This window comes from Euleptes europaea, chromosome 19 (assembly GCF_029931775.1).
Source record: "Euleptes europaea isolate rEulEur1 chromosome 19, rEulEur1.hap1, whole genome shotgun sequence".
Taxonomy (NCBI): Eukaryota; Metazoa; Chordata; class Lepidosauria; order Squamata; family Sphaerodactylidae; genus Euleptes; species Euleptes europaea.
In genome coordinates this window covers 26,017,175-26,119,649 of record NC_079330.1, presented here as the reverse complement: position 1 = coordinate 26,119,649, position 102,475 = coordinate 26,017,175, and the positions used below count along the sequence as shown (strand labels likewise).

The 102,475-nt window shown below is 45.5% G+C and overlaps 1 protein-coding gene across 1 annotated transcript; it reads right to left on the bottom strand.

Annotated features, from left to right (window-relative positions):
* Positions 1-9,509: 9,509 nt before the first annotated feature.
* TAOK1 (TAO kinase 1) lies at positions 9,510-69,494 on the bottom strand. The gene is made up of 19 exons (XM_056864964.1): positions 69,290-69,494; positions 60,698-60,769; positions 46,238-46,339; positions 43,009-43,054; positions 41,956-42,052; positions 40,398-40,511; positions 39,451-39,542; positions 36,986-37,079; positions 36,539-36,620; positions 32,124-32,291; positions 29,935-30,138; positions 27,956-28,090; positions 25,662-25,898; positions 25,248-25,376; positions 23,133-23,336; positions 21,227-21,466; positions 18,444-18,656; positions 17,410-17,592; positions 9,510-10,187 (listed from the first exon to the last, which is right to left on the bottom strand). Exons 1-19 carry the CDS (start codon positions 69,419-69,421, stop codon positions 9,726-9,728), a joined length of 3,006 nt encoding a protein of 1,001 aa, XP_056720942.1. The 5' UTR covers positions 69,422-69,494; the 3' UTR covers positions 9,510-9,725.
* Between the last annotated feature and the right edge of the window lie 32,981 nt (positions 69,495-102,475).

Genomic DNA, 102,475 nt, shown 5'->3' with positions numbered 1-102,475 from the left:
GTTCACCAGATTGGCCTCCACCGCTCATGTGGAGGAGTGGGGAAATCAAACCCGGTTCTCCAGGTCAGAGTCTACTCTCCAAACCACCACTCTTAACCATGACACCACGCTGGCCAAGCAGCCCCCTCCCACCTCGCAACACAATAAAAAATGGACACGCCGTGTACTAAAATTACTTTATTACAGCTCATTTGTTTTAAACATCTCCTTTGCTATGATACAAAGGATACTTACAAACAAAATATTACATAGGGACCCTCTTTCTCTGTTTTCCAAGAACTCGATAACAGCTTTAAATGCACAATCTATACAATTAATACAGGTTATTATATATGAGCTATTACGTAAGTCTGAACCAGAAGAATACCAGAATACTGACGAGAATATTGTACAACAGAAGCCTGACCATACAGTCCTTGTGGAAAATGCACACCTGCAGCAGCGGGGGCAGCGGGGAGGGAAAGAGAAGCGGATCTTCTGCCACACCGGCTGCTGCGAAGGGATCTTCCCGTGTGACCAATTTGGAGGAAGGAAGCCTTGTAAAAGTCTCCAAGCCCATCCCCCACACCCAAAGGAGACCCTGGCATGCGTGTTCATATGCATGTTTACAAACCTCATAGCTGACTCACCAACACAGGCAAACATCCCACTGACAAAAGGAAATTCGGGTCAGAGAAATGAGCTCTGGTTAATGTCATTTCAGAGCCGTCCCGCTCTGGCTCCTCTTTCCCGCTTGACCAGCCGGGATTTGAATCTGCTTCTTCTCCGTTCAGACTGCAGGCTGTTCTGTTGGCTCTAGTAGGAGGCCCCCCACTCACCGGAGCTTTAAGTTACTTTTTAGCAATCTAAGCAGAGGGGCCGGATATGTAGCCCCTGGGAAGTGTCCCCTGGGTGGGTCAGAACATTTGAGAACACCCCTTCATAAAAAGCCCTGTAAATCAGCCAAAATACACTTTGCAGTGTGTGCGTGTTGCAAGGGGGGGATTATGCAGAGCCACTTCTGCTTTCGATTCTCAGCTCTCCCCGCAGTCCCAAAGACACCCCCCTTCCTCCATTAAGGGTGATTTCAATTTCACTGGAAGCAGTGGCATTGTCTCAAGGCAGGTATGGAGCTAAGGAATGGTGGCAGGGCTACCGCGCCACGGCTGAGGGGGGGGGCAGCCATGAGGGATCGTCCCCTCCCCTGCAGCCCACGGACAGTGTTTCCGCCTTAGTTGCTTGCTTCCTCTCTCCCATTCAACTGACAGCTTATGCACTTTTATATTTGACGGTCAAAAAGACATTTGTGTAATAAACTGCAAACAGGAAACAAAAATAAAGAGATTGAAAGGGAGGATTTTTTTTTGTAAAGTCATGTCAAAATTTTAACATATACAACCCTTGTGCAAAACAGGGGAGAATCAGATCCAAGCTAGAAATCCAAAGGGGAGGATTAATTATACAAAATTAATAAATAGAGCAGCTGGCTGGCCGAATAAGTCAACCTAGCTTACAAAAAATTATTATTATACATTCAAGATGCTTTTTTACCCCAGGAGGGATAAATTTACATTGAAGTTGTGTTAAGTATTGTTTGTTAGAAATCAAGTGTAATTTTCATCTTAAAATAATCTTCACAATACAAGCAAGCTTTACTATTTTTTTTAATGCCGAATGTACACTATTCACATTTCACACATTTGACTGAAAGGCCTTAATTTGAGAAGAAGATACTCATCACTTGCCTTTATAATTAAAGCCAATTTTTTTAAAAAATCCCACTTGTCATAAATCCATCACCACTTGTGTCCTGCCACCAAATGGTTAAGAGACCCTCCTTCCCTGGGAGGAAGATATACAAAGGACTTCCAGCAATGAAGTGTTAGTTAAAACACAAAACTACCTTACAGTTTTGGCAAATGTCGCTTCTTCATGTATGTGGCATGTGCTGCAGTCTTTAAGAAAAAAAAAATTATTCATCACATCCACTCCAACTCAGAGATGGTTACTGGTCAGAGACAATTTCTTAGGGGCAAAGTAAAGTGGGAGTTCTGACCTGGATGGCCCAGGCTAGCCTGATCTCGTCAGATCTCAGAAGCTAAGCAGGGTCAGCCCTGGTTAGTATTTTGATGGGAGACCACCAAGGAATACCAGTGTTGCTGTGCAGAGAAAGGCACTGGCAAACCACCTCTGTTAGTCTCTTGCCATGAAAACCCCAAAAAGGGGTCGCCATAAGTTGGCTGCGACTTGACGGCACTTTACACACACACACAAAGTAAAGTGGGGGGTGAGATGGGAGGGTAATGATCATATTTGCAAAACAAAAACCAAGATGTACTGGCACACCCACACGTGCACAAGCCCACACACACCAACTATGCACTCTGTACTCTCTCCTTGTTTTCCCTTCTCTAGCCAGCTTATGTGCCAACATGGATTCTATTGCGTCCAGAGACCGCATGTGCACACCTCTTTCCCCAGCACCATACCAAATGCTGCTTCAGATAACACTCAGCATAGGAGAGATGCAGCAGAGATCAGTCCTAATTTCCTGGAATCCCCTTTCAAAGTATCTACTGACAGCACCAACACCCGTGTTCACCTGCCTACAGCTCATGGTCTCTGAAGTCTAGGCCAAAGAAGCATGAGAGGGGTCAGCTGGCGGAGAGTCAGCACACGACCCTATGTTAGATACCCGAGGGGAAAAGAAATACCCCCATGCAACATTTAACCCAGACAAATGGACAGGAAAAATCTGACATGTCCCTGGAGTGGCGTCCAGAAGAAATCAACAAGTGTTTGTACAGTTAAGAGGCAAATCTTAGTGGCTCGCATTTCTCCTTGCATCTCCACGCAAGTCACAGAAAATGGTTGAAAATCAACATTAAAAATGTAGTCAGCTGTCTGGATATCAGTGAGTCTTGCATGGAGTCTTGCAAGTAAAGGACTACTCTTTGCTTACACCACTGCTCCTTGCCAGGGCACCCATCCTCATGAAGAGCAGGGTGTTTTGTAAGTAGGGGTTGAACCGCTATGTTTTGAGCTAGCCAAGGAATACCATGCATTCCCCACCTCCAAAACAGACCAGGCTAGAGGAAGAGACATACAATTGCAGACGCCTTCCTCAGTGTGGATGAATGCCTCGCTTGCTCTCAGAAGCCCCATTCGCTCTGCTCCTTTCTTGCTGACGCAGCCCTTTCCCCACCAGAGTGCATGTTTACCCAAGGTTCTGGGAAAGGGCTTTCAGGAGAACCCAGAGAGAGCTTAGCAAAAAATGGCCAGATGGTACGTTAAAATGTACACACAAAGACAGCAAAACAGTCACCTACACTTACTGTGAGCTTGGGAGTTCGTCGCTCAATTACACTCACCCTGACAAAGCCACTCTCTTCTCCTTGGGTCTTAACTATTTGGAAGCGGATGCACTGATGCCCTTCAGAAAGGAAAAAGAAGCCCAACAGAATCCGAAAATAGAATCCGAAAACTCAACCAGAAACATTATTTTACGACGAGAGTTGTTCTGCAGTGGAATCGGCTGCCTAGGGAGGTGGTGAGCTCCCCCTCACTGGCAGTCTTCAAGCAGTGTCTGGACAAAAAACTGTCAGGGATACTCTAGGGATACTCTAGGCTGATCTAGGGTTTACGACAGCGCCCCCCCCCAACTTTTTCGAGCCTGTGGCCACCTTTGGAATTCTGAAACAGGGTGTTGAGCGCAATCACAAGAACCGGGCACGTTTCCCACTTGGCCCCAACCGTTTCCTAAAGACACCTGGCAGGTGCCAAGAAAGGTGTCAGTAGGTATAATGGAACTCGTGGCCACCACATTGGCATCTCCTAGTTTAAGAGCTCAGCTGGAAACCCAAGTTCAAATCCAAAACCCATAATCGGCATAGCTACCAGGATAGCAGCACAAAGGTCAGATTTAGACCTCACCTTCGTCCACTGGACCAGGCTAGAAGCCAGTGGTGCTGCAGGGAAGCTTGAGTTGGGGCCTTCCCAAATGGGAGATCCTACACTCCATCCAAGCAGTATGCTCACCTCCAAAGGGCAAGCTTTCTCAACGTTACATAAACAGCCAGCCCTTCTTCACCCATGGGGCTAAGAGACACTGGTGTTCATGGGATTGCTTCAGAAGCTCATTCCCACACCTGAATGCATAGGTTACAGGTACCGTGTGAATTGTGTGACTCCAGCTACTTAAGAAGAAGAGTTGGTTTTTATATACTGACTTTCTCTACCACTTAAGGCAGAATCAAACCAGCTTACAATCACCTTTCCTTCCCCACAACAGACACCCTGTGAGGAAGGTGGGGCTGAGAGAGTGCAACTAGCCCAAGGTTACCCAGCTAGCTTCATGGATAGGAGTGGGGAAACAAATCCAGTTCACCAGATTAGCCTCCGCCGCTCATGTGGAGGAGTGGGGAATCAAACCCGGTTCTCCAGATCAGAGTCCACCGCTCCAAACTGCCGCTCTTAACCACTACACCACGCTGGCACTTGCACGTGTCCTAGCTCTGTTGGTATCAAACCCCGTGTAAGCAAGCAAGCAACACAGGGACATTCTGTCTGCAAAAAGCCTAAGGGATGGAGAGGCCCACAGACTCTACATAAACCAACAAAAGAGTAGAAGGGGATTGGTTTATAGCACCTTTGTTGCAGATGCCTAGACAGCATCTAAAGCATGCCCCTCCTGCTAGGAGCTGGCTATTGACAGCACCCACCTATGAGCAAGATTGACAGAGGCAGCTCCATCCCCAGGTTTTTGGGAACTAAACCAGAAGTATACCTGCCCAATAGACCAGTCCTCTTCTAGTCTGGATGGCCAAGCTAGCCCAATTTCAGAAGCTAAGCAGGCTCAATCCTGGTTAGTACTTGGATGGGAGACCACCAAGGAAGCCCCGGTTGGTTATGCTGAGGTGGCAACGCAAACCTCCTCTGTTCTTCTTTTGCCTTGAAAGCCCTACGGGGGGGGGGGCTGTCACCATCAGTCCCCTGTGACTTGATGGCACTTTCCACCGCCATCACTTCTTCAAAGACATACACTGCAGACTTGTGTCTCAGACTACATATCCACTGACGCGCTGACAGAAATCCATTCACACGATGAGGGGCCTCTCTCATGCCACTCAAATCTACCTCCAAAGCGTCGCCAGGTATGTAACAGGCTGTCGGCACCTCCTCAGAAACAAATGGCACAGCCTAGTGTGTCTTGACACCCGTTCACATGTACGTTATACATGGGAGGCATGCAAAAGCATGCAAAAACATACACCAATGAGAGCCCACCTGTAAAACAAACCAAAAAAACTGGTGCATTACATATATGTGTTTATCTAGAACATAAAAATATAAGAAAGGCCCTGCTGGATCAGACCAAGATCCATCAAGTCCAGCAGTCTGCTCACACAGTGGCCAACCAGGTGCCTCTAGGAAGCCCACAAACAAGACAACTGAGGCAGCATTGTCCTGCCTGTGTTCCAAAGCACCTAACATAATGGGCCTGCTCCTCTGATGCTAGAGAGAATAGGGATACAACATGACTAGTCCATTTTTAATAGTAGCCATGAATACCCCTCTCCTCCATGAACATGTCCACTCCCTTCTTAAAGCCCTCCAAGTTGGCAGCCATCACCACATCCTGGGGCAGAGAGTTCCACAATTTAACTATGCGCTGTGTGAAGAAATGCTTAAGAAATATTTAGTCTGTTTAAAGTGGGCTGTGATTCATGGAGGGTGTCCAACTCAATTGTTACGAGGGCCAGTTATGACATAAATGTCACTTGGCTGGGCCATGCCTCGCCAGCCCAGATCGGGGGGGGGGGGGCCCTGTCTCGCAGGTCAGATAAGAGCTCTCAAGGGGTTGCATCCCACACCTTATGTTTGACTGGGCTACACTAGCCCTGGGCTTCCTAACCCAAATGGAAGGCACTAGGTAGCTCTGTGCTGGGGATATGGATCAAAGGGCTTGCGGCCACCCGTCTCACACAGAAAGAAAAATAATCCATGGAAACTTCCCGGAAAGTAACATCAAGTATGAAGGAGAGAACCTTCACTGTATTGATTGCACATGGTTAATGTGAAGTTGACAACTGGTGAGACTGTTCAGCGGGTGTTTAGGGAGCCAGCGTGGTGGAGCGGTCAGAGTGTTGGGACTAGGATCTGAGAGAAACAAGTTAATCTAGCAAGGACTCTTGCTGGGTGACCTTGAGCCAGGCACACACCCTCAGCCTAACTTACTTCACAGGGTTGTGAGGATAAATAGAGAGTGATGTGTTTCAGGGAGAAAATATAAATATAAATAATAAAATCCCCCCCCCCAAAAAAAAACTCCAGAAAAACAAACAAACAGGAAGAACAGAGAAATGCCCCAGCAAAGAACAGGAAAAGAGAAGCCAATTATCTCTTTGCTTCCACAGTGAGAACATTTGTGATTCAGAGCTCAAGGCAGAGAAGGAGGGATTTTCCAGATATGAACAACAGTTGGACATCAGGGTTCCAGCAGCTACCACGGGCCGCTTGGTGCCTTCTGAACCTTTTGCTGTAGTTCCCTTCATCTGCCTGCTGCTTGACACATACCCCCTTCCTCCAGTGATCCTGCCATGGAGCGGCACGATGTTCAAAACCACGAAACAGTCACTCAGCAAATGCAAAATGTGCAGTTCTTCTGACATCCCCTGCAACTTTAAGAGGAATCCCGCCCTGAACTAAATAACATGCGTGTCTATGGGTGGCAGAAGGGAAAATCCACTTGTAAGGCCCTAAAACATCATGGAAATAATGGATGCGGACAGTGAAATCCGTTTCCAACTTGGGTAGGGGTGAGTGAGAGAGGACAAGGTTTCTGCACTTGGTAGGTTATAGATTCTGAGCCAAAACAAAAGTAATCTGATTTTCGGACATTTGCTTTCTATAAATCAAAAGGCAACGAAGCAGAAAATGCCATCCCAGAGATCGACATGGAATGAATGAAGCAAGTTAAACGATTTTTGGGAGGGGAAAGCAAATGAACTGCAACATAAATCCTGAAACATCTCTCAAGTTTGCAAACTGATTCAGAAAGTACTTGTATCTCTCAGGAAAGAGGCTATTGCCTTTTATACACAACCACCACAGATGGAAGTGGGACCCATGTATCAATTGTATTAAAAAGTCTGATTCTAAAAGGCAGCCTGAGCCAGCAGCTAACGTGGCTTGCTCAGATCTCCACTCGGCTCCTCTCAGCAAGACACCCATCCATCCACGCGCCACATACAAACCACTTAGACCAATTAATCTGAATCAGTTTTTGCAAACTATTTTAATTAAAATATTAATTCACTGAAGAGTCCAGGGGTCTGGCAAGTGATGATGTACATGAGAAAAAGAAAAACTGGTTACACCACAATTCTTTCCAATAAAAGCACTAATATTGAAATTGACACGGGGGGGAGGGAGGAGGAGGGGAGGCAGCCGTTAAAGCCTATGCTTTTACATCGCACAAAATAAGATGGTTTCAAGGAAATCTCCCGCCCAACCTTTCGTCATAAAAGCAAGCAGAAGAATGAAAAGCACGGGGGTCTCAATGCCACTTCAGATCACTGCTCCTTGGGTGCGTGGGTGTGTACAAGCTAGGAACCAAGGAGTACTTCTGCCCCCCCACCATGGTTTTGATGCGGATCTGCCTAAGAGGAAGAGAACCCAGAGATTCAAGGGGGTTCAATTTTGGGGGTGTCCCAGTTTAAAAGCTTCAGTATTTCCCCCCCCTCTGAAAAATAAAAGCTAACTGGTTTAATTTTACTTGAAAGACATGCCAATTTATAAGGAGCGGCCAGAGATGAGCGGGTGTTCTTTGTTGTATCTTGAGGAAATACGCAACCCCAGAATATAAAGCCAACGAAAGGTTTGCTGTTTTGATGTCTGCAAAACAGATCTCTGCCCTTAACTGAAATAATGGCGGGCAGCTCAACGTTAGAAGGCCTTCTCCCCAGCCCAGTGTTTAGGGGTTCACTTGGGTTATGGGCCCATCTTTCTGCCCAGTGATATGATCAACCAAAGATTTGGAGGTTGGGGGGTTGGGGGAGAGAGGCTGAAAATTAAGGATCTGGAGTGCTGCTTAATTTAGCTAATTTTAAAAAGTCACACTGGTTAAAAAACTGAGCAGAAGTGTGACACACGTTAGACTATTTTCTATACAAATATGTCACATAGACATAAACATTCAGAAAAAAAACCTTGCATTTTTGAGCCCTATAGATGTGTTAAAAGGCAAATCCTAGAGTTAGTAGCTAGTGTTTTATTTTATTTTTTCGTTTAAGTGTGTGAGGAAACTACTTTACAAAGATCGCCAAGTGGAGAGTCCAATTTTTTTTTGAGGGGGGGAATGACACCTACGACCAAACTGCTTTCATTTTAACCCCTTTGTCTGCCAGCCCACAGCGCCTCCTTCCCTGCCCTAGGCATTAGAAGGTTCCAACGATTCAGAGCATGCAAAGGCCTTCCACCTCAGAAAAACCTTATTCTCGGGCTCTCCCCAGAATCCGGGTGCACGTGGGAGCTCCTCAGAAGCAAAGCCTCTGGCTGAAAGGCAGAGGGAGGTGGTCAGGTGACCCCAGCAGCCGTGGCATCGTGAAGAATTCAAGCTGTGTAGCGAAAGGTCTACAGAGACAAGTTGGGGAGTCAGTCAGCAGCTGGGAGAGAGACCGGCGGCTCCTGGCTCCCTGTGGCAACTAAAACACTCAAACAGTTGGCTGGCTTTACATGTAAACAAGGAACTGTGGCAAGCCCAAAAGGGTAACATAACTGGCAAATGTAGTGTCAGAAGGAAAAGCCTCCTCATCTACTGATGGCGCGTTGCGACGTATGGCATCATTTGCAATACCTCAGGGATTTTGGATTGGCAGCCTGCAGGCTTCTGAAGAACACGGCAGGCTGACCGGGGTGATTCCGGCCATCCCGCAAGTCATTCTGGTTCTTCACTAAGATGAGATGTCACAGTATTAAGTCAGAAAAGAGAACGCCTTCCTGACCCAAACTCTTCCCCTCCCACCTCTGTGCATGACACAGCCCGGGCATGTTGGGGGCTGAACCAGAAACAGACTCCGGGCGGGTTTCACTAGTGCAGCTCTTTCCCAAGACTGGCCTGAGCAACTTGGCTACTTAGTGCAAGAGAGAGAAAACACCCACTGGGGAGTGGAGAGTCCACACGACCTCTCTTCCCCGGCTTCTCTCAGCAGGCAAAGTCCTCTCGGCCTCACTGTGCTGCACACTTTTGTTTGGTCCCTTCTCAGCAAGAGGCCAACTCTACCAAGGGGGAGGGAGGGCACGGAGAAAACAAAGAGAGGAAGCCAAGAATGCCTGGGCAGCTCTCGGCTTGGCTAGTTCACCATCCGTCTCCCCCACTAAAGGAAAGGTGAGACCAGCCTTTTCTTTCTGCGCTCCAGGAGGCAGGGAGCTGTCCAAAGCCACTGGAAAAGAGGAAGCCCCTCCTGCGCCCCACCACTGAAAAAGCCACCCTCTCTCCACGATGCCACACTGCTTCCTTAAAAAATAAAAACAACCAAAAAAGGTAAAGAGAACTCTGCAGCCAAATACTATGACATCCCTGTTAGTAAACCCAAAACAACGCTTTCCCAAATGAATGCGCTCGCCAGCCCGTACCCAGAGGCCGCGCTGCTCGTGCTGGGCTCCCGGGGAGGGTGTCTGTTGGCAGTTTCAGTTGGCAGGCAGCTCCGGTGGAATCACCACCCTCAGAGAGACGCTGGAAGTTATTATGTGTAAGACATGTGTGACCCGTTGGATATCTGCGAGGTGACACTCGTGCTCCTGCTCATGCCTGGCTCCGTCCGTCCCCCGGAAGCCGTCCGCCTCAGAGCCTGGGGGCTGTTGCGGACCCCCAGTGAACTACCTCGGGGTACCCCTTGCATGGGCCCCGAGGGGTGACCCCATGGCTGGGGACCACCTTGCATCGGGTGGCCCCACGCTTGTGGCGGGCCACCCATGGGATGACCCCAGTGAGGTCCCGTGCCCCCAGATGGATTGTGGGACCAGCTAGAAGCTCCCGGGTAGCTGTGGCTGAACGCCTCGGGGGAGAGATTCGAAAGAACCATGTTACTAAAACCTAGCCTCATGCTCTCTGAATCAAAGGCCTCTATCTCCCGGGCCTGGCGCTCCAGCAGGCTGCGGATCCGTTCAGTGCGCTCGTTCTGTAACGCCAGCATTTCTTCTTCTATCTGTGCAAAAGAGAAATTGGGGGGGGGGGACAAGGGGATGACTTTAGCACAGGAACTCCCAAACTGCACGCCAGGGCATCCTAGCGAGCTGTGAGAAACAAAACCATTAAGTTGTGAGAAACAAAACCATTAAGCAATCCAAGGCTCCTGTAAGCCCAAAGGACCAGTCCGCTGTGTTTCTGCATGTTGTGCTACGCTGGCCATACCTGGTCTCACCACTTCTCATGCAGAGACACAGTAGAGTTACCTGCTTGCCGAGAAGAATGCCTCCCGTGGGACCGTGGTAATTCAGTGCTCGCGGTACTTGCCTCTTTCCAAAACAGTATTCAAAAATAGTAAATTCACTGGCAGGACAAGGCAGGACAAAGACTGAGGATAGTGGGCGGTCTTCCCGCCAAGGAGACAGGAAGTTTCCTTTGGTCCTGCCTCCTGGAAGCAGCGGGAAAACACCCAATCATAAGATGCCCTTGCCTCGGAGGAGAATTGGTAGTATTCAAAATACACAGATACAGGCTAATAATTCACTTATACTTTTGCTTATTTTACTATTATATTTCTTATAAGGTTGCACTATTGCTTCATAGTGCCTTCTCAACCAAAAGAACTAAATATACAGAATTATAAATATCTGTGTATTTTGAATCTTTCCAAAACAGTGGCAAGGATGATTCACATCAACAAGAGGAGGCAAGGGTTCTTCTTCTGCAGCTGGAACCCTTAGCCACACTGCAAGCAATTGTTTCCTGGCGTCTGAATGAGGAGTGCCTCCGATTTTAAGCCACATACCAAGCACTTTATCACTACCTACAGCCCCTTTAATGTGGCACTCCATCTGACCGAGAAGCCGGAAAAGCATTCCTCCCCAAGGCAGCAGAGCCCTCGCCACTGAAGCGTGACCCCCGGGAGACCATTCTGTCCTTCAAATAGTGCTGACGCTCCCTGTCTTCATTGAGCGAAAGAAAAAACAAGGGAAAAAACTCAACCTAAACTACACAAAGAATTAAAAGTTGAGCTAATATTATACAAATTGTTATTATGATTTATTATAGAGTGTACATGTATTAAAAACGCTAGGCCCAAAACATACAGGCTTCAAATTAAAATTACTAAATATCCAACAGTGCTGATGATCGGTAATAAATGCAAGTGACCAATATAAAACCAGACACATTTCAGCCCGTTCGGCCTTCCTCAGTGGTCATATATACATTCATATATATTTTCACACATCCAAAAATACATAAAAGGTATGTTGAAAAGTAACCACCGGAATATTGGGGCAGGGGGAAGAAAGGGGGGAAAGAAAAGTTTTATTATTATAACTCATCAGTAACACCTATGGTCGGTCATACCTACATATATAAAATAAAATCTAATAAAAATATTTTAATAGATCATCATCACTGTTGGATATTTAGTAATTTTAATTTGAAGCCTATATGTTTTGGGTCTAGTGTTTTTAATTCGTGTACACTCTATAATAAATCATAATAACAATTTGTATAATATTAGCTCAACTTTTAATTCTTTTTGTTGAGCAAAACCCTGAAAACCTCAGGAAATGCGGCCGGGAGCATAGTGCTGTCAAGAAGGAGGCTCAGGTAGATCCTTGCTCACCAAATCTTTACCTGGCCAATGTAATCTTTTGAGGTTCTCTGCCTCCAGAATACAATTTTTACTGTGACGCACAGTTTCAGCCATCCAAGCTCTCCTGTGCAGATTTCCAGCATCCTTGGCTCACGTGGCTATTGCGTCCTTTAAGTTTTGTCTTCGTCACCTTGGCTGGGCATTCATACGAACTCAAGCTCAGTTACACTGCCCCTCCACTCCCTTTTCAAGCCACTTCGTGAGCTGGTCACAGACAGTTCTCTCCCGCGGCATGCAAAGTGCCAGAGCACACTCTCTTTTGGCTGCTACCGACTAAGCATAGCTGTGGTCTTCGTACCCTGTTTTGCAGGTGCCCAGAGGTTTCTGATCACTGGAAGCCACAGGCTGGGCTAGGAAGACCTTAGAATCACAGAATCATAGAGTTATAAGGGACCACCAGGGTCATCTAGTCCAACCCCCTGCACAATGCAGGAAATTCACAATTACCTCGCCCCCCACGCCCCCAGTGACCCCTACTCAATGCTCAGAAGATGGCCAAGATGCCCTCCCTCTCATGATCTAAGGTCATGGAATCAGCACTGCTGACAGATGGCCATCTAGCCTTTGCTTAAAAACCTCCAGGGAAGGAGAGCGTACCACCTCCTGAGGGAGCCTGTTCCACTGAGGAACTGCTCTGTTAGAAAATTCTTCCTAATGTCCAGACGGAACACCTTCTGATTTAATTTCAACCTGTTGGTTCTGGTCTGACCTTCTGGGGCAACAGAAAACAACTTGGCACCATCCTCAATATGACAGCCCTTCAAGACTTCAAGATGGTTATCACATCACCTCTCAGTCTTCTCCTCTCCAGGCTAAACATTCCCAGCTCCTTCAACCTTTCCTCACAGGACTTGGTCTCCAGGCCCCTCACCATCTTTGTTGACCTCCTCTGGACACCTTTGTCTGGTCTGATCCCACCTAGGGAAGTGATCTCTCTTTGAGTGCCTCAAGGTGGTATTTTGAAAGGGTAAATGAGGCAACCACCTTAAAACAAGTAAGCCCCTTATAGATGCTGCGACTTCGCAGAGCAGCAAACGGCAACCCCCGTGAATACTCGCAGTCTAACTGCCCACACCCAATCATGCTCAAAGATCATTAACAGAATGCTGCAGCAGGACAGGGGTGGGGGGGGGGGCTTCTCTCCTGCCAGAAGGTGACATCAGGGTCTTTCTAAGGCACAGACCTTTGCCAGACAATTCTGATTATTCAGTGATGCTTGAGCTAGCCCTCTCTGTCCCGCAGCAATGCAACCTAAACAATGAGGGCCCTGAGCATGAAATCTCTACGCTCACTCCACCAAGCAGCCCACGTGCTGCTGTGGGAAAACGACACCCCACTCTCAGAGGGAGCAGCTGTGTTAGTCTGTTGCTGCAAAATGGAAACAAGAGTCCAGCAGTGCCTTAAAGACTAGCAAAATTTATTCCCACATAATAACCTTTCGTGTCAGAGCTCGCTTCATCAAATGTGCCGGAGAGCCATCCAAAGAAACTATGTTTATACTCAAGGGGTTTCAAGCAACAGAAAGGGGTTGGGGTGGGTAGGGAGAACTTAAAATGAGAGCCCAGTGCAGTCTCTAGAATAGCCACAGACTAACAATTGGAACCCAGGGCTACATCGTACTGTGGCAAGCTACGTGCCTCTTGTTTGCCTCTGCAGAACTGAGGGCACGGCATCCCACTGGGGCAATACATTCTGTCACCCAGATTAACTCTAAGCAAGAAGTCAGAATGAAATCACTCGCTTTTGCCAAACGCCCAGCTTTAAAGTTGCAGAGAGAGCTTTAATGCAGGTGAAGTTTTTAAACAAGCTCTGGTTTCTATACTAAGAGGCCATAAGCAGTCACTAAGCACACACTGAAAAACTCAACAGTTAGTTTAAAAACAGCAGCAGCAACAACAACAACTAGAATTTCTCCCCTTGACAGCAGGACAACTTCCAGATATCATCCTGGAGGCCAAAAGCCAAGACACAGGATGGCGCTGCCGGTCATCTTAAACCGACACAAAAACAAAGTTTGTGCTGTACAAAGGGAACCAATCTTAGTCACAGCAGCTATGACCATATAACAAGAATGTGAGAAAATAGGTATTTACAATAATGCATATATTATAACATACTACACATACAAAACACAAACATACCGTATTTTTCCATGTATAACACAACCTTTTTTCTTTAAAAAATAGCCCCCAAATTAGGGGGGTCGTCTTATACATGGAAGGTGGCTGTTGCCACAGGCCCTGCCAGTGACAGGCAGGGCCAGCGGCAACAGCCACCTCTTTCGCCGCTGGCTCTCTTTCCCCGCCTTTCAGCTGACAGACGGAGAAAGAGAGCGAGCGGCCAGAGAGTCTTGTACCCTGGCTGCCAGCGTCCGACGTTCAAACCGGTCGGCACCCTCCTGACCGGGGGGGGGGGGGGGCACCGGTTTGAACGCTCGACACCGGCGGCCAGGGGACAAGACTCTTTCCCTTGCTCTGTTTCTCCGCCTGTCAGCTGTTAGGCAGAGAAAGAGAGGGGGAAAGATCTTGTCCGTTGGCCCGCCAGACAGGCAGAGAAAGAGAGCGCGGGGAAGAGTCTTGTCCCCTGGTTGCCTGCGTCGGGGGCATCTTATACATGGGGTTCCCTCTTATAGACGGAAAAATATGGTATATCAATTAAAATACAAATAGTTTACAATGTTCTTGTATAGATATAGTTGTTATTCATTTATTCATTTTGGTTTTGTAGATACAATTAGCCAAGATAATACAATTGTGGGTCTTGATAAAGATTTCACGAAACAGGTGACTACCAGATCCCTGAGGACTTGGTGGCTAAATAATTATCCTATGATGACGAAAGAAATGTTCCACTGAGGCTCTAGTGAGCACTGAAAATTTCAACATCAAGATTCTTGAAATCATCTCTTACCTTCATACCATCGGGGTCCATAACAGATTCTGGAAGATTCATGGACTGAAGGGAAATTACATACTACAATAGCAGGAGTGTATATTTGTATTTGAATTGATATATGTATTGTGTTTTGTATGTGTAGTATGTTATAATATATGCATTATTGTACATACGCATTTTCTCACATTCTTGTTATATGGTCATAGCTGCTGTGACTTAGTTTGTCATCTTAAACCTGCAGCGAGGCACAATTCTTTAGATCTGCGGCCTAAACCCAGGCTTCATAATGGAACCTGCTAGGAGCTTCAACTGTGTGCATTTGTTTGTTTTTTTAATACGGAAAGACAATGGATATATTTTTCAAGGGAGTGTTTTTGGAATGACAGCCAATATACCATCAGGATTCTCAGAAAAGAGGCGCACACTCTTTCCTGTAGTTACACTTGTAAGAAACTGCTCGGTGGCAGTCAAAGCTTGCAGACAGAATACAGGAAAGCAACCTGTGCTCACCCACGCAATCCTATCTACAGTCACACTAACTGGGGAACAACAGAACTGTAACTAAACCTCCTATGCTGACTTAGCTCCAAAGGCACAGCTGGGGAGAAGCTTAGTCAGAATGCCCCCCCCCCCGAATCACACAGGTTTAAAGGTGCAACAGCAAAATCGCCATCTTCAGTAAATACACTGGATAGGTTTTTGACCACCCAGCGGCCAATTGCAGCTCAGAACCAGGAAAACAATGAGGCATGCGGTGGGGGCTAGGTCACTCTGCCCTGGCATTTTCAGAACGAGAGGCGTACAGTTAGGAACTGAGCAAAAGAGAACAAAGACTGCTCTCGGCAGCTCTCAGATGTCACCCAGTCAGGACTGTTCCAGCCACACTTTGGATATACAGGTTAAGCATCCCTTATCTGGACCGCTTGGGACCAGAAGCAGCCCGTATTTCGGATCTCTCCATATTTTGGAATATTTGCATATACATAACGATACCTTGGGGACGGGACCCAAGTCTAAACACAAAATTCATGTATGTTTTATATAAATTTTATACACATAACTGGAATGTAATTTTAAACAATATTTTTAGTAATGTTTACACTGAACTATAAGAAAGCAAACTGGCATGCTGCTGAGGGCTGTGAGTAATGCCTGCATGCTGGATCAAAAAGTCTAGTTTTCGGGTCAGTCCAGATATTGGATGTCCGGATAAGGGATACTCAACTTGTACCGACAACTGGTGGACGAGATCCACCGGCTCTTGCTACCCACCTCCACTTCCTTTACAATGGGAAGGGGGAGCAATGGGTTCACTAGCTCCACCTGCCAGCAAGGCTCAGAGATTCTGCATTTGACACAAAACAGAAGCAAAGGGGTGTGTATGTAGTATTCCAACTGTTCAGCGTCCTCCTGGCTACCCTTCTGTTGATGTCTGGGCAGTGAGCTTTGCAATGCTGCGGCCATTGGGGATGGGAGGAGAGAAAAGAAACTTGCCTGGGGTGCTAGAGAAATTAACAGCGGATACCCAGCAAATGAGAATGGCGGTGAGTGTGTGTGTGTACATGCCATGGTTGGCGACATCAGAATTAACACAAAACAATCAGCATCAAAGAATAGTCTGTGAAAATAAAAAGGGATTGTGTACATTCCCTCAATTTGTGTACAGTTCATACAGCTTGCAGAATTGAGCATTTTCATGTCTGAGGGCAGAATTATAATGTTTTTGGCACCCAAGTATCTATATCCCAAGTCCTGCTCACATCTTACAATGAAAGCATGTACAATTCCTGTATAGCATACACCTGATTCTTCTTTGTGATTGAGTAATTCTCATGTTACAGTCAATGCATGAGACAGAACAGAGGGGGGGAAATGACCCAACCTCAAAACAAAATTGGGTACCCAGAAGGTTGAGTGAAATAAAATCAAATTAAACAATGAAATACATTCATTATAAAGCACACATGCATAAATATATATTAAAAACAAGGGCACCTTTAGCCCTTATGGCAGCAAATACAGAGCTGATAATCTAAAACCACATGTACTTTGTAATAAATATATTTCATTGCTTAATTTGATTTTGCTTCACCCAACCTTTTGGGTACCCAATTTTGTTTGAGGTTGGGTCATTTCCCCCCACCCTCTGTTCTATCTCATGCTTTGACTGTAACATGAGAATTACTCGATTACAAAGAAGAATGCATGGGTCAATGCATGTGATATGAACCCCCATGTTTGTCCACATACTGCTCTCTAGTTTCATTCGTAAAGTGAATGCGCATCGGCTCTTTCTCACGAACCCCTACTATCAGTGGGGGGTTAAGCTGCATGAATGGTTCTTCAAGGGCTACTACTGTATTACGCAAGTGCCGCCTTGATTTTATGGTTGTTTATATAGTTATGACTGTTGCATTTTAATGTTGAAGTTTCATGGTTTTAGATGTTGTTACCCGCCCTGAGCCCGGTTCGACTAGGAATGAGAGCAGGCTATAAAAGTAAAAAATAAATAAAAGGTGTATGCACATACAGGTGGGATGTACGTGCATTCACTGTGACATGTGAACAGGTCTCCTGTCTTCAGCCAAGATTCCCACTGCCTGACTCCCCCAAATACAAAAAACCAGAGCAGCAAACCCAGCAGCAGGAGCGGCACTACCGGTTTCATTGGCCATCCTACCTTCTGTTCCAGGAGAGCCCGGCGCAGGGACACCCGCTGCTCCAGTTCACGCAGCTCCCGGTCATGCTGGGCCTCTGCCTGCATCTTGATTTTACTCTGGTAAGCGTTCAACAGCTCCAGTTCCTGCTGCAGCTGCATCTTAAGAACCTGGCACTCTGCTTCCTGCGCCTCGTCCAGTCGCAGCTGCAAAAAAAGATAGAAGGTGCTGCGGAGGTGGCTGCTCATGGCCCCTTCGAGGGGGGGGCAAGAAGAGAAAGAAAGCAGCTGCCGTTGGTTGGCATGCACACCGCAGAGGTCTGAGGCAGGATGTTTTAGCAACAGGAGAAGCCTGGAAAGCTGTCTGCTTGAAGCTAACTCATGAGTTCCCCCAAGCCTTCCAAAGGCTGTGCAGACCCAATCCTTAGACAATCCCCTCCATTTCTGAGTCTGTACTATGTACATGAGCCACAGTCTCTCTTGAAGAAGAGAGAAGAGAGAAGAAGAGAGAAGGAAGAAGAGAGAAGAAGAGAGAACTGTGACTAGCCCAAGGTCACCCAGCAGGCTTCACATGTAGGAGTGGGGAAACCAACCCAGTTCACCACATTAGAGTCCACCACCCTGAAGACTTGTCAGAAATGACGGTTCTTCCAGATGTGGCAATTCAGTCTTGCCCAAAGTGGGAGCAACTGTGCCTCAATAGATCATTCCCCACATTTCAAAACGAAGAAGAGGAAGAGTTGGCTTTTATATGCCGACTTTCTCTACCACTTAAGGAAGAATCAAACCGGCTTACAATCACCTTCCCTTCCCCTCCCCACAACAGACACCGTGTGACATAGGTGGGACAAAGAGCTCTAAGAGAGCTGTGACTAGCCCAGGGTCACCCAGCTGGTTTCATGTGGAGGAGTGGGGAAACCAACCCAGTTCACCAGATTAGAGTCCACCGCTCATCTGGAGGAGTGGGGAATCAAACCTGGTTCTCCAGAGTCCACCGCTTTTAACCACTACAACACACACACATACATTCCAACCAGCAGCTTTGACAGGGAACTCACTGCTTGCGTGGAGAGCATCTCGTTGATGCTGTGGTCATACTGCTCAGCTAGGATGGCCAGCTTCCGGGTCTGCTCCTCTTTGAGCCGTTTCAGGACTGCCTTGTGCTCACTCTTTGGCGTGGTCTCCAGCAGGTGGTTCCGCAATGCTTTATACTGCCGAGTCTGGATCTTGCAAGTATCCTGGAACTGCTTCTTTATCTGAATCTCTTTAGACTAGGATCACAGAGGAGGCAAACAAGACACGTCAGAAGGGAATGTGTATTTATTAATTTATAGTCTGCTTTTCTCATGGAGACTTGAGGCGGGTTACAGACCGTCAATCAACACAATCAATGGGATGAGACATCTGATATGCAATGGAATAGGGCGAGAATTACAGCAGCGCTGAGAAAAGGCTTGGGTTCACACCCACCTGTTTGCCTTCTGGTCATAATTTCTTTGACTTGGAAGCTCTCTCCTCTCTACCTGCCTCGCAGACTTAGATGTGTGAGGTCTGGATGCAGCTAGTCAAGGGAATGGGTCATGGCCTGTCAACATACTCTAATAAAGGGATTTTTATGCATTCTCTGTTTCCTCGCATCTAATTTATGGTTTCTTCCGGTGGGGGGGTCAGTTCTGCACATGTTTTGCTCCCTCTGATGATCAGTTTGACATGACACAGCTTTAAATGAAGTGTTTCTCCCTGCAGTTTAAATCAGCAGCTTTTTATGCTTGATAAAAATTGTTGTATCGAATTGACCACTAGAGGGAGCAAAACGCATGCAGAACTGAACCCCCCTCCCACACACACACAGAGAGCGAAGAAACAGGAAGGTAGGTGCGAGGAAACTGAGAATGCGTAAAAGCCCAAGGTTGCCTAGGTTCCAGCACAGGAACCACTTCTCCAACTCAGATATTAAGTGGCTGGAAGAAAAAATATCCACCACTGTGATGCCTCAAAATGCATCTTCTAGCTTCCAAGTGCACTGATGATGGCCTGGCCACTGATCTGGCAAAGTGGGGCCCACATGTTAAGTGTCCAGTCTAAGGTAGAGCACACCCTTATCACAATCCCAGCCAAGGGAAAGCATGAAGAGCCAGTCACCCTTGAGCGTCGGGCTCTATTTGCAACTTCCAAGGCCAGAAGCTTTAACTGCAAGGAACAAGCCTCCCAGCCAGACATCTGAGAAGACCATCCTGGCCCACCCGCTGCGCAGGAGTTCATCTGCATGACAATTAAGGCTATCAAAATCATGACAGAACGATCCTTATTCTCTCTGAAGGCCAACATGAGGCAGCACAAGCCTACAAAGTGATTGACAGAAGCAAGACCTCAACTCTGTTCTTGGTCCTACTGGCGGGTGTGAAAACACTTGTTCTTCCCCAACAGGACTGGGCAGCCATTCTTAAGGCAGTAACTGCTGCCAGACACAACAGAGGTACTTTCCGCAACAGTGATAGACTTTGCTGGTCTGTGGCTAACTTGTTTTGGCCCACCGCTTCTCTACATAGTTGCCAACTATTTATCAAGGGTTGTTTTGCTGACTCCAGCCCTCTCTCCTCCCCCCCACCCCGGACTTTTCTGCTCTCAAATTCAACTCTAATAGCAAGAACTAATTTCATGTCCTTGCAAGAGAATCTTTTTCCCAAGGTAGCAGAAAAAAAACTTGTTGGTGGCCTGCAAAAAGGGCAAGATCTTGCCCATGCTCAGGCCACCAATTGGCTACTGCACTGGCTACTGCAGTCTCTCCTGCTGGAATGCAGCACTGGAAGCAACGTTCTGCTTCTCAAGAACCTCGGCGTTTGTTATGCTTACAATGTGATCGAAGCACCTAAACAGAGATGGGGGGGGGGGGGGGGACAAAGAAATAGGGGAGGATCCACTGAAACCAATGCCCTGTAACTGCATGCCAATTTTTCATTGGTCACTGGAAGTAATCAAACAAACCGCGTCAACCCACAGCAGCTGTGCATTGCTACCCACAGAATTAAGAAGCGCTGTCTATCCTTCCCCAGAGCCTGGGCACAATTTTTCCTACCTACATGGAAGCAAATTTTTAGCATGCTTGAAAGCAAGAGAAGATTGTCTGGTATGTCAAAGGGCCAGGAGGGTGCTCAGTAGCCAGGCCCTGTCCTGTGACTCAGAATGCTTCGAAAAAGAACTTTAAAAAATCAGCCTCATATGTGAAATTGCAACCCATATATGTCCTGCAAGTTCAGCTTGTCTTTGTGCAGAACAAAGTGTAGAATTCTGGCGCAGAACTTCCGCACAGGACACAGAAAGCCCTGTATACAAAATCAGGAGGAAGAGGAAGAAGAAGAGTTGGTTTGTATATGCCGACTTTCTCTACCACTTAAGGAAGAATCAAACCGGCTTACAATCACGTTCTCTTTCCCTCCCCACAACAGACACCCTGTGGGGTAGGTGGGGCTGAGAGAGCTCTGACTAGCCCAAGGTCACCCAGCTGGCTTCATGTGGAGGAGTGGGGAAACAAATCCAGTTCTCCAGATTAGCCTCCGCCACTCATGTGGAAAAGTGGGGATTCAAACCCAGGAGGAGTGGGGAATCCAACCAGTTCTCCAGATCAGAGTTCACCTCTCCAAACCACCGCTCTTAACCACAACACCATGCTGGCTCTCTACATGGGCCCTGCAGTCTCGCTCAACGTTCCTGGCAGCCAAACGTAAAGCACAAGCAGCTCACATTACCCCCACTGGCTGCTGCCCCTTCTGGTAATTGCTCCTACCACTTAAGTGAACCACCAAGCAGAGGGGACTTCCCACTAATGGGACCCCCGAAGTACCTTGAGGCTCTTGGGCTGCTGCCGGACCTCCATGACGTGCTTGCGCCTCAACTCTCGCTCCCGCCGCTTGTTGTACTCCAGCTGGTTGGTGAGCTCCGTCTGGTGCTGCAGGCGGATCAGTTCGCAGCGCATCTTCTGGATGGTGTTGAGGTGCCGGAACTCCAGCTCTTGCATGGACTCGTGTTGGCGTAGCAACATGGCATGCTCCAGGTCCTTCTGGGTCTGCCTCTTGTTTAGTTCCTGGTTCACAAATAAGTGGTTGTTAGTCCCTCATTTAAATGCCCGGGGGGGGGGGGCTGCACTCCAGGCCACGACAAGAGACTGTCTGTGGGACTGAACCAGAGGCCAATTTTGCCCCACTTCCTGTTCCCAAAAGTCACCAGCCAGATGTCTCAGAGAAACTCCCGAGAAGGGCAGGAAGGAGACCCACCTTTCCCTGCTTGTCCCCAGGACCTGCCGCATAACATTCAAGTTCCATTTCACCATCAGGACTGTCAGCAGACAAGTCAGTCACAAATTTGTTTAGTGTTTTATTTTTAAGCTGACTAATATAGTGGCCATTCTCAGTGTGACATTGTTCAGGGCCGAACTGGCCATGTGAACAATATCATTAAAGTAAGTAAATATAGTGGCCATCACTACATTTTGGGGGAAGTGAATTCTTTCTTGTTACAAACTGCACTTAGGTTGTTCGGCCAATCTACCTTCATTGAGTGATCCAAGTTCTAACTTTAGGAGATGAAAAAGCATTTCTCCATCAGCTCTCCGCATCACTCATACTTTGATAAACCTCCTTTGTGCTTCATCTCTCTCCCCCACAAACAATCTTTTTTTTCTTGAACTAAGCAGCTCCAAATACTTGTCCTTGCTTGTAAAAACAAAAGAAAACAATGTTGTAAACCACTCTGGGGTCCCCACACTGAAGACAAAAAGGAGAAGGAGAAGAAGAGTTGGTTTTTATATGCCGACTTTCTCTGCCACTTAAGGCAGAATCAAACTAGCTTACAATCCCTTTCCCTTCCCCTCCCCACAACAGACACCCTGTGAGGTAGGTGGGACTGAGAGAGCTCTAAGAAAGCTGTGACTAGCCCAAGGTCACCCAGCTGGCTTCATGTGTAGGAGTGGGGAATCGAACCCAGTTCGCCCGATCAGAGTCCACTGCTCCAAACCACTGCTCTTAACCACTACACCACGCTAGGTAATTATAGGGTAATAAGTATCTAAATAAATAAAAAGGAGGGTGTCCATGCTTTGTGCATTTACCAGCACGATTTCTACCTCTAAGGGATTCCAGTAGTTTGACAAAGAACCTGACCCCAGTCAGGTTCTTTATTATGCCACTAAGTCAAAAGTGTGAAAGGGCAAACCCAGAAAGCATTACTTCCTGCTAAGGCTACAGAAAAGACCCCAGGGACTACAGCAGGTGTGTGTTTTTCCCCTCTTTTAGTGCTAGTTCTCAAAATATGTCCCTGTTCTGTTCTGCATGCTGTGTTGTGTACAAAATTGAGTCGGTCACAATCTCAGCCTAACCTACCTCACAGGGCTGTTAAGAGGATAAAATGTGAGGAGAGGAGAATTATGTAAGCTGCTTTGATTCCCTAATGGGGAGAAGGGCAGGAAATAAAGGAAGTAAATAAATTATAGGCAATCCAATACAAGCATGCCTAACTTGCAAGCTGATAGAAATATATATAAGAGAGCTGCCATTAGCCTAGGACAAGAAGCAAGTCCTGCTTCCAGATATTCCTTCCCACCGGGCAAAAGAGATGGCAGGCATAGAATTCAACCCACAGGTGCAATACAGCACTAAGTAAGCCTAGAGGCAGAGGGGCAGAGTGTGGCTTTCGCTGGGTGCTGGGCTCCAGGACCGAGCAGCCTGGAGTCTCTCTACTTTCGCCATACACACCTCCCGGACAAGATCCTGCTCCAAGTTATGACGCCCAAGCAGCATTCTCCTCTTGAAGCGGCGGCACTCCAGCTCCAAGTACTGCCTCTGCCGCCGGAGCAGGTTTGCCTCCTCCTCTGCCTGGAAGTGCTGGATGTTCTCCTTCTGCTTGGACAGCCACTCCTGCTTCTCCTTCTTGGGAGTGCTCTGGTTCTCGTTCAACTCCTAGAACACCAGAGAGTGATTTTTGGCATGGTGAGCCTATTGGGTTTCTCTTGCACAGAGGGATTTTGGGCAAGGCGAGCTTATCGGGTTTCTCTCGCACAGAGGGATTTTGGGCATGGTGAGCCTATCAGGTTTCTCTCGCACAGAGGGATTTTTAGCATGGCAAGCCTATAGGGTTTCTCTCGCAGAGGGATTCTTAGCAAGGTGAGCCTATTGGGTTTCTCTCGCAGAGAGGGATTTTGGGCATGGTGAGCCTATCAGGTTTCTCTCGCACAGAGGGGTTTTTAGCATGGCAAGCCTATCGGGTTTCTCTCGCAGAGGGATTCTTAGCATGGTGAGCCTATTAGGTTTCTCTCGCGCAGAGGGATTTTTAGCATAGTGAGCCTATCGGGTTTCTCACACACAGAGGGATTTTTAGCATGGTGAGCCTATCAGGTTTCTCTCGCACAGAGGGGTTTTTAGCATGGCGATCCTATTGGGTTTCTCACGCACGGAGGGATTTTTAGCGTGACGATCCCATTGGGTTTCTCTCGCACAGAGGGATTTTTGGTATGGCGAGCCTTTTGGGTATCTCACGCACAGAGGGATGCTTAGCATGGTGAGCCTATAGGGTTTCTCATGCACAGAGGGGTTTTGGGCATGGTGAGCCTTTCGGGTTTCTCACGCACAGAGGGATTTTAGCATGGTGAGCCTATCGGGTTTCTCTCGCACAGAGGGTTTTAATTAGAATTAATTAATTAGGGAATCATCCCTCACTGATGTCCCTCCATCCTATGCTGGTGTGCTTGTTGTTGCTGCTCATTTAATATTTGTGTTGAAACGGGTTTTAAATATTGCTTTGATTTATTTTATTTTCATTGTTTTAAGACATTTTCTCTTAACAGGCTTTTAATTAGGGAATAATCCCTCACTGGCGTCCCTCCACCCTATGCTGATGAGTTTGTTGTTGCTGCTGTTTTAATTTTTGTGCTGAAACGGGTTTTACATAGCAGTTTTGTTTTTTTTTCTTGTAATTGTTTTATCAGACCATAATGGTTTTATTTTACTGTGAACTGCCTTGGCCTAAAGGCAGAAAGGCAGTATGGACTGTTTCACAATAAAGAAATAAGCTCCCCGCTACACACCAGCAGACTGGTTTCACTTGCAAAAAATCCAAAGGTTTCACTCGTCTGCATTCCTTGGTACTGCCAGGAACTTACCAGACACGCACAAGAATATACATGCCTGAACCAATCACAAGTCCGTACATGCAACGAGAGTGATGCCTTCAGTTGGTTAGGATGCGTTGCTGTTTGCATGCACACACCCAAGAGAAGTGCTTCCATAGAACCACAGGAGTCCTGGCTTGAGAAGTTTTTTCCCTATTTCAAGTGCAAGGCTTACAAGATACAGATTTCTGGGACTAGTGCTTTGCTTGGCCATGCACATTATAATATGGAGCTGTTTCCTCCTCCTTGCGTTTTACAGGTAGGATTGCCAACCTCCAGGTGCTGGCGGGAGATCTCCTGGGATTACAACTGATCTCCGGACTGCAGAGATTGATTCCCCTGGAGAAAATGGCTGCTTTGGAAGGTGGACTCTATAGCACTCTACCCCCCTGAAGTCCCTCCCATCCCCTAACCCTGCCCTCCTCAGGCCCCACCCCCAAAATCTCCAGGTAACTAGGAGCTGGCAACCCTATTTACAGGGCAACCCAAGGGTCTAATCCATAAGGATAACAAAGGGTCTCTTTGCAAATGTGATCCTTGTTGCAAAGACCCTGCTAAGCAAAGCTGCTCTCACAACTAATAAAAATGTTTTAGGGCCAGCTTTCGCATGACAGCTGCAATATTTATTAGGCTGTCAAACAGAACAGTTAGTGGACCAATATTCCACTGTGCTCATGCTCAAGGGCCCTTGCGCTAAAGTTACCTCTTTGAGCTGTTCCTTGCGAAGTTTGTACTCTCTTTTCTGGGACTCCAAGAAGCTGTTTAGTTCTTTCTTCTGCTGGGCTTGAATGTGTTGCTGGAACTTCTTCTCTTCGTTGGCCATTACTTTTGCCTGCACCAAAAGCCCAGCAGAAAAAGGCATTCTCAAGGACATACAACTACAAGTAAAGACATCTCTCACCAGAGACATATGAAATAAAGCTGCCAGCACAGGGCACGGTGATGCAGGATTCCTTCCTAGCTCATTTCCGCCCTCAATGCTAGCAGGGAGCACATTCAGCTCTTGCTAAGAGTCGCATCAGGGGCCAAGGAACTAGCCTGGCTTCAGAAAAGGAGGGCAGCAAGCTCAAAGCAGAGCAACCCCCACAGAGCAAACTGGGAAGAAATCAATCCTTACCTCCTTCTCCATGGCTGCCTGGTGCTTCTTGATGAGTTTCTCCATTTCTGCTGCAAAGTTGTTGCGTTGCGTCTCGAGGTCTTTGTCCAGCCTAAGGCGATGCTCATCCATTTCAGCCTTCAGTTTGTTCTCCAGGGCCATCAGCTGCTTCTGGTGCTGCCTCCGCATCCGCTTGTAACCAGACATCTGCTCACGGAGCTCTGAATCTTGTTCATGTTCCTGCATTTGCCTAGTTACCTAAGGGAAGACAGGGTAAGACACAGGCCACATTTACTCTTAACATGCATATGTGTGCACAGTAGCTGTTGCTGCAAATCTTAGGGGGAACTAACAACTAGTAAATTTACTCTCTCCTTTGGCCACCATGCACAAAGCAACCCTATTACTCTTACTAAGAGCAACCCTGAATCGTAGAATAGTGTACATGGAAGACAGAAAGTACCACGCAGCTGTCTTTACCGGGTCAGATATCTGCAGAGGAAGGTTTACCTTCGACAAGAAGATGGTGGGTGACCTATGACAGCTGAGACAAATTTGGACGAAGGCAGGGGTTATCTCTATTACACTTCAAAAGGCCCATTTAATCCTTAAAGATGTCTTGTGTTTCAATGTCAACTGAGTTCAGACTAATAAAACCTGGCCTCTTAAATGCCACCCTTAATACTTCCCAATTTCAGCACCAGAGGCTCCTAGATGACAAATCCTGTTGCATTAAAAGGGACCAGTGAACAGTCTGGGAGCATCCGGTGCTGCAACACTGTTAACACACAGTGAACAAGGATATGTGTGGATATGAACGAGGGCTGAATCACAGACCTCACAGAAGCAACTCTGATCTCTCCAAGGAAAAGTGGGTTAAAGAACAAGCAAACATTTGTGCTTGATTCTTACAGGACAATGATTTGCACATTACCTTTAATACTTTGCAGGACAATGACTCAGCTCAAACCCAACCCCCTTCTGACTATATATTACTCTTCCTACACACTTGACACTGAGAGACACTGTCCTTCAGTGTTACTCCTCTGAAGATGCCTGCCACAGCTGCTGGCGAAACGTCAGGAAAGAAAATACCAAGACCATGGTTACACAGCCTGGATAACCTACAAGAACCAATGAACTCTGACTGTGAAAGCCTTCGACAATATTTGTGCTAGTGTTCAGAACGTGAGAACTAAGAACAGCCCTGCCACATCAGACCACGGTCCGTCCAGTCCAGGATCCTGTCTCACACAGGGGCCAACCGGTTACTCTGGAAGGCCAACAAACAGGACACAGAGGCCAAGGCCTTCCTCTGATGTTGTCTAGCAGCACTGGTATTCAGAGGTCTACTGCCTCTGAAAGTGGGAGTCACCATGGCTAGTAGCCACTGAACCTCTATGAATCTGTCTAATCCTCTTTTAAAGCCCTCTGTCTGGAAAGCCCCAGGCTAGCCTGACCTCATCAGACCTCACAAGCTAAGCAAGGTCAGCCCTGGGTTAGTATTTGGATGGGTGACCTTGAAGGAATACCAGGGTCAGGACATGGAGGCAGGCAATGGCAAACTACCTCTGAACACATCTTGCCTTGAAAACCCTACAGGGTGGCCATAAGGCGGCTGTGGCTTGAAGGCACAAAAAAATGTGGCCATCATTACATCAGCGAATTCCATATTTAAATCACTAGTTGAGCCAAGCAGTATTTTCTTTTGTCCGTCCTGAATCTACTGCCCTTCAGATTCACTGGATGGCCCCCGAGTTTGAGTATTCTGGAAGAGGTAGAAAAAGCTCTCTCTATCCACTTTCTCTAGCTTGTTCATGATTTTAGAAAGCTCTATCATATCCTCCCTCAGTCATCTCTTTTCCAAATGGAAAAGTCCCAGACTCTTCAGGCTTTCCTCATAGGAAAGTGCTCCAGTCCCTTCATCATCTTGGATGAAAAATTCAACACTGGCTCAGTTTCATCTGGTGAGAAATACTGAGACCGACTGGGGTCAGTTTTCACAGGACTTGTCTTGTATTTTCGGAGCAGAGGGAGCAAACCGGTCAAACTTGCACAGAGCTTTTGCAAACATTCATTTGACTGTCTCTAGCCAAGTGCCTAAACCAGGGGTGTTGAACTCATTCGTTACGAGGGCCGGACATGACATAAATGTCACTTTGTCGGGCCAGGCCATGCCTCGCCAGCCCAGATCGGAGGGGGTGGCTGGCTCGCGGGCAGGATAGGAGCTCTCAAGGGGCTGGATCTGGCCCATGGGCCTTATGTTTGACACTCCTGGCCTAAGCCATTCCCACAGAAGGAATACGTCAACCTACCAGTGATGCTGTGCGTATAGTAGCAAAGTGCTCTCGGTTGCGGTAATGGGACCTGTGACGGGACACTTGGGGTGGAGAATGCGGTTCTGACGTTCTCAGCCTCGGGTCTGAATCCTCTCGGTAGTTTTCTTCATCCTTGGGAGAAGCAACAGTATTAACAGAAACTCGTATATGCACCTTGACTGTTTTGGTATCACAGACCTTAAAAAGCCAACTGCTGCCAGCTGACTGGATTTATAAAACTGTAAAGGGGGAAGGAAAACCCCATCAGCTGTGGAATTTGGCATTTCACTGAAAGACGCACAGCTACGAGAGCATGACTGCACAAAGGAGACGCATCAAGTGCAGAAAGAGGCTTCCAAACTTTTAACGGGTGACTGCCACAGAGCCCACTAAATCCCCATAAATGCCAGCATGCTCTTGGCCCTTCTTCTGAGTAGCCAGGTTAACTTCACCAAGCCCCACAAATGTAATGGGCCGTATAATACCCATTGCCCCTCAATGTGATCATCACAGAGGTCACTGAACATATATTTTAGCAACGAAACAACACTATTAAGGTAGAGCCAGGCTTTCAAGGAAAAATTAAAACATAAAGTTACAGCAGCTTTAGCGACGATATTAGCTGCTTGGAAAGGATCCATAGAAACCGGTATCAAGAGGAAGGAACCATTGCTGACCCTTGATCATTCCCAGCAAGCAGCTCAACAATGAGGAGAAGAGAGGTGGATCCTCTGGATGGCAGATTTTGGACAAGAGCAGTAGAGCAGGATCTGGCCAAGCTGACCCATGGGGGGGGGGCATAGCTGATTGGGAAAGTTCTCCTGCCCCCCAAATGAAATGAATGGGAGGTGTGCAACGGCACAGTCATTTTCGCAGAAGAATTTGCTCAGCAGCCTGGGCTCTCCTCTCTGAGATGTTCTTCCATTAGCTGTGATCATCTTTCCAACCTTCAATGAGCTTTTGACCCATGAAAATGCGCACACCCAGATAGCCCCACCTGCCGATTCTTCTCCTGCTCTGCAGGCTAGCATCTAAAATGTTATGTCCCTGTTCTACAGGAGCTGAGCCACGCCATTTGGGCAAAGCCTGATCAATCTACTAAGACGCTTTCTCCAGAACTGAACAATTTCTTTATCTGCAGGCAAAGAGATCACTGTTTTTCCTCCTCCTTTTTGGTGGAGGATGAGTCCCTTCTGTATTTACCTCCCTAAGTATAAGAACATAAGAAAAGCCATGCTGCCCATCAAGTCCAGCAGTGTGTTCACACAGTGGCCAACCAGGTGCCTCTAGGAAGCCCACAAACTGGACGACTGCAGCATTATCCTGCCTGTGTTCCACAGCACCTAATATATTAGGCATGCTCCTGTGATCCTGGAGAGAATAGGTATGCATCATGACTAGTACTCATTTTTATTAGTAGCTATGAATACCCCTCTCCTCCATGAACATGTCCACTCCCCTCTTAAAGCCCTCCAAGTTGGCAGCCATCACCACATCCTGGGACAGGGAGTTCCACAATTTAACTATGCCTTGTGTGAAGAAATACTTCCTTCTATCAGTTTTGAATCTCTCACCCTCCAGCTTCAGCAGATGACCTCGCCACTCTCTCCATACCATGCATAATTTTATAGACCTCTATCATGTCTCCCCTCAGCCGCCTTCTTTCCAAGCTAAACAGCCCTAAGCGTTTTAACCGCTCTCCACAGGGCAGTTGCTCTAATCCCCTGATCAATTTGGTTGCTCCTTTCTGCATATCCTTTTTTAGGTGTGGTGACCAGAACTGTATCCAGGTATCTGTGCTTCTTTCCCCCCACATCCCCGAGTTTGCATAGCCCACAAAATCTGAATCACAGCAGAATCTCTCTTCAGTGCCGCCTACGATTTTTTTGTGCCACAATTTCAAGCACGCATCAGTCTCTCACAACAGAAATCAAAAACCCCTCCCCAGAGCTCGCCCGGGCACCTGTCTGACTTACTGGCTTCAAGTGGATGACCGAGCTGTTTGACATCACGGTGTGGTCCCCTTCCATCATATCCAGCTCGCTCTTGTCGTCGGAGGCATCTGGAAGACTATTCACACTACTGCTTTGGCTACTGGCACTAATGGACATGCTAGGGATGGACTGGTTGCTGCCAACGCTGTTTACTGTTCCCGTCCGGCCCGCACTGTGGTCTTGATCCTAAAGAGAGAGAAGGGTGATTTGCTGGATTGGCAGAATGACCCACTGCATTCATGACACTGCATTCATGACACTGCATTCATGACATGAAGGGCCTTTCAGAGCTAGTTTGCCATTTGCTTAATCTCTCTTCAGCTAAACAGGAACTACAAGTAGCCTAACGAAGGCTGTTTTTTAAAAAAAATCTCACAGATATTTGTTGGCTTTATAAACCAACATTACACATGAAGCTGCTTCGTGCTGACCGTTTATCTGGTTGATACTGGTATGCACACCTTGCATGGAAGGCTAAACACAGCCCAGAAAAGAACAAGCAGAAAGTATTCCACAGCAGTGGGCTCTTTAATGTTATAAATTTTATAGAATATATTGGGCACAGAGTCAAATTGGAATACATCCCCACGTACGTAACTGGGTTGTTGTTATTCTGCTATAATACTGTTATACATGTTGTATTATGTACTGGTATGCATTATAAATGATGTTATTAGACCACTGATGAAGGCCAGGGGGCCCAAACGCGTCTGGATTGTGGCTTTAGTTTATCAACCTGAATTAGTTGCCATTTGTGCTTTCTTTTAACATAATTTGTAATGTTTTAAATATAAATATCAGCGCATTAAAATAAATACATTTCTGTACATAATTGAGTCTTTTTCTACCCAACCTTTGGGTACCCAGATTTGGTTTTAGGTTGGGTTTTTCCTTCTCCCCTTTTGTTTTTTGTCAGCAACTTTGAACTGAATCAGATGGTTGGTCCATCAAGGTCAGTATTCAGACTAGCATCAGCTCTCCAGGGTCTCAAGTGAAGGTCATTTACATCATCCACCACCTGATTCTTTTAGCTGGAGATGCTGGTGATTGATCCTGCGACCTTCTGCGTGCCAAGCAGATGTTCTACCACTGAGCCACAGGCCCTCCACCTACCAGGGAAGGTGTTAGCGGGTAAATATATTAACCCAGGCCAAATTCAGATAGCTGATTCAGGCTCAAGCGCACCTGCCACCCTTGTAAATATCACTCAATTCTTATTCATCACCAGGGCTACTGTATACTAAAGCAAGTAATGACTACACCCACATTCCACAGATAGTTGGACAGTTAGAGAACAATTCTTCTAGCAGCAGATCGTTTTAATACAACTCCTTGCTCCAGGAAAGATCCCAGCTAACTTAATACAAGACTGATGAAGTGTCTGGGACTGGGCCCAGTGGTCAAGCATCTGCTTTGCAAGCAGAAGGTCCCAGGTGCAATCCCCAGCATCTCTGTTACAAAGGATTGGGTAGTGGGTGATGTGGAAGACCTCCACCTGAGACCCTAGAGAGCCACTGCCCGTCAGAGCAGACAATACTGATTTTGGTAGACCTGACTCAGTATAAGCCAGTTTCACGTGTCTCTTCAAATGTGGCAGCCCAAACGGAAGGGTTGCATTTCGCTGCAGAACCCTCACAGTGGTAGAACACGGCACTTCCAAGCAAGCCAGAATCATGGTTGCCAGGTGAATGGCTGACATACAATACAGCAGCGGTTACCAAACGTTTTGAGTCATGGAGCACTTTTCAGGAGAGAAATTAGTCACGGAGCACTAATTTTCACCTAGCACCTATATACGAAACCATATGACAGTAGTATTTTTCTTTCCAATCTCTTCACGGAGCACTAGATGTTTCGCGGAACACCAAGTGCTCCATGAAGCACAGTTTGGGAACCGCTACAATACAACAAGGGAAGGCAGTGCTTTAGAGCAGTGGAAACCCACCCCTGCTTCCAACAGGATAGTGCAAGTAATTGTCCAAACTCAGATGGCAATTTTCCTTCCCTACTGAAACACAGGCTAAACAGAAATGTGGCTCGCTGGCACTGCGGCTTCGCATCGTGGTAAACAGGCCCCATCCAAGTCAGCCACATCTTGTGGTGACTGCTGGAATTTTGCTGATAATTCAGCCTCCTCTTCTCCTTCCCTTCCTAGCTTCCTCTGCTTTTACCTCCTCCTCTTCCTGGGCTTCAACTGTGGGACCGTTGTGCGCCTCTTGAAAGAGCAGTTTTTTCATTTTCCGATACTGCAGATTGTCCAGTTCTCTGACTGCATCTTTTGTTCTCTGGATCAGGTCTATTAACACTGTCTCAGGGCGCTCCCGGAGGACAAACACATGCTGCAGCAGAATACATGAGCAAAGTGGTTGGCACTCCACAGTCCCAGGCAGTGCACACCCTCCCTTCCACCAAAGCAAGTCATGACTTCGGGCACAGAGTTAGCACCCTCTGGGAGATGCTAAGGCAGGGGATGGGGAATGTCAGGCCCAGGGGCCATTTAAGGCCCTCAAAATCATTTGGTCTGGCCCTTCATGGGTCCTGGCAGAGCTCTAGCTCAGAAGGATCTAAGACTGGCGATCTGCCCCCTCCCGCGGACAGGAATAGCCTCTATTCAAGGCGAATGTGAGTTTGTTTTGCCAAGAAAAAGAACCTTTTTCCCCCTTGCAGAAGAGTCATTAGCTATGGAGCTGCTAGGACCACCCAAGAAACTGTGTTAACCCTTTCCCACCCGGGCCATGGAGAAACGTATTCCCTCTGTACTACAAGAGGGCTGGGGGGCGGAAGTGGCGACAATGGAGGAGTTAAAGGGGGCAGGGCCAGAATGCGCGGGGCGGGAGTTCTTAGCCAGTGTGTCTTCATTTCATCCCTGCAGGCGGAGGTAGCAGGAGCCGGCTGTAGAATCCGGCCCCAACCATGCAGAGCAGGACCAACTCCAGCGTGTGGCTTGACGGCTATGCCCAGCTGGTGCAACAGACCATCCTGTGCCACCAGGTGGGCGAGTGCGCCACTGGTTGGATGCCTGCCTGCTTGCCCACACCGAGGGGATCATCTGGGGCAGCTGCCTGCTTGGGGTTTGGCCGGCTAATTTTTATGTTGATAATTTTGTATGGCCCACGAATGATGTTATAAAGATCCAAATGGCCCTTGGCGGAAAAAAGGTCCCCCCTCCCCCGTACTAGGGGAAGGGGAAACAGCTCTATGATCTTTTGGAAAAGTCTTTATCAAGTTCAAGAATAGATGGAGAGGAGAATACAGAAGAGTCTGTAGCAAGGAAGTAAGTAGGGATAGAGATATAAGTAGAAGAAATAGAAATTAGGAAGGAAGAAATCTAATGGTTCCTCTCAAAACTGCAGCAGCAGCTCTGCTGCAAAGTTGCTCTCCCCAGCAAGGCAGGAGGGAAACTGGAAGCTGAGGTCATTCCCACTATAAGGAGACAGGAAGTGAAATATCAGATCCTGCCTCCCTTAGCAATGGATGGGAATAACCCAATGCTTCAAGATGCCTTTCTCTCAGAGCGAGAATGTTTGGCTGGGAATAGCCCACAGAAGGACCCATGCCAAAAACTGGATGGCACCTCTTTGTTCACAGGCACTGATTTGTAAAAAAAAGTACTTGGCACTGAGTACTTGAGACCAGCATGGTGCAGTGGTTAAGAGTGGCAGACTCTCTCAGCCCACACAGAGGCAGGCAATGGCAAACCACCCCGATTGTCTCTTGTCTTGCAAACCCGATGGGGTCACCATAAGTCAGCTGTGACTTGACGGCACTTTCCACCACCACCGCACTTGGCGTCTGGCAGATCCTTTAACCTCCAAGATCAACTCAGCTTACTTCCAGCGGAGACAAAATCCACCAGCCAAAGTAAATCATGGTACCCATGATGGCTGAACACACACCATCACCCAGCTTGTGCTTACATCTATCAACGCTAACGGTCCTCAAGAAAGAGGAGAAATCTGAGCCCATTGCATGATTTAACTATATAGATACCAACCACCTCATAAGAGAGAGCCAAGCTGGTGTGGATGCTCAGAAAAAGGAGGAATGTGCAGTAAAATAAGTTAACGAGGGACAATGGGAAATAAATAAACCTCACAGGAAATGTTTCAGAACATAGGCTCAATAATGTCACCTGATAGGTGGCAGTTATCAATACCTGAAGCCCTCATCTGCCTCTGCAGCAGCTTCCATTCAGAACAGTTTAATCCTGAGCATTAAGAGGCATGTTACAATACATGTAGCTAACACACACCAGGGTGCGCGACCTCAAGCTCTTTGCTATATGCTGAGCATATAGCAAGATTGTACTAAATACATGTATATCTTCACTGTGAGAACAGGAATCGTATAAAGTAGGAACACTTTTACTATTTATCAGTATTTGCTGATTCCCGTCAGACCTATGAAAATTTCTATCTATAGGACACAAGGAAAATGGAAAGGAGAATCAGTGTGAACAAGCTGTAAGCAACCCATGTCAAGGAATAAACACACCAGGAATGGAATAACATTTTCAGCAGGAGGGTGCATTTCCGTTGCGGGAATGCAAGATTTGAAGAACACCTAGAGCCGTGTTGGAGAACCTATGGCAGGCGTGCTGCTGCCGGCACGCCGAGCCCTCTCTGTGGGCACATGCGGACCCGTTGGGTCTGCCTAGGGCTGTGCCGTGTTGCCTTGGTAAGGGTGCTGAGGGCGGTGCTCCTTCTCCCCATGCTCCCCAAGCCTGCGCTGGCGCCCTCCCTCTCCTTGCACCCGGGGCAAGCCCCTCCCTCTCTCTCAGCTGAGCTGCGGCCGCAGCTCAGCTGTTTGTCAGGCGCCCCGCCCCCTTCAGTTTTGACGGGGGAGGCTGTGGCCCAGTACCTTGCCACACACCCCTCTCAGCTGAGCTGTGGGACAGCTCAGCTGTTTTTCAGGGCCCCACCCGTCTTCAGTTTGTCTAGGGCCCCACCCGTCTAAAAAAGCATTTAGAAAATTCTACAACATTTGCAGACAATCCTACAAGCCATCAGGAAATCTACAAGCAATTTTCTAGCATTGTAGCAGCTGCAAAGGTGAATTTTAGTAACAGATCTTTACAGTTCCGTAAGATGGAGACAACCCTGTGTTTTCTTACTTCTCCAGATAAAGCCAAATTTGAAGAACTTGATCTTTCCTGCCTACACTGGTTAGATTTAAAAAATCTGGAAATGGAGCTAATAGAATTTCAAGAAGTCTCTATCTGGAAAAATAAATTCTATGACCTGCGTGAAACACTTGAGAAGATAGAAGGGATAACAAAGGACAGCACAGTTAGTTCTGAAAATGAAATCCTTGAAGTGTGGAATTCTCTGCCAAATAATTTTAAGTCAATGAAAGTACTTGGGATTGCTTTCCTTACTTTGTTTGGATCATCTTATGCTTGTGAGCAGCTGTTTTCAGCTTTGAATTATATCAAATCTGACACCAGAAACAGGCTAACAGATGACCTCAGTGCTGCATGTGTTGCTCTCAAACTTACAAAGTATGAGCCAAGGGTAGACAAATTATCAGCATGCACACAACAGTAAAAATCACATTAATTGTTCAAAAAATTTGACGATGTCCTTAAAGATGTCACAAAAATGGTGAATTACATCATGGCTCGTGCTCTGAATTGTCGACAGTTTCAAGCACTTCTTGAGGAGGTTCAGGCACAGTTTAATTGTTTACTTATGTACAATAATGTCCAGTGGCTGAGCAGAGGTCGAGTCCTGGAGAGATGCATGCCAAATGCAAACTTTTACCTTTCAATAAAAAGGTTTGTATCATTGAAAGCTCTGTTATTGTGTTTTTCTTTTAACGCAAAATATGTGAATGTATGAGTTGTTTTTTCTAAACTAAAACCTCAGTATTCAGGTTAAATTGCCGTATTGGCACTTGGCGATAAATAAGTGGGTTTTGGGTTGCAGTATGGGAACTCGGTCTCTAAAAGGTTCGCCATCACTGACCTAGAGTGAGAAACTGGCATCGAATATAAACACCCACTAGGGTAGGCAAGTTATATACTGGCAAAGAATAAAGTGATAGATAGATATTTTCTTAACTAGAGGGTGAAAGAGCTTGCCCCCGGCAAAGGCTAGGCACCAAGAGACGATTATTGGAATTCAATGGCAAACACTAGGACAGAGGATATAAGAATGAAGGGCCCAGCATGTTGATACCCAGTTGTGGTTGGTGGTATAGTGGTTAATGTCAGGCTAGGATTGGGGTGGGGGAATGACCCAGATTCAAATCCTCACTCGATCATGAAACTCGGTGAGTGACTTTGGCCCAGTCACTCATACTCTCGGTCTAAACTACCTCAACAAGGATGATGTGGGGGGAAGTACCAGGTAGCCTGCCCTGAGCACCTTGGAGGAAGTGAGGGATAGAAGAACGCTGCTAGGAAGAGGGGGGAGGAGGAAGATACAGCTTATTTACAAGGCTGAAGGTACACAGGTCTGGAATCCCTTCACAACAAAAGGGGCAGGCAAGGAAGGTTTGAATGCTGGGATTTTACAGGTATCTAAACCATCACTTGGAAGTTTAGTGATAATGGTGGAGGGGGAATCAGAAAAATAAAACTCACCTTCAAGAGTTCCTCTGACGTAGGTCTGTCCTGGGGAATTTTCTGGAGGCAAGAATCTACAAAGTTTCGAAAATAATCAGACCTAAAGGTGGAGAAGACAGGACATTAAATTACCTAGGCCCCTTGTCAGAAATGCAATGGATGCTTTTTTTTCAGAGTTACATGGAGAATCGTGAGAAAACGTAGCAGAGGTGGGACCAGGGCACCAACACCCACTGCGGGCACTAGGCCCTTGGCACGTTAACTTGACAGGATAGCACTGCATGTTCTCTCTCTCTCTGAGACACACACAAGAAAATTTCAAAAAGGCACTACAGCACCCACTTCAAAATCTTTTCAGCGTGCCCTTTTCTTAATCCGAACCTGACATGTCCAGACCCTGACTGACAAAACCTGGAATTTTCAACCAATGTGTTATGACGTTTCTCGTCCCAGTTGTTCACTCACCATTCATTGGACTGGAGTGTAGGGGATTCATTCTGCGCTATGTGATATAAGGCACTCATTGCATTCATGTTAAACAAAGGAGGCTTCCTTTCCGCTGTGTAGAAAAAGAAATTATTGGCTTAATGTAGGGAAACCACCCCATAATTTCCCAGGCAGCTCATCCCTGCTCTTTTATAGAGCCCCTCAAACAGGGCTGACCAGCATCCATATGACCAGAACAGATAAAAAACGCAGAGATCTGAATATCTGGCTACCAACACCCAGAAGGTGTTTGGTATGCTGAAGGTTCTAAGTTTAATCCCCTGCATCTCTAGTATATATTTAAAAAAAACCACTGGATGGCATGTGATTTGAAAGACCTCTACCTGAGACTGGAGAGCTGCTGCCAGGCTGAGTAGACAATACTAACCCTGATGGGCCAATGATCTCATTTAGTATAAAGCAGCTTCATCTGACTGCTGAGCCTCCCAAGCAGAGTCCACCAATGCTCCCTTGCAGCTTCCCCTAACCTAAATGCAGCCTTTGCTTTTAAACCCCCACCCCAAAGAAACCTGCTTATGCAAGTACCTGCCAGCTACATTGTGTGTGTAAAGTGCCATCAAGTTACAGCCAACCTACAGCAACCCAGTAGGGTTTTCAAGGCAAAAGATGTTCACAGGTGGCTTGCCATTGCCTTCCTCTGCACAGCAACCCTGGAATTCCTCGTTGGTCTCCCATCCAAGTATAAGTAGGGCCGACCCTGCTTAGCTTTTGAGATCTGATGAGATTAGGCCAGCCTGGGCCATCCAGGTCAGGGCACCAGCTACATTACACAATGATTTATGGAGTTTGACCATTTCGGGTGCTTAGAGGGGGCCCTTACTAGCCACAGGGCATATTTAGTTCAGCCTCCTGTATCTAACACTCTGCTGCCATGGAAAGGTCACAAGTAGGGTATGATGGGAGTACAGGTATTCCATCTTCTATGCCCCCCGCACCTAGAATTCAGAAGTAGCCCATCTCAGTCCAGTGACAGTCTCTAGGTACCATGGCTAAATGCCATTAATTAGAGCCACACGTACTGACTGACCACAAATATTTTGACTGCATCTCTACCCAAGGGATTGGGGTGCCAACTGAGCTGCAGCTGGCTGGTCAAGAACCAGTCTCCTCGCTCCCTTCCCCTTTGTTCGTTGGCAGACTTTGACATCTTCAAAGGCAGGCGCTGCAGATTTGGGACACCTGGGCTTGCACCTGGTCTAATCCAAACCCCCCTCTCAATGTTGTCTAAACTAGTGGCCATCACTACCGCTTGTGGCAACAGACTCCACAATTTAATTCTTTCCTCTGTCCAGAATCTACCACTGAATTGCCTCAATTCATGATTTCAGACTCTGATATTTTGAGGGAGAAAAATTGCTCTCCCACGATCCCTCTACATCATTAATAAATATTACAAACCTCTAACAGATCCACCCCACCCTAGTAGTATTCTCCCTCCCCCAAAAAACTTAAAATGTTTGTTGATTTCCTTGCCGCACCTCATCATCCTTGATTACTTTGGTTGTTGTTTTTTCTGTATCCTTTCAACCCCACAGAGTCCTTCTTGAAATGGGGGCAATGAGAATTGCACACAGAAAATCCCACTGGCATGCTCAAGGGTGCTCTGACTAGTTACAATGAACCAAGCCTTTTCTTTCAGATGAAGGGCTGCGAAATCAACAACATTCAATCCTGCTCTGGTTAATCAGGATTATAAGTCACTACTGTATGATACAGAAGAGTCTCAACTTTTCCATTAAATTTGACTTGGTGAGATGTGGGAGGAAAGAGGAAAACACGCTATGTTCCCCAAGGTAGAGCAAATCCCAGAGGTTAAGGCATGAAGGATTACTGCATGGTAAACCATTACGAGCCCTGACCTGGATGGCCTAGGCTAGCCTGATCTCATCAGATTTCAGAAGCTAAGCAGGATCGGCCCTGGTTAGTAACTATTGGGAGACGTCCAAGGAATACCAGGGTTGCTATGCAGAGGCAGGCAACGGCAAACCACCTCTGTAAGTCTCTTCCCTTGGAAACCCTACGGGGTCGTCATACGTCGGCTGCGACTTGATGGCACTTTACACACACAAACCATTATGAGACACTTGTATCACTTGCTAAAAAGCAGAACACCCTAGGACAGACAAGAGAATGAAGGTAGGTACAGCAAAGAGTGTATGCAGGATTTATGAGGATTTAAGTAGCCAATTTCAAGTAGCGAGGTAATACTGAATATTCTTTCCTGTGTGCTGAACAAAAGCAATGCACCAGAACAAGAAGGAGATTCCAAAGTGTTTGGAAGCATGCAATGAACATGCAACCTAAAGAAAAGTACAACCACTTTGTCTCTCAAAATACACTTCTGACTGTGATATGGAACAAACACCTGTCAAGGAACCTGCTGGGGGGGTCACAGCTCCAACAGGGTGTGGGACGCAGCTTACCTAATTCAATACACGTTATTCCAAGAGACCATACGTCCACTTTACCATCATACTGCCCTTCATCCATGGCTAAAATCACTTCTGGGGCCATCCTGGAACACAGAAGATAAAATGTTTCATTAAGTTACTCATCATAACCCTTGCATCATTTTAGTGCCATTCATGACTGCCTAAAGAGTAGCTTCAGCTACCAGAGTGAGGAAAAAACTAATTTAGCATCTACGCCTAGGTGTGATATCGTAAAAATGCCACGTGGTAGAGCCCCGTGGCGCAGAGTGGCAAGCTGCAGTACTGCAGTCAAAGCTCTGCTCGCAACCTGAGTTTGATCTTGATAGAAGTCAGTTTCAAGTAGCTGGCTCAAGGTTGACTCTGCCTTCCATCCTTCCGAGGTCGGTAAAATGAATTCACAGTTGCTGGGGGTAAAGTGTAGATGACTGGGGAAGGCAATGCCAAATCACCCCGTAAACAAAGTCCACCTAGTAAACGTCAGGATGTGATGTCTCCCCATGGGTCAGTAATGACCCGGTGCTTGCACAGAGGACTTTAGCGGGAAGTAAATTCACAACACTGTGGGTGCTAGAGCAAGGTTGAGGATCCCTGGGGAAAGAGGGGCCTCTTCCGGCTATCCCACCTGCCCACACCATCTTCCCAAGTGACTTCAGGATAAAAAAGTAAGAAGAGGGACTGCACTGGGTCAGTGAGGGAAAGAAACTGATCACCCTCTTCTTACTTGCCCACCTTTGCTTCCCTCTTTCCCCTCCTCTGGCCTTCCCAAAATGCCCCAACAGTGCTGAAGGGTCCAGAAGGTTGAGGACCATTTAAATGGTTGGTACCAAAATTCTCCCCAACACATATTAAGTGTTTTCAAGTCAACATAATGCAATTCCCCCACACACACACACACACGTCGCTTCAAGTAATAACTAATGCTGAAGGCATTTCCTTACCAATATGGCGTCCCCACAAATGAATTGGCAGGAGAGGCTATGGAAGCAGATCCAAAGTCAGCTAGCTTCACCTGGCCTGGCTCCGTCAGTAGGATGTTTCCTGCCTTGATATCTCTGAGGAATACGAGAGTGTCAGTGTCACACCCTGAAGCCCACTTGCTGAATGGCCCCAATGGATTTAGATGCAAGTGCAGCTGCATGGAAGAAGTATCGCAAGGGGCACCACTGCACCAGCACAATAAAGCCAGAGCTGAACCAATAAAGCATCTACCCTTTGCAAAGTCCAGAACAGGTAGATGTGGGTGAAAAGGGGGCCTAGCAGTGCTATGCAGGGGTGGGTGGGGGGACTGCTTTGCTAGTCACAGTCTTTCCCCTGTATAATGACCAGAAGTCCAATCCACCCCACTCTGGAGAACTGCTGGAAGCACAAAACAGGAGGGCCTATTTAATCTGGGGATATGAAGATATAAAGCAATAAGGAGATGGCCACAGAGGACGCGGTGAGCTCCTGTTGATACAATGGGGGCTCTTCCCAGCAACCCAAACATCAGGCTGTTAGTCAGACTGATGATGACTCAGGGTTTTTTTTTGGTTTTTTTTAGGAAATCCACTTTTGATGTGGAGATGTTCTAGTAGAGTTTACACTTGAATTAGCCTTAACTGCGGCCCTTGCATCCTTCATGCATTTGCTTAAGAAGGGATTATTATTATTATTATTATTCGGTTTATATCCTGCCCCTCCATGGCCAGGCTGGGCTCGGGGCCACTCACAACATGTTCACGGTTAAAACATAACAATTTTCAATTAAAATTCTCTAACATCTGTTAAAAAATTCAAGGGGCACCCTTAAACCAATCACAGTAGCGGTGCTACCAAAAGGAAGGAGTAAAGTAAAAACAAGCAATTCAATAAAGAAAGGATAGGGATTAAGAGTATCCCATCTAAACAATAATACACTAAAGAAAAGCAGGATGGGAAAGGGGGCGGGGAGGCCAGCCAAGATGGAAATTAGAATTTAAAAAGTCTTTTTGTTACCCTGCTTGCCTGACTTTTTTCCAGGCAGTGCCCTTGCTGGTAAATGCCCCACAAGCCAGTCCCTAAAGGTTCTAAACATGAAATGGCACAGTTTTATTTGCTTGACGTAAAAGGGGGGGGGGATACCCTGAACGACCTGAATGAGAATTATTAAGCCAGTTCGCCACTGCTGACTCCTCAACAGAGAGGTAATTTTTTTTGGGGGGGGGGGTAGGAGTGGGGGCCTTGACAGCCAGCGTGGTGTAGTGGTTATGACCAGTGGACTCTAATCTGGAGAACCGGGTTTGATTCCCCTCTCCTCCACATGAGCGGCGGACTCTAATCTGTTTCCCCACTCCTCCACGTGAAGCCTGCTGGGTGACCTTGGGCCAGTCACAGTTCTCTCTGAAATCTCTCAGCCCCACCTATCTCACAAGGTGCCTGTTGTGGGGAGAGGAAGGGAAGGCAATTGCAAGCCACTTTGAGACTCCTTAAAGGCAGAGAAAAGCGAGGTATGAAAACTAACTCTTCTTCCTCACTTACCTATGGATCATGTTGTGGGAATGCAGATATGCTAATCCTTGGAGAGCACCGTGGGTAATGGCAGCTATTTCCACCTCTTGCAAAGGCTTTTTATGAACTTAAAAAAAGAGAAATGCAGTTAACATACCAACAGGGTGCAACATGATCTCAAACACAGATGATGAAACCCGTGGTGGAAGGGGAAGGCTCAGGACAGCCCAAGGCTATGGACAGAGCAACCAGCCTCAAGCCCAAGTGGTCTTCCATCAGGCCGACCAGAAAAACTAAGAGTTGGTGCAAGGCTTGGTATACACCCACCTAACTTTACAGCTGCACTTTACAAATCTAGACTCAACACCCAAATCTGATAAGCACATCCCCGCCCCTGTCCTGAGCTTTTCTGAATGCCCGTCAGTGTTGTCACAAAACAAAGCTAGCGGCTCCAAAAACATAACCTCTCCTCCCCTACCACTCCCTGCATGTGCCCCCAAGCTACCTGCTACGGAGGCAGGCTGATGGGAGCTCATCTTAAACTGGCAAGAAGTCGGTGCTTTTAAAGACAAGCATTTGACCACAGTTACGTGGGCAGAGGGCCTTTCGCCTCACACAGATGACCCTGTGGATACGTGCCTTCCTTCCTGAGTGCCGCAAGACAGGGGCTACCAAACCATCAAGTCAAAGGCAGACTTGCTGCCTGGCTAGGGAAGCCACCAACGACAGAAAATAATGCAGACATAGATCATGGCAGGTAGCCATGTTAGTCTGTCTGTAGCAGTAGAAAAGAGTAAGAGTCCAGCAGCACCTTAAAGACTAACAACATTTCTAGCAGGGTATGAGCTTCCGTGACTCGCAGTGACTCTGAAGAAGTGAGCTGTGATTCACGAAAGCTCATACCCTACCAGAAATGTTGTTAGTCTTTAAGGTGCTGCTGGACTCTTGTCTTTTCTACTAATGCAGAAGTAGGTACATACATTGAACTATAGACATTTGGTTCTACTGGGATATACTACAGAGGAATTTGTGGGCTTCTCTCACACGCGTGCATGCAGTCAGTCAAGTATCAGAAGACCTTACCTTCTAATAAATCTGATGCTGATCCTAAACAGTATTCCATAACAAGCTAAACAGGGAAGAGGGGAGAACAAGGTGTTAGAGGATAATACAGTTAGGCAGTATGACACACACCCTTAGAATGGAGAATGAATGCCACACCATCTACCTCAAAGTCCTCAAGCTGCATCAAGGAACTGCCCAGGATCTCACATCAGGCCAGGAATCGAGCCTTCACAATCCACCCATACTGCTTCTGCACCAAATGGCAGGCACATGCAGCCTGTCTCAGCTGTTAAGTTTCCTGAAAGGGCTATGTTGGCCTATGCTGCGTAGCTTCACAAAGGAAAGCTCTTTAGCCAGTATTCTAGGCACCAGCATTCAGAGATGCATGGGACGAGAGGTGATGATAATTCCAAGACAACATTTTAATGCAAGGTTTCTGAGACTGTACATCATAGAACTTCTGAAAACTCACAACACAATCAGTAGAATATTATGAAGAAGTGGCAAAAACTTCTGAAAACTCACAACACAATCAGTAGATTATTATAAACAAGTGGCAAAACAGTCAGGATGAATTTTTTTTTTAAACTTACCTCTCTCCAAATGTCCAGGAAAATAAAACATCTTCACCTGGCACCTAAAACTCAACAGAGAAGGTGCTAGGTGAACAGAGACGGGGAGGGGCATTCCACAGATGGGATGCTGTCACTGAAAGCCCTGTTAGTCTCTTGCATTCACCCACCTTACTGTGGAAGGTTAGGGCACACAGAGAACGCCTCTGATGAAAACCTTAGTAGCCAGGCAATTTCGTACGGCAGTTAAAGCAGACTTTCAGGTAATTTTCAAAGCCCCAAACGGGCTGAGATTAGGGCACATCCCAGCATTTGGAAGTGTGTCTGGGAATGAACAGACAGCCGGCAAAGTTCTTTCAGAAGTGGCAGGAGGCTCTCAAGAGTAATCTGCTCCAGTTGGCAGCCTTGCTGTGGCTGCAGTGGCCAAAGCTCACTGTGGGTTCCAATCAGTAGTAAAAAAACAGAGAGCCTTGTAATAGTTTTAGCCTGAACGTAATCAGGTCGTGGATAACATGGCCAGTCAAAAAAAGGAAAGGCCACAGCCAGTAAATCAACTAGAGTTAAGGTGCAATGCACCACAGATGAGAACAAACCTCTCTGTTGGCCCAGGTGTAATGGTACCCACAGGTTGTGAATCTGGTTTTGAAGAGAGCACAACCCAGATTAGAACCCTAGTTGACCAACCATGCCTCAGCCTTATGTGGATTGCACTTTGGTTTACTGGCCTTAATCCAGCCCATTACTGCCTTCAAGCATCCATTCCAAACATCTACCACCTCATCCAAGTCAGCTGTTGGATGACAAATTCATACTGGTAAACACTTCGCTCAACCTCCAGATGACGACTTGAAATAGTTTTCTGTAGATGTTAAACAGTATGGGAGACCAGACAGAACATCATAACACAAGAGCTACAGAGTCAAACAGCTGGCTGCCAGCATTACCAGCAATCTGCTAGACAGGAATGGAACCACTGTAATGTCGAACCCCCAAAACTGTTTCAAATCACCATACTGGAAAATACTGTGGTTGATGACCATAAGGTAGGGCCACCAAAAATGTTTCATAGTTATAAAATCTGGAAACCAGATTTTGAAATGGGTCTAGATAATTAATCTCATTTTTAAAAAATCTGGAGACGCTCGCTAGACTATCTTGCCCCTTATGGGGGTATTAATGGCCAGCTGACAGCTGTCAAAAACTGCTTGGAATGATTCTATAGCTATGATCTACTGGTTTAATGAATTAGCTAGTAGGCAGGGCATCATGGGCTTGCCCACCTGACAATTTGACAAACACCACTGTCAAACCTTGAAAATATCCAAATAAAACTATGTGGATTTCTAAATCTTGCACTTCGACTGTTCAGTCGTGCCTTGCCATGACCCTCCCCATTGAGCATACCAAGCCAAAAGCCACTCCCAGGACCATGTTATCTAATATTATTTTTAAATGGACATCCTGAAGGTTGAACACAGTGTTTTCCACATGGAAAGCATGGCCCCTTCTGCAATATGAATCATACTACATTGGGGCTGGAACCTTATGCTACTAGTTGACATGTTTCCAGAATTTCTCGCATCACCTGGCCATTTTACTCTCAGAAGGGGGCACAGTCCTACAATCAGGACTTTGCACTTTTCTCCTGAAACCAACAGAATGCATTTCCAATACCCGTGTCTTAAAATTCCAGAGAAATCAATAAATCTTGCATCACTCAGGCAGGGGGTAATGCTAGGACACACCATCAAATTAGGGCAGAAGAAAGTTAAAATTGATGTCTTCTAGCTTAAGAGGGCCAGGAATAATATGAAAGTCACGCGGGATTTAGTCAATCATCCAGAAGGCTAAATCATTTGCTATTCAATCCAACCCCTGCCTATGGAGGTCCACTGATTTAAATGGATTTTACTTTTAAGTAAGCCAGTGAAAGCCTGCAGCCCTGACATACAACCAAAAGACACTGAGAAGGGTGTTTATTGCTTCGGCTTGAGCAAGCTTTGAAGGGATACATGAGAATGAATACACTCAAGTCCCATAAGGTCAGCATTCCAGATGCAGGACACATGAAGTACAGTCACTTGGGAAAGTAATGAAAAGGAGCATATGACCCTTCTAGTTTCATATGTTTTGGGTTTTTTTAATTTTTATTGAGAATTCTGTTTTTAACAGTGGCCTAAATCAAAACAAAACTATGTTGCATAAATCATCTAGAAAATGACAAACCCAAAGAACAATTATACTATTTCAGTTACCATTCCTTTTCATAAGTAGCTCTTGCTCAAACATCAAAGCATTGATAATGCATTTTATTTTCAACAGATACGCTCACTAATGGGAAGTTTGCTAAAACTTTGAGCAACTATCAAGGGAAGCAGCAGAATTTTGTTATTAAACTGTGTCACAATAAAAAAGCAAGTACACAGAAATTCTTTTAATATCCACGTTCTAAACACTGACAAGCCAAGAAGACTGGATAAAAATTACTTTGCTAATGTGGAGATGCTACAAGAATTTCAAACGACTTAATGGAGATCAGGGTGCTCAAGGGATCAACCAAGTGACAATCTTGAGAAGATAAAACTCAGGCGTTGAAACACATCCATTAAATGCTGCCAACCAGCGGACAAACTTTTATTTCTATACAACTCATAACATACACAGTATATTCTTACCCATGCTGTATGCTCCCGCAAATAGCAGCCTTTGTATTCTATACTGTTGGGATGTTGAATTCGTTGCAGGAACTTGACTTCTTTAATGATATCCTGCCATTTCTGTGGAAGAGGAAAAAAAGAACTTGGCAAAAAGATTTATTGGGGGAGGGGGAGAGATGGGATGGGATGAAAAAACTGACCTTCACCAGATAAAGAATTCTAGCTACTAGTCACTAATATCTGGACAACCTGTGGGAGTGAAAACCATTCTCTGCTGCATGCCTTCCAATTTGGGAGAACCCAGAGCCAAAACCAGTTTCACTCAAGAGTTTGTTGCCTTCATCCAGCCTTTACCAACTTTCATCTCTGTCAATATGTGCTGCCACTAAAACTGCCTCTCCTACGGACGAAGTCCAGGGCCGCTTTCACAGACTTCACAACCCACTTTTGGGTATGGAAGCACAGCTTGAGAAACACTGGCATAGCTACACAGACGAGGATTTGGGACTAAAGGATTAAAGGGACTAGGCAAGTAGGTGACGTGAAAGACCCCTGCCTGAGACCCTGGAGAGCCGCTGCCAGTCTGAGTAGACAATACTGACTTTGATGAACCAAGGGTCTGATTCAGTATAAGGCAGCTTCATGTGTTAATGGGATAAGAATGGAGCGGTCGGCTTCCGGATCCGGGGGGAACGCCGCGGCAGCGCGAACAATCGCGCTCCGGGCTTGAAGCGGCCGGAGGGCAGGGAATCCGCCCCCCCTAACACCTGGCAAGCGGCACCCCTTGAAGAAGAGGGGATGCTGACTGAGGCGCCGGTGAGCTCCCTGTCCTAGGAGCGCTCGTTGCCTCAGAAGCGGCGACGAACGCTTGGATGGGTGAGCCGAAGAGCGGGTGCCATTAAAGTCCAAGGAGCCGGGGAAAGCGGCGGGGAGACCTGGATCTCTACAAAACAAGTTTTTTTTTTTACATTCTATGAGATATTAAAAATCAGCTTCACTGAGGTGTCTAACAGTAATTGGGAAAGATAAAAAGTACTCTGGACTGGATCTAAAACTCACTGACAGATCCAAACCGAAACTTGGCTTTTTGCCAGCTGTGGCGCACTTGAAATTCAGTCCTGCCAGCCAAGCTAACTGTTAAAACAAATCGAATTAAAGACTTGAGGGAGTTTAAAAGCTGGCAAATGATAGCTGACTGAAGAAACAGATGTGTTAATGTACTCTCCCAGCTTTGGATTTTGAATCAAGTAAAGTTCCAGTGGTAATTGTGATTTTTAAACTGATGATTTAAACAACAAGCATCACCCCCCCTTTTTTTCCCTCTTCTGGATTACAAATACAGCCATCCTAACCTTTTTGGGGATGGGAGATAAAGACAAAGACAAAGAGAAAGAAAAGAAAGATACAGAAAAGCATCCTAGAGGACTTATTAAAGAGCCTAAACAGCTTCATATTCAGCAAACTTCATTACTCCATAGAAGAGCCTCTGTCACCAGCACAACAGTTTCACCAGCCACTTCACCAGTGCAAACAGCGACATCTATAGCTGCAAAGATGGCAAAAAAACCTGATGTTACCTTAAATTCTCTATATGAACTGTTGACTAAAACACTTCAGGAGGTGACATCAGTGAAACAAAAAGTGGAAGCAGTAAAACAGGAGGTGGAATTAGTAAAGCAAGGCCTGAATCAAAATACAGTGGTTGTTGGACAAAATACAGCTGCCATTTCTGCTCTGAAAGACTCTATTTCATCTTTGACAGTGAGACAGGACAAGTTAGAGGCAAAACTTCAGAAACATTCAAAGGATAACAAGGAAACCAGAAAAAGAGCTGATGTTTTGGAACTGTCAATGGAGGCAAGTCTAGAGAGAGAAGAAAAACGTGATGACCATACAGCAATGTTAGAATTAAAAATAAAGGAGAACTGGATTCACATACGTGGCCTCAAAGAAAACTGGAGGGGAAGGACTTAAAAAATTATTTGAAATTGCTATTGGCTGATTTTCTTCAGGAAGATGAAGCAATTGTGGAAGGAATGATTATAACAGCCTATAGAGTCAACTCTGCCTAGGCAACAAAAAACAAAGTTCCAAGGGATTGTCTGGTTAAACTTTTTTCCAGAAGTCATCGGGACCTCATTCTCAATAAGCACTATTTGAATCCACTTACAATAGAAGGTACTCCGGTGAGGCTAATGAAGGAGATTCCCGGAAGACTACTGAGGAAAAGAAAGGACTTTGCAGAGATTGTGGAACGACTGAGATTTAATGGAATTCAACACAGATGGGAATTCCCGCAAGGAATTTCTTTTCTCTTTAAAGCAAAAAGGTTTAAGATTACAGAGGATCGTCAGAGGAGGACTCTCAATCAGAAGATGGCTGAACTATTTATAGGGGAAACTAAAAGGAGTAAGAGGGGGTGGGGTGAGATTAGAATTGGAAAAAAGTTTAAGTATGGGGTTTGATTGAACGCAAAAATGTTACAAATATTGTCATGGAATGTTAACGGTTTGAATTCTCCTAATAAGAGGAAGAAAATATTTTATCACCTACAAAAGTCAAAAGCTAATGTTTTCTGTTTACAGGAAACTCATATTTTAACAAAGGATATTATAAGGCTGGAGCAAACAAGTCTGGGTAAATTATTTACATCATGCAATGAAAAGAAAAAAACAAATGGTATAGCTATGTATATCCCTTTAACACTAGAACCTAAGATTTTATATAAAGACAATGATGGGAGGATCCTGTTGGTAGAAATTGTAAGTGGTTTCCAAAACTTTTTGTTAGTTGGTATCTATGCACCTAATACTAATCAAAAAATGTTTTATAATAATTTGGCATCGATATTAGCTGAAAATGCTAAAGAAAAAATGATCTGGATGGGAGATTTTAATGGAGTAATGGACCCAAGGTTGGACAGATCAGCAAAGAAGAAAAAGGGTGAATGTGAGGGTAAATTACCAGGTATTTTCAATCATCTTACAGAACAGTGGGAAATGTTTGATATATGGAGACTGGTAAATGGTAACAAAAAGGGATATACTTTTTATTCATCTAGACATTTCTCTCATTCAAGAATAGATATGTTTTGGTTTTCCAAGGTATTACAGGTTTGTCTGAAAGTCCTGAAATTTTACCCAAGGTATTATCTGATCATAATGCGATTTTGATTAAAATTAATATGGGGGATAAGAGAAATAAACCTTGGTCTATAAATGAATATTTATTGAAAAACAAGAAAATAGTAGATAAGCTAAAAATAGATATACAGAATTATTTTTCTGAAAATGCAGATAAAGGAATCTCGGGTGAAACAGTATAGGACGCCGGTAAAGCAGTAGTTAGAGGATTATTAATACAACAAAATTCAAGATGGTTTAGAGAGAGGGAGATGCAAAAGAAGATTTTAGAGGAAATTAAACAGGGAGAGAGACAGCTAAGAAAATTACAAGATAAATTATCTAAACAAGAACAGATGGATAGGTTAAAAAAACTACAACATCAATATGAATTTTTAATAACCTCAAAAATAGAGAAAAAAATAATGTTTAATAGACAGAAATTTTTTGAACATGCCAATAAACCGGGTAAATTATTAGCTTGGCAACTCAAATATAAAGAGAGGAAATTACCTATATTAAAAATAAAGAGGGATGATAAAACAGTAACAGATAAGCAAAAAATTATGGAAACTGTTATAATTATTATTAAAATCTTTACAGACAAAGTGTTGTTTCAGAGAGGGATATAGAGGTGTATTTAAACCAATTTGATTGGGATGGAATTTCACAAGAACATAAAGATTTATTGGATTCTAATATAACTATGGAGGAATTAAAAACAGTTATAGGCAAAAGCAAGTTAAATAAATCTCCAGGCGAAGATGGATTTACGTCATTTTATTATAAAACTTTTATAGAACAATGATCTCCACATTTATTAAGAGTAATGAATCATTGCTTGCAGAATGGATCCATCCCACATACCTGGAAACAAGCAAATATAGTATTAATACTAAAACCAAACTCGGATTTATTGGATGTCAAAAATTATAGACCAATCTCATTATTGAATAATGATTATAAACTTTTTGTAGCTATTTTAGAAAATAGATTGAAAATTGTACTGAATCAGGTTACACACGAAGATCAGGCTGGTTTTCTCCCAGGTAGATTGATTAGTCAAAATGTCAGTAGTATTGGATCTTATAGAATATGCAGAATCTGTTACTACACCTATTGCAATGATATTTTTAGATGTAGAAAAAGCGTTTGATAATGTAAATTGGAAATTTATGAAAAAAGTATTAGAATATATGGGTTTTGGACAAAATTTTCAATCAGCTATTGGAAATATTTATACTTATCAAATGGCTAGACTGTTGATTAACGGTAGTTTGACATCACAATTTGAAATCCAAAAAGGCACAAGACATTGCTGTCCTCTCTCACCCTTATTGTTTATTTTAACGTTAGAAGTTATATTGAGGAAGATTAGAAATAATACAGATATGATAGGTTGTCAACTTGGGAGAAATCATTTTAAGGTTAAAGCTTACGCTGATGATTTAGTTTGTTTTTTAACTAATCCTATTAGTCAAATTGGAGAATGGAACAAAACGGTTGAGGTTTATGGAAAGCTTGCAGGTTTCAAAATAAATAAAACTAAAACTAAAATATTGGTTAAGAATATGACACTTTTGCAGCAGCAAGAACTATCACAACAGTCAGGCTTCTCTATTGAACATAAAATAAAATATCTGGGTATTTGGTTAACCTCAAACAACCTTAATTTATTTAAAAATAACTATATTAAGATATGGCAGCAAATTAGTATAGTTTTGAAAAATTGGGGAAAAATACCTCTATCATTATGGGGTAGAATTTCAGTAATAACAATGATGCTTTTACCCAAAATGCTTTTTTAATTTCAAAATCTACCAATTATAAAAGGGGCCAAAATATTTAACACTTGGAAAAGAGATATTTTAAACTTCCTATGGGGTAAGGAAAGACACAGAATAGCATATAATAATTTAATTGAATTAAAGGAAACAGGAGGTTTAGGGTTACCAGATTTAAGAATGTATTATGAGGCATCCTGTTTCGCTTGGTTAAAGACCTGGATTTTGTTAGAGAATACAAAAATATTAGAATTAGAAGGTTTTAACCTACGCTTTGGATGGCGTGCATACTTACGGTATGATAAGGAGAAGGTAAATAAAGATTTCAATATTCACATTATTAGAGTTGGATTATTTCAAATTTGGAAAAAATATAGAAGGATTTTGGAAAATAAGACCCCGGGATGGATCAATCCAGTAGAAGCTTATATGAAGAGAGGGATACATTTAAAATTAGAAATGGATGTATATAGAGAAATTATTGAATGTAAGGAGGGAGAATGGGTTTTAAGAAGTAGAGAAGAACTTAATATTAAGGACTGGTTTTTGTATTATAAATTAAAAGATATATTTAATAAAGATAATCGGCTTGGATTTAATAAAAATAAATCCAAACTGGAGAAAATATTAATAAAGGGAAATAAAGGATTGATAGGAAGAATATATAAATTATTAATTGAAACTAATTTAGAACAAGAAAGAATTACCGGTAAACCAGTAATGGTGAAATGGATGAAGGAGTTAGGATTTAATATCGATTTGGAAATGTGGGAAAACTTATGAAAGAGAGAATTTAAATTTACAATAACTAATGAAATTAGAGAAAACGTATATAAAATGTTTTATAGATGGTATATAACACTTGTGATGATATCTAAAATGAAAAAAGGAGACATGGATTTATGATGGAAATGCAGAAAGGAAAGAGGTACTTTTATGCATGTATGGTGGATATGTAAAAAAATTAAAAGTTTTTGGAAAAAAGTTATTAGGGAAACTAATAATTTGATTAATGGTAGAGCAAAAAGAAAACCTGCATTTTGTCTATTGGGAATTCCACAAAAAAATATGAGTAATAATGACAGGGTTATTTGTCAATATAGTTTTGCTGCTGTAAGAATTGTAATAGCTAAAGTTTAGAAGCAAGTGAATAAACCTTTAATTCGAGACTGGAGAGAATAATTATGGATGTATATGATGGCCAAATTAACGGAATTCCTACATGGAAAAGATATGGAAGAATTTAAAAAAACTTGGGCAAAGGCCGTCACATATTGGGATAAACTGGCAAAAATTGATTTTACTACTATAATTAGTGAGTTATAGAAACTAGTTTTAATATTTTTATATTTTATTGTTAATAGATATTTTAAAAACTGTTTAGACACTTCTTGGGAAGTCGGGTGATGGGTCACTTTTTTAAGGTGGGTGGAGGGTCGAAGGGGTATCTTTTTGAACCTTATAATTTTGTAACCACGAATGTACTAATTAGTATATATACTCTTGTATTTTTTAAATTTTTTTAATTATTATTATTATTGTATATGTTTGTTTTGTTTTATGTTATAAAAATTAATAAAAATTTATATAAAAAAATAATGGAGCGGTCAACTCTATCAAAGGCTGCTGAGAGGTCCAACTGTATCATCCGGGAAGACTCTTCCCCGCCCATCTTTAAACAAAGATTGTACACCAGCGCAAGTAAAGCCATCTTGGTACCAAACCCAGGCCTGGAACCAGATTTAAATGGGTCAAGGGCAGAGATGTCATTCAGGAAACCCTAGAGCTGTTCTGCCACCTCCAGCTGTATCGCCTTCCCTAGAAAAGGTAAACTGGAGTCCGGAATGTAATTGGTTGCCTCATCCCTAGCCAGTGAAGGTTTTTTGAGCAGAGGTCTAATAACCGCCTCCTTAAAAGACCTTGGGAGAGCCCCCTCATTGGGGAGAAGTTGAAGATTTTTACTACTGGCTCCAATACCTGTTCCCAGCAAAATTTAAAAAGCTATGACGGCACGGGTCCAGAGCACATGCAGTGGCCCTCATGCTCCCAAGGAGCCTGTCAGCATCCAGAGGCTGCTATCCATAACAAAAAGGCAAGCAGTAGAAAAGAGCAGGAGTCCAGTAGCACCTTAAAGACTAACAAAATTTCTGGCAGGGTATGAGCTTTCGGGAGCCACAGCTCAATTCTTCAGGTACAGCTAGAATGTGAGTCCATCTATCCTTAAGGAGGGAAGAGTGAATGAGACAAACAATGGCAATGTAAATGTCAAAAGCAAGTAAATGACATTAGCAGGCGAGATTGGATTAGGCATGATATGCAGAGGGGTAGTAGGCGCTGAGAAATCTGCATTAATAATGAGACAGGAACTCCAGATCTCTATTAAGTCCAGTATATTGTCTTGAGCTTCATTATTAGTTGTAATTCAGCAGTCTCTCTTTCTAATTTCCCTTTGAAATCCCTCTGTAGGAGAACTGCTACTCTTAAAAGGGAGAGCAGGCGTTTGACACCTCAGGTACTGGATCTGCTGTCACCCTCCTAACATTTTCAGGAAGGCCAATCAATGACGGAGGAGCCACCAAAATGAAAGTTCAAGATGGGGCAGGGACAGATTTTATCTGCCTGCAGGAGGGAATAGAGAGAAGGCATTGATTAGATGAATGGAATCGTCATGCAGGCCTTCAGTGTGTCTCAGAGGGTTACTAGGAAGATTAAAATGCAGGAGGGGAGAATGATGCATGCCACCCTGAAGTCCTTGGAAGAAAAGCAAGAAAAAGTTGATAATACATACAGAGAGAGAGAGAGAGAGAGAGAGAGAGAGAGAGAGAGACTATCAAGGGAGGGAGGGAGAGAGAAAAAGAAAGAAAATAGGCGAGGAGGGGGGGCTACAACACTGCAATACCATGCGGATACTTAAGCCTCCATCCCGCACCTCTTCTCCCATATGGCCATTATGAGGATAAATAAGGCCAATGCTGCGTTGTGCGTGCTGGAGATGCCAGTTCGTCACAACTGCAGCTTGTGCTGCCTTCTTGCTTTGCAACAGAGGAGCAAACCAGAAAGGGATTTTATTAACTGCGCTCTTTTTCAAAATAAATACCGGCCCGCCCACCCGCCCAAGACAAACCAGCCCTATTTCGGAACCAGCCACCATATTTCATTGATGGGAACAGACTATTTATAGCTCGATAATAATTAAACCAGCAGGAGGAGGAGCAGGCGCAAATTACACTTTCACCGTTGAGCAATGAAATAAATTGTATAAGATGGGAAACAAAGTGCCACCGTAGCTCGGCCCTCATGGAAACATTCTTCAGTAAGTTATGTTCTGCTCTTCAACATGCAGAGAGCAGCAGTGCCTTGCACAGCATTTTGAAGCCTCAACTGTATACCCATAGAATCAGGGCAAGTTCAGAATGGGCCTCCCTCCCCTCCCTCTCCCTTTTTTCCTTCCCCTCCTTCCTTTTTCCTTCTCCTGTTTCCCCCCCCCCCTTTCATTGGCTCCCTTTTCCTTTTCCTGATTTATTTCCCTGTCTCAACTTCTTGGAGAACCTGCAAATCCTGGGTCATTGTTGGTCATCTGCTTACAACCATTAATGAACCAACTCACCATTAGGAATAATCAGTATTATATATATTAGGTATGAAATTTAGAATGCCATCTTCGAACTTAAATAAGTGATTATAGTTTTAACTCTATATTTTTAACTTATATTATATATTGTATTCTGTATGCATTGTCAGTTGGAAGCCGCCCTGAGCCCCACTTGGTTGGGAAAGGGCGGGGTATATAAACAAATAAATAAAATATTAACAACTACAACAAGAGTTGGTTTTTATATGCCAACTTTCTGTACCACTTAAGAATCAAACCAACTTACAATCGCCTTCCCTTCCCATAACAGACATCCTGCGAGATAGGTGAGGCTGAGAGAGTGTGACTAGTCCAAGGTCACCCAGCTGGCTTCATGTGGAGGAGTGGGGAAACCAACCCAGTTCACCAGATTAGCCTCCGCCACTCATGCGAAGGAGTGGGGAATTAAACCCAGTTCTCCAGATCAGAGTCCACCATTTCAAACCACCGCTCTTAACCACTACACTACACTGGTTCAATCTTTCGCTACTAAATAATATACTCTCAATGGTCAGGCACGCTACTACTGCTCAAAGTGGTTGTGCAAGAATTCAAGATCACAAATCTCTGCCATGGGCAGACTGGGAAGTTAAAATGGCCCCAGAGCCACGACAAGCTAGAGCTGCAGGGTACCTCAGCTAAGGAATGTCAACCACAGGCAATGGCTCACTTGTTCCTTCCTCCTGCAAACTGTCAGCAGTGCAGGAGACAGTAACTGGGGAGCTGGCACCAATCAGCACTGCCGCTATAGTGAGTGGCCCCTGGGAAATTTCCACTGGAAAATTTCCCTGTAAGTTAAGCAGCCAGTCTACCCCTGAACTCTGCATTTGGCTTTGGGCTACAGCAATGTCACTGTGCCTGGTTTGCCACCCTCACTGCGCCTCTGAACTAGCTGATATCTTGCTGCCGCTACCTTGATAACATGCCTAATGACTCCACAGTGAAAAGCAAACTGGCAATAACACCACCAGTCTTTGATGCCTATTTTTGTTCGCCTCCCAAGAAATACACAGCCCCGCTACTCCATCCTAGGCTGCATCCACACAGCAACGACTGTCTGTTGTGGATTCACTGGGCACTGCAAACTGAGCCCACTGAGCATCCATATTGACGTTTCCTCTGCACTGCCTTTGGTAATCCCCTCATCGTTCCTACCCCCTCTCTCCCCATGCGACAGGATGGCTTTTCCTAAGCTCTTCTTTCAAATAAAGAAGTAGCTGCTATACAACGCTATAGAGATACAGCAACTCCCATTTTTTTAAAGCCAGCAAAAACGTCTTCTGGTGGCCCAGGGGGAGGAAACAGTAGCCATGAGAAGAAGACAGAAGTATAAGGGGGGCAATGTGTGCAGGAGGCTTGGAAAAGCACACCTTCCCATCCACACAGTGTGCAAACCAGCCTGGCTCGCCATCTGTCAGGAAAGATCAGAGCAAAACAGAGGAAGCCCTGGAAAGGGGACAACTGGTGGACAGAGCTGTGTGGATGCTCTGAAACACAATGCTCGGGTTTGAGAACCAAGGCAGAGCAAAAACATCTGTGTGGAAACAAACTCTAGCTCCGTGATTGAATAGAAATAGAAGGATGCCCTGTGTATAGGATATCCTACGGAACAGGTGGGCAAATCATGGCCCGCAGGCAACATTCGGCCTGCAGAAACTTCCACCTAGCCGTCAAACTGTTTAACAATTTGTTAGGAGAATCGACCCCCCCAGATTACAGCACCAACTAGCAGGCCAATGCACAGAAAAACAGCTCAAGAGGCTCACATCTTTGTGTGTGCCTGTTTTGAGGCCTCCAAATAGGAAACCAGCGGTTTCCAGTTCCAGCATTGGGAACTGGGAGAAACTGTGTCCAAATCAGAGCTTGAGAATACTTATTGCGAATACTGAGAGCCAGCGTGGTATAGTGGTTAAGAGCAGTGGTTTGGAGCGGTGGACTCTGATTTGGAGAACTGGGTTTCATTCCCCACTCCTCCACATGAAGCCAGCTGGGTGACCCTGGGCTAGTCACAGCTCTCTTAGAGCTCTTTCAGCCCCACCTACCTCACAGGGTGTCTGTTGTGGGGAGGGGAAGGGAAGGTGATTGCAAGCCGGTTTGATTCTTCCTTAAGTGGTAGAGAAAGTTGGCATATAAAAACCAACTCTTATTGTTATTATTATTTATAAAGATAAAGCCCTGCTTTCTTCCCCAGTGGGGACCTGAAACCGCTTACAATAACACGGTTCTCCATTTCAAGTCAGTAACACTTTAGAAGAACCCTATGAGGCAGGCTGAGCGAGGTTGGCTAGCCCAAGGTCAGACAGCAGGCTTCCTCAGCACAGTGGAGATCCGAACCCCAGTCTCCCAGATCCTAGCCTAACTCTCACCACTATACCATGCTGATTCTCAAAAGCAGGAAAGGAAAAAAGAAAAAAAAAGAGGGGAAAAACCCATCCTATCGAGCACAGAATTAATCATCTTGACCAATGTTCTAGAACTCAGAGAGAACTACCGTTGCTATGAGAAAGTATGACATTCCTCACTTGCTCTTGCCGGTAGCACTCAAAGCTGACCTTAATCCGCCAAGCCTGGAATTTTCCCACGCCTGCACTGTATCTTTGTGAAGTTCCTCAGGATGAATTTGTTCATACTGAAAGGAATGAGTTTCTGCTTGATCTGACTTTTATTCAGTTTTGCAGGCAAACCCTCCACCTCAGCCGGTGCGTTTGCTGCAGTTGCATCTACCATTCATAGCCAAAAATTTTTTTTTTTAAAACAGAATTTGAAGGCTGCTAATTAGTTAACTTTATAACTTAATGCTACAGAACAAGGTTCAATTTTTGAGTTTTATTCTAAGTATGTTTGTATGAGCCGTGTGCTTATTTGCAGGGCAGCCAGAGATGTGAAGGCATTAAAAAAAAAAAACCCTCCCCAAGTTTTTGGAGTGTTGAAAAAAATTCCTTTTAGAATGAATGAAATACTTTTAAAGGCAAGGTTTTAGTCACTCGGAATGCCTATTATGAATATTTTTATGGAAGACAGTCTACAGCATTTTGTGCACAAAATATACACTTCGGAAAGTTGTGAATGAAAACATACTATTGAATAGTTCAATGTTTTCAGTGTTGCAAAGTTCAACTCAATACTCAAATATGTTGCTAGACCTTTTATGACCTATTATGACTGTATGAGACAGTTTCTGCCCAACTAATATACTTTACTAAAAAAAAATTTGCTTTCTGTCTTGAACTTTATTTTTTCCTAATTCTCACATGGCAAAAAGTGCTGAGGTGACGCCGACTCTGAAAATCTCTCTTTAGTATTAGGTGCTTGTGGAAAACTATGGCACTTATACCTTTAAATGTCATACATATGCCAAATAATACAACCTTATATGCTAAGTTACACATGATGCATTTTATGTTGAAGCAGTAAATTTAGGCTTGATAAGAAATTACTGTATAGAATTCATTTTTTCAGGAAAAAGAAAAACACAGACAGGTTTCCTCCACCATCATTTTAAATTTTCCAGCAACTTTACATCTCTAACAGTCCATTCCTGAAGGGGAGGGCTGCGCCGATGACTGGAGGCAGCACAGCTGCGCTGCCTCCTAAGGAGGTTTCTGTCGTCCCCCCCACTGAGGCTGAAACCTTCCCCTTCCCTGAATAACCCGAGCAACCACTCCATAGAGTTGCACAGGGATACGGCACCTCAAAAGATGCCGTATCCCCAGGAAAGGGGGTGTTCTCAGGCTGAAAGGGCTTAGGAGACTGCCTAAATGCGGCTCCTGCCCTGGCCAGGCGCGGGAATGCCCCGGGAACGCCCCTGGGAGGACGGCGCCATCTGGACGCAAGTGCGAGGCTGTGCCAGCATCCCTGGGCGGCAATGGCGTCCGCCCCCCCACCTGTTGGCGTCCGTGCTACCTTGGGCGACATAAGTGGCATGGGCGCCGGTGCAGGGGACCCGAACGCTGACGCAGCCCCTTCCTGGCCTCCTAAGGACTTTCGTCCTTTAGGCTCAGCAATGGGCTGTATGGGCAGTACAACAAATCCCAGCATCATTCAACAGGGAATACCCACAATAATTAATTCACAGGCCCTCTCAATAAGCATTTCCTTTTCTGACATTAAGGGTGAGAGCAGGGTCACACATTTTCTGCCTGAATACCATCATGCCCCCAAAATCACAGAATTTCTCTCCATTTTTATTCTGCCCTTACTCCAAGGAGTACACAATTCTCCATGCCCCTATTTGATCCTCACAACAACCTTCTGAAGCAGGTTAGGCTGAGAACATGCGACTGATCCAATGTCATGCGAGGAGCTTTATGGCTCAGTGGGGATTTGCAGCCAGGTCACCTGGCTTCTAGTCTACCAAGAAGAAATAAAAGGGCCACACCAGTTACAGGAGATAAAAAATAAGGCCAGTGGCTTTTTTCAAAGAAAAATATACTGATGTTACTCTCCTTTGAAAAAAACTACTGTGACTAACAGATCCCCCTGAAGCGTCTCGAGCGAAACGCGTAGGGAATTTTAACTGAGTAATGAAATATATTTCTATCTATTTTGCACCACGAGTCTTGGCCCTATTTTTTTATCTCCTACAGCCCATTCCTGAGTTTTTTGGCGGCCGGGGATGGCGTAGCCCAGGTGCTGCCACCGCACCTCCAAAGTCGTTCCCCAGCCGCCTAAAGGCTTTTTTAAGCCTTTAAAACTGTTTTTGTTTTAAAATGAGGCATTTTGCCTCACTGAAACAGCGAGGCTGCGCCAGCAAAAAGCTGGCGCAGCAACACTGTTTCGGGGGTAGGGGTGCGTTCCCAGCCTGAAAGGCAACTCCGCCCCGGTACACCTCAGGAACACCCCCCGAGACGCCAGTGCTGGGCTTTGTGCCAGCAGGACGCCAAGCCAAAATCCCTGGGCTGTACTGCCGCAGCAGAACAGAAAGGCCACCATGAGTGGCCCAACGCCGGTGTCCCTGCCTCTCACGACAGTGCAAGTGACCCAGGCGCTGGCGCAAGCAGCCCAGATGCCGGTGCGGACACTCGCGCTCCTCTTAAGCTCTTTCGGGCCAAGAGCTCAGGATTGGGTTATATGTCTACCAATATTCCACACTGGTTCTGGCATCCAGCAGATTCTTGACAGCCCAAGCTTCTATTGCATTTTTAAAAAACAGGTCCTCGTGGTAGCAGAAAGAAATGTAAAGTCCTCAAGGTTTGGGGAACTTCGGAAGCACTTCTAGTACTCAGGGGAAGGAAGGTCTCCTCACACTCCATGGCTCTTTCTCCCTCTTCAGAATTCTAGTCCAGATATCCCAGTCCTGAGGTACCAGGATTCTTTTAGCACCATTTCCCCCCTTCCTTCTACCACAGACTTTATCTTCCTACCATGATAGAGTACCTCATCTCTTGTCTCAAACACAAAAAGGAGGCTTGTGGAACATTAAACTAACAAGACTTCTTACAGCATAAGCTTAGATCAAATGCATGAAGTGAAAATGCAGTCTGCAGATACACATGCATACACAGCAGGGAAACGTGGAGTTTAAAAGGCCATGAAATGAAAGAGGATTTGTGCCATTTCAATGCAAAACTTAACATGTACAACATAAGCTCAGCGACCAGTCACAAGAGGGGTAACTGATGGAACACAGTCTGCTGTCAGCTTATACCCAGTTTGTAAATACAAAACGTAACTGTTTAAACATTTACAAAGTGCTATTAGTGTATATTTTAAAAGATTAAATAAGCACTTCCATCATGTTCGTCATTTGCACTATTAATTTTGGCTATGCTCCACCAATATCATTTGGCTGCCTGGATTGAACTCCAACTTATGCCATAAACAAAAGTCCCAGGGTAAGGACTTTTTCTCATGGCAAAGTTTCGCTTAACTCAATTCAGCTGATACAACAAGCTAACACCAATAGTCTTGAGCCTGTAGCATTTAACAGCAGTTCATGTACCTCATTGGATTGCTTCCCACTGTAAGACATTTTCTTGATGGCCACCACTTCATTGGTGCGCACATCACGTGCCTGTAATGACAAAAGACAACTCGTCAGTATTCTACTGTCATAGGATCCCATCAGTGAAGTTCAACATTGTCAGTTGCAGCCCATAGTGGATCTGGAACCCAGGATCTCAACAGATGTTAGGCTGGGATTTAGCCAACACTCAGCAGCATCTAAAGGAGGAGAACCAGCCATATCACCAAAAAGATTTCTTAAAACATCAGAATAGTTTTCTAGATTAGGTTTGCTTCCTAGTTCCGATCTGAAGCCTTTATTGGCATAAAAGCATCCAAAAGCAAATACATGAACACAATACACAAGGTAAATCAGACCTCATTTTTACGGTAAAATCGATTTAAGTGGATTACTTAATTTCGCAGTCCTAAAACAGCCTTATTTGATACACAAGCGCTCACGTTCTTTGATTGCAAACTGTAGAAACCTTGCCACCAATTCAATTTTTGTTGGATCCTGAGCGGTCATAAGAGACACCTTAATTTTGACGGGTAACCATTCCCTGTCTGCAAAAGCGGGTCTATAAATTGAGAACGACCCCTAACATAAAACGAACAGTTAAGAAGGACATGAGGAACTGATTCTATTTCGCCCTCCCCGCATGGACAGGCTCTATCTGCATATGAGACCTAATTAAATCTTCCATGAAGCAGGGCAGGGCATTAAATCTAGCAAGTATATAAGCTCTTCTCTGTTGGGTATTGGTTAAACACGTAATATGACACGGACTGATTACTGTATTTTTCTGTGTATAAGATGACCCTTTTTTCTAAAAAAGATTTAGAAAAAAATTGGGGGTCATCTTATACAAGAAAGGTCACTCTCTTCCCCGCCCGTCAGCTGATGGGCGGAGAAGAGAACGGGCCAGGAAGAGCCTGGTCGCCCTGGCTGGCCAGCAACCGGCCTTCCCAGGGTCCCCGCTCTCTTCCCCACACGTCAGCTGATGGGCGGAGAAGAGAACATGGGGGGAAGAGTCTGGTTGCCTCAGCTGGCCGGCCAGCAACCGGCCTTCCCAGGGTCCCCTCTCTCTTCCCCGCCTGTATTGTTCCATATGCCCCCATGTATAAGACGACCCCTAATTTTCTAATTTTGGGTTAAAAAATATAGGGGCGGCTTATACACGGAAAAATACGGTATATGGCCAGGGCTTCCAATGTAGAGGGGAGCATCTACTGCATGCAGATCTTCTAAGCTCCTGCAGGCTTGCTAGTTTAAAACAACTAGCTGCTTAACGCTTCTTGTGTAAGCTATAGATTGCCTTTGCCTCTTTTTCATGCCAGCTCATCAGGGCCGGGTTCTGACAAACGGTTATGTGAGAAGTCTCTCTGGAACATGGGTGCTATCTAAATATCATCCACCCAACAATGCCGTGGATATCTGCCCGTGTGATGGGGATGCTTCAACACAGTCAGTTTGTGACATGCTGCTTCTGTCCTTCCCAGTGGTGGATCTGACAAGGGCATGAACTGCAAGGATGAGGAGGTGGGTTTGGCTGGTAACCAAAAGGAAGTAACATGTAAAAAATCATTCTCTTATTACAGACTGGGCACAACAAAGTGTTACTGGAAGACTCAATGTAGCCTTACATGAAGCACTAACATGATCTAGGTAATACCAAGTATTCAGCGGAAATGAGAGGGGGGGAAACAGCTTGCTTAAGTGTAACTACTGCTCTTTGAGTAGTCAACTGAATTCACACTGATGGGCTTCGCGCTTGTGCACAGAAACAGTCTGGAAACTTCTAGAGATAGCTTTTAGGCACTGAATCTCCTCTCCTCAGAAAATGCAGCCTTAGGCTGCACATGCCTGAGAAGGAATTGTGCCTTTACCACTTGGTTCCTTCTGAAATACAAGAGATTGGGTCAAAACACAGATTACCACCCAAAGGACAACTGTTGCAAGTAAGCAACCTGCTGTGTCGAAGGCAGCATTTTAGCATCTATGACAAGCCTGCTCTCTGTTTGTCTTGTTCATGCAGACAGCATGGTGTAGTTGTTAAGAGCAGTGGAGTCTGATCTGGAGAACCAAGTTGGATTCCCCACTCCTCCACATGAGCGGTGGACGCTAATCTGGTGAACTGGATTTGTTTCCCCACTCCTACACATGAAGTCAGCTGGGTGACCTTGGGTTAGTCACACACAGTCAGCCTCACCTATCTCACAGGGTGTCTGTTGTGGGGAGGGGAAGGAAAGATGATTGTAAGCCAATTTGATTCTTCCTTACATGGTGGCATATAAAAACCAACACTTCTTTTTCAGACCTTGCCACTGTGATCCTTACAACAGTCACCTCCAGATTAGACTACTGTAACAAGTTCTACACAGGGATACCCTTGAAGATGCTTCAGAAATTGCAACTGGTCCGGAAAGTGACAGCTGATCGGGTCTTCCTGGTTGGCTCACATAACTCCAATCTTGCAGCAGCTGCACTGGCTCCCAATTAGTTTCCAGTGACAATTCAAGGTGTTGGTTTTGACTAAAAGCTTTCAACGGTTTGGGAACATCATACCTTTGGGACTGCCTCTCCCAATATGACCCCCCTAGCCCCCTTCGGTCTTCATCTTGGAGCCTAGAGTAGGTGCCTGGTCCAAGAATAGCTCATTTGTCATCCATTAGGTCAAGGGCCTTCTCAGTGGCTACCCCTGCGCTCTGGAACAAGCTCCCTGAGGAGGTTCAATCCCTGAGGGATCTATTAAGGTATCAAAGGGCATGCAAAGCTGCCTTGCGTTGTGCAGCATTTAGTAAACTAAGAGAATGGGTGAGCTGGCTGGCTGTCCTGATTTGTTCCAGAGCTGATAACTGGTTGAATTTTAATTAGCATCTGTTTTATTATATTTCTTTGTATGTATAGGGTTTTTTTTTAACCTATTTTAAGTTTTAATGTTATGTTTATGCTCTGAACCACCCGAGTTCTCCGTTGAGGAGAGGGTGTGGGTTATAAATTGAATAAATAAATAAATAAACTAAATAAAAGCTATGAGTTTTAATGGAACTGCCTTGAGAACTATATCATTGCAAATAATTCAATTTTGCCGCAGAGCTTAAGAAGAGTGAATGAAATAATAAATCCATTTACTAGATATACATTAATTATTTGGATATGATGGATAGGAAAATTAGCTTGGCCTATATGTCCTCTTACACCCTTTTTTGATGATCCACTTTTTCATAACCTAGGTAGGTAATGTTTCCGGGATCGATGGTTGGCTGAATCCTCCAGGCCACTAGGTGCAGTGAGTCCAGCTCCAAGATCCTGTGCTCTAAGAAGGTTGACATCTTGGCCTCTGGACATCCTCAGCACCGTTGTAAACCATGGCTCAAATGGCCAGAATGGAGTGATCAGGATGCAGTCTGGGCAATCCCAGCCTTCCCTAGGATTTGGTGACAAGACAGATAGGAGGAAGAGCACAAAACAGGTCTCCCAATCATGTCTGCAGGAAGGTGTCTCCGAAATAGTCGTTTTTTTCTAGAGCAAAACAATACTTTGCATTCTGCAAAATCCCAAATAAATCTTTCTCAAGAAGACCCAATTGAGAGAAAAATCAGATGAATGGGAATTCAACCAGTGAACCACAGTACCCTGGCAAATGAGGGTGTCGGCTTGGATGTTGTCCTGACCTGCAACATGCATGGCGATAGGCATAAATTTAGATTCAATGCATCTCTCCCAAAGGTGACACATTAAGTTGTTATGGGTGCAAGATGCTGTATCACCTTGCTTATTTAGTACATGGTGATTGTGTGTTGTACTATCCTGCCATGCGGACTGGGGAGTTGGGCACTAAGAGCCTGTTATATCTCCAGAAGCTCCAGGTGTGATGACCATCACTGACAGCCTGTGTTGCTGTGGGTGCCCCAAACTCAGAGAGAGGCACTTGTCATCAGACTAAGATGAGGTTCTGGAGGTGAGAAAAAGCTACTTTGATCTTAAGTTGCTGATGAGTCCACCAATTGAGAGAATGTGTCACTGACGGAGGTAATGGAAGGACCTTGTTTTGAGAGTCCTGCATCAGGCAATGATGATGATGAAGCCAACCCTGTAAAGGCCTCACAGTCTGGTATACGTCACCATACAGTTTGAGGGTGCTGTACGTCCCAGTAGACACTGTACACTTTGGACAGATTGAAGAGGCTTGTCTATGAAGAGCTAAGCTAAGACCCTAAGTGCGCTTTTTGGTCTTAAGGTAGGCAAACTTGAACAGTGATGGCGTCAAGTGTAGCACTGATGAACTGCAAAGTATGAATCATTTCAGGACGTGACCTCCCCATTCACCCGAGAGACCCCAGGGAAGCTAGATATGCATAGTTCTGATGTGAAAACGGAGGGACAGATGAGACGGGGAAGTCAGAAGCCAGTTGTCAAAATAGAGGAAAACACTGATCCCATAATGCCAAAGGTATGCCACAACCAATGCCATGCACTAGGTGAAGACCCATGCATAATGAATGCAAAGAGATGGCTGGTGCAATACACATCTGGCTATGAAAAATAAAGGGTCAGGTATGTTTCACCCTGTGCAAACTCCTACCCTAATGAGACTAGTAGTTGGCAATTTTGAAAGTTAGGGATCCAGAAGTGCAGACTTTTTCTTCCCTCTGTTGACCAGAGGAGCATGAAGCACCTGACATGCCTTCTCTTCTGCTGCTTCTACAACAAGAGAAATCAAATTGGAGGAAGGGAGAAAAGAAAGACGCAGCCTTCTGGCCATGCTTCGCAGAGGCTGTCAACACTTTTAGATGTGGGAGTAGTGGTTGATGGCTTGATCCTCCTTGACTGCATCCAATCAATCTGGAAAGGACAAACTGCAATTCTAGCATTCTACTCAAGTTGCATGACATAAAAAAACAGAACTGCTTTGCTCCTGTGGTTGTCTCGTCACCTCGATCCAAGAGAGGCCACCATCCAAACCATCTGCTCTGAGAGCATTCAAAAGTCTTTCAGATGAGATAATTTTTTGCGGATCACAGACTAAATTTGAGGCATTTCAGGCTCCGAATACTCGCAATCAGCAGCTGAGGGTGGTGGTGATTTTGGAGACTGAGGACTTCAGAGAGGCTGGAGATGGCCTATGAGCTGGGGTGGCAGATAGAGATGGAGGGAAAACGTGGCTTCTTGTCTGAAGTTCTGCAGGCTGTGGATTTTTGAACTGTACCTGAATTATCATTGGTGGCAAAGGAGGATGTGAGCTTTGACCAGCTCCTGCAAGTCTCTTGTGAGTGCGAAGTGCCATTAAGTCACAGTTGACTCATGGCAACCCCAGCAAGGGGCTTTTGATACAAATGAGAAGCAGAGGCCTTCCTCTGCAGGGCCTTCCTTGGTGGTCTCCCTTCCAAGTACCAACTGTGCTTAGCTTCCGAGATCAGGCTATACCACATGGCCTTCCCTCCGCAAGTCTCTTGGAGGGGCACAAACAGTGGCAGGATGATACTGTCAAGCATCATGACTCCCACTGCAGTTGATCCCAATGGTCAAAGCACAAAGAGGAAGCATAATGCATAGATGGAGAGCATTGCTCCCCCTCCCAATGTGAAGAGAAGTGTGGGGAAATGGGATGAAAGTATCTATCGTTGTGGCAGCCTGCTCTTCCCAGAGCCTCTCTGTAGGTTGCCGCTGAAGACCTCGGAGAAGACACCCACGAGGAGTCTGGCTGTCAAAACAGGTATTGGGACCTCTCCAAACATGAGTGGTAACTTTAACAGAGCAGGGTCTGTCTGCAGTTTAACTTCGGGGGGGGGGGGTCAGGTCCATAAAAACCACAATCATCCCCTTGGTAGTCAGTACCAAGACCATAGTCGGTAAGGTGACAGCGGACAGTGCTGAAGCAGGTGGCAGAGCACTTTTTGATGGCTTGTGCTTCTTTTTCACTTTTGAGCCTTTGGGGACTTTAGCTTTTTATTTCTCTTTTGAAGAAAAGGCTGGCTCCGGTCACAAGAAAGGGAAATGACTGATCCCCAGCTGATGCAGATGGAGCAGGCCACAATTTTACCTCTCAGATGGAGACAACAGATGGAGCCCCACAGAGAGAGAGCTCTCCCACAACAGGGTGCAAAGGCACGAGGCGCCATTCCTTCCTGCCTCCTTGGTAGATTTGAAGCAGCTTGGGCATGAGACCGCTCAGCCAAATCTGCCTAAACATAGGAGACACCAATCATGTCCATCAGTTGATGGTATTTATTCCCTTGCAAGACTTATGTCTTATAAGTGTTTGAGGTTGCCACGGGTGCAGAGAGCTAGTGAAGAAAAAAAACCAAAGCATCCAACTATACATATGCAAATATGTAAGATTAAAAAATATTTATATTATTACCCAAGAGGAAACTATTTTTGTTTTAAAAGAACAAAGATCAAAACCAACTCTGGAAAGACAAAACCTCTCAAAGCGCTTTCCAAATGCAGTTGCCGGTGCTGCAGACAAGAGGAAATTGAGCGGTAAAGGCACAAAAACCTCTCCTTTCGGGGCATGCATAGTCCAAGGCTGGGTTTTCAAAATGCAAGGTCCAAGGCTGGGAAGAGGAGATTTTGTGCCTAAAGGATAGTTCTATAAGCTTCTGAATTATTGTTCTGCACAGGTGCAAAGTCCAGCAGTGTAATGTGGAGTCCAGGGGGCAGGAAAACCCCCATCTTTTCCTTAGAAGAAGCACAGGACAGTTAATGGAGAAGTTGAAGTTGATAAAATGGATCACTAAGCCAAGCAATTCTTCACCCTGTTTTGTCTGTTCAGCTATTTGGAATGCAACAGGGTTTTGTTTTGAAGACCTAACTCTGATTAGCAGAATGGGGGGGAGTTTGGTTCTGGTTGTGTCAGTTTCAGAAAAGGAAGAAATCCATTTGGGCTGGTGCCCTTTGCTACAGCTTAATGAATTCCGAAGCTGAGCAGATTCTGTTTTTGGGATCAACTGCCTGCATTTGCTTTTACGTCCCTTTTCTTTCTACTCAGCCTGGAAAAAAATTTCCATCCACACTAACAGAGTCACTGTAAGCCCTTCCCCCACACAGGGTGGGGAGTTCCTTTGAGCTACCCAAAGTCTGAAGAAGTGACAAAAGGGTCAATATGCACAGCATTCTGAAGGAAGTCCGTACAGCGCAACCTTCTTTGCTTTCTGTCATCTTATCCACCATGATGTCCAGAGGATATCGAATAGGGAAATCACAGGTTGCACAATTAGAAGCTTGCACCGCACTCACTGGGAGTACGGCCATGTACCGCCCAAGCAGGTGCTGGACACTGGTCAAAAGGGGTACGATTCCCAGCTGCGTTTTAGAATGTGAAACTGACAATAGGAGTCAGTCTGCTGCTTTTTCAAGCATCCCCACTTTCACACAATGCTGGGCTTTTGTTAGGTCAGCTATTGTTCTAGGAAGTGCTCCTCACTCCTGATGAGACCATTGGCATTCAGCACCAAAAGCCTCAGCCACAATCCCCCAATTCAAGCCAAACAGGCAGCAATGCAAAGCCCTGGTCGTTCCTGGGAGGCCTGTTTTACAGGGGTCACAAAGGAGCCCACCCATTGTTAATTCCCATGTCTTGAGCCAGCTGTACATGTGCCCCTTGCGTAGCAAGCAAACCTGGCATGGGGCACCTTGATCCATGCAGAGTGCTAAGAACTTGCCCTTCATGAAGATGGGACCGGATTTCTTCCAGCAGTCTCCTCGCTTTTACAAAATGAAGACCCGGTGAAGGGGGCTCTTTTGCTAATAAAATGGGGAAAGCACATGGACTGAAGAAAAATTTAAGGTACATTCACGGGGACCTTTTCAAGCGTAAGCCCCACCAAAAGGGATGGGAACTGCAAAGAGGACACGGGTGTGCGTGGAAGCAAGCAAGTCTGAGCCACTAAGGGCAGCAACTCAAGGACTCAGGGGTTGCATCCACACGGTGTTGAATTTCTGTATTCCTTCCAGCAACCACACTGGAGTTTTCCTTGGGCTTCCCTATCAGCCATGGGGTGCTGGGTCAATCCCCCCGCACTTCAGTGGAGAGCTTTCTAAAAAACGGTTCAGGTTGAGTATCCCTTATCCGGACTGCTTGGGACCAGAGGTGGTCCGTATTTCGGATCTTTCCATATTTTGGAATCTTCCATTCGCATAATGAGATATCGTGGGGATGGGACCCAAGCCTAACCACAAAATTCATTTATGTTTTATATACACTGTATACACATAGCCTAAATGTAATTTTAAACAATATTTTAAATAATTTTGTGTACACTGAACCATCAATGGCGCTGTTGAGGGCCTGTGAGTAATGCCTGCATGCCGGCTCAGAAGGTCCGGTTTTCGGATCAGTCCGGATATTGGATGTCCGGATAAAGGATACTCAACCTGTAACTGACATCACTAGAGAGCCAGAACTGTGTAGGTGGGGATCAAGAAGGTATCTGCTACTAGGGCATCTGGAAAAAAGCAATACACCACCACAATCTGAGACAAATGGCATCTTGGTCTGCGTGTTGGCCTTTTGTTCATTCTTCTCCATGTATTCTGAGACGCCTGTAGCCCCATGCCTGGCAGCTCATTCAAACCACTTACAAAATAAACAGCTCCAAAGCTTCCATGGCCGATCTCTCGGAGATCCGTGAAGAGCTTCTCTGGATCTTCTTTGAAGAAGAGCTCTGCGATTTCTGGGTCCTTCAGGCTGCCCGCTCGGTTGGTGGATGGCATCCTGCCGGGCAGTTAGACCGAGTGCCACCTCGATCCCGGGCTCATCTGCATAAATGGAGTCTCTTCAGCATGGACCTCTGCAAGGAGCAGGAGAGAGAAACAAGGGCCCATTACTGGCTGTTTCAGCCATACCAAGGCTCTGCTCACACACTTCTAAATTGGAGTACATGTTTCCAACGTGTACAAGCTACAGCAAGGCTCTCTCAAGGGCAGGAGATTCGGATGTTGCTAGACAGTTCACAACATTAACCCCTTCAGATCCTGCTTTATAGAACGCTGGGTCTACTACAATGCATAACTAAACACAGGACTCCCCTTTTACAAAGATGGGCCTTAGCTGTGGCAGATGACAAGTTTTCCATAAAAAAATGTCCCTGGTTAAACCATTGGCACCACCCTAAAAAGGCTTTCTAGTAGCAGGGCTGGGAAGAAGCTCGGCTCAAGGCTGAGGAGAGGTGCTGCAAACTTGATGAAGCAGTACTGAGCTATGTGGGCCATATATTCAGTATTGTTATACTTGTATTCATCTTCAAAGACATGTAGCCTCCCCCCAAAACAACATGAAACAGACGAGTAAACGCATAGAGAACACTATTCCTTCTACAAACAGATAGGCTGAGACTAGTTTATATGACAAATGGAGCACAGATTATCAATACTATAGTTGAATTCCTGGCATTGCATCAAATAATCCAGCAAATCCTGTTAGCAATGGAGCTGGAAATGTAGACTGCAATCAGATCTGACTGAACATCAAAACCTTCAACTCCATCCACCTCTCTCCATGTTCACATTCTTAATAAAAATCAAAGCAATTTCTGAACCCATCTGAAGAGGAGGTGCAGAAAGGAAAATTCTTCCCAGTTTCAAAGATTAGTTACTTATAGGGTATTGGAACTTCTACAACTGAGCTATGCCAGCTTGCTTGGAAAAAGAATGTGGATTCTTCATCTCTGAAGGTACAGGTGACCAGCCCTGAAGGCTGAGCCAAGTGCTGAAATTGGCCCACCCCGTTTTTGTACGACATTCCAGAATCTACGGCCCAGCGCACAATCCTGGTAGATTGGGAACCACAACAAGCTGTTCTGGTCAGTTTCTCTCTGCCCCTCCACCTATGACTCTGTTGGCATTACAAGCTACTAGGCCTTAAGAGGCTGAGGCACAGTTGCTAGAAGAAGCCAAGAGCTTCTCTTTCAACTGTTCCCCTCCATCAGTTTTGAGAGCCACAAGCTACCTGGGCTGTGATGCCCATTCCACTTTTTGGCTAGTGAAAGGACTGACGGTGGTAAAAATATGCTACATGGAGGCAAAAGAAAGGGAAGCAATTCGGTTTGTACTCCAGAAACACACTATCTACAGCGCTGCTGGCCTAAGAGGAAAAGACATTAATGCTATAACTTAATCCTCACTGAGGAGCTTAATACTACCAAACAAGTGCTTCTGCATTCACAGTCTATAGCTGAATCAGACACAAAGCCATCAGACAGAAAGGCAGGGATGTCAGAGTGGGGAATGGGTACGAGAGTGTACACAGTGTTGTTTGCAGGATGCTTGTCAGGGAAATGGTAATGGGGTCATGTTCCATCTTTAAGAGGCTTTAGATTCTTACCAAAGACATTACAGTTCAAAAATCAACTCCTGTAGCGCCTCCCCTCCCCATATTTGTTAATCAGAGGGGCAAAAACTATACAAGCCTACCAACTTGCCCCTGGGTAAGGCCCCATGTGTCTTGAGATGTAGAAGGAAACTTACAGCCTCCCCCCAAAACAACATGAAACAGACAACGAGTAAACGCATGGAGAACACTACTCCTTCTACCAACGGATAAGGCTGAGACTAGCCTTCACTGGCCTTCAAAACTTTTCCTTAAGCTTAGGCACATTCAATTGCATTGGGAGACAGGGACCGCATCTTTTCAGTTACGGTCTCAGAAGATGCAAAGTTCATCTGTTTTGTTTTGTGTACTGTCTTTCATTCAGTTCTCACAACAGCTACTAGCTGCATCACATGGCACCAAAAATTCCTTTAAAAAAATTGGGGCGGGAGGGCAACACAGAACAAAGCCATACTCCATTTTGCACGATGCAGAAATCAAATCAACCTCCTCCACTGAAGAGTCAAAGGTTTGAGGCTTCTTCAGATCACAGCCATCACCTCTGCTAAGGAGCAAATATTGCAGCTGGTAAAAAGGTTTCACAATGGTGTGAGAACAAGAAAGCAGAGAAAGAGGTCAGTACAAGGAGACAGAAAGCTAAGGGAAAGCTGGTCTAGGACCACTATGAAGTGGAGAAAGATGGCTTAGGAGCAGTGTGAAGCAGAGCTCCTTAACCATTTCTTGGCAGGCCGAAAATGAACTGCCAAAGGGGGAGGGTGCCTTCCATCAGTGATTATTCCATTATTGTGATTATTTGAATGCCTTTTTGTAATCAACTTCAGGCATATTTCACCATCAGAGCTGCTGATTTTTCAAACGCAGACAACTCTCACAAGTTTCTATAAACTGTTCTTCCTTCCCATTGTTGAGAACAAATTTAACTGGAAGATTGTATGTGGTACATTGCAGTCATCTTCATTTGCTATTCCGCAGAAACATTTCCGCCAGTTTCCTCTTCTTTTGAAAGTTATGTTTTCTTTGACAACTAAAAAAACAACAACCCCGAAACCCAACCAAAGTTTTGATGTCAAGAAAGCACTTCCTGCCCAGAGTTCACCTTCTGTTGAAGGATGCTGGAATGTCAGAAGACTACGTATAAGTCCTTCTATTGTAGTAAACATTACATGCTTGCCTGTTTCTTGAGCTATACTGGAAAAGAAAAAAGCATCTATCCGTAACAGAGGACTCCAAGGCCTGCAAAAACTGGGCAAAAGCCTTGGGTGGTGAAATAACCTTCATTCATAGGAGCAGCCAAAAACAAATGAAAATGCCCAGCGCATACAATAACCTCCCCATCAGCCTCCGACTTCAGGGGTGGCAGGGGAGGGCGATCCAAGCGCTGGGCTGAAACCTGCTGTCTAGCTGCGCACTACATTGGGGTGTGTTTTGTATTCCTGTTAACTGACAGATCCTCTGAAGGTAGTTCATGCTTCCCTAGCCTATCTAATTTAAGTTATCAGAGCCATCTTGACTTCCTGGATAAAGTTAACAGGCAGTTCAAGACTACACTTGAACTGCCCATCTACCGTAAACCATTTTACAGAAAGTCTAGAGTTCAGCCACTCTGCCCCAGGAGCTGTGTGTGTGGGGAGTTAACAAGAGGAGCTGAAAAAGGTTCCTTTACCTCTTTGCTCATATCCATCTTTTCCTCTTTTCTTCTTTCAATGAAGAGGAAATGCATGCATAAATGACTGAGGGGGGGGGGAGAACCTACAGAATTTTTTTGCAAGGTTATTTTCCCCAACATTCAGTATCTGGGAGGGCAGAGAATTGTGGCTGGGAAGCCTACTGGTCTCAGACACCCCAGCACTTGCACTTGGATTGAGGCACAGTGAGACCGGTTTGATCAGTAGAAGCGGGGTTGGGAATCTTTGAAATAAACCAACCCACCCTTCCCTTCTCACCAAGGAAGCTCACTCAGTGGGCCTTGCTGACCTATGTCAGCTACAGATATTTCCAGAGCATCTCAGGCCATGCTCCATTGGAGGGTGCTGCTGCTGCATCCACCTCTTTTCTTACTTGCTGCCCCTCATTCATACCTCCTTATGCACTCCCTAGGGTTGACCTCTGGCTCCAGATCTTTAATTCGCTGCTGGATTCTGCTCGTTCTCCCCATCTGCACTTTGATCTTATCAAACTAATCTCCTATTTGTATCTGACTGCTTCAGTACCTCCCTTGCAAGATCCTTCTTTCTTGTTACTGACAGGATCCAGTCAGTCTTAGCTTTCTTGGTACCTGATTAAATCTATGGAATACTATCAATGCAAAGCATCAGTTCTTATGACCCTTTCAAGGGAGATCAGCTATTACTGACTTAATTCCAACAGGGAGACCCTCAAGTGTAATACTGTTTGAGCAGCAAAGTCAGGAGTGACTTACAATTAAAACAAACAACTTTAGAAGACGGACACCAAAAGCACTCTCAGAGGTAAGGAAATTCATTCCTGCTGGATGTCCAATAAAAGTCAAAGGTGACACATGAGCCCCATCTACCTGGAAAGGAAAGGCAAGCTAAATAGATTTTCTAAAAAGCAAAATTCATGGCAAATATCCTTCGGAAAACAGAAATAGAACCTGCCAGTCAAAAAGAGCTACACACACACACACTACATTAAAAAAAATATACTGTTAAATCAGTTTGATTAATTACTTGGGAGTAGGAAAGAGAGCTTCAGAAAGGCAATGTATTAAAACATTAAATATTTTATTTACTATCTAGAATGTGGGAAGATGCTTAGAAACAGATACTGACACCCACACCCACCTGCCCCAATCAAAGCTCTGGAATAAGACAAGCCACATCCTATGACTAAAAAGTGCCATATTCCGCAGAAAGAACATATTGAGCACATTAAAGGAATCATGCTAGCTTTGTTATGTTACATAATCCTGGTGCAGAATTTGCCTTATGTTGCCATGGTATCTCTCTCTCACACTCTTTTTTTAAATATATCCCAGATTTAAAGCCTCTGTGAATGAACAAGGCAAACCCTTCCAGTTTTACTCCTTCCTATAAAGCACCACTCACTCAATCCCAGTTAACATTTCTCGAGACAGAAAAGCAAACTGGTCCGGATCCAGGCCAGTTCAACTGAAGTATTTATCGCTCCTACTCTCATATGCTTGAACAGAGCAGTATTAACATGTGTGGAGAGGATGAGTCTTGACACACAAACCCTTCTTTTGTTTCTCTTGTCTTGGTGGAAGAATCGGGTCCCTAGTGAAGGCGTAGTGAAGGCTTCCTCCCATCTGTGCCACCCCCAAAGAAGTTTCCTAAAGTGACCCCTTCCCCATTGCCTTTATTAGACAACTATTTTAAGCGCTGCTATTTGGCTTTAAAAAAAAAAGACTTTTCTTCAAGATACCCAGAGGATCCTAAAGCCAACAAACCACAAAACTAGTTGCCACGGCCTCGTTTTCTTTAACAGCAGCCTGCAATACCACATAACAAGCTGTTTTTGATATGAAGGGGACTTTCAAAAGAAGTGAGAGAGACGTGGTGTATGAGTGAGCCTCCTGTTCAGAAAAAAAAGTCAAAAATCACACTGGCCTGCCCAAACTGTTGGGCAGGACGCCAAAAGCTGTCCCCTGGCTCTCTGCCATGAAGCCTACAAATCAGCACCAAGAAATGCCAAATTCAGCCATCTTCTGAAGAGTCCATTCTAAAATGGACCCTTTAAGGGAAAGTGGGTACCTAATGCTTAACATCAAACACAGCCATAAACACCTATATAATTTACTAAACAAGTTTTTGCAGAGGTTGGGCATCAAGGGTTAAATGCCCCTGTTCCTCCCACAATTAGCAGACTAGAATAATTTATACAAATTGAGGACTTGTACTATTTTATCCAACATATATAGTTTTTACAGGTCACATAATTCAGCTTTCCTCGCATAGATCTTATTTTGGCGCAAACTGAACATCTGGTGCAAAAAGCCTACCGTCTACTCTAACTGGCTATAGCTTTCCAGGGTCTTGGACACAGACAGGACTAGCCAAGATTACTTTTTAAACTAGGAATGGCAGGGATTGAACTGGGGAACTTCTTTCATGACATACTGGTGTTCTGCCACTAAGCTACAGTCCCTAAAAAGTAGATAAAGTCTTGGACTAAAAAGTACCAGAGAACATGCCAATAATGAGATTAAGTTCTAGTTCACATATATATATTCCTGGACTGCTTGCAATTTAAACTGAGAACTGATACAACAGAATATCAGAGTGCTTAAGGTGATATGAAATCCCACACTGCAGTATTTGTTCTGTGGCCTTAAACTACCAGAATAACCAATCCCCTATGACTCCACATTGCTGCTCTAATGCCAAAAAATGGGCTTTGTGATAGTCATTTTTTTCATACAAGCATAACTGTTTTGTGGCAGCAGCAAAGGAAAGCAGTAAAAAGAACAGAACATATCATATCCGAAAGAAATAGATTTTTAAAAAATCAAATAACTGAGCAATGCAATGAGCAAAGCAACATCATTTATTAGCTAGAATAAATTACGCAGAATTCACCAGACAATATTATTCTTAGTTAAAGAGGAACTTTGAGTTGCTAAAAATCTGCAAATCCTAACCTATTAGCATTCTAATACTAATGACACTGAGAAGGTAGGCCACTGTTATGATACTGTTTTTTCTGTTTTGCTAAGTGAAGTGTTGTGCTAACTGTACAAGTTACACTCTTTTATAATAAAGACAAGTTTAACAAACTTCCAGTAGTTAGCCATATTCATCTATAACAGCCAAAACCAGGTCAGTTTTCTAGCAAATTTATTGTGGCATCAGCTGTCATGAGTGGGTAACCAAAAAAAGTTGAGTGAGCAAGCTCCAAAAATGTACAAATGGAAAAGCCAAAGTAACAGTGCAATGTAAAAATGACAATAACAATGAAATATATTAATCAGTTTCTTTGGGTTAAGTTTGTGCCCCCCCTTTGGCTTAACATCAGCTATCACAAGCCAGAGTCCACTTTGTCATATGCATGATGTGTTATCATTAGTTGGCAAGGATAAACAAACAAATGCCAGTAACTATTGTTTAACAACCACCACCTACTTAATACCTCACTCATTTGTAAAGCAGATGAAAGGAAAGGGATTATATCCCCTTCCTTCCAATCACCCCTACTCTCCCTATTTTTATTTTGCACTGTCAAGTCGGAGCCGACTTATGCTGACCCCATAGGGTTTTCAAGGCAAGAGCAGTTCACAGGTAGTTTGCCATTGCCTGTCTCTGCATAGCGACCCTGGTATTCATTGGTGGTCTTCCATCCAAATACTAACCATGGCCGACCCTGCTTAGCTTCCGAGATCGGGCTAGCCTGGGCTATCCAGGTCAAGGCCCTAGGTACATACTCCTTTAAAAAAAAACAACCACCACCACCAATATACACACTGGAAGAGACTGGAGGTAGCTGGCAATGGCAAACTACCTGTGAACGGCTCTTGCCTTGACACATTTCTGTCCTTTTATTTCAGCCACCTTCCCCACCTGTCTCCATGACCATATTACATCCTTTAACAGGGAAAAGGCAAATTTTAAAATACTTGATAAAAGGTTTCTGATCAGCATATCTGAAGAAGGATCTATAGCAGCCATGAGAAGGGGCTGAATGCAGGGATTAAAAATTTAAAATTATCAATGTATGTTTTGTTAAAGCAAGATTTCACAGCATACAATGAACAGGGCATACTGTTCACAGCCGTATCCTCCAACACTGGCAAACCCAGGTTTAATACCTCTGTATGTAAAGGTTCCCTTTAGTCACCATGGCTACTAGCCACTGATGGACCTCTCCTCCATGAATCCATCTAACCCCCCTTTAAAGCCATCTATGCCCATGGCCATCACTATGTCCACTATCAATGAATTCCACAATTAAGTTACTCATTGAGAAAAGAAATGCATCTTTTTTGTCCATCTTGAATCTATTGCCCTTCTACTTCATTGTGTGTGTGTTAAGTGCTGTCAAGTCACTTCCGACTCATGAATTAATGACCTCCAAAACATCCCATCATTTACAGCCTTGCTCAGATCTTGGAAACTGAGGGCTGCAGCTTCTTTTAGTGAGTCAACCCATCTGACATTGGGTCTTCCTCTTTTCCTGGTCCCTTCTACTTTTCCTACCGTTATTGTCTTTTCCAGTGAGCCTTGTCTTCTCACGGTGCACGGAGCACCAAGCAACCGGGCCCCAGTCTCCGTGCACTCCCCCCCCCAGAGCTCCGCGGCAGGATTCCCGGAGCTCCCGAGGGCCACAAAAAATGTCCTCGGGGGCCGCATACGGCCCCCGGGCCTGAGGTTCCCCACCCCTGGTCTAGAAGCTCCAGGAGGTCCTGAGTGGTGGCGGCGGGTTATCAGGGTACTTTCCAGGGAACCCTTTCCAGAGAACTCTTGGTCTAAGGGAGCTTCCCAGCAAGGAAAGGCAAGAACAGACACCATTTCTCCCTTCCTACTGTAAAATGCAGGCCTTCCCTTTGCAGAATTCACGTTGATTTCCCATCAGCAGGCTTTGTTCCTCTATGTGCTTAACCGGCCTATAATTTCCAGGATCCCCTCTGGATCCCTTTAAAAAAATTGATGAGAAGTTTTCCACTTTCCTGTACTCTGGTACAGAGGCCTCGTTTATTGTCAAGTTACACATACTGGTTTGAAGCCTCAATAGTTTTTCACCAGAGTTCCTTAAAGACCCTTGGGTATATGCCATCAAGCACAGAGAGTTATTAGCTTTTAATCTGCACTGTAGTTGTAAGCTCTAGCCCTGCGGAAAACCCATAAACAGATTCCAGCAGACGGCAAGTCCACGAAAGCAGTTTTATTGGTTAGAATTGACAGGTTTCAGAAGTCATATTCAAAAGGACACTAGTAAGGGGCAAAGGCAAGGTACATGGCATATATGGAAAAGCAAAAGGAGATAACTGGTAACCCAGGTAATCCCCCTCCCAGAGGCAGGAAGGAGAACTTGGCGATTCCCACAGTATGGGAATCTATGAAGACTAAACACGGGGCATAGACTGGCTTTGGACAGAATAGCACAACAGCACCTGGAAGCAGCACAATCACACTACCGCATACCATCCTCATGACCTGCCCCTGACAGTAGTCCTAGAACTTCATCAATAGTCATATCAGTTCTTCAGATATCCTTCGCAAAAAACAGCAGCTCCTGTGTGGGCACATACCCCACATTTTCTACAGTGAAAACAGACACAAAGAATTCATTCAGTTGCTCTGCCATCTCCCCATCTTCCTGAAGCAATCCTTCCACTCATTTGTCATCCATTGGCCTAGCCACCTTACTGGCCTGCTCCTGATATATTTGAAGAAACACTGATTGCTCCTCAAATTCTCTTTGTGCTTGCCTTATGCCCATATACATTTGTTTTGGTACTTGTGTTACTTTTTGTTCACTGTATTTCAGTAAACTGTTGAGTTTAAACCAAACTTAGCTGAGCCTGAGTAATTCTGACTACTGAAATGCTAACCTTTCCTGTGAATCAAGACCCCGCATTTAACTGGGATCTTACTTTGCTAAAACAATCGGCAAACAATTCCTTTCCCTCAACAGCACGCCTTTCCAATGCCTCCTCTCAATCCTGGTCAGCTGGGAGGGGGGGGCGGTATCTGAGCCAAAATAAGATAGCAACCGCAGAGCCTTGCAATCTGGTCACCCCGCCACGCACACACGTCTTCGTGTGGCGGCGCTTGTAAGACCAGAGGCTTGCCAAATGCACTCGCTGCTTAGATGTATTCTACCTTATAAGCAGTGTCACCTGTCCCTCAGACTTCCCTACAGTGACTCATCACCTATATTTGATTGAATAGAATTATAAAATTACCTGTCAGTCACTTCTCTTTGTTTCGCCAGAGATAAACATTTCAGCTTCAGCCTTGTTTAGAAACACAGTTGGTTCTTAAGCTTGTGAACAGCAATTTGCCTGATCAAGGCAGAGAATTTTTATAACTGTGAATGTCACGGTTTCTCACCGTTTCTAATGCAAAATGTATTCAGACATCTTAGTCTGGCATATATTTACCAGAAACATTATTTTCATGTTGGCAGATATTCATACCCCCGTATATAAAGATACCCTGTCGCCAGCTGCCCATTTGCCATCACTGAAACTAGAAGAAAGGGAGGCAGCAGTCTGGCACTCCTCCCCTGTGCAGTACCTGGATTCAGACCTAGACAACAATCTCCATCCACAGGAGGGTATTGAACTGCATTGTCATTTGTATTCAATCCTGATCACAGTGAGCCACTTTGAGGGCCAGTTTTTGACTGGACAGTGAGATAAAATATAATAAGTATAACTGGAATCTAATCTTCTAGATACAGCAAGTGAATAAGGACCCCCATTATCAGTGTGAAAAGTCTACAGCAACAAGTACTTGCAGAGTTGCTTTCAGATACTTTCCCACTAATGCTGGGAGAGCCAGCGTGGTATAGTGGTTAAACGCGGTGGTTGAGAGCAGTGGACTCTAATCTGGAGAACTGGATTTGATTCCCTACTCCTCTACATGAGCAGCAGACGCTCATCTGGTGAACTGGGTTGGTTTCCCCACTCCTCCACTTGAAGTCAGCTGGGTGACCTTGGGCTAGTCACAGTTTTCTTAGAGCTCTCTCAGCCCCACCTACCTCACAGGGTGTCTGTTGTGGGGAGGGAAAGGTGATTGTAAGCCGGTTTGATTCTTCCTTAAGTGGTAGAGAAAGCTGGCATATAAAAACCAACTCTTCTTCTTCTAATTCCTTTACTAATTTTTTTCGCAGTGCTGTAGCACATCAATGCCAACGGTTAGAGTGAACCCTCCAGTCTGACCCCGTGATCTTGCCTGGGCAGACCCAGCCAAGTGTGCACAGGAAGCAAAATTAGGAAGTCGGAACAAAAAAAAAGCGCCAAGGAGAAGGTCTTGCTCCCATCCCGTGGTTTTCAAGTGCCCTGCCAGGAGGGACCTGTTCCATACAGACTCATGTCCTGCAGGGGATTTTTAGGAGCATGGTTTCCACAGGAGGCTGGCCAGGCCTGAATGCAAATTGTGCCCCAAAGATAGCCAGTATGCTCTTGCAGCTGCAAGTTGCAGAAAGATATCAGCTGCCTTCCAAGGAAATTTTGTAAAGGTGGCCAATCTTCCCATGATTTAACTCTGGAGGAGTACCTGAGGAAACCCTGGGCCCCTGAGGACTGACGACTACTGCCCAAAGAGACCAGATAGCACGCTGGAGCATATGCACCAGTATAATGCATTTTAAGAAGACATGGGAGTGGCCCCTAGGTCCTGCAGTGAAAAACCACAACTATGTATGCAATGATCAGATTATTCTCTCCCCAAAACCAGGAAATAACTGGCCTGAAACAAGTGCCAACTCAACTCAGGCCCTCTTATCAGAGAAGCCATTGGTAAACAGGCAGGCTTCACGGTATGTGACATTCAGTGCATCTGGAGTGTGGAGCCGACATTCCGCACAGAAAACAGTCCATCAGTCAACAGCTTCTTAGTACACAGTGACTGGCTGTAGCTGCCGCATACTTACTTAGAACAGCTGTAGTGCTGATGCAAAGAGGGGAAGAAGACTTCCAAGGCAGCTCACCTAAAGATGTAAAATGTCCAGAAATGTGCAGAAGCTACGCAGAGAAAAAAACTATTTTCCCTGGTTTGGGGAACATCTTTGGAAAAACATATATGCAATGTTAGCTTCATCATCAACCCTGAACTTCTTTTTCTACTTCAACAATATAAAATGTGCCACTTTCAACTTAGCATATACAATTGTTCTAAAGGTAAAGGTAGACCCCTTGCAAGCACCAGGTCATTACTGACCCATGGGGTGATATCAGTTCACAACATTAACTAGGCAAACTATGTTTACGGGGTGGTTTGCCATTGCCTTCCTCAGCCGTCTACACTTTACCCCCAGCAAGCCGGATACTTATTTTACCAACCTCGGAAGGATGGAAGGCTGAGTTAACCTTGAGCTGGCTATCTGAAACTGACTTCCCTCAGGATTGAACTTGAGTCATGAGCAGAGCTTTGACTGCAGTACTGCAACTTACCACTCTGCACCACGGGGCTCCTTACAATTGTACTAATTCACATATTTATTGAATTTATCAACGTGTTAGTTAGTTAAGCAAAATTATGAATATGCTAAATATCAGAGGGGAAAAAACAGAGAGGTGCAAACTGCTGCAATGTATGCTACCTTAGCTCATAGAAGCTGAAATCAGACAACAAATTTCACAGTAAACAAAAGAAGGTACGATTGCGACAGTAACAGTTTCATTCACTCACAGCAACATAGATAGCAAGTTAAAATTTGTAAGACTTCAAACAATGACATCTTCAATTTTGAATTATCATAAATACACATTATAGAATATTCATTGTTGACAAAATTAGTCACATTTAAACATCCTTGAAAACACAGTATATGTCTACAGTAAACACAGGAACTATTATTGCATAAGACTGCAGTTTTCCCTACTATACGTTTGAAATAAAGCATTTCAGCCACTGCAAACTAGAAAAAGTTTCTTAGGGGTTTTAGAGTTTCCCCAAATTTCCAAAGGGGAAAAATGGGAAAAGTTCTTGAGAAATACATATAATCCCTCCTCACTCCAAACCTGTAGGGTTTTTTCCCCCCTGGGCTTTCACATCTCTAAGCCCATCCCAGCCAAAAGGTTAGGGACCTGAATAGAACTGACTACACAATCTGGGTAGAACCAACAATTCTGAAGTTCAGACATTCTGACCACTTTACAGAATTGTCCCACTTCACTGCCACCCATTTCAATAAACCAGAACAACAAGCTTCAGTTGGCCAGGAAGAAGAAGAGTTGGTTTTTATATGACGACTTTCTCTACCGCTTAAGGAAGAATCAAATCAGCTTACAATCATCTTCCCTTCCCCTCCCCACAACAGACACCTTGTGAGGTAGGTGGGGCTGAGAGTTTAGAGAGAACTGTGACTAGCCCAAGGTCACCCAGCTGGCTTCATAAGAACATAAGAAAGGCCCTGCTGGATCAGACCAAGGCCCATCAAGTCCAGCAGTCTGTTCACAGTGGCCAACCAGGTGCCTTTAGGAAGCCACAAACAAGACGAGTGCAGCAGCACCATCCTGCCTGTGTTCCACCACACCCAAAATAATAGGCATGCTCCTCTGATACTAGAGAGAATAGGTATGTAGCATGACCAGTATCCATTCTAACTAATAACCATGAATACCCCTCTCCTCCATGAGTATATCCACTCCCCTCTTAAAGCCCTCCAGGCTGGCAGCCATCACCCCATCCTGGGGCAGGGAGTTCCACAATGTAACTATGCGTTGTGTGAAAAAATATTTCCTTTTATGTTTTGAATCTCTCGCTCTCCAGCTTTAGCAGATGACCCCGTGTTCTAGTATTATGGGAGAGGGAGAAAAACTTCTCCCTGTCCACTCTCTCCAAACCATGAATAATTTTATAGACCTCTATCATGTCTCCCCTTAGCCACCTTCTTTCCAAGATAAACAGCCCTAAGCGTCCTAACCGCTCCCAATAGGGCAGTTGCTCTAGTCCCTTAATCATTTTGGTTGCTCTTTTCTGCACCTTCTCAAGCTCTGTAATATCCTTTTTTAGGTGTGGTGACCAGAACTGTACACAGTAGTCCAAGTGTGGTCTCACCATAGATTTGTACAAGGGCAGTATGATATCAGCAGTTTTATTTTCTATTCCTCGTCTAATTATGGCCAGCATGGAATTTGCCTTTTTTTACAGCAGCCGCACACTGGGTTGACATCTTCATTGAGCTATCCACTACCACCCCAAGATCCCTTTCTTGGTCTGTCGCTGCCAGCACAGATCCCATCAGTGTATATGTGAAGTTGGGATTTTTTGCCCCAATATGCATCACTTTACACTTGCTCACATTGAATCTCATTTGCCATTTTAATGCCCATTCTTTCAGTACGCAGAGATCCTTCTGGAGCTCTTCACAGTCCGATTTTGTTTTAACCACCCTAAATAATTTGGTGTCATCTGCAAACTTGGCTACTTCACTGTTTAACCCCAACTCCAGGTCATTGATGAACAGGTTGAAAAGCACCGGTCCCAACACAGATCCCTGAGGCACCCCACTGCTCACATCCCGCCATTGTGAGAACTGACCATTGATTCCTACTCCCTATTTTTCAGCCAGCTCTCAATCCATAAGAGGACTTGTCCTCTTATCCCATGACTATGAAGTCTGCTTAGCAGTCTTTGGTGGGGGACTTTGTCAAAAGCTTTTTGGAAATCCAAATACACAATATTTGGCTCATTCCTGTCCACATGCTTATTGACGCTATCAAAAACTCTAATAGGTTAGTGAGACAGGACCTACCCTTACAGAAGCCATGTTGCGTTTTGCCCAGCAGACCTTGCCCTTCTATATGCTTGACAATTCTATCTTTAATCATGCTTTCCACTAATTTACCCGGAACAGACATTAAGCTAACTAGCCTATAATTTCCTGGGTCCCCCCTGGAACCTTTTTTATAAATGGGTGTTACATTGGCCATTCTCCAGTCTTCTGGTACAGAGGCTGATCGAAGGGACATATAACATATTGTTGTAGGAGTGGGGAATCAAATCCAGTTTACCAGATTAGGGTCTACTTACTTCTGTGGGGGAGTGGGGAATCAAACCCGGTTCTCCAAATTAGAGTCCACCGCTCCAAACCACCACTCTTAACCACTACACCACGCTGGCTCTCATGTCACCGCACACAAGACAGGTAAGGAGGCAAGAGGTAGAACTATATTCCTCTATCAGAAACATTTAGCCTCATGCTAGAATCCTACATATCTACCGCATTTTTATCCCAACCTTCCTCCAAGGAGCACAAGATGGCATTGCATACTTGTCCTCTATGTTATCCTCACAACCACCCAGTGAACTAGATTTGGCTGAGACAGAGTAACCAGCCCAAACACTGCTGGCAGCAGAGGAATCTGTACACAGGCTTCCTCATTCCTGATCTGACAATCTAACCACTGCACCACACTGGCTCCCTTGAAAGCACCATCCAACATTAAAGGGCTGTTTCTCATTCCTAAATATTCAGTGGTTAAGCACGGGTTCTGGAAACCCTTTATGCAAAGAATGTTACCATTAGCAAAGAGAAGCATCAGCCTCTAGGCTTATGGCAGACAGCACAAGAGAGAGTAGGAACTGCTACTGGGTGCTCCCTCACAACCTCCCCCTTTCACAGGTACAGCTTTTTAGTGCATGTTTGGGAAGGCCCAAAGTAGCAAGCAGTTCATATATGTCTGTGTTGGCGAACCTATGGCACGCGTGCCGACTCCGGCACGCGGTGCCCTCCCTGTGGGCACGCGAGGGTAAGTGGCTCGCTGCAGTGGCAGCAGCGTCCGCCCCCTCCCGAGCCTCCCATCCTGGACTTCCAGGTCTCCAAAAGGCCTCCCGGGTCTACGTCTGGGCCCCTCTCTCAGCTGAGTCGCGGCTGAGCTGTTGCTCACCTCTCCGGCTCTGCCCACCCCTCTCCACCTCGGTTGGGGGAGGCTGTGGTCTAGCTGTTCCTGGCTTCCTCCTCTCCCTTTCACTCTGCCCCTCTCCTCTTAACGTCGGCGGGCCAGCTTCCGGCTCTCCCTTCCTGTCGCCCAGAGGCAGTGTGGGCCGCACCACACGGAGGTTGCCCACCCGGGCCCACCCCCCGCCTGGCTGCCCTGGCTGCACCCGGCCTCCCCACTGGGAATGGCCGCTGCCTGCGTGGCCGGCGGTCGCAGCACCGTCTCGCTCCCGCTCGCCTCCTCCTTGAAGCAGCGACAGCCGCCTGGTGCGAGCTCCAGCATTGCCACGCTGCTCCGCCACCGCGCCCCGCTCTACCCAGACCTCCCTGCCTGGTTGCCGATGTGGCGGGTGGTGCCGGAACGTCCGCCCCGCTGCCCCGCGCCGCCCATGTGGGCATGAGGCACCAGTCCGGTCCTGGGTCCTGCAGGGCCCCATAGCGCTGTGCTGTCGTTCCCGCCAGCCGGGAGGTGAGTGGGGCGACGGGAGCCTCATCGTGGGGTTCCCGGGGGAGTCCTGGGTCGGGGATTGAGGGCATCCCAGGACACCTTCCTTCCAAGAGTTCACAGTGAGGTGAACTCTCTCAATACCAGAACGCGGGGCCATCTGCTGAAGCTGGAGGGTGAGAGATTCCAAACAGATAAAAGGAAGTATTTCTTCACACAACGCATAGTTAAGTTGTGGAACTCCCTGCCCCAGGATGTGGTGATGGCTGCCAGCTTGGAGGGCTTTAAGAGGGGGATGGACATATTCACGGAGAAGAGGGGTATTCATGGCTATTAGTCATGCTGCATACCTATTCTCTCTAGTATCAGAGGAGCATGCTTATTTTTTTGGGTGTGGTAGACTCCAAGTCTTGAACACCCAAAAATGAGTACAGCAAAAAAAGCTCTGTTATTGTGTTTTTCTTTTAAGGCAAAAGAGGTGAATGTATGAGTTGTTTTTTCTAAACTAAAACCTCAGTATTCAGGTTAAATTGCCGTGCTGGCACTTGGCGATAAATAAGTGGGTTTTGGGTTGCAGTTTGGGCACTCGGTCTCTAAAAGGTTCGCCATCACTGATATATGTTATAGTCGCCCTACCACTGTCCTCCTATTAGGTTAAATTGCCATGCTGGCACTTGGCGATAAATAAGTGGGTTCTGGGTTGCAGTTTGGGCACTTGGTCTCTAAAAGGTTCACCATCACTGATATATGTTATAGTCGCCCTACCACTGTCCTCCTATTAGCTGTTAGATTTGAGTCCAGTAGCACCTTCAACACCAACAAGAGCTTCAGGGTATAAATTTTAAAGTCATGACGAAGGGACCTTTGACTCTCCAAAGCTTATACCCTGAAACACTTGTTGGTCTTTAAGGTGCTGCTGGACTCAAAACTAACTGTTCTACTGCAGAACATCAGGGTTACCCTCTGAAACTATCTCCAATTAGCTGTGATACATAAAACCTTTCATTTATGAGCACTGGTGCCCTTGGATCATGGGGAACCACCGGGTTGGAATTCACTTTCTCCTGGACCTTCCGGACTGGATATTATTAGGGCACAAGTATCAGGCATGATGGCCAAGTCCAGGAAAGCAGCCTGCTGAGTAAGAGGCAGAAAAGGAAAAACAAAGCCACAAGGTGGACAGAGGAATCCAGAATGCAGCAAGGCAACAGAGACGGGCAAGAGTCAGAACACACAAAGAAGCTCAAAGGTACAATGAGGAAGGCATACAGCACAGAGGGGTGGTAGGCACTGTTAGAAACTCTTTTTTAAAAAAGATAAGTTTATGTGGCAATCAACATTCCTGAGAAGCAGACCTATTATATACAGGCCAAGCAAAAAAGAGAAAATACCTCTGTACTAATTACAATCGCCTAATCAGAAAAAAGTACAGGATGCCAAGCATATCATAACCACACTGCAAATATATTAATTCCAAAAATACAAATCAAATCTTGTGTACAATTCTATGGATGGAAACTCCTCAAAATGAGGGATACGATATAAGTACATTCCATATAACGTCCATAAATGGAAATCCTCAAAGCAAAGTGTACCTTGAATATTGCAAACAGCGATGTTCAATTCCAATTCCAAATGACTTCCCATCACAATGGTAAGTATTAACACACTCCACATTTCTTGCACAGACGGTTATCTCTCATATACTATAGGGTAGGACAATTTCCCATTCCCATCTTCAAGTTATTTCCAAGGTTAAGGCTCCATGAAATGGTTATGTTTCTGGATCACCATCTGTGCAAGACACTATTATATACAGGGACAAAGTCAGTGGGATGGTTGTATCCAGCCGCCCAATCTAGCCTCAGTATTCCTCAAGCTGCAGCCAGATAACCTGGGGAAGCCACGTCCTCAGCAATCAAGTGCATTTCCCCAGAGTAAGCTCCTTCCTGCACTGGGGCAGAATCCACAGACCCAGAAACAAAGGGGCAGAAGAACTGACAACTGGAAATTTAAATTGGATAGCCAGTATAACATGGCATGTGGAGTGAGGCTGTCAGTTGCAATAGAAGTGTACATGGGAAACCCATTCTTCAAAATTACAGCTTATTTCTGAAACACCATCAAAAAACCATATGATCTTCTCCTGCTAGAGGCCTTCCTTGATAACATCCCATTACCAAGATTACCAAGATTTTTCAACTGGTTTTCTTCCAGAAAAGTACCTAAGAAGTTATCATAATTTTTAAAAAAATGAAAACACAAAATAAAACTAAGGAAAGCAAAGCAAGCAGAAATTCTACAAAAAGTTAGGCTTTGGGATAATATTTCTACTTCAGCAAAAAACAGTCACGGGGCACTTTAAAAACTAACAAGATATTATTCCACTTTTTGTGGCTAAGAGCCCATTTCATCAGCTGCATGCAGTGGGCCCTCAGTTATATTTTTCTTTTTCTTGACCTCATATATCAGTTTAGAGGGGACCCAAGACACGCAACTGACAAAGTGAGATCTAGTACACAAAAGTTTCCCCTAGAATAAAATCTTCTTAGTGTTAAAAGTGACAAAAATCTAGGGTTTATTTTTACTCCCTGTTCCAAATGCCTTCCTTTTGCTTAGAAGAAATTTCATCAGGATGATTAGGCGGGCCTGTGGTATTAATCTTGTAGAAATTACAGGAGTTCTGTAACACCTGAAAGTTTAGCAAAATGTAGGTGGCATCGGTTTTTGTGCTTCAGCCAAGAGCCCACGCTGCCAGATGCATGAAGTTGACTCCTAAAATGGCCAGTATTGGGGCAAAGAAGAAGAGTTGGTTTTTATATGCCGACTTTCTCTTCCACTGAAGGGAGACCCAAACCAGCTTACAATCAGCTTCCCTTCCCCTCCCGACAGCAGACACCCTGTGAGGGAGGTGAGGCTGAGAGAATGTGACTTGCCCAAGGTCACCCAGCTGGCTTCATGTGTAGGAGTGGGGAAACAAATCCGGTTCACCAGAATAGCCTCCTCTGCTCATATGGAAGAGTGGGAAATCAAACCTGGTTCTCCAGAGTTCACCACTCCAAACCAGCATTCTTAACCACTACACCACACTGGTTGTTTGCTAACAGTGAGGCCAAAAATGGCATGAAATGCTGGGGGAAACTGTAGGAAACTCTTACCTCTGGCTGGAGAAACTGGTAGCCAAAGTTTGCCCACTTTGAGTATTCTGAGTTCCAAACTACACATTACATTTCATGTGTGATCTCCATGGGGACTAGCAGCCATATGACAGTTGCAAGTTCCCCATGACAACTCTATTTAAAAGTGGCAGAGGAGCCCTATTCAGAACAGATCGGGACTGCAGCATGGGGGGTGGATGGGGCTCCTATCTTCCCCATCACCACACCATTTTGCAGACCCAAAATTGCCTCGGGGGTCCTTATTTGCCCCATTGAGCAGCTGCACATGCAATGAATGCTTGTATGTGCAGCCCTCCAATGAGGCGAAGAATGTCACCCTGGGCATGTTTTGGGTCGCGAAAACAGTGCAGGCGGATGACAGAAGCTCTCCCACACCACGGTCCTGAGCAGAATTGGGCCCCTGCAGCGCTTCTAAATCACGTTACCATGGTGAACTTGCAGCTGGCACCCTGCTGCACAGCCTGGTTGGGACCACGTGTTAAATGTAACATGTGGCTTGGCCTTGAAACATAGATAATAGGAAGCAAGCCAAGGTATGAAAGGAACAAGAGTCAGGTGGAGAGGAAGGAGGCTGTGATGTTCACTAGCAAAAGACAATTAAGGCAAACCACCAACTCCTATTATTTTTTATCTGGGGCCAAAACATGCAGCCTTGGATCTGCAGGGTGCAGCATCTAATCAATGCACAAAATTCAAATTTTTTAAAAATTAAAAAGTAGGGATACTAATGACAAGCAAGTTATAAGGCCTTTGGATGCACCTTTTACTAAAACACTAGCCTAAAAAAAGATAACTAATGTATCACCCCACATCCCCCAGCAAACTATATTTCTCAGCCCTGCAAACAAGTGAAACAAAATACCTCACTCTGCACGCCATGTCTTAGTACAACAAAAATATCTGCACAACGTAATAGTTATAAAACCAGGGTCAGTAGAAAACCACAGGAAGATTTTAAAAACTGCAAATCCCACAACTTCAGAACCGAGGGGAAGGAGGAGGAGATACTAACATAGTTTGCTATGAGGTTAGGTTTGGTTTCTTAAAAATACCTGCAAGCGTTGTAACTAGATAGCCTGTACCCATAGATATTTAACATACAAAAATACACACCACTGGTGCACCAGACTATTATTATTTAGGTTTTTATACTCCGGTTTTCTCCTTAGTGGAGACCCAAAGCAGCTTACAATACCATTCTCCCCTCCTCCAGTTTATATTCTGAATTACCATGTAAGGTAAGATTCAGAGCCAGTGTGGTGTAGTGGTTAAGGTGTAGGACCAGGACCTGGGAAACCCAGGTTCAAATCCTCACTTATGCCATGAAAGGCTGCAGGGTGACATTGGGCCAGTCACACTCTCAGCCCTGACCCTGGCTAGTATTTGGATGAGACACCTCCAAGGAATACCAGGGTTGTAACAGGGAGGAAGGGAATGGCAAACTACCTCTCAACAGCTCTTGCCTTGCAAACCCTACGGGGTCACCATACGTCAGCTGTGACTTGACGGCACAAAAAAAAAAGGGTAAAGTTAGGCTGAGCGGGTGTCACTGACCCAAGGTCACCCATCTCACTTCCATGGCAGAGTGGGGATTCAAACCTGGGTCTCCCAAATCCTAGACTAATACTCTCTAACCACTACACAAGAAAAACTTTCTAATATGCTTTTATATTGTATTACTTCAAAGAAGCATCCATCTCCATTTCAATCTTTACAATTTTTTCAAAAACGAGTATTAGGAGAGAAAACCATAACCTTTTCAGAACCAATTTAATTACTTCCAGAATGCCATAGCAGACAATCTGTGGACTATTTTGTTTTAAAAAGTAGCCACCCCCTGCCAAATTTACCAATTTCTCTCAGCTCTGAATGGTAATGAAATAAACCATTTCATGGTTACGTGGCTACGTTAAGATCTTGTTTCAGCTTAAAAATCAGTTTAAATATACAAAGTTTATAGCACAACACCTTGTCTGCGCTACTTAACAAATGTGAGAACGTAAGAAAAGCCCTGGTGGATCAGACCGAGGCCCATCAAGTCCAGCAGTCTGTTCACACAGTGGCCAACCAGGTGTCTCTAGGAAGCCCACAAACAAGATGACTGCAGCAGCTCCTTGCCTATGTTTCACAGCACCTACTATAATAGGTATGCCCCTCTGATACTGGAGAGAATAGGTATTCCACGTGTGGTTTCACCACAGATTTGTACAAGAGGAACCTCAACAAGGAGGAAGCCTTGCCAACAACTTCAGGAAAGCTATTTCATAAAATAGAAGAAGCCACTAAAAAAAGCTCTAGATCTAGCCATGACCACCCTAACTGCTCTACAGGAAGAAATAACCAATAGGTGTTAGTCACAGGTTGATGCAGGGTGATGTGGGTCCTGCCAGGGCTTTAAAGGTAACAGCCAGCTTCTTGAACTTGGAAGCAAACCAGAAACCAGTGCAGAGGTTACAAAATAGGCATAATACATGCCCAGAGACTGGTCCTAACTAGTAAGTGGGCTGCTGTATCTTGCACCAGTTCCTGAATTGACTTCAAGGCAACCTCATTCAAAATGTGTTACAACAGTGTTATTTAAACGTTACTTTCACAGGACTAGTCCCAGGATGCTTTTTATGAACCTTCTACCACAAACCTTTAACTATGAACAGATAAAAACGAGTCAAACCATTCCAAGGCCTTGCTTCTCATTCCGACTCCAAGTACTTCAGTAGAATCAAGTGGTCAACCATGTCAATGGCTACTGGTGGATTTAATAAAAATAACACAAGAGGAGCACATGAATAGAGAAATACATGTTGGTAACATAATGAACTTAGAAACTTTCACATCAAACAGGATGATTCTCCAGTAATGGCAGATTTTGCAAAGAAATATTTGGGGTTATGGGTTTAAGTATACTGCCTCACTAAAATAATAATGGGCACAAAGGTCAATAGATGCTCTCTTGTACAGCACAACATTTTGCCGGTTACACATTAGAGCTTGGCTTCAACAAGCATTTCCCCTAAAACTTGCAAAGGCCTTTATGCAAATATCTATCTATCTATCTGCCCTGAACTGGATAGCCCAGGCTAGCCTGATCTCGTCAGAACTCAGAAGCTAAGCAGGGTCGGTCCAGAATGGGAGATCTCCAAGGAATAGCAGGGTTGCTATGCAAAGGAAGGCAATGGCAAGCCACCTCTGTTAGTCTCTTGCCTTGAAAACCCTACCGGGTTGCCATCAGTTGGCTGTGACTTGACGGCACTTTACACACATCTAGAGATCTGGCAAAAAGCATCCCATAAACCTGTGGCCTTCAATGGGTCTAGTTCCAGGGCCCACCTTTAGAACCTAGGCAGCAGCAAGGCACCCACTAGGCTGCCAGCACAAGTCATCATAATCACATGACAGGAAAAGGGTGAGCCAGTCTTATGACCTCAACAGTTCAAGGCCAGGACAGTTCACAGCAAGCCAAGAGAGCAGGAGATAGGAAACACAAGCAGAGCACCAGCAGGTGTACCCTGATGAGAAACAAGCCAAAGAGGAATCCTCTCCATCAATGAATGACTTTGCCTCTCCTCCCACTGCTTCTCTCGGCTTGCACGAAAAGAGAAGCAGAGGGATGGCTCCCTTCCTCTCTACACACAAAAACTAGCAGCAGGCCCTTCCACAAGAACAGTAAAAGGGGACAAAGCCTTACAGGGATTTCAAAACTTAGCTGGATGCGTGTGGTGGACTAGGATATGGAAGATTTAGGTTCAAATCCATACTCTGCTATGAATTTTGCTAGGTAACCTTAGGTCAGCCACAACCCCCAAGCCTAACCTTGCCTTATAGGATTGTTTTGAAGATAACACGGAAAGTGAGAAGTGGCAAGGAAGTGAAAGATGTCCAACCACACTCCTACAAAAGCTACACAATAAAAGTAAGACTCAGGCTTAATACCCATTAGCCACTTGAAATAACCTCTTGAAGACCTCAAATTAAATCACAGGATTTATCACTATATACAAGTAACTAGGTAGGGCACACTGACTTTAATTTCAGTCCATTCCTTGTACCACACCCTCCACTGAGATGGTAATGCACATATACCTAATAAAACAGATCAAGAATATTTGCATACAGCTTTCCAAACAAAAGCGAGTAAGAGTCAAATGAAATGATAACACAAAGGAACTAAACCACAGTAGTTCTGACATTAGGCCTCAAGGAACACTCTGATTTCATGGATCAAAGTTATATTTTGTCATCAGACACTACTGAAAGGCAACAAGGCAAGTCCTATTAATATTAATTGTATTGGTCATCTATACTGATATAGAGAAATGTGATTATGCACCCCGAAAAAGTGAGAGGAGTCTCTACACCAAGCAACATCACACTAGATTAGAAGAGTTAAATAATAGTCATCAAAAAAACAACATACAAGCCACGGGGGGGGGGGGGAATCCCAAAATACAAACAAAAAAGCTCAGCTGCAGTTTTTTTGCAGCTTCCTCATAATATGACCAGGCCAAATCAATGACAGGCAAGGGAAGCCTTGCATGTGCTGCTACTCTCCCCCCCACCCCATCTCAGGTCTCTGGAAAAAAGGTACCAGGCTGCCCCTGCTATCCATTAAAGTGACAGGAAAATTAGTCAGCTTTCATAAGGCAGCCATTACACTTCCTACTGCTCCCCCTCCTCTTCAAGCGTAACACACATACACAGAGTGCTGTGTACAAGGAAGGAGAACGGACTTCTGCGGCACTGCAGAGAGCAAGGAAGGGGGCATGGGGAAACGTTTGTGCTCCCCACTCCTTCCAAAGGGGTCTACAAAAATAAGAACAGGCCTCTATCAATACACGCCCAGCCACTGCTAAAACGGAGGGGAGGGGGGGAGCTCTCTTATCCCAAATGTTGCCATAGGGCCATTTCAGCCAGGAAAGGCTTGCACACGCTGGCAGGGCCATCCCACAGACTCTCCCCCCACCCCACCCCCGGTCGCAGAAGGCCGGGCAAACCCACTCCCCCCTCTTCTGCCCAGCTCCCAGAGCGCAAGGCAAGACCCCTTTCCCACCACTGGAGAAGGGGATGTCTCGCCAACCTAGCCCCATCCAATGACCTACAAGAGGCACATGCACACGTCCCCTTTCAAGTGGTGACTCTACCCCCGCCCCTCGGCCCCGACCCGGGCCTAGCACGGGTTTTCCTTTCCGCACACCCCGTGGAGATGGGAGGAGGCCCCATAACAGCTCCCTTCGACGAACAGTGACTAATGCCATGTATTGAATAACAACAATAAAGCCAAGCCGGCGAGCCAACCTAGCCCGATTGCACCTATTTTCATCGTCAAACCCATCAGGTTCTTACCTTCGGCCACAGAGCACCTCCAGGCAGCCCCACCCCCCACCCCGCCAAATCACCCACCCACCCATTTTTTTTTGGGGGGGGGCGATGGTGGTGCAAGAACCCCACCACTCTTCGCCCCCTCCCTCTTTTTCTTCTCCCACCCGCTCGCTGTGATGTAGCGGTCAGGAGAAAGCCGGCGCCGCCTAGCCTACCTAGCAGGGTTCTTGTGCGGACAAGGGGGGGGGCGCGATCTCCATTCAGCAGGGAAAACAAACGCGGGCTGGCCGCCTCCTTCCACCCATCACCCAGGGCGAGGCGGGTCCGCGGCCCTCCTGGGCGGGCGCTCGCAAGCCCCCTCCCCGGCATGGCCGCTGACGGGCCCGGCCTCCCACCCCACCCCACCCCGGGCAAGGAAGGGCCCTCCCTCCGCGAGGGTCTCCTCGCTCCCTACCCGCCCACCCCCCAGAAACCGAGACCCCCCCCGCCCGCCCCCTCCTCCACTCACACTCCTCCTGGTGCTCGGCGCTGTCGTCGCGGGTCAAGGCCGCCGCCCCCGCCCGACCGCCGCCGCCGCCAAGGCCCCGGGCCCGGCCCGCTGAGCGAGACCCCGGCCGGGCCGGGAGGGGCCGGGCGGAGGCGGTGGGGGCCGGGCGGAGGGAGGGAGGCCTCTCGCGCCGGGCGGGGTCGTCCCTCAGGCCGGTCCCCCCTCAGCGGCGGAGACAGCGGCGCCCCCTCCTCCTCCTCCTCCCCTCGGCCCCTTCCCTTCGGCTCGTCCGCCTGCCCCGCTTCCCTCAGCCGCCGCCGCTCCGGCCCCGGCAGCTCCGCCTGCGCCTCCCCCTCAGCCGCCGCCGCCTTCGCTGGCCCTTCCTCCTCGGCCTCGGCAGCCCACCGGGCCTCTCGCGAGACTTGGGCGCCGCCGCGGCTTGCTGGGCTGGGGCTCGCCTGGAGGCGAGCGGGAGGCCTCGCTTGACTGACTGACTGACTGACTGACAGGGGGGGGCGGCGGCGGCAACGGTCGGCGCTCGCGCGGGGCGGGGGTCTGCCAGTGGCGGGAAGGCGGGGAGTGGGAGGGAGCGCGAGAGGGTCGAGGGGGCGGCCCCTCCCCCTCCCCCAGGCAGACGTCGGGGCGGAGGGCTGGACCGGAAGGCGGGTTTCAGTCGCAACCAACCCGGCCGGGGGATGGGGTTGCCAACCTCCGGGGGCTAGCTGGAGGCCTCCCGCTGCGACGACGGAGCTCCGGCCAGCGTTGCCAACCTCCAGGTGGGGGAGGATAATGAACTTGGGCCGCAAAATTAATTAGTTCGTCAACCGTATGCAGTCGCCGTGGCTAAATGGTAACATCAATCAATTACACCTTTGTTACTTCACCAAGATCGTATAATTCATACTTTTTCTTAGTTGCAGCTTCAAAGGACAAAAATCATAAAAGGGCTATAGGAAGCAAGCAAGGCAGGGATCCGGTAAAATGTCCTGTTTCAAAGTCAGTATCTATATATGTATGTGTGTGTGTGTGTGTATATATATATATTTGTGTGTGTGTTAAGTGCCGTCAAGTCTCTTCCGACTCATGGCGACCCTATGAATGAAAGTCCTCCAAAATGTCCTATCTTTGACAGCCCTGCTCAGGACTTGGAAACTGAGAGCTTTGGCTTCCTTTATTGAGTCAGTCCATCTCTTGTTGGGTCTTCCTCTTTTCCTGCTGCCCTCAGCTTTTCCTAGCATGACGGTCTTTTCCAGTGACTCATAATGTGGCCAAAATACGACAGCCTCAGTTTAGTCATTTTAGCTTCTAGGGTCAGTTCAGGCTTGATTTGTTCTATAATCCAAATCATAAGAATCTTCAATAAAAGTGCAGCGTGGACAACAGAAACCTGCAAAAGAAATCAAAGATACTCAGATGAGCAGAAGAATTATTTTCTTATGATTTGGGACTAATATATATATCAACTGAAGAAAAATTGACTTTGAAACAGGACATTTTATCGGATCCCTGTCTTGCTTGCTTTCTATAGTCCTTTATGATTTTTGTACTTTGAAGCTGCAATTAAGAAAAAGTATGAATTATATGATCTTTGTGAAGTAGCAAAGGTGTTATTGATTTATGTTACTATTTAGCCATAGTGACTGCATACGGTTGACTAACCTCCAGGTGGAGGCTGGAGATCTCCCGCTGTTACAACTGATCGCTTTGGCCGTTGGACTCTAGGGCATTGAGGCCCCTCCCCAAACCCCGCCTTCCTCAGGCTCCGCCCCAAAAATCTCCCGCCAGTGGCCAAGAGGGACCTAGCAACCCTATTGGGGGAGGGTCGTGAGGGGAGCCATGGAAAGGGGGGCTCAGGAGTGAGGTGAGTTCCCAGGGGCTGGGGAGGGAGGCAGGCAGGCAGAGAATGGTGGCCTAGGAAGCTACCTGGAGGGGACGCCAGCCTCCAGGTGGATCCCCCGGAGTTTCAGCTCATCTCCAGGCTAAAGAGGTCTGTTCCCCTGGAGAAAGTGGATGCTTTGGAGGGTGGACTCTGTGGCATGGTACCCCACTGAGGTCCCTCTCCTCCCCAGCTTCCATCCCCAAATCTTCGGGAGCTTCTCTACCTGGTCTGGTTACCCTAGCCTCCCCCTCCCCTACTGGTGGCCAGGGGAGACCTGGAAACCCTATCTTTAACTGTAATCTCAACTGTTCTCTTCTTAAGAAGTGTATTCAGGACTTCCCCCTTTTTTTTAATTTATACAATTCATATTTTGTGTACACCTGCAGAATCCCTTGACTGTGTGTAGAAACCCCTATGTCACCTGTGGATGTTTCAGTTATGTTGCCTTCATTACAGTTCACCTCCAGATTACAGAAATCCGTTCCCCTGGAGAAAATTGATGCTTTGGAGGGTGGACTGAGGTCTCTGTCCTGCCCAGGCTCCATCCCCAAATCTCCAGGAGTTCCTTGACCTGGAGCTGGCAAACTTACCTCTCCATCCCCTGCTGGTTTATGTGTAGTTTTAAATAAAAAGTACTGTTGTGATGTTTTTCAGATTCAAATTTTATGCTTTACTTCCTGTTTTTATTGGGACATCAATATCTTAGATCAAATAACAGGAGGAGATAATGCAAGGGTTGCTCTGCTGCTGCCAAAAATAATGGAGAGTCTTGTGACTCCTTTAACATTTTATTCCAGTGTAAGCTTTTGTGAACTAAAGCTCATTTCTTCAAGTCCAGTGAGTGAATCCTCACAATGCAAACATCTCATGCAGGAGAATGAGGAAAAACAATCCGGCGGTATCATAACTAGCTTGGCATCAGTAGTGAATGGTCTCTGTACTTTTGGTTAGATTTGAATATTACATCATTGCATTCTTCCCTGTGTGCCAACTTTGGCGACCCCAGCAAGGGGCTTTCAAGGCAAGTGTGAAGCAGATGGGGTTTGCCATAGCCTTCCTCTGCAGAGTCTTCCTTGGAGATCTCCCTTCCAAGTACAGACCCTGCTTAGCTTTCAAGATCAGACGAGACCAGGCTATACCATGCTGCATTCCCTCCCCGTTCTTCCCTGTACATTTCATGACCCCTTGACCCCACTGTTTGTTTGCTCATCCTGCATAAAATGTCTGCCTAGTGAGAATTTACTGATTGCATCTGAAGAAGCTGTCTCTAGTCCATGAAAGCTTATGCTGGAAAAAAATTGATAAGTCTTCAGGGTGCCACAAAAGAGAGGAAGTGAGGAAATGTTGGGGGGGGGGATCGCCTGCTTAGCTAGTGCAATTGTGAGCTGAAGGGAAAGAGTGGGAGGGGGAGCAGCCCAGAGTGAACTGGAAATTACTAAGGGAAATTGATGCAGGAGTCAGGATCCCAGGGAAGAGGGTGATTTTGCTGGGGGAAATCAGAAGACACGCACAGGGAATTTTGGTTAGTCTCCATCCAATGTGGAAGCAGCTAGCAAATGCAAATCTCTTTCTCATTTCTGAATCCCTTCCTTCTGGTAAGCTTAGTGTGGCTTATGTGGTGGTTACATATGGAGAGAGATCAGAAGAAAAATAGCCCTGGGTTTTCTTTTCTGCTTTCTTTCGTCCTAGAAGTTTTTTTGTTGGATATTTTATCTTTGGTAATAAGTGATATGTATTTAAGACAACGTCTTACTCATTCAGAATGTACAGTCCTATGATTTTTATGCAAAACAATTTACAGTGTTAGAAAATCAAATTCCTAAAGGGGCAGTGGCTCAGTGGTGGAGCCTCTGCTTGGCATGCAGAAGGTCCCAGGTTCAGTCCCCAGCATCTCTGGTCAAAGGGACTAGGCAAATAGGTGATGTGAAAGACCTCTGCCTGAGACCCTGGAGAGCCACTGCTGGTCTGAGTAGCCAGTACTGACTTTGATGGGCCAAGGGTCTGATTCCGTATAAAGCAGCTTCATGTGTTAATGTTCTATACATAGATATATTCGACACTCTTATCCATAATTTGTTTCCACACTGCCATCTTCATGAAATGAGCATACAGGGTCTTTGTTGAATTCTTGATTGCTGCCTTCCTTCTTCTAGTGACTTTTGAAACAACATTAGTGTGCTGATGTAGTCTAGGGCACAGCATTTATCAGAGATGTGGTCCCCAAAAAATCCATTTGTAAAATTGTGTTGTTTCATAAAATAGAAAACAGCGAAGGAATGCCATTGACAGTACAATCTGAGACAAACTTGACAGTTCAAGATCTGCCTTACAAGCCCTGTTCTCAGTGTCCCTGTGTTCAGAGTTAAGGCAAGTGGCAACCCAAGACAGGGCTTTTCATTAGTGGCATCTCACTTATGGCATGCCCTTCCATCAGTATTCTTCCAACAATAATTTTCACACAGAGCTTTGAATTTGTTTGAATACAACAAATAAACCACAGCTGATCAAATATTTCAGTTCAAGTATCTCTTGCTATCGGGGCATAAAATTAAAATGGAGTAAGTTTTAAATTTATAAGTAAAAATCAAAATGCGAAGTTGGATCACACTCTGGTTAGGGCACTAGATAATTTTATGGAAAGCCCACAACACTGGTGTTTATACTTTTATATTCTATACCTGTACCAAATAGTACAATTTTAGATGCCAAGTTATAAATCCTGTTTTTTAAGTTAAAGTAGTAAAATAATTTCAGGTTTGGTAAAGTAACACTCTCATCCTAAGACCATGATTCCACTAGTTGATATTCTGCGCTTGCTGAGCACAGGAGAAATATGGGTGAGAAAAGACCTCTCTCCGAAGTCTAGGGAGCATATCTATTGTAACACAGCCCCTTCTCAACCCCACTGACAAACATCGATCATAGATTGGCAGGGAAACATGTCACCCCACCCCATAATCAGCATGGCCAACCAGCACATGCTAAAGATGGCCACATTCCCCTGATTTCAGGCAGCTGCCACTGCACATGGAGCACAACAAGGGAAGAAACAAAGGCAAACAGAGCCCAGTACTAGTAAGAGCTCCTCGGTGTGACAAGGAGCTCTGCATATGTCTGATGGACATTAGGAAAAACATTTTTTACAGTAAGAGTAGTTCAGCAGTAGAATTGGCTGCCTAGGGAGGTGGTGAGCTCCCCTTCACTGGCAGTCTTCAAGCAGCAGCTGGACGAACGCTTGTCAGGGATGCTTTAGGTTGATCTTGCATTGAGCAGGGGGTTGGACTAGACAGCCTGTTTAGCCCCTTCCAACGCTATGATTCTATGGGGGTTCAAGTCTCCTCCTGGAACCATGTTCCTAATTGCTGCAGGAAAGACAATTCTGAGATTCTGAGGAGGACCGCCACAAGCTGATTTTCCCCCTCCTGAGTGAAACTGCAGTCAGATCCGAAGAAGAAAGAATTAAGAATCTTTTATGGGAAATACAGTCAGATGTGACAGAGCTTTTACAAAAGGGGGCAATCAGAGACGAGTTTTCTCCCAGTATTTTTTGATTATGAAAAGGAGGAGGACAGAGGCCTATTTTGGCCCTCAGACATTTGAATAAATGTTTGAAAGTCACAACGTTTAGAGTTGTTTCTATTTGTCATGTTCTCTCTTGGTTACAAACAAACATTTGATTTGCTGTTTTAGATTTGAAGGATGCATAGTTCCATATCCATGAAGACTGTTTCTCAGGTCTCATTCTGGGGCCGTTTTGAATTTAGTGTCCTGCAATTTGGTGTTGCCACCGCTCCTTAGGTATCTATCAAAATTTATGGTGACTGTTGTGGCTCACTTGAGGCTGCAGGGTTGCTTTACACTTACCTGGATGTTTGGCTCCTAGTAACTCCTTCTCAGCACTTACTGGCAGAACAGATCGCACTGGCGGTTAACACAGTCCAAGATCTTGAGATAAGTAGAAACTGCAGCCAACTCAATTGGTGCCATTTGTGTGGGCAGTGCTGGACTTTGTGGTGGCTACGGCATTCCTTCTTCTAGACAGGGCTGGAGCTGTTCATTCCCGTTGGCTGTGTTTGTAAGCAGCTTATAGTATCCAGAGATGGCTGGGATATCTTTTTTCCACTGTTTGCACAACTACATATGTGGCCCTTACAGAGCTGGGTTTCTTACGAGGTTTAACCAAGCTGTCCACTCCCAGATAAAGTGTTTCTCTATTTGGAGATTGTTGGCTAGATCCTTGGGTTTGTGGTTCCAGTTCATCTACCTGGAAAGGGGCTCCCTTGTTGGGCTCCCCTCACCAGACATTATGGTCACAACCAATGCTTCATTAAAAGGTTGGGAAGCTCATTGCGGAGATGTTTCTGTAAGAGGCCACTAGTTGGTTCCTGAAGCTGGCTGGCATGTTAATCTGCTTGCACTCGGGGCTATAAGATTTGCTTCGGTTTCATTCACATCACTCCTCTGTGGCAAGATCACGCGGATAGCTAGAGACAAGACCACAGTGATATTCTCAGTCATCAGCCATGGAGGCGCTGCTTCCGTTTCACTTTGTGTAGAAGCCATAAAAATATGGAAACTGGACTCTGTGGCATTGAAGTCCCTCCCCTCTCCAAAACCTGCCCTTCTAGGCTCAGTCCCAAAAAAAACCCGCCGGTGGCAAAGAGGGACCTGGTAACCCTGGTAGCCGTGACTCTATGTTACAAGCCATCCACATAGCCAGAGCAGATTTATTCAGCAGGATATTATCATTGCAGAAACAGACTTTGAAAGGACAACTATCTAATGCCCATTTTCAATTGCTGGGCATTCTCAGCCGTGGCCAATTTTGCTACCCATGCCAATTGCAGGTATTCTTAATATTGCTTCTTGGGGAATGGATTTCAAAATGGAAGGGGGTCCTTTTGAACACACATGAAGCTGCCTTATATTGAATCACACCATCGGTCCATCAAGTACTGTCTACTCAGACTGGAAGCAGCTCTCCAAGGTCTCAGGCAGAGGTCTTTCACATCACTTACTGCCTGATCCTTTTAACTGGAGATGTTGGGGATTGAACCTGGGACCTTCTGCGTGCAAAGCAGAGTGTTTTCTATTGAGTCACAGTTACTTTCCCATTTATCTCACTTTTACTGTGAGGCTCTTCCAGGATATCTGAAGTTTTATCGCATTCCTGTAAACCCTTAACTCGCAAGTCCTATGCTGTGAAGTCGCGTCAGTGTGCACAGTGTGTCATGGTGCAGGAGGTGTCCCCAAAGACTTGTTTACTTCTATTTATCTTTGACTATTTTTTATTTTTGAAAGATTTTTTGGTTAGCAGTTACATCTGTTACAGTCCACCGTGCTGCCATTTCATGCTCATGTAGGTGGGGTTTTGGGTTTGTCCAAGAGGTCCTTTAGGGGAGGGGCTGTGGCTCAGTGGTAGACCATCTGCTTGGCATGCAGAAGGTCCCAGGTCAATCCCTGGCACCTCCAGATAAAGGGACTAGGCAAGTAGGGAGCCAGTGTGGTGTAGTGGTTAGGAGTAGTGGTTTGGAGCGGTGGACTCCAGAAGGGGTTTGATGCCCCAATCCTCCACATTAGCAGCAGGATGCTACTCTGGTGAAGCGGGTTGGTTTCCCCACTCCTCCGCATGAAGCCAGCTGGGTGACCTTGGGCTAGTCACAGCTCTCTTAGAGCTCTCTCAGCCCCACCTACCTCACAGGGTGGCTGTTGTGGAGAGGGGAAGGGACGGTGATTGTAAGCCGGTTAGTCTTCCTTAAGTGGTAGAGAAAGTCGGCATATCAAAAAAAACCAACTCTTCTTCTCTAGGTGATGTGAAAGACCTCTGCCTGAGACCCTGGAGAGCCGCTGCTGGTCTGAGTAGGCAATACTGACATGGATGGACCCAGGGTCTGATTCGGTATACGGCAGCTTCATGTGTTCATGTATTCTTAACCTTTTAGGAGAGGGACTATGGCTCAGTGGTAGAGTATCTACTTGGCATGCAGAAGGTACCAGGTTCAGTCCCTGGCATCTCCAGTTAAAGGGACTAGGCAAGTATGTGATGTGAAAGACCTCTACCTGAGACCCTGGAGTGCTGCTGCCAGTCTGAGTAGACAATACTGACTTGGATGGACCAAGGGTTAGGGTTAGTATAAGGCAGTATAAGGCAGCTTCATGTGTCAAAAGGCATGTTCAACCTTTACACCGCCCCCTGGTTGCCCCACAAGGGCTTCATGTCCCAGTAGGAGGCCGGGGTGGGTGGGGCGGACTTGTATCATCACTCTACGTGCGTTCTGTGAGATGTTTAAAAGGTACGTCCGGGTTGTTGCTGGTTGGGCTTGGGTTGGGCTGTTTTGCAATACAACACCGCAGGCAAGAATAGCTGAAGTTGGGCTTGTGGGACACAAAAAAGGAGTTCCCGCCGGCCATGACCTTGTTGGTGGAAGTGGCGGCCCTCTGTCACTGTTCAGCCAAGCCCCTAATTATGCTTTCCCGAGTTAGACGAGAACAATGTGCTTAGGGGAGGGAGGGTGGTGGAAGAGAAGCGGGAACAGTTTTCTGTCT

Coding starts and splice junctions, on each gene's coding strand:
- TAOK1 (XM_056864964.1), bottom strand. CDS start 69,421: ATGCCATCCACCAACCGAGCGGGCAGCCTGAAGGACCCAGAAATCGCA. Junction 46,340..60,697: donor GTGGGAAGCAATCCAATGAG/GTACATGAACTG, acceptor CCTCTTCCACAG/AAATGGCAGGATATCATTAA. Junction 17,593..18,443: donor AGATGCTCTCCACGCAAGCA/GTGAGTTCCCTG, acceptor CTTTTTTTGCAG/CTGCGACTGGACGAGGCGCA.